Source organism: Vitis riparia, chromosome 13 (assembly GCF_004353265.1).
Source record: "Vitis riparia cultivar Riparia Gloire de Montpellier isolate 1030 chromosome 13, EGFV_Vit.rip_1.0, whole genome shotgun sequence".
In the NCBI taxonomy this organism is placed as follows: Eukaryota; Viridiplantae; Streptophyta; class Magnoliopsida; order Vitales; family Vitaceae; genus Vitis; species Vitis riparia.
The window spans coordinates 11,766,903-11,911,081 of record NC_048443.1 but is presented as its reverse complement, the minus strand read 5'-3'; the positions used below and the strand labels follow the sequence as shown (position 1 = coordinate 11,911,081).

The following is a 144,179-nucleotide window of genomic DNA, read 5'->3' as shown; positions in this document are numbered from 1 at the left end:
ATTCCTATTATTATCAAACATTGGAATGGAAACAAATAATCATTCCAATCTTGCATTCATAAGTTCATCCAAACGCTAGAAATGGAATCATCAAATTCATTTCTATTCACTAAGAAATAGGAATAGAAACAAAATATTCATTTTCATTCTCTATTCTGATGTACCAAACACCCCCTTAAGTTAGGCTTTCGTTCTTTCTTTATTTTTTTATTTTTTTATTTTATGAGTTCTTTAGATGGATTATAACATTCTCCTTCACACAAGTTTAAATTAGATGTCACTTTTCTATTGCAGATCAAAAAACAAAAAATAGAAAAGTGAAAGGGGAATGGTCCATTAGACCGATCCTTCTCCAACAATCAAGTTAGTCATGAAAGAAGTAAAAGATAACAAATAAAAAATAAAATTATTTACATAAACCTCATTTGAAATTAGGGGCATTCTTTGGTAGTCATCTTTTGGTATATCAATTACGAAAAGATAATAAAAGGAGACATCAATTACACATTTGTCCCTAAATGATTTTTATTATATTTATCTTTAATGCTTTGATTGTAAGTAATAACTATGAAATAACATTTAAAGTTTTGGTCGTAACCATTATCCGATTAATGCAAAGGTTGTCTTTTATAATGAATCACATATTGCGAGCAACATGGGCGTATTTTGTAGGTGGTGGTTGTCCCTTCTAGAAAAGGCCCCTTCTATAGTGTGATGATAATGGTAATCTAATCACATATATTGTGTTGTACTATGGTGGATCCCATAATGATATTATGGCATATGTTATATGGAAGTAGAGTATCATTGTTTTGATTTTGTCCCGTGATAAAGGATTTTCATGTCCCTACATCTACATCAAACGTTTTCGGGATAAAATTCATTTTCCTTAAATCATATATATATACTCTTTTGACCGTTTATCTAAGCCGGTAATTTTATCCTACATAAATATTTTTAAGTTAATGGAAAGTTTAATGTCGAACGCAAGGTATAAATTGAAGTAACGAGAAAATCAAGCACGAGAAATAAATGAAAAATGGAAATTTTAGTAAAGGCATCTCAAGCTTTTATGCCTAAGTTTGGCAAAACCTAAGACTTTCATATCCAATGCATAACTTTTAATAAATTTGAAGAAGAAAATGCTTTTGTTTCAAAGAGAGTAAGTTGTGGAAGGTAATGAAAGAAATGGGATCATGACATATATTTGACCCATCATGAATAGCACATAGAAAATTTTGGATGTACTTTGGTTTGGTTGAATCATCATCTCCGGCCAAAACTAAAATTAAGGGGAATAATCAACTTTAAAAGCATAAAATAAGTACATATAATTACTTTGTTGAAAGTAATGTGATAACCACGAAATTTTGGCACCAAAGGAATTTGGTAAACAATCATGCTTTCGAGAGTGTTTGAAAAATCTAGAAGCCTTGAATAAACAACTCATAAAAATAGGAGGCTTAGTAAACCAAAGTATAAAATAAAATATCTTGAAAAAAATTAGGTCGGTGCAGAGAGAGAGAGAGAGAGAGAGAGAGAGAGAGAGAGAGAGAGGCGTGTGGGCGGTCAAATATGTAGAAGGTGCCAATTGACTGGCTTTTGGACTGGTAGAAAGGTTTTGATTGTAGAAGATGCTCTAGAAATATTCTTCTTCAAAATACTTCAAATGTTTCTGCTACTCTCAATCACATCACCTAAAATTTTGTTCCATTTTGTGGGGGATGGCTTTCTAATCCTCATCCTATTTAAACATGACTTCCAACTTGCAATATGCTTCTATTTATAACAATTATTATGCTTTTAGGACCATTTTAAAAGTACTTTATTTTAAAAATAATTCATCCTACATAGCCTTAAATAGTAAATTGTTTTTATTCCATAAATGCCCTTTTTACTTACTTTAAAATTGATTTATATTTTTTTAATTGAAAATGATAATATTTTCACAAAAATAATAAAATATTATTTTAGTAAAGCCATAAATGGTATTTTTCTTAAAAAAAATATTAATATTTTGAAAATGATAATGATTAATAATACTTTATTTAAAATGAATGATAAATAATACAATTCAATTTTTTATAAAAATGTAAATAAATTAATTATTTTTATTATAAGTACGCATTTACTTTTAAATTATTAATAGGATATCATGAACCCATTTGATCTAGAAAATTCTTAGTAATTAGAATAACTTTTTATTTCAAATTATTTTTGAAAATTATTTTACCCATTAAAAAATCAAATACACTAAGGTGATGTTTGTTTTTTCATTAAATAAAAAAATTTAAAATATTTGATTGTTATTAATAGGTTCAGTTTCATTATATTAGTTTATATTAATAAGTTACTTTTAATTCTATAAAATAGGCGATTTTGACTTTTTTTTATACAAACACCACATTTCTTTTTATTTAAAATTTGTTTTTCTATTGAGAAAATAAAGTATACTTGTGTGCAAAATATAGGGATTTGAAATCCATTTGTTTTTTATTTATTCCTTATATTTTAATATTTATTTTTAAATAAATCAAAATTTATTTTAATTTTTAAAATATTTATTTTATTATTAAATTTTATAAAATATAATTATTCATTTTTAACAACAATAAAATAAAATTTTAAAACTCATTTGAAACATTCAAAATTTAATTTTTTTTCTATAAAAGGTCAAAATGAAAAAATAAAATAAAAACAGGTGCATTTAGCAATATGGGTGGGTTTTTAAATTAGGTGAGAATGACACTTTTGGTACAAAACATTAGAAATAAATAAATAAAAGCTTTTAACTTTAAATTTGAAATTTGTAATTTTTCATAATATTTTTAGGAAAGGAAATCTAAAAGTGGAAAAAAAAAATAGTAGAAGAGTAGTAAACTTAAAATATATGTAAACAAATTAAAAAAAAACATAATTAAAATAAAATGGAGGATGATGTAAAAATTCAAAATGTGTGAGAAATTAAAATGCATCTGAGAAAGACTAGAGTCAAATTTTCTAAAATATTAGGGTAAATTACAATATCTCCCTTATAATTTAAGGTTATAAATGCACTTAAAAAACAATTTATGGGCTAAATTAAGAAATAAAGGAAAAACATAAGTGATATTATAATTTACTTAAAATCTTATTTTTGCATATAAAATGTCTTCGTTTAATATATAATTTAAGGTTAATTCATTCACATATCGGGTTTTGACTAAATACATTTAACTTTCGTAAATTTGAAATTTCATTAAATGTTTCATTTATTTGAGTGAGAGAGAATGTGAGTGAAAATTAAAAATGAAAATGATAGAGAATGTATTTGATGAAATTTTAAACCAACAGATGTTAGGCGCATCTAACTAAAACCTCAAGTAAAATGAATGAAATTAGCCTTACAATCTATTATCACCCTTGATAAACTTGAAATTTTTTAATTTGTTTCAGTTTAGAAATTAGAACAATCTTCAGTTATTTGATAATAAAGATGATTGAGATTAGCAATTAATTTTTTATTTTATTTATAATTAATGAAAATTTTCTAAATGTTATTAAGAGACTATTATGTAAATTATTATTTGCTTCCTATTAATTCACCTCACCAAGAAGAAATTTACCTTATAAACTTGAATATATATGCTAACCTACCAAATAAACCATTCTTTGTTTCATAGACAAGATGATTGAGGTTATCTTATAAATTATTTGGAAATTTCTTCAAAACTATTACATATTTTACATAATAACTAGAAATGGGCATTTAAAAGTAGAATGAAATTTTAATATTTATTAAATTCTAGGAATTTATTTCAAAACAAAATATGATTTTTTTTTTCTAAATTTAGATATAAGGATATTTTTAAGGGTTTGGTAGTGCTACTTTGGTATATATATAAATGGGTATAGACCGAATTTGAAAAAAATATTATTTGAATTGAGTTAAGATTAAATATTGTGTTCGTATGTATATAAATAGAATTTTATTTTATTTTTATTTTTCTCCTTTTTAACATAATAAAAAATTAAGTTTATTCCTTATCAAAATATAAAATCTTACAAAAATTAACTCATGTATTCAAAAATTTATTTATTTTAATTTAATAAAAAATCACAAAAATAATTGCAGATTTTTAATTAAGGTTAGAGTTTGGGTTGGAATTGTATTGATATATTTCGAGTGGATTGGGGTCGTCCACAAATATACGAGTAAGATTGTTTTTATCCTATTGTCATCATTTAGGAATGAAAGTGATAAAAAGGAAAAGGAAATTGAATAACACGAGCATGATATGTATATTGAGCAAAAAACGATACGAATTTTTTATTTACAAATACATATGATGATCTTTGTAAGTGACATTTTAGGGGCATGAACAAATTTTCACAAAACATTGGAATGGGAATATGAGAGGGATTTGTTTGTGACACAATCTCAAAGATATATATGGAATAAATTCTCATTCTAATATGACATGGGCACATGAAAAATGTCGCACTAAAATTAAATTTGTCAATAAATCAATAACAACTTTTGTCCCAAAAATCAGTGTAGAAATGTAAAGTGCAAGATCAATAAGATATGGTCCCTAAAAAAGAGAAAGAAAAAAACATCAACTGGGTGGCTAATTAGAAGCAGAATCAAAAGGGCCCAAACAATAATTTGAAGGGTTGTCAGCATCCTCAATTTCTTAAATGAAGGGGCGGTCCATGCTCTCACTTTCTTATACGATACCATGATATGGACATAAACTTGGAAAATAAAATAAAATCCTGTGCCCTAATTCATTACACTTTGACATGAGAACAAATTGGTATAGGTGAGTTTAATGACAACACAAATTTCTTTCTAGAAATTGCACCTTAAGATGCCTTGCCCAATTGGAAGGAATCTCTCCCCCCTTCATTCATTATGAATTATTATTAAATATTTAATTACAAACGAATCACACCCATTTATTTTTATTTTTATTTTTTTGCCATGAAGAATGGTCCATCAACTCTCACCCAATTATCCTTCCTACCCTTTGATCTCTTCCTTACCATAATTTCATGTAATAAAAAATTATTATACATATTAAAAATAAAATAATAATTACAATATCTATTTTAGTTGGTGACGATACTAAATAGAATATAAAAACTTTTTATTTAATATATATTAATCATATTTGAAAAAAAGTGAGTTTTCACACACTTATATAAAAATAATTATAAAATAAAAATCCTCTAAAATTAATTGAAGTTTTATACATTTACCTATTGAAGGTAATATTTAGAATGATTAAAGGTAGCAATTGAATGGTCAAAGAGACAGTATATTTGACACAAAAATATATATATAAATAATAATTATTTTTAGATAATCGTTTGATATTTATATTTTATAAACTTGACTTTTTATTTTATAGTATTTTTTTTCTATATAAGTGTATGGAAATACATTTTTCCTTTCATATTGTCCATCGTTGACAAAATGATAAATTTTTTTGATAAAAATAGTAGTATAATTAGTATTTTTATTGACTTCTAGAATTTGTTTTTTCCAAATAATACTACCCTTGAAATCCTTCAACATTTATTACCAATTAAACACTTGATTTTATTCCTCATTTTGTTGGAACTCACAATAGCAATTTATATTTTATTTTAATTATTTTTTGATAAATATTTAACAAAATTGTTCTTACTTTGAACTAAAGCCTAAAAAAGTAATTAATTTTGTCTAATTAAAGGCAAAATAATTTCACATATTGGGAAATTACATTACTATACATCAAATTTAAGACCCTTACTCATTTTTAGGTATTATTTTGATCTTTCTTTAAATATTCTTTCTCAAGTTCTTACCATGATGATTTTCAATTGCTTTTTAGGAAGATTTATTTAAAGATCTATAATTGCTTCTTAAAAAACCTTATACCAAATTTATTTTATTTATAACTATTTTAAATCTTAAATAAAAAAGGGATTAACAACTTAGTATTGATTCATGCATTGACATTAAAGGAATACAGGTGTTGGTTATGATACTAAAATTTATTTTATTTTTTATTAACTGCCAAAATAATTTTAAATTATTATTAAGGTTGTCAACTGTTTGGTAACAGACTCAATGTGCCCCAACCCTCACAGGTTGGCCCACCTGTGAACGAAAGAAAATTTTGATTATACAATTATGCATTTATTTATGTAGTATGGTCCTCCTCTGCGGTCAGGTCAGGACGTGGATGGACATGACAAGATGGTAAATATATGAAGTCATCAAGGATATTTCGGTAAGTTCATGTCATTAGATTTATTAGGAATTGACGTCCTTCCACGAAGCTAGGTGCTCTTAGCACAGATGCACGTTCGGACGCCGTCTCGATGTTGAAGGAAGTCTAGAGTACGAAACGCTGAGACACCTGGCATTTCAACGAGGACACGTGTCGGTGACACGTTCCAACACGAAGCGAATCATTTTGGGTTTGACTCAGAAATGACATCTTACCTACTGTTGGCATCACCGCCGTTTGACTCTCATGTGATTGTATTTTAGTGGACCTAACCTTTTGGTGTGAGTGGCTAGATGCAAGAGATTCCCGCCCCCCCCCCCCCACCCCACATAAAAGTAAACTCCTCATTGTCTTCAATAACCTAACGCCAGCCCACGGCTTAACCGCGGTTAAATTGACTTAACCATGGTCAAATAACCCCTGAAAAAGTTACTGATCCTTCGCTCTCTTATCTCCTACTCCTCTAATAATAGAAAGAAGAAAAAAGAACTCAGAAGACCCTCTTCTTCTTCTTCTCTCTCTTTTCTATCTTCCTTCTACCTCAGCAGAGCTGCCAGAGGCTGAAGCGCAGCGCTTTCATGGCGGAAACCAAGACCTAAAAGAGCTGGTACCATCATATTCTAGATTTGCTTGTCTTTTCTGTGCACCCATAATTTTTTTTTTCTTTTTGAAACATTTTCATGTCTTTTGTTAAGGTAACGCTTGGATTTTATTGGTATTTAATTTAGTTTGATTAATTGAATGAGAATTTGATTGAGTCAAGTGATCGCTTTGGAGTTTGGAGATGTCTTAATTTTTCTCTATTTATTTATTTGCTTTTTGTTTGGAATTGAGAGTCTGGAATTTTGGTGATTTTATGATAGCTTCAGAAATATAGAACATGCTAGGAAGTTTGTGTCGGATCTGATCACGTCTGGTAGGACGCCGTTTCAGGGAGAGGAATCCGGGCGTTGTGATGGATCTGAGTTTAGGTAGATCTGATTCTGATAGTCTCCACTCTGTTTGGAGGATTTTCCTGGGATGGAATAACTTTGTCCTTGCTTTTGTATTTTGCATGAATTTTCTCCAAGTTTGATGATTTGTTTTTCCTTAATTTACCTGATATTATTTATTTATTTTTAAACAGATAATATATTCATATTTGTTTCTTAGCAACCAAACAAATTCTTGATCCATATGATTATGTTTTTGATATTTTAAAGTACTAATACTAAGTTTGGCGATCAAATGCTCTGATTGGATAGAGGAATAGTGTTTTCTTTTGTGGTATGAGAAGGTTGTTCATTTCCTGTTATTTCTTCATCTTTCTACTTTTTAACTTATTGAATTTTTTTGCCATGTATGTTTGTTGTGGACGATTGTTTGTTTAATTAATTGGTTGTAGGGGATTTTCTACCTTTTTGTAGATCTGTGTTATGTTGTTGAAATTTAGCCCAAGGTATATGAAGAAATTGATAAATTTGGTTTGGATGGCGGTGGAGTTAATTTTTGCAGGACAGAATACAATTTGGTCAAATTCTTCAGGTTCATACATCTTAGCGTGCAATCAGTTTGTTGGTGATCTTCAGGTGGAATTGCTTGTGAAGAGCAGAGATTGATTAGAAACCAGAGCTGATTTGGACTGTGTTCAATTAAGATCGGGTTTGATTTCTTTGGGTGCTGCGTGGAATGGGAATTTTTGAAGAAATGGGTTTCTGTGGTAATCTTGATTTTCTATCGGCTCCACCAGGGGAAGGAGAGGTGGCTCCTGAAAATGAACCAGAGGCAACTGTGGAGGAGGATTATACTGATGAGGAGATGGATGTTGATGAGCTTGAGAGGAGGATGTGGAGGGATCGCATGCTGCTGAGGCGGCTTAAAGAACAAAACAAGGGTAAGGAGGGAGTGGACAATGCTAAGCAGCGCCAGTCCCAGGAGCAAGCTCGAAGGAAGAAGATGTCCCGAGCACAGGATGGGATACTGAAATACATGCTGAAAATGATGGAAGTTTGTAAAGCTCAGGGTTTTGTCTATGGTATCATTCCCGAGAAGGGGAAACCAGTGAGCGGAGCATCTGACAATCTCCGGGCATGGTGGAAGGAGAAGGTGAGGTTTGATCGGAATGGCCCTGCTGCGATTGCGAAATACCAGGCTGATCATTCAATTCCTGGAAAGAATGAGGACTGCAATACAATGGCATCCACCCCCCATACCCTGCAGGAGCTACAAGACACCACACTTGGATCACTTTTGTCAGCTTTGATGCAGCACTGCGACCCACCTCAGAGGCGGTTCCCGTTGGAGAAGGGTATTGCACCACCTTGGTGGCCTACTGGGAATGAAGAATGGTGGCCTCAATTGGGATTGCCCAAAGATCAGGGTCCTCCCCCATACAAGAAGCCTCATGATCTAAAGAAGGCTTGGAAGGTCAGTGTTCTCACTGCAGTGATCAAGCACATGTCCCCTGACATTGCTAAGATCCGCAAGCTTGTTCGTCAGTCTAAATGCTTGCAGGATAAGATGACTGCCAAAGAGAGTGCCACTTGGCTGGCCATTATCAACCAGGAAGAGGCGTTGTCCCGAAAACTGTATCCTGACAGCTGCCCACCTGTGCCTTTGGCTGGTGGGAGTGGATCTTTTGTCATCAGTGACACCAGTGATTATGATGTTGAGGGTGTGGAAGATGAGGCCAACATTGAAGTGGAGGAGTGCAAGCCCCGTGATGTCAATCTCTTCAATTTAGGCGTAGGAGCCAGAGATAGGCTTATGGTGCCACCACTGGCTCCTTCGATCAAGGGAGAGCTTGTAGAGACCAACTCAGATTTCATCCAGAAGAGGAAGCAGCCACCTGATGAGCCGAATATAATGATGGATCAGAAAATGTATACCTGTGAATACACTCAATGCCCCTACAACAATTACCGTCTTGCGTTTCTCGACAGGGCGTCCAGAAACCATCATCAGATGAATTGTCTATACAGGAGTAATTCTTCACAAGGGTTTGGAATGTCGAATTTCCAAATTAATAATGAGAAACCAGCAGCCTTCTCTCTACCCTTTGCTCAACCCAAGGCAGCAGCTCCACCAGTGAACCAGTCTCCTGCTTTCAATGTTTCAGGACTTGGACTTCCAGAAGATGGGCAAAAAATGATTTCTGACCTAATGTCATTCTATGACACAAATCTCCAGCGAAACAAGAGCTTGAATCCTGGGAACCTTAATGTTATGGAAGATCAAAATCAGCCGCAGCAGCAGCAGCAGAAGTTTCAACTTCAGCTAGATGATAACTTCTTCAATCAGGGGGTTATGATGGGTGGCAACATCACTGAAGAAACAAACATGCCCTTAAATCATTCTGTTTTCTCGTCAAGCGAGATCCAGTTTGATCAGTGTAAAGCATTTGATTCTCCATTTGACACCAACCCAAATGACAACATTGCTGACTTTAGATTTGGGTCGCCATTCAACTTGGCAGCAGTAGATTATACGGTGGACCCACTGCCAAAGCAGGATGTATCCATGTGGTACCTTTGAAAACACAAACAGGCATCCCATCTTAGAGCTATCTGCGGAAGTTGGGGAGAGGGGGCCTCTGGTGGAAGGAATGGGATAAAGCTGTATATTCTGGGAGGAAGATCATCTTTGCCTTTAGTGTCTGCTGGGAATGGGGTGAAGTGTTGTTCCTTCTGAATTTTAGTTAATATTTTTGTTGTAGTAGGGGTTGTTAAGGGACTTTATGAACTTGGGTTTCTCTTCTGCCACTCTTCTTTTAATATTCCAAGTCTAGGTTGTGTAGGTTGCTTTCATTGCAGTACTGAAGAAGGGTCAATAAATAACTGGGAAGGACCCCAACCCCATTACTCACTACTGCTGTTGAAATGTTAGGCGTTTTGGTGTTGCAAAAATTGGTATGGGCATGTAGTTATATTATATATACACATACATTTATAATCTATATATGTGGTTGTTTCTAATCCACCTCCACTTTATAATTGTCTCTTCCATTTATTTATCCTGAAATTATCATATGAATCATGAGTAGTGGGAGGTGAAATAGAAAAGGACAATGCCCATCCATGGTCTCATGCTCCATGCGCCTAGCCACTTGTCCATTTACACTATTATTATGAGCATTTGATGGTGAAAGAGATACTTTTTCCAAGTGGTAGACCAGGTCATGGAAAAGTTGATATGGGAGATGACTGGCTTATCTTCAATCAAAAAGCTGGCACATACTGTTCCCACGAGATGCATGTGCCCCATCTACTTCGAATCATCCCCACCCTCTTTTTCCATGATGACTTGTTTGTTTTGAAAGAAATGAAAATTAGTTTGCAGTCAATTTTATACAATCTAACTGTTGGGACTTTGAAAAAGGACGCTGAGTGTCAAATAATTTGCGACCAGAGATGAGACCCTTTTCGGCGATTTCTGAAAATCGAGAGTGGTCCCCTTGTTTGGCATGGAGGAAAATTTCAAAGATGATACCCAGGGAGGAGAAAAATGGAAGGAAAAAGCCTAGGCTTAGTAGAGTCTGGCAAGCTCTCAGAATAGCTGTGACTGTGGCCTGGCCTCTTCTCTTGGCTTTCTTTAATAATTGGCTTGGTGGAACACTTCTTTCATCTCTCTCTCTCTCTAGATCTGAAAAATTAAAGGGGGTGAAATCTTCATCCATCTCTCCAACTTCTATGTGATTTACTTGCTTTACAAATGACCCAATACAGTGAGCCAGCCAGCTCCCACAAGAATGACACCATATATTGTCCTGCCTGTCTGTCTCCTCCCCCACCCACATATGTCGGCAGCATCAGATGAAGCTCCCTCCCTGTAATCAAATTTAATTATAAAAATGACCTGACCATATAATCATGATTATTGTGCATTCAGTGAGGCATGAACCATGGCCATTTTGTCTTTCAAAAAAAAAAGGGGAAAATTCAATTTTGAGCACCATAAGATAGTTTCAACTCCTATGAGATTGAAACTAGGCTGCCTGGAGTTAGTCCAAGGCCAACCGGCCCAAAATTTTGACCACAGCGCTGGTCAGGTCAGGTCTCATTCACGCGTTGAAACCTCTTTTTGATTTTTTGATTTCTTTTCTTTGAAGTAAAGGCAATACATATACAGTGGAAAGATGAAAATTATGAGTTGATCACCTTTTAGTTCACGTCCAAAAGTAAATTTGGGTTGTATATGTGTACTTAATTTCAGGTTTCAAGGGCAAACGTGTGGGGATTTTGAGGTTAGAAAAAAAAAAAAAAAAAAGGTTTTCAACCCTGAGGACATTCCCCTTGTAAGAATCTCTTTTAGTCCAAAAGTATGAAAAACATGGACATGTACACTGACTTTCAACCTAGTCTTTGATGACGAAAATCTGTATACTTTTTACACGGCTATATATATTCCCGAAAATATTAGGGAAACAAAAATAATTTTTTTGGTTTTTTTTATAAAAAAATGCAAAAAAAGTTAAATATAATTAAAATTATTAAAAGATTTATATATTTTAAAATTATTTAATTTTTATATAAAAGAGTTAAATAAATAAATAAATAAATTTCAAATAATTTATTTTTTTCAAATCTATTTTTATTTTATTTTACTTTTTTTTTCCTTTTACTTTTTCTCTTATTTTCTTTTCCTTGTATTTTCCCTCAAAACTTTCCGAAAACAAACATAACCGAAAACACATGATATTTTTACAAATTTCTACTCACTTTAAGATATGATTGGTTTAGTTTTTGAAAAGACATACAAAGAATTTGAAATTTTTAGTTTTAAGATATGTTTGGTAGGCTAAGTTAGGCGGGGATTTTGAAAAATATTTTCAAAAGACAATTTCAGACAACGTCCGATTAGAATTTCTTCAATTTTATCGTATTTCTTTAATAAAAAATTATTATATTGCTATCAAAATTCCAAATTAAATATTCAAAGGTTATATTTGGTTCTTAGAAATGATTACAGAAAGTAAAAAAAATATTAAGAAAAATGGTTTTCTTCTATTTGGTTTCATAACAAAAAAATATCAAATAAAATCAAATATAATTAGAATTAATAAAAAATTTATGTATTTTAAAATCATTTAATCTTTATATAATTAAGAAAAATAAGTAAAATGAATTTTAAAAAACATATAAAAATAATTTATTGACTTAAAATTTATTTTTTTATTTTTTATTTTTTTATTTTCCTCCTTATGTTGTTCTTTCACTTACATTTTTTCTCAAATTTTTTGAAACCAAATATAGTCTAAATATCGTAATATGTCTCTAACATTCATATATGTGGTATGATACCATTAAGGTAAAACCAGAAATAAAATGGAACAATCCCAATCAACCATCAAACCCTAATGAATGGAACCAAGACTAACAAAATAATTAACCAATAAATTGTTTTACCAACATTATTTCAGAAAATAATAGTCAAGGAAGGGATCAATAGTCATAAATCCAAATCATTCATAATTGAAATTGAAATTGAAATTGATCATCGAATATTTGATAAAACGTATGTGTCTACATGGTAACGATTACCCCTCCAATAAAATCTGATCATTAACACCATGAGTATTCATTAAGATCAAGCCATCAAACATTTAATTAAAAGAATTAAGACAAATCCTTGTTGGGTAACTTTCTAAAATAATTGAGGTCATGAAATTACTCATCTAACTAATGACCCCACAAATTTGGAATAATTAAGATTAAATTTATTGAAGCTACCCCCCTTGTGTTAATTTGATTGCAACTAAATAATTTATAAGGTTAAGACACTTAAAACTGTTGAAATAATAGTAAATTTTATTTTATTTATTTATTATAAATTAGCTAAAAGAGTCAACCCATAGACACAGGGTGAATGGATCAAAGTTAAAAGAAAAAAAAATAATCGATGAATCTCCTGAGATATTTGGTGCATTGTTTCTAGGGATGTAATTTGAATGGGTTGATCCAATCTAACTCGAATCCAATTCGATATTTGGATAAACTTGAATATTTTAATACTTGAGTTGGGTTTAGAGGGTTCATGGCAAGATTTTAACAATTTCAGTCTAATTCGAAAATGATTTAATATTTTTATAATAGTTTGATTTATATTATTGTATATAATAGTGTTTATTTATTTTAAAAATTTTAAGAAAAAACATCAAATTATAATTATCTCATATATTTTTCATTTTTCTAGAATGATATATAAATTTAATTTTACTTTTTTTTTTTGTTATTACCTTGAAATTTTGTTATAATTACTATTTAAATTTTTGTATAAATGTATAAAAAAAAGTTTGAAAAAAAAAACATTATGGATAGATTTTAAATCATACAATCCAATAATTGAGGCTCAAACAGTAACCATGGTGAATGTATATTTGATATTTCTTCCATAATTTCTCATTGTCTAAGCATCAACTTCTATTCTCTTGTCACCTCAACATAGTCCTTCTCCTGACACTTGTTGCAGTATGGGAGATTATCAACGAGGGTGTATGTATCCAAGTTCCTTGGACTGGCCATAACTAGAGCTAGATTTGGAAATAGGGGAAGTGAAAAAGACGAATGAAGTGAAGTAGGGGCAACCTGAACCTGGGATAAAGGTTCGCAGTGGAAGATTCAAGGAGTGGTGAAAAGTCCCTAGTTGAAAGAAATGAAGCCAACTAAAGAAACAAAAATAAATTGTACAAGGGTTCAATCCGTTGCTTAAAAGATGACGAAATAGCATAGGGTTCTCCTTTAGCCTAAGGATGGCCATGGAGCGGGTTTTTTTTCGGGTACCTGTCCTGTTCCGTCCCTAATGGAACGAGATTTAATTTTAATAAACGAGTTTGGGACGAGTATGAGATTTTTTTTTTTTAAAACTCAGGGTAGGTTCGGGTATTGCCCCGACTCGTCCCGATTATATATAAAATTAATTTTAAAATTAAATTAAATTTATATTTTAAAATTAGTTTAATTTAAAATGTTATTTTACTATTTTTAATATATAGATAATAATAAAAAAAATTTAATAAAATAAGTTATAAAAAATATAATAATTTTATTATTTACAAAATATATTTATTTTAATGTAATTAAAAATTTTAAAAATAATTTCTTTTAAAAATGTTAAATGAGACGGGAATGAGAATTGTTTTTAATAAACGGAGGGTTGGGATGGTTTCTACTTTAGCCCTAAGACGATGCAGATGTTAGGAAGAGGTGCGAGTAAAAGAAGGCAAAAAGAGAAAAGAAAGAAGTCCCGTTATTACTGAAAGCCATTTGAAATTCAGAAAGACCTTATAGTCCATTGTGAACTGTTGGCACTCAATGAACATCCGAATAGGGCATCAACCCCTCCAGACATGACAGGAGAAAGGAATATGTGCTGCACCTGTCACTTTGCAGCCTGAGTAGAAGGGGAATGTAATGTCAGCGTACAAAGCGAAGATCCTAGATTGACCATCACATGTTGTCAAGAAATTCTTTCCAGCAAAATGCTATATTTTCAGGATATGTTCCCTCTACTGCCATTTCCTATCTGTACAAGACGTGCAAGTTGGACGTGGCTCATGATCCCACGTTCAACCTCCATGTCTCATAAACGACAACAACGAGTGCATCAACAACATACGGAGGTCATGACTCATCTCATCATCCTCTTTTAGGGAGTTTTCCTTCAATTATATTCCTTTTGTAAATCTTTCTTCAATCATTTTCATCTTGTATGATAAAGTCGCTATTTTTAGAAAAAATCAGCTTTGAAGTTTCATGAATATGGCTAACTAATTAACCTCTTAATTATCTCTTTGTTTCAACTTTTAGCGGCACAACATATGAACAGTTATTCCTTGGGATAGAAAAGAAGCGAATATATATGGATTGGGATGCCAACATAGGACCCTTTGTTTCATGCCAGGAAAGTAATTCTTGAATATGATGGAATTCTTAGGCGATATGTCTACCAAAAATCTGCAACCACAGGTGCTATGAACTGGCTCTCCTTGTCCACGGTCACACCTGAATATACTTGCATGGAAAACGAAGCAATTGTAGGTGGTAAGGATTGTGAGTTCAACATCTACTGCAGACTAGGAGGTGATTAGAGACTCAATGGCAAACTAAAGGTATAAAAAACCAGATGACCCTCATCTTAGGCATTCAAACATACCTCATTCTCGAAGACCAACAAAACAACCCGACCTGATGACTTAACTAGAAGGGAATACAAACATAGCAACTAGAAAAACAACAAAACCTACAACTATTGGGGGTGAAGAAAGGCTGCATGACCAAGCACATCCACGTCAGAAATTGTTGGGTTAGATTTGCTTGATACTTTGGCTGGATGCAAGTGGAACATTACACAACATGGGGTGCACGAAGTAGGTCTACTTGATTCTCAAAGATGGGATTGTTGGAAGAGGAAAGTCCTTCTCTTCAATAGGAGCTCTTCATATGAAAACTCCACAGATTTGTTTGTAGTTATACTTATAGGTCTGACAAAGCAACATCAACAAGAGCAATTGGATCTGAAGACTTTGGAAATTCAAAAACCGTGTTGACCATCCTAACAAGGGGCAACAATAGACTCGCTGTTTAGGCCTCAATTGTTTCGCCCATGGCATTGATGTTGTCTTTATCATACATCATGTCTTCGTTTAAACACACCAACCATCACACCCTTCCTCACTATTGGTAGTTGAACCTCATCCATAAAAACAATCACCTAAGACATGTTACATCTAGTTCAATATGCTTTGTAGTTTACCTTACATTCTGCTTGCTCAACATACATATGTAAAAAAATGCCTTACTCTTTCTTTCAAGCAAAACTTGGTCAAAGGCTCTGATAGGGAGTTTAAGATATAAAAGTCATTAGTAGCATTTGGTGGACAAACATACTTTAATCGTGATTATTGTGCATTCAGATGAAGCTCCCTGTAATCAAATTTAATTATAAAAATGACCTGACCATATAATCATGATTATTGTGCATTCAGTGAGGCATGAACCATGGCCATTTTGTCTTTCAAAAAAAAAAGGGGGAAAATTCAATTTTGAGCACCATAAGATAGTTTCAACTCCTATGAGATTGAAACTAGTCTGCCTGGAGTTAGTCCAAGGCCAACTGGCCCAAAATTTTTACCACAGGGCTGGTCAGGTCAGGTCTCATTCACGCGTTGAAACCTCTTTTTGATTTCTTTTTTTTGAAGTAAAGGCAATACATATAAAGTGGAAAGATGAAAATTAGGAGTTGATCACCTTTTATTTCACGTCCAAAAGTAAAATTGGATTGTATATGTGTACTTAATTTCAGGTTTCAAGGGCAAACGTGTGGGGATTTTGAGGTTAGAAAAAAAAAAAAAAAAAAAGGGTTTTCAACCCTGAGGACATTCCCCTTGTAAGAATCTCTTTTAGTCCAAAAGCATGAAAAACATGGACATGTACACTGACTTTCAACCTAGTCTTTGATAACGAAAATCTGTATACTTTTTACATGGCTATATATATTCCCGAAAAATATTAGGGAAAGAAAAATAATATTAAGAAAAATAATTTTTTTGGTTTTCTTATAAAAAAATACAAAAGAAAGTTAAATATAATTAAAATTATTAAAAGATTTATATGTTTTTAAATTATTTAATTTTTATATAGAAGAGTTAAATAAATAAATAAAAAGTTTAAAATAATTTATTTATTTTAAATCTATTTTTATTTTATTTTACTTTTCCTCTTTATTTTCTTTTCCTTGTATTTGCCTTCAAACTTTCCGAAAACACGTGATATTTTTACTAATTTCTACTCACTTTAAGGTATGATTGGTTTAGTTTTTGAAAAGACATACAAAGAATTTGAAATTTTTAGTTTTAAAATTTGTTTGGTAGGCTAAGTTAGGCGGGGGTTTTGAAAGAAATATAATTATTTTTAAAAATATTTTCAAAAGACAACTTCAGACTACGTCCTATTAGAATTCCTTCAACTTTATTGTATTTTTTTAATAAAAAATTATTATATTGTTATCAAAATTCCAAATTAAATATTCAAAGGTTATATTTGGTTCTTAGAAATGATTACAGAAAGTAAAAAAAATATTAAGAAAAATGGTTTTCTTCTATTTGGTTTCATAACAAAAAAATATCAAATAAAATCAAATATAATTAAAATTAATAAAAAGTTTATGTATTTTAAAATCATTTAATCTTTATATAATTAAGAAAAATAAGTAAAATAAATTTAAGAAAACATATAAAAATAATTTATTTACTTAAAATTTATTTTTTATTTTTTTATTTTCCTCCTTATCTTCTTCTTTTCTTCCATTTTTCCTCAAAATTTTTGAAACCAAATATAGTCTAAATATCGTAATATATCTCTAACATTCATATATGTGGTATGATACCATTAAGGTAAAACCAGAAATAAAATGGAACAATCCCAATCAACTATCAAACCCTAATGAATGGAATCAAGACTAACAAAATAATTAACCAATAAATTGTTTTACCAACATTATTTCAGAAAATAATAGTCAAGGAAGAGGGGATCAATAGTCATAAATCCAAATCATTCATAATTGAAACTGAAATTGAAATTGATCATCGAATATTTGATAAAACGTATGTGTCTACATGGTAACGATTACTCCTCTAATAAAATCTAATCATTAACACCATGAATATTCATTAAGATCAAGCCATCAAACGTTGAATTAAAAGAATTAAGACAAATGTTTGTTGGGTAACTTTCTAAAATAATTGAGGTCTTGAAATTACTCATCTAACTAATGAACCCACAAATTTGGAATAATTAAGACTAAATTTAGTGAAGCCACCCCCCTTGTGTTAATTTTATTGCAACTAAATAATTTCTAAGGTTAAGCTACTTAAAATAGTAAATTTAATTTTTATTTATTTATTATAAATTAGCTAAAAAAGTCAACCCATAGACATCAGGTGAATAGATCAAAGTTAAGAGAAAAAAATATTCCATGAATCTCCTGGGATATTTGGTGCATTGTTTCTAGGGGTGTAATTTGAATGGGTTGATCCAATCTAACTTGAATCCAATTCAATATTTGGATAAAGTTGAATATTTTAATATTGAGTTGGGTTTAGAGGGTTCATGGCAAGATTTTAACAATTTCAGTCCAATTCGAAAATGATTTAATATTTTTATAATAGTTTGATTTATATTATTGTATATAATAGTGTTTATTTATTTTAAAAATTTTAAGAAAAAACATCAAATTATAATTATCTCATATATTTTTCATTTTTCTAGAATGATATATAAATTTTACTTTTTTTTTTGTTATTACCTTGAAATTTTGTTATAATTATTATTTAAATTTTTGTATAAATGTATAAAAAAAAGTTTGAAAAAAAAACATTATGGATAGATTTTAAATCATACAATCCAATAATTGAGGCTCATCCTCCTCCCCCTATAATTGAGGCTCAAACAGTAACCATGGTGAATGTATATTTGATATTTCTTCCATAATTTCTCATTGTCTAAGCATCAACTTCTATTCGCCTGTCACCTCAACATAGTCCTTCTCCTGACACTTGTTGCAGTATGTTAGATTATCAACGAGGGTGTATGTATCCAAGTTCCTTGGACTGGCCATAACTAAAGCTAGATTTGGAAATATGGGCAGTGCAAAAGACGAATGAAGTGAAGTAGGGGCAACCTAAACCTGGGATAAAGGTTCCCAGCGGAAGATTCAAGGAGTGGTGAAAAATCCCTAGTTGAAAGAAATGAAGCCAACTAAGGAAACAAAAATAAATTGTACAGGGGTTCAATCCGTTGCTTAAAAGATGACGAAATAGCATAAGGTTCTCCTTTAGCCTATGAATGGCAATGAGACGGGTTTTTTTCGGGTACCCGTTCTGCCCCGTCCCTAATGGAATAAGGTTTAATTTTAATAAACGGGTTTGGGACGAGTATGTGATTTTTTTTTAAAACCCGGGACGGGTTCGAATATTGCCCTATCATGTCCCAGATTATATATAAAATTAATTTTAAAATTAAATTAAATTTATATTTTAAAATTAAATTAAATTTATATTTTAAAATTAATTTAATTTAAAATTTTATTTTACTATTTTTAATATATACATAATAATAAAAAAATTTAATAAAATAAGTTATAAAAAATATAATAATTTTATTATTTATAAAATATATTTATTTTAATTTAATTAAAAATTTTAAAAGTAATTTAATCTTTTTTTTTTTTTTAAAAAGAAGGTTAAACAGGACGGGGATGGGAAATGGAATACCCGACTAATAAAAAGAACGGGGTTGAGATGGGGCGATCCGTCTCGTTGCCATTCCTACTTTAGCCCTAAGACGATGCAGATGTTAGGAAGAGGTGCCAATACAAGAAGGCAAAAAGAGAAAAGAAAGAAGTCCCATTATTACTGAAAGCCATTTGAAATTCAGAAAGACCTTATAGTCCATTGTGAACTGTTGCCACTAAATGAACATCCGAATTGGGCATCAACCCCTCCAGACATGACAGGAGAAAGGAATATGTGCTGCACCTGTCACTTTGCAGCCTGAGTAGAAGGGGAATGTAATGTCAGCGTACAAAGCGAAGATCCTAGATTGACCATTACATGTTGTCAAGAAATTCTTTCCAGCAAAATGCTACGTTTTCAGGATATGTTTGTTCCCTCTACTGCCATTTCCTATCTGTACAAGACGTGCAAGTTGGACGTGGCTCATGATCCCACGTTCAATCTCCATGACTCATAAACGACAACAACGAGTGCATCAACAACATACGGAGGTCATGACTCATCTCATCATCCTCTTTCAGGGAGTTTTCCTTTAATTATATTCCTTTTGTAAGTCTTTCTTCAATCATTTTCATCTTGTATGATAAAGTCACTATTTTTAGAAAAAATCAGCTTTGAAGTTTCGTGAATATGGCTAACTAATTAACCTCTTAATTATCTCTTTGTTTCAACTTTTAGCGGCACAACATATGAGCAGTTATTCCTTGGGATAGAAAAGAAGCGAATATATATGGATTGGGATGCCAACATAGGACCCTTTGTTTCATACCAAGAAAGTAATTCTTGAATATGATGGAATTCTCAGGCGATATGTCTACCTAAAATCTACAACCACAGGTGCTATGATGTAATACCCGGGTTTTTAAGGACACGTCAGATTCTAGGAGCATAAAATTTCTCGTAAAATTGTGGGTCAAATGGTCAAAAAGAGTGGTGAAGATCCATACGTTAGTATCCAATTGGGAGAGATTTTGGAAAAGTTGGTCAAAAGTCAATAGTTTGAAAAATTCGTCATGTCAGATGTAAGAAATGAGAATTTTAGAAATTAAATTTAGATTTAAAGAAAAATTTAGTCATCAAATAATTGAGATTATGTTTTAAAATTTTGAATATTAAGTACTTACGGGTATTAATTTAATTATTATCGGATAATTATAAAAAAAATGGTAGTAAGAAAAACTTGGTAAAAATTTATATTATATCAAATTGTTATAATGGATAATTAAAAAGAAAATGAATTTAATTTTATAATAATTAAAATTAAACTTTATAAAATTACGAAACATTAAATGGAGTTGAATTGAAATTAAATTTAGAGTAAATTATGATACATGAATTTAGAAAAAAATTATATATATACAAAAGGGGTAAATTAATTAAATGTGAATTTTATGAATTTAACTTTTAAAATTTTGATGCGATTAAAAAATTTGACAAATAAAGTAAATTAAATAAAATTTATACCAAAGAGTTGAGAAATTGATTTTTATAAATTGAATTGCTAATTAATTTATGGAATTAAATTTTTAGAAAATTACTTAAATTTTGTTGGTAAATAAATATTAGTAAAATTAATGGGTTAAAGGTTATTATAAATTTCAACTTCTTGGTTGCCGAAAAATTATTTTGTGTATTTAATATTTTTATGAAATTGAATTTTATTAATAGTTAATTATATTATGTTTTAAGTGAATTTCAGAGTAAAAATGCTTTAGGTAATTATTCTCAAATTATAATGTTTGAAGAGTAGACCTGTAGTAAATTAAATTATGAATACGATAGTATGTTTCGTGAGGTGGAAAATCATAAGTTGGGTATAATTCATAATTACAAAAGGTGAATTAGGGGATAATGGTTTTAATTTAATTAAGAGAAAGGACTTGCGTGACATTTTCAAAATTGTTTAATATATATATAAAGTGAGATTGACTTGGGAGTTTAAAAGGTGAAAAAAGAGGAAAAAAATGATTGGAAAATATGTGTTAATTTTGAATTGATGAAATTCAAATTATTTTATTGGTTAATTAGGTGAGTTGAAAATTTTGTGTCACATCAACCTTATGGTAGAAAATTTCTTAGGATATTGAAAATTTCTAAAAACAAAAAACGAAAACGAAAAGTAAATTAATTAGAATTAATTAGAATTAATTAAGTAAAAATTAAATTAAATTGCTTAATAATAAAATTGAGAAAATTAAATTTTTGAGTTGGTGTTTAATAAATTAATTTGCATGTTGTTAAAAAAGAAAAAATGAAATGAATTGGAAATGAAATAAAGCAAATGGAAAAAAAAAGAAAAAAAAAGAATTAATTCAATGGGTTTTTGGATATTGGGCCATGGACTTGTGGTAGCTGGTGAATTAAAAGAAACAAAATGAAATGGGTTTTTAAAAAGAAAAAGAGAAAAAGGGAGAAGTAGCATAAGAGAGAGTTCGCAACGATTGTGAGAGAAGTGTTTCGTCAGAACTTTGTTCCTCCGTTTCACCTGAAAATTTGAGGAGGTGTTCTACTCGATGAGAGAACAATTCTACGGTGGCCGATCTTGATTCTAATGGTTGGATTCGTAGATTTGTGGTAGGGGAACCTAACCCTAAAACTTTAATTAAATGTGTTTTTCCTTGAAAAAAAAAATTGTAAATCTTGTCATTATGAGTTAAGTATGTAATGTTGGTGCCCTAGGATTTTTTTTGGAATTTTTGTGATTTCAGGAATTTCTTTTTGGTTGATAAATGATTGTTTTGGGTTGTTAAAATTATTGGAATTGTTGGGAAATTCCGAAATTGTGGTCTAATTTCAAATTTATTGAAATGTGAATTTTCGATAATTTGTTGGAATATTTTCGGTAATTTTATTATGGAAAATAAATTATATTTGATTATTAGAAATTATTAGAATTGTTGGGAAATTACAAAATTGTGGTATAAGTGATAATTTATTGATATGTGAATTTTTGAGAAATTGTTGGATTATTTTTGGTGATTTTATTGTGGAAAAATAATTATATTGTATTATTGGGATTGTTGGAATTGTTGGAAAATTTTGGAATGGTGGCATGATTGTAATTCCAATGATATTGGTGATACATATGAATGAGAGTAATTAACCTTATGACATGCATTTGCATCATGGTTGTGTGAAGAAAGATAAAAACTATGAAAAGTACATGAAATGGCAAAAGAAAGAAAAAAATGAATAGTGATGAAAAATAAAGGTTAGTGCGAGGCGAATTAAGAAGGGAGAGAGATCCCTAGGGTGAAAGACCCAAAATTTTACCCCAGGAAGACTCTGAATGGGGAGTTTATTTTGGTGCGGACGCGTATCCTTCAATGAAAGCCCAAGAACGACAGTACATTATATGACTGTGTGTCACACGTTCATATGCATTTTATTTAATTGTTGAATATTGTGGAATTGTGTATAATATTAGATATTAAATTATATGGCTTGATCGATACTGTTGAAATGCTTCTTTTGTGTTATTTGGAACTTAGTAATCCCCATTAACCCCTTGGGTGTTAGGCACCTTACTAAGCAATGTGGAATGCTCACCCCTTCCTTTTTACATCTTTTTAGATGCAGATATTACTCTTAAGGATCCAAAAGTAAAGGCAGGGAGGACTTCAGGATGCCCCTGAAGGTTTTGGAGCGGACTAGTGGAGAAGGGTGTATTTGTTGTGTTTGTTGTATTAGAATTTGCTTTAGTAAACTGTGAACTATGGATTTGTAGTGAGATCTTATTTTGATTAAATTGTTTAAGTGTAAACTTTTATTTTTGGACTGTAATGATAATTATTATATCTTGTTTCTTTTGAGTAGTGATTGGGATATTGTTAGTTGGTGGGAACTCTAGTGTGATGTATGTGTAGAAAAAAAAAATCAGAGCGTTTTGGTTGGCTGCCAGCCTAGAATAGGAGAAACCCTTAGGGTCAAACCTTTGACCTGGGGTCATGGGCCAAATTTTAGGTTACCTGGAATTTGGGTCGTGACATATGAACTGACTCTCTTAGTCCACGGTCACACTGAAAATACTTGCATGGAAAATGAAGCAATTGTAGGTGGTAAGGATCGTGAGTTCAACATCTACTATAGACTAGGAAGTGATTAGAGACTCAATGGCAAACTAAAGGTATAAAAAAACAGATGACCCTCATCTTAGGCATTCAAACATACCTCATTCTCAAAGACCAACAAAACAACCCGACTTGATGACTTAACTAGAAGGGAATACAAACATAGCAACTAGAAAAACAACAAAACTATAACTATTAGGGGTGAAGAAAGGCTGCATGACCAAGCACATCCACGTCAGAAAATGTTAGGTTAGATATGCTTGATACTTTGGCTGGATGCAAGTGGAACATTACACAACATGGAGTGCACAAAGTAGGTCTACTTGATTCTCAAAGATGGGATTGTTGGAAAAGTAAAGTCCTTCTCTTCAATAGGAGCTCTTCATATGAAAACCCCATAGATTTGTTTGTAGTTATACTTATAGGCTCTAACAAAGCAACATCAACAAGAGCAATTGGATCTGAAGACTTTGGAAATTCAAAAACCGTGTTGACCATCCTAAGAAGGGGCAACAATAGACACGTTGTTTAGGTCTCAATTGTTTCACCCATGGCATTGATGTTGTCTTTATCATACATCATTTCTTCGTTTAAACACACCAACCATCACAACCTTCCTCACTATTGGTAGTTGAACCTCATCCATAAAAACAATCACCTAAAACATGTTACATCTAGTTCAATATGCTTTGTAGTTTACCTTACATTCTACTTGCTTAACATACATATGTAAAAAAGGCCTTGCTCTTTCTTTCAAGCAAAACTTGGTCAAAGGCTCTGATAGGGAGTTTAAGATATAAAAGTCATTAGTAGCATCTGGTGGACAAACATACTTTAAAGTAGAAGTGTCCAATGGGTTAGGCCACCCATTTTGGCCTATGGCTGGGTATGCCAAAAGGTCAGGCTAAGTTAGCACGACATAGTTGGTCGTGCTAGGCCTAATGAAACGTTCCATTGTGCCATCATACCAACCTGTTGTGCCAACCCCCTTCAAATATCTATTTTTACTCCTTCCTTTTTCCTTTTTATTATATGTCAAATATTTATAATACATTTCTCAATAACTATATATTGTCTAGTTTGAGGGGCAAAAAAGTGAATCAATAGCTATTTTTACTTTTTCATATCAAATGGCCATATTACCCCTTCTAACAACTATATAATGACTAGTTTTAAGGATAAATAAGTAAATGACTGATCAATAACTTTTTATAAACACCTCACATTTTAATTCTTTCTCACACAATTTTCTATTATCACTTTTTACATTGTTTACAATTCTCTCTAATCTTTCTTTCTACAATTCTCTAAGTTTAAATTCTCTACAAATGCTATGATTCAAGGCTTCAAGTTATCTACTCTCCACAAGTGTTCATTAGTTACAAGTTCTTTTGTGCTAAAAATATCTACTAACTCTACAAGTATTCATCCTTCCAAGGTTGAGGTATTTATATTTAATTATTTAATTTATTTTTTTATATCTTTATAGTTTCATTTAATTGTTCTCTTCCTTTTACCTTTTTTTTTTCTTGTAAAATAAAAAGTAGATCATTGTTACCTAGATGTTGAATACTTTGACTTTGGTATTGATGATTGCAATGAATTTAATCCTTTTGAAGATAAGAAGACCCCTGCTTCCTCTAATGTCCATTTTTCTAACCTTCCCCAACCCGATCCTATGAGCAAAAGACCTAGGGTTAGTAGATGCACATCTGTAGTATGAAATCACTTCTCTATAATAAATAGATTGAAAAATGGTATTGCACTTGATACCACTTAAAAAAACTACCGAAAGTCTAATAGGGAACATCCAGAAAGAGGGTGAATGGGTGATTTAAAAATTTAAATAATAATTTTATATCTCAAAAGATATCAGGAATATCTTAAGAGAATTATGGACCCGAAGAAAACCTAACCTTAAGTATTTTAGGGCTTTTGGTAGTGAGTTTTATATACTCAGGGATAGGGAGAACCTTGGAAAGTTTGATGCTAAATTTGATTTAGGTATCTTTCTAAACTATTCTACTTATAGTAAAGCCTATAGGATGTACAATCAAAATTCACTGATTATCTAGAAGTCTTCTAATGTGGTATAAATGATATTAGGTATGATCATAATATAATTGATAATCAAATTTTAATCTAGGTATCAATTTGGGATAACCAAGATGTGGAGACTATTAAAGAAAACCTTAATGATATCTATGAAAGAAACATTGACCATAACAATGATGAATTTGTATCTCTAGATGATACACTTATTTATTTGGGACATTCTTGATATCTCTTGAGATAAAGTTTTGATATAACATAGAATTATTATTTAAATTTTCAATCACCCATTCACACCCCCTATGGATGTTCTCTATTGGGCTTTCAACGGTTTTTCATGTGGTTTCAAGTGCAATACTATTTTTCAGTCTATTTATTATAATGAAGTGATTTCATACTACATATGTGCATTTACTAACCTTGGGTCTTTTGCCTGTAGGATCGGGTTGGGGAAGGTTAGAGGGAGAGACACTAGTGGAGGTGGGGTCTCCTCATATTCAAAAGGATTAAATTCATTACATTCATCAATATCAAAGTCAAGGTTTTCAACATCTAGATAATGAGGATCCATTTTTAATTTTAGAAGAAAAAATAAGGTAAAAAGAAGAGAACAATTAAATGAAGATATATAATTAAATAAATAAATAAAATAACTAAATATAAATACCTCAGCCTTGTAATGATGACACTTGTAGAGTTTGTATATATCTTTAGCACAAAAGAACTTGTAACTAATGAACACTTTGGAGAGTGGATAACTTGAAGCCTTGAATCGAAGCACTTGTAGAGAATTTAAATTTACAGAATTGTAGAAAGAAATATTAGAGAGAATTGTAAACAATATAAAAAGAGAATAAAAAAATTGTGTGAGAAATAATTAAAATATGGGTATTTATAAAAAATTATTGGTAAGTCATTTACTTATTTACCTTTAAAACTAATCATTATATAGTTATTGAGAGATGTATTATAGATAGGGGGAATCATGTAATCATGCATCATTTAAAAAAAAATGATTTTTCAAAACTTTAACTTTTCATTTTCAAAGAATATGTATTTTGGGGAAAATAACCCTCAAAACATCGCTCAAATAATAAAATTAATCAATATTCCAAACTTACTCCCATCTTCTCTTACCTCCCACCACCTACCACTCTTTTTATTTGCTTTTTTCTTTTTATTATTTTGACAAGACAAATGAGCTATCATTGATTCATTACTATTATTATTATTTAAAAAAAAAAACATAACTTTGACACATGGAAATCACCATACCACATTGTAGACCCCTTTTATGTGTGTGTGTGTGTGTGTGGGGGGGGGGGGGGGGGGAGGGGGAGTTTTGGCTCTTCTTTGGCATTTCTTTTTAAAACAAGGGGTGACCCATTTTCTCCAAAAAGGGACCAGCTGCAGAGAGAAAAAAAGGGCAGGGATGGCCATAGTTTGAGGGGCCATGCCTGCTGATGAGGACACAGGAGAGTGGGTGAGAGAGTTTTCGGGGAGGGGGGGAAGAAAAGAGAAAGGAGGAGAAGGGAGAGGTATGATATTTACCATGGCTCTTGGACTCACTTGATGTATATGATCTTTCTTTTTTCTCTTAATAGTTTCGAGTAAATATCATCCGAGCATATGTTTTGTTTCATGGTTCATAGTTATGGTTTAGATGCTGCTATCTCTTTCGTTTTTTTTTTTTTTTTTTTTTTTTTTGGAGAGCAATGAAGCTCTGTTTTAACCTTCTCCTCATGGCCATTACCATGCTCATCATCCATCCCCAATACCCACACTGTCACGCACCAATATACCATCTCCCCTTTATCACCACCCCACATTCCATGCATGGCCGCCACCCTCACCCATCTTCCCCATCACTTCTTCCCTCTCCAGCCACCATGGCGACAACATCTCTTGGATGCCACGAGACTGCCGCCACTGCCCATCTCTCCATGGTGCCGTCGGCGTTGGGAACCTCCCTCTGAAAAGAATATCTAGGCGGAGGGGCAAGTTGAAGGAGATGATGCCTTGGGCTTGCCCATGATGAGAATTGATTTGGGCTTAAGTTAAAGCACCTAGCCCAAGTTGATGTTAAGATGATGCCTTGGGTTTGCCCATGATGAGAATTGATTTGGGCTTAAGTTAAAGCACCCGACCCAAGTTGATGTTAAGATGATGCCTTGGGCTTGCCCATGATGAGAATTGATTTGGGCTTAAGTTAAAGCACCTGGCCCAAGGTGATGTTAAGAATGGGTGCCTTGGGCTTGCCCATGTTGGCCTTGAACTTGGGTTTAAGTTGGAGCCCAGACCCAAGCTCTTGGTGACGGTTTTGGGCTTGAGTTGGAGCCCAACCCAGGCATGTTGATGAAGGGCCCCATGCCCCCTATGCTAGCCACCCTCATTGGCCCATGCCCACATCCATTTAGCCCATTAGGTTGCCAAAATCCAAATAATTCTCTTAAAAACCTCTAATATCCATAATTAATTAATTCAATCATTCCCTCTTATTTGTTATCTTATTATATTTCTACCAATTTATTTAACTCATCTTAAAGACAATTAAAAGACAAATTATTATTGTTAATTATATTTTTTATCTTGAAATTTATACCATTCAATTTCACTAATTTAAACATTATGATTGTTAATTATTATTATTACTTCGTACGCATCTATTTATCATCTTTTAAAATCTCACTCATTAAAGTTAAGTTCTAATCCTTCAAAAACCCCATATCTTAATTTAATTTTTCAATAATTAGTTTAAATCTCATTTTCATCAATTAGGACTATTATCATATACTTATCTAGCTATTTAAAATCTAAATCTTTCAAGGAAATCCTACGTCTTAATTTAATTCTTCAATAATTAGTTCGAATCTCATTTTCATCCTTTAGAATTATTTGTCCCATATTTATATAGCTATCTAAAGTCTAAATCTTTCAAGGAAACCATGTCTTAATTTAATTCTTCAATAATTAGTTCAATCATCTTCATCCATTAGAGTTATTATCCCATATTCATCTAGTTATTTAAAATCTAATTCTTCAAAAACCTCATGTCTTAATTTAATTTTTCAATCCTAAAAATTCTACAATTCGTTTAAATGTTATCCTCATCATTTAGAATCATTATCCCATATCTATTTAAAGTCCAATCTTTCGAAAACCCCATGTCCTAATTTAACTTTCAATCCCAGAAATTCCATTATCCGCCTAAATGTTATTTTCAGTAGTTAGAATTCTTATCCCCTATCTATTTATTTACTTAAGGTCCAACTCTTCAAAAATTCAACGTCTTAATTTAATTTTTAATCCTAAAAATTCCACTACTCACTTTCTATTCGTTTAAAATATTGTTTCCATTAAGTAGCATTATTATTCCATATTATCTATTTAATCTAATCGTTAAAGTTCAATTCATCAGAACCCAACTTCCAAATCTAATTTCCAACCTCAAAAGCTCCGTCGTCCATATATCGTCGTTTAATGATTATTCTCGTTATTAATGCTATCCCATCCACTCGCTTATTCAGTTATTCATATACCAAAGATCTCATCTCTAAATAAATTCTTAAGTTTTCAATCTCTAAATTCACTTCTTCAAATCTCTAAAATTCCATCTTTCGCAATTATTTACCTAAACTTTGTTACTTCACCATCGTTATTATTCCATCCCTTTACTTATTCACTTATCCACTTATCCCCTCATTTAAAATCCTGAACTCTCAAATCATTTTCAAAGTTTCCAACCTCGTTCAAATTTAATTTCTAAAAATTCTCATTCCCGCATTTAATTCCTGAAAGTCCGATCTTCAAATAAACTCTAAAATCCCAATTTTCTTTAAATAACTTTCGAGACTCCAATTTTTCAAATGAATTTCAAAAATCCGATTTTCTCTCAAATAGCTTAATTTCATTCTAGTCTTCAAACAATCTTCTACTCCTCTTGTTTTTAATAAGCATGAACGAATTTTTCGTAATTCCAAACAATGGAATTTATGGGATTAATTCATGTAAAATAAACGGGTTTTGGTGGGGGCCCCACATATGTGACTGATCGATTGATTGACTAATAAATCTATTTGATTATGATACATAATTGATTTATCCTGCTCTCTGACATACATGCTAGAAATTATTCCTAAATTGTGCACTAACCCCTCTATTGATAGCGCATGGCGGATCGTTGCCCAGGTATGTACCCATTTTCCCTCTAATCGCTGTCTATGCATGTCTCGATTCTCACATGTGCATGATCATTCTGAGTATTCATTGATTCCCTCATCAAATGCCATGATTGCTCCATTTTATCAATAGAGACCCGACTTTAGGGACTTAAAAGGGTGCTACGGTCTTTACCGTACCTTCCCGATAAGTAACCTGACCCTCGAACCCGATCCAGTTTTTCACAGACCACCTTTTCCAAAATAAGGAGTCACACTTAGGGTTTTTCTTTCTTATTTTGTTTACTCTTTAAAAATAAAACAAAAATAAGTGGTGACTCCAAGTCTTTTTTCTAAAAATCAAATTTCACCAAATAAAACAAAAAGCAAGTTTCACCATCGAGTGGGAACGCATCCAATGAAATGCGGGGTCCACACACATGATTTTTCATTTTTATTTTTCCCTTCCTCTATAATATCCCCATCTTCTTTTTTACTTTTGTTATTTAAAATATGTTAGCTTGATGAAAATTTTTTAATATTTTATCTTTTTATATTTATTAATTTTAATTATTTATGGACATTTTTAAACAAAAATAATAATATATAATAAATAATTAATGATAAGGAATTTAATATAAAAATAAATACATGATAAACAAATTTAGAGATTTAGGACATAAAATTTTTATATCCATGCTAAATAAAATATTTATTTATTTTATAAATCTTATTATATTGTCATAATATTTTATTATTTATGTTTTTAAAATTTTAAATTTTCATATGAAAATCATAATTAATGATTATAGTTTTAGCTTTTTGCTTATAAATTTAACTAACCCAAAGTACAATTGAGATTTATGATATAATTTTTCTCTTTGCTAAAATGTTTAATATTTTTAATTAAAGAATATGAAAATTTGGTTGTGATGATAACATTTTGCTTTATTAAAATTTTAAATTTTTCATTTATATTTTTCATAAAAAAAATTGTATTAATAAGTTATATTAATTTTTCTTAATTTTATTAAAAATTAAATTTTTGTATAATGACATTATGCATTGATCAACATAATCATAAAAAAAATATCATTCTTTTATGAAAAATATATCACTTTTTTTTATGAAAAAATGTAACACTAAAGTGTGTTAAAAGTAACACACTTTCATGTTACTTTTAATATATTATAGTGTTACTTCTTTTTTATTTTTTTTTTAATAAAAGAGTGATATTTTCTTTTTCGAAAGTTGTGTTTATTAATGTGCAACTTTATTATATAAAAAAAAAATTTAATTTTTAATAAATTTAAAAGGAATTTAACATAAATGATTAAATACAATTTTATAAAAAATATATTTTATTTTTATTTTATATAAATAAAAATTTTAAAATTTTAATAAAGCAAAATGTTAAAACCACAACCAAGTTTTTATCTTCTTTAAATAAAAATATTAAACATTTTAACTATAAAAAAAAGTTAAAACTACATTCAAGTAAGAATCCTAAGCAAAAAGTTTAAAAATCATGATAATTGATTTTGATTTTCATATGAAAATTTAAAATTTATTTAAAAATTTGAAACAATAAAATAATATGATAAAAGTATTTTTATTTAATCTATAATAAGATTTATCAAATAAATAAATATTTTATTTATTGTGATATGTAAAATCTTATATTCTAAATCTCTTTGTACATTAATTTTTTCTCATTAATTATTTATCATATATTATTATTATTATTATTATATGTTTAAAGTGTCTCTAAATAATTAAAATCAACAACTATGAAAAGGTGTAAGAGTGAAAAAAATGAAATTTAAAAAAAGGTTGATTATTTTCTAAATAAAATGAAGGAAAAAGAAAAATAATATGGTATGTTGATTAGCCACATGTCAACCTTAAAAGTAATTGGCATCTTTTGACTTGTCATTTCAAGGTTGAAAAAAAAAAAAAAACGAATGGGTTAATATGTTTAAGAAGGAGAAAAGAATAAAGGCAATCTTAGACTTTTAATGAAACTACTATTTGAACGCATGTTTATTGGATTACTTTTTAAAAGTTAAAAATTCTATATTTTATAAGTAATACACATTTACATAGTTTACCCTTACAGAAATTTGATATAAAACTATTAATAGCAAGTAATTTACTTATTTATATTTTAAATTAATCGTTATATAATTGTTGGGATGGGTAATACACACATTTGACATGAAAAAGTAAAATTAACCATTGATTCACTTTTTTACCCCTTAAACTAGTCCTTATATAGTTGTTGAGAAGAGTATCATAAATATTTGACATTTAATAAAAAGGAAAAAGGAAAAATTAAAAAGTAGTTGAAAAGGCCAACTGGGTCGACATGATGGGCCGTTTCATTAGGCCCAACATGGCCCCTCCCTTGGGTTGTGTTGGCCCAACCTGTTATAGTAATTTGGTCATGCTACCTTGCTTGCTACAATAATTTGGTCATGCTAGCCTGACCTGCTATAATAATTGGGTTATGCCAGCCTGGCCCAGCCTTTTGGCATGTCGGACAATGGGCCAAAATGGGTGACTCAACCCATAAGACACTTTTATGTGTGCATAAGGGCATTCTAGTAAATACACAAAGTTACATAAGAGCTTATAAACGATTCTAAATTAGGTTAATTAATTAATTGAAACCCAATAAAGTTAATTAATTAAATAAGATCTAGTGTACTATATTAAGTGTCTCAAACTCAGATATACTTAAATCATTTAAGTTTATAAGGAAGTTTATATAAATCCATTTAAAGGTTTAGGGTTAAACACTTGATTCCATCATCCAAAAAGATCTTTAGCCTCCATCTCCATAAAGAGAATTTCATCATTTTCAAGTGCCAAGGTCTAAGAGAGAGGCGTCGGCAAAAGATTGCAAGGTTTTTGAGATTTGCACCATCTCCTTCATTGACTAGAACTTATTTAGGAACTTCTAGAGGTAATATTATTGAACACCTAGATCTAGAGTCCTATTGTTTTTAATGCTTTCATTGCCTAAATCTAGTATCTCTAAGAAGATAGTTAATACACCTCAATGATCCAAGGCTTGGATATTCCAACACAACTACCATTGCTTGATGTTATTTCTGAAGGAAAAAAAGAAATAGCCTCTTTTTAAGTCCTCCACCTAGAGGAAATAGAAGGTAGGGGGCTAACAAGGAAATTTAATAGCAACCGAGATCACACACCATATTAAAGGTGCAAGAATCATGACTCCTAAATTGAAAAGCTACAGCCTTGTCCCAATGCCTAAAGGCTATGTTTGGTTCCAGAAAATGCGAGGGAAAGAAAATATAAAGGAAAAGTAGAAGGAAAGAAAAAGTGAAGGAAAATAAAAAAATAGATTAAAAGTTAATAAATTATTTTTTTTGTTACTTCAAACTCATTTTATTTATTTTAACTCATCAATATAAAGATTAAATAATTTTAAAATACATAAATTTTTAATTACTTTTAATTATATTTGATTTTCTTTGATATTTTTCATAGGACAACCAAACATGAGAAAATCATTTTCCTTAGCGTTTTTTTTCTTTCCTTTGTACTTTCCGGGAACCAAACATAGCCAAAAGGTCATTTTATGCCCTAACTTGAAGTTAGTTTTTGAAACTCGTTCAAGTCAAGCATGTTGTTTCAAGAAATTGGTCAAGCCAACTGATTCAAGCTTAGAAAATACCGAGTTTATGCTAAATCATAATTTGAGTATTGGAAGTGCCTTGAATCTGACCATGGTGGATACAACTCGGTCAACTCATATCAGACACGACTAATACTTTGAATATTGTATATTTGCTCAAGAATCAAGGGCATCTTAGGACATGTGCCACCAGAGAAGGTACAAGACACAGAAGAATGCAGGTTCCAGATTAATCAGCACCTTGAGATGACAAGAGTGCCTCAACATCCTACGCTTGACCTCGAACAATTGATCTCTAAGATCTACCTTGCCGCTGCTGAGGTTGATTTAGTTCTAGCGCCACTGGCTGCATAAGCCCACAGAAGGCGCTTGTGCAATCCTCAGTGGTGTAGTAGTTCGTCCCTCTGACTAGCATCAGCTTGGCCAGCAGAATCTCTAATAAAATGGCCCCCTTGACTGCCACAAGAATCAGATTAAAAAATTTCACAGTAGCATTACTCGCGCCCCTACCAATATCAGAGCGTATCTGGAATGTGAGAGCAAGTGACCAACTCCTGCTGGTGCTGGTCTCAGTCTTTAGCCTTCATTTTACTAAGCTATCCCGTGGGAGGATCCTTTCATCAACAGTACAAGTATAATACTCCAATCTTCATCTGCATGTACGTTTTTAGGACCCCACAAGAATTTGTTGGTCATGGCACCATGTGATCATGAATTCATGCCTTACATCTTAAAAATTTATGTAGCTGCTCTCATGTGAAATATTATAGTCATGGGTAACCATGGGTCCGTGTTCATCACTCTTACAAAAGGGTTTGCAATTGTGGATAATTTCAAATCGACTCAACTGTGGCCATTGATGGGCATGTTTACTAACGGGTAATGAATTAGTATTGGTATAAACTAGTGTGGAAAGTCGTTGCATTTGATAAAAGAACCAAGTTGCATGGAAACAAAGGGAGGAAGTCATGTACCTAGATTTGTTTATATTTTTTCTGTTGTCACAGCTCTTCAAAGTCGATAAATTGAGAAGGAGAGATGCGTTTCTTCACGGAAGAAGGAATATCAGAGATAGACATGGATGGTTGACTCAGTCTTTGTCTCTTCTACCTCAGCTGTATCCCTCCGTAGTTTATTCCCTCGTTTGCATCTGAATTTCGTTCATATTTTATGGTATAAACTAATGAGAAATTGTTTACAAAAGCTGATGTCAATCCCTGTAATATAATACCATTCTTCGGTTTCAAGCTTTCTCTCCCTTATCATTGAACAAGTCTGCCTTCTTCCTTCACTCTTTCCCTGCAAATTCTTGATCCTCTGACGATCTCTGCTGGTTTCTTGGAGAATCCATTGTCATGGGACAGGAAACAAGGAGACTTTTAGATGAATATGAAGTATCAGACGTTCTGGGGAGAGGAGGATTCTCAGTTGTGAGAAGGGGTACAAGGAAATCAAGTAGTGGTGAAAACCCTGTAGCCATCAAGACGCTGAAAAGGTGTGGACAAACGAATCTACCAGGACTCCCCCGTAACCGTGGCAGCGAGAAACGTGTGGCGTCGATGGCATTCCCTACATGGAAACAAGTGTCGATTTCAGATGCATTACTGACAAATGAAATCTTGGTTATGAGGAAAATAGTAGAACATGTTTCACCGCACCCCAATGTGATCAACCTCCACGACGTGTATGAGGACCCAAGCGGGGTTCACCTTGTGCTTGAGCTTTGTTCCGGGGGAGAGCTGTTTGATCGGATCGTGGCACAGGCGAGGTACTCAGAGGCTGGCGCTGCAGCTGTGGTTAAGCAGCTTGCAGAAGGGCTAAAGGCGCTACACCAGGCCAATATTATCCATAGAGACTTGAAGCCTGAGAATTGTCTATTCTTAGACAAAAGTGAGGATGCTACTTTGAAGATCATGGACTTTGGGCTGAGTTCTGTGGAGGAATTCACAGATCCAGTTGTGGGGTTGTTCGGTTCCATAGACTATGTGTCGCCAGAAGTTCTTTCTCAGGGCAAAATCTCATCTGCAAGTGATATGTGGTCTTTGGGAGTGATCTTGTATATTCTCCTCTCTGGGTATGTGACCAATATATCTCAATCTTATAACCTTTCTAATTGCATATACTTGATAAAGAAATTACAAGAAAATTTGGAATCTTCAATTGCCAATAGTATGATTGTTCTCATGACACATCTTTTAACATGTCATCTAATTTTAAGCCCAAGTGCTAATCTAAATTACCTAATTTTGATTTCTACCATTTTTATTACAGGTATCCACCTTTCATCGCACAGTCAAATCGGCAGAAACAGCAAATGATAATAGCTGTATGTTAAGCCCCTTTTCCATTGTTAAAATTTTGAGCAAATACCTCACACTTGATTACATCTTTTGCTGAATTCCAAGAGAATGCTTTGAATGCAGGGAGACTTCAGCTTCTATGAGAAGACCTGGAAGAACATTTCTTCATCAGCAAAGCAATTAATTTCCAGTCTCCTCACAGTTGATCCTGAGAGGAGACCTACAGCTCAACAAGTAAGACTATTTCGCTAATATCTTGAAAAATATCTGGAAAAAGAAAGTTTATCTTTTTACTGATATCATCTTATAGAAACATCATACCATTATGACACACAGAACTTCGAAATGATTTTGAATGATAACCCAGCAAATTTAATTTAATTTGTACCTTCAAACAGCTCCTCCAGCATCCATGGGTCATGGGAGATTCTGCCAAGCAGGATCAAATGGATGCAGAGATTGTTTCACGACTGCAGAGTTTTAATGCCCGGCGCAAATTCCGTGCTGCTGCAATAGCAAGTGTGTGGAGTAGCACGGTGTTCTTGAGAACAAAGAAGCTGAAAACTTTAGTAGGGTCCCATGACCTTACCCAGGAGGAACTTGAGAACCTGAGGATCCATTTTAAGGAAATGTGAGTAGTCAAAGCTAATCAATACTTTTCTTCTGCAAAATATGGACATGCCACTAAAATGATGGATTTCTTCAGTAAACCAATGATAATAAGTCTGAAGAAGTCAGGGCGTTTTGATTTAAGACCTTAATTCTGGAACTTGTCTGATTACAAGCCTTTCAGATTCTAATGGAGAAAATTCTTGTGGCAAAGTGCAGATGCTTAAAAGGCGACAATGCCACTCTATCTGAATTTGAGCAGGTGCTAAAAGCAATGAACATGTCATCACTAATTCCTCTGGCAGGCCGCATCTTTGATCTATTTGACAACAACCGAGATGGCACAGTTGACATGAGAGAGATACTCTGTGGGTTCTCCAGCCTCAGAAATTCACAAGGAGATGATGCTCTACGCTTGTGCTTCCAGGTGCAGTCTCTCCCTTATTTTCAGTTATCACAAATTCATAATCACTCTGCATGCACACAGCACTAGCACAGGCACAAGCACAGCAGATGCATACATATGCATATTTGTGAGTAATCAAATAAGAAAATTCTCTTAGACATTAGAAACCTTATTCAGGAATGCCCTCTAAACTGTGCCCAGTAAGAATCAGGTAACCGTAATAAATTAAAAAGCAAGTTTCCATTCTTTTAATGACCATCACAACCAACCTTGACATGGGGATATGGGCCATATAGGTCAGTCTGTCTCCACCTTGACATGAGTGATATAGGTCAGCCCATCTACCCTAAACCACTCCACCAGTTACATATACAACCAGTCTACTGCACTGCCAGTGAGGATTCCTCCTCCTATTGATTGGGTTAAGCGACATGAGTGATATAGGTCAGCCCATCCACCCACCAGTTACATAACAGGAAAACCAGAACTTGGGGTCTTCATTTAATTGCCAAAAGATACTACCACCGAGCTACACCCTGAGAGGCAGGAGATCTCTTATTTGTTATGTCTTAATCATTGCATCAAAAATGGAAACCAAACCTTAGAACCTTGTACATGAAGTACACAAGAAAAAGGCATGAAGAAGCAAATGCAAGAGTGTTTCCCAATGAAGCAATGGCCTAGCATCAAGTAAATAAATAAGATCCAATCAAGTAGTGCTAATTTTCTTTTTTTCTTTTTTTTTTTTTTTCCTTTTTTCTGTGTTTTTGGCTATCAGATGTATGACACCGACAGGTCTGGATGCATTACTAAGGAAGAAGTAGCATCCATGCTTAGAGTATGTCTTTTCCTCTTCATAAAAGTCAAAACTTGGGTGCTTGGTTTTCCAATGGCCAGTACTGTTTTTGCCTAATGAATGAATGATTTAATCATACAGGCTTTGCCAGATGACTGTCTTCCAGCAGATATCACAGAACCAGGAAAATTAGATGAGATATTTGACCTGATGGATGCCAACAGCGATGGAAAAGTAACCTTTGAAGAGTTCAAAACAGCCATGCAGAGAGATAGCTCCCTCCAAGATGTAGTCCTCTCCTCTCTCCGCCCACTATAGTTTTCCCACTTCCCATGTTTGCCTTTTTCAGCTCCAATCTAATCATTTCTTGGCCTTTTACAAAATTTCTTTGCATATTAATGTTATAGAAACAAAAAATTGGTGATAAAACAAGGTGGGACATAACTACGGCAAATGGCATTGGTATTTTCTACAGATAGGCACTTTGTGGTTCAATGGTATATTGAATGACAAAACAATGGAACTGGGACTTCAATCATTCATGTAACCAACATATAAACATACTTTTTCCTTAAAGCTGTACTGCAGGGCTTTTTTTTTTCCTTTCATATCATTGAAATCTATGGCCAACCACCCTGCTCCCCTAAAAAACAACAAAAAGTAACCAAGAAAACAACCATTCCAACATATTTTTAGATGAACATAGAAAATATATCTCAATACCTCCAATTACCACATACACCAAATACCCGAAGACTGATGAACTTTTATTCTCTTTTTACCATAGGAGTTACAGGTTAGCAAGCAAAGGCAGGTTTGGAATCCAGCTCCAACCATCATTACCACAAAGCAAGGTGGCATTTTCCAGGAAAAATGAAACTGAAATATGTAGAAACACAAATATTTGAACATTTTTTAATTTATCAATGTTGCAAAGTATAAGAGGCAACACAAATCATCATGATAGAACATATGAAATACATGAATCTCACAAAGTCAAAGAGAAAACAAGTTCTCTCTCAACACAGGATCACAGGCTCAATATTACATTGTTTGTGTTCCACCAAGGTTAGGCTCATGTCCAAAGAAAGCACTAAGAAAGAGAAGTGTTTCATAAAGATTTGTGTATGTACACTCTGGGCTTCATGATCTTTGGCCGCATTGATCTTAAGGCAACTTAACCATATCAAAATTAGTCCTAACTTAACCACAGAAAAATTAGCCCTAAACGGCAAAAGATTGAAATGAAATATTTTGCTCTCCAGACAGACCCACACACACACATATATAAAGAAAGCAAAGCCAACCAAAAATAAATAAATAAATAAAAATAGCCCTCAAATTTTCTTGAAAGAATGATGAATATCCAAATTTGTTGAAGTTGAACCATCAAATAAGAACATAGGGTACAAGATTCCAAGGTCTACTGGAGCCACTCATCAAAGTCTACTGAAGCCACCCATCGAAGCATCCGCCAGAGATGTGGAGCTTGCTTCTGCAATAATGTGAGAAACAGCTTTGGACAATGAGGGAGACATCTTGGCAACCAGCAAGAACAGTGAACTTAGTACAATGAGTAAGCAGCCACAAATTTTTCAACTGCATCTACCTAACCAGAAATCCTAAAACCTGGAAAGATATCAGCAACTAAATCCTTAATTATATAAACAATTCAGAGTATGATAGCTTTTCTCCTGAGGCTCTGACCACAGTTCAAGACAAACAGGAAAAAGTAAAATAAAAATAGCCAAAAATATTTTGAGAAAGAACTCCATGTTTAAGTCAATTTTTATATTTTTCTTTTCCCTCATTCTTCCCTTGAACTGGATGAATCATAAAATCTTGATAAGATCTTTCATTTCCACATCTCCAACAGAATACAAAACTGGTGTATTGACTTTGGAGAAACTCCTCGGTTAGCATCCAAAAGCATTGTGATAAGATCCTTCCTACCCATGTCTCCAACAGAATACAAAATTGGTATAGTCACTTTAGTGAAACCCATTGGTTACCATCCAAAAGCATGCAACCACTTATAAGACCAGTGTGCCAAGGATGATGAGGACCTAAGTTATTCTCAGAAGGATTACAAGCTTAATGAGCAAGGCTGATGAAAGAGAACAGATGGTCAACAGATTCTAAAGCCTTTAATGCATAGACTTTATTGAATTAAACTTGTGGAAAAACAACGGAAATAAATAGGCCCTTGCTCTAACTGATCAGCAAGGACTTCTCCTAAAAACTAGGGATACAAATAACTCTAAAGACTAATCTAAAACAACAGAATAAAAAATCCCCAATTTCTTCAAGAAGATCTAGCGTGTATTTTCGTTGACATACAACGATTCCCTGTGTGGTTCTCGCCACGTCCATGCCTAAGAAATACCTCAAGAAGCCGAGGTCTTTAACTTCAAACTCACTAACCAAACTCTCTTCAACTTCTCCATTTCGCCTATGTCATCCCCTATAAGTATAATATTATCTACATACATGATTAGTATAGCAAATTTTCCATTAGTCAAATGCTTGTAGAACATAATGTGATCAACATGTCCTTGACTATATCCATGTCTTCTTAGCACTTGGTAGAACCTTCCGAACCAAGCCCTCAGAGACTGCTTTAGACCATAAAGAGATTTGTTTAACTTACACACTTTTTTGTTACCTTGGTCATCAAAGAATCCAGGTGGAAGTTCCATATGCACTTCCTAAACAAGCTCTCCATTCAAGAAGGCGTTCTTGATATCAAGTTGATAAAGTGGCCAATCAGAGTTAGCTGCCAAAGAAAGAAGGATCCTTACTAAATTTAGGTTTGCTACTGGAGCAAATGTTTCAAAATAATCAATTCCGAAAGTTTGGGTGAATCCTTTCGCTACAAGCCTAGCCTTGTATCTTTCAACCTTCCCATCCGGGTTGTACTTCACCATAAATACCCATTTGGAGCCCACTGGACGTTTACCACCTAGTAAATCAACGATTTTTCATGTATCATTCTTTTTCAAGGCTTTCATTTCCTATATAACAGCTTCCCTCCATTTTGGGTTTTTCAAGGCTTCATGTATATTCCTCAGTACTATTTCTTCAAAGGAAAGATGGGTAACAAATGCTTGAAAGGAGGATGACAACCTGCGGTATGAGACAAAGTTTGAGATTGGGTTTTTGGTACACAATCGTACTCCTTTTTGAAGCGCTATTGGCTTGTCTAAGTTGTCACCCTTGTCCTCACAAGTTTCGCCTTGAACATCAACTGGACTGTTGTTTGTCATATTCTGGTTCTATCTCCGGTTCAGACCTTTGGTTAGCTTGTGATGTGTTGAGCTCTATTTGTTGCGAAGGCTACAGCCGAGAATAGACATGGAGCTGTTGTTTTGGTGGTTCTGCAGGTAGTGAATTAGTATCTTCCCCTATAACAGAATTTTCAAGCATTAATGGCACTCTAGATTCGGTTGTGGTGGGTGATTCAAGTAGTAATAGTGGCAGTTGCCCAGCTGGTGGGCTATTTGGCAATTGAGGTGATGATGTTTCCCGGAAGCAATCTTCACTTATATTCTCCCCCTGAAGAGTGGTGATGGGAAAGTACGATTTTTTTTTTTTCAAAAAATGTGACATCCATGGTGATAAAAAGCTTACTCAAAATAGGATCAAAACACTCATACCCACGTTTAATGGATAACCCAGGAAAACACATTTAATGGCATGAAGCTCAAGCTTAGATCTACCAGGAGCGGTGTAGTGAATAAATGAGATACAACCAAAAATTTTTAAAGGTAAGGTTTGATGAAGCCGAGAGTTTGGGTAGGATTGAGGCAGTGTGTCTAAGGGTGTTTTCATGTTGAGTATCCTAGAGGGCATTTGGTTGATTAGGAAGGCTGCAGTTAAGATAGCTTCGCCACAAAAACAGTTTTTGCATGTGGGTTGTAAACATGAGGGACTGGGCTACTTCTAAGAGACGGTTTTTTCTTTTGGCAATGCCGTTCTGTTGGGGGGGTGCCGACACATGAGCTTTGGTGTATGATTCCATGGTCTTTTAGGTAAGGTCTAAGGATGGAATTATAATACTCTGTTCCATTATCTATTCTGAGGATCCGAATGTCAGTTTGAAATTGATTTTGGATCACAGAATGAAACTATTTAAAAGTTTGGGTTGTTTCCGATTTTTCTTTTAACAAGTTGACCCAACACACTTGTGTGTGATCATCTATAAAAGATACAAAGTACTTAGTATTGGTTAAGTTTGGAATTCGTGAGGGACCCCAAATGTTGCTATGTATCAAGGAAAAAGGTTGTGATGCTTTATACGATCATGGTGGGTAGGGTAGGTATTTTTATGGCTTTTTTCAATTTGGCATATTTCGCATTGTAAATCAGAAGCATTTTTATTACCAACTAAGGCTAAAAACAAATATTTTAAGCACAAGAAATTGGGGTGGCCTAACCTAAAGTGCCATGACATTATTTCATCATTACTAGAAAAAGAACCTAACTCACTACTTGCAACGTGAGCTTGTCCATTCTCCACTGCTAAATGCTCAGAGTCATAGAGTCTGTCACATTCCCAAGCTTTCCCAATCATCCTCCCTGAAGATAGATCCTGAAATTCACAACAATAAGGGGTGAACTTCGCAGTGCAATTCAAGTCCTTGGTTAGCTTTCTTACTGACAACAAGTTGCAAGATAAACTTGGTACATAAAGCACAGAATTCAGTTCTAATGAATCTGAAAAAGAACAGTCCCCTTTCCTGCCACTAGGGATAATGAACCATCTACTATTTTAATTTTCCAACCACTGTTACATGGTATACAGGATGAAAACACTTTAGTAGTTTCTGTCATATGATCTAATGCTCCGGAATCAACAATCCACACCATTCCTTTCTGACTTGTAGCATTAAGAGCAGTAAGAAAGTTACGTTTCTAAGCTAACAAACAAGATCCTATATTAGAATCCCCATTCATTCTAGTTAATGAGGAGTGATTGAGAAGTTTGTACAATTGCTCAATTTGTTCCTTGTTAAGACAGATGATAGCATTTTCAGATCCTTCTAATTTGCTAAAATTAATATTCGAATCATTGGTTGAGGTCTAAGCCTGGAGTCCTCTGTCTTCCAATTGTCTCCTTGGTGTCCAGCTTGTTTGATTTTCATGAATTTTCCAGCAAGTGTCATGGGTATGCCCAATATGGCAGCAATGGTCACACCACGGGCATTTTCGTTGTTCTCCATTGCTTTTGTTCATTGGTACGCCGCATGAGACAAGGGCAGAGCCATCAATTGTTGTTTTTATCTCCAAGCATGACTCATTTTCGATCCTCCTCTCTTCTGACCTCAGCAAATCAATTGACGGGAATGGTGATCTGCTTAGCATCCATCCACGAACTTCATCAAGTTCCTTATAGGGCCTGCAAGGAACTCAAAGACACTTTTTCTTGATCATTCACTTCTGTTTCAGGCAGCAATCTTCACATCCCAAATCAGATTCATAAAATAAATCTAACTCTTGCCAAATATTTTGTAATTCAATGTTATAGTGAGTAACACATCATTCCCTGCTTCATCTCTTTTATTCTTGTTTTTAAATCAAAAATCTGTGTTGCATTGTCCATATCTGAGTAAACATGAAAATCTGACCAATCTTCAGCTCCATCAAATTTATCAGCCACGCCATTACAATTGAGTTATCTGCTACCCATGACGAATAAGTTGGATCTGTTTTGTTTGGTGCACTCATTTCTCCGGTGACGAAGCCTAACTTTCCTCTACCGCAAATCACCAATTTGACAAATTGGGACCATTGAAGATAATTTTTCTCATTTAATTTGTGTGTTGTAATTTGCAGGGAGGCACTATCGTTGACCTAAAATATTGATGTTGCCTGCATTTTTGCCTAAAACTGGTTGGACGAAACAACCAATGAGCCATCTCTTCGTGCGTCATTTCTGTCACTACTATAGGTCATGGCCATCTTTGCCATTCCTGGGATTCATAAGATTTTCTGCTCTGATACCCATAAAGTCTTTAATGCATAGACTTTATTGAATTAAACTTGTGGAAAAACAACGGAAATAAATAGGCCCTTGCTCTAACTGATCAGCAAGGACTTCTCCTAAAACCAAGGATACAAATAACTCCAAAGACTAATCCAAAACAACAGAATAAAAAATCCTAACTGCAGATGACCTTATTTATTTTGAACGCCTAACAAATAAAAAACTAACAGATAAGATAAAAAATACTCATAATCATCTAACTCACAGATTAGATAAAAAAAAACTCATAATTATCCACAGATTCCACAGCCCTATCTATAGAACAGTTATATCCAGACAAAAGCACAACTCCACATCTAGAAATTAAACCATCTAAATAGAGAAACAAAAATTATATACCTTAAGAGGAATCTTTTCACCAAAGTTCCCATTTAAATCAAATCCAATTTATATGATCGATTTGGAACCCAATAAATCCGTCATACGGTCATACCCAGTTTCATCCAAGGTCCAACCTGCACCAACCAAAGCCAGACTCCAGGTCCAACCAGGATCACAAAGGCATTCCAAATTTTGTGATCCACCAACAATTTTCAGTGTTCACTTGCCTTCCCAACACTTTTACAAGCATGTATAAGTGCACCCTATATTTTAAGAAATATCTACTTAAGGTCAATGCAAAACATAAAAGCAATGTGATGAATTTCAAATCAATTTTCTTTAGACAAGCAACTAAAACTAGCTGTCTATTAGGAAATGACTTATTGCAACAAAAGAAGCCTGTTCAAACAGATCAGGCTACATTATGTGCCTTTACTGCTCACAATCATCCAAACTGAGAGCTCATCCTTCTCCTACGTTACTCTCATGATTTTGGAGCATGGTGTGAAGATGCTTCCACCAAATATTTTTCAAATATCTTCAAAAGGACAAAGGTAAAGAGTTAAGGTCAAATCATTCAAGAAGAGAAAATTTGACATATCATATGTACAGTAAAACAACAGCAAAATCCTATATCCCAATTATTTAGGGTTGCCTACAGTTTACCAGTGAACTCTATCTAGGGAAACATCCTTTATCAAATCAAAGGTTTCCACATCTTTACTAACCATCATGGTTTGTTCTTTGCCTTCCTCTCATCTTTCTAACTCTTTTCTTAAATCAAATAATCACTTCTTATTGGTGCATTCATTAGCATTTGTTCCACATAAGCAACCCATTTAGCTAACTCCAAAATTCATACATCTCAACAATCTTCTTCCAGTTACACTGATTTTTGTCCGACTGCCTACATTCTAGATCATGGAAAATGGCTAACCAAAAAGTCATAGTACATTTTTTTTTCTCTTGTAAGTTGACATGCATTTGACATCATAAATGCCACTTTGACTAGCCTCATTTAATTATATAGGCCTCATCCTCTAGAATTGTACTTTCTTATGAACCATTACACTGGGGTAACCAGACCAATCACTTACAGGACTCACATAAGCATTGATGTTTATTGTATTCCCTTATCTCTTACCCTAGTTTTATCAAAGGTTACATCTTAGCCCCAATTAATCTAGCACCTTTAGAATCTAAAGTCTATCCATAGTTCTCTTGAGAAGTAACCCCAAGTCCGTTTTATTAAAATGAAACAGTTTCATTAGCAAACGGCAGGCATCATGGGACATCTTCTTAAGTATGCCCAATAAGTCCATGGAAAGTTACAGCCCAGGTTTACCATGTTTTTGTGTATCGCATTTCTTCATTGTTCATTTCTTATAAGACTTTTGGTCAAGAGACTGACAGATTTCTCCTCACTTGTACCTCACTCAATAATGAGAGAAGCCCCTAAATCGATTCTTCTCCATCCCTTATTATTTTCCTTCCTAGAACCTCGATTTTTGGACAAATTTGAGGAACCCAGAAATTGGTTCTTTTCTCCCTTTTCATGTTCCTGCAGAATGTTTCGATTGATGAATCTATTCTAAAGAAGTGATCAGAATTGGAGCCCGATGGTCTTTTCTCCTCCTCTATCTTAAGCTATTTCACTGAGTTTGTTCCCTCAAGTCAAATTCATTTGGAAATCAAAGAACAACAAAAATTCAAAGCTTTTGCTTGGTTAGTGTTTTTTTTCTTTTTCTTTTGATAACCCAGGAACTTTCCATGGTCAAGCCCCTAGGACTCTCCAATGAAATGACATGCCCCAGCTAAAAAGGCCATATAAAACTCTCAATCCAAACTGCTGTTTTATGTGTTTGAGGATTGTTGAGACTATTGATCATCTTCTTCTTTTTTGCCCCTTTACTTTGTAGATTGGATAAGGTTGAGTGGGTTGCCCCAAGTGGTATTGAGATCTTTTCAGTGATCTCCTTTTAGGGGTTTGGAAGGAGCCTTAGAGGGAGATCATTGTGGAATAGAGCTTTCCCATGGATTCAGCATTATGTTGTTGGATTGAAGATTTACCTACTCATCTAATCAAAATTATTGATCCTTTTAAAGACAGGAAGGGGACAGTTCTCAGACCTTCCTAAAGCCTATTGGCTAAATTTTCCCATTGAGGCAGAGATCATAGCTTTACTGAAGGGTCTAAGAAATGCCACTGACTTAGGTTTCTTTAATTTGTTGGTATGAGCTGAATCAACATTAGTTATCTTGTGGCTTGCTCTAGGCAGAAGATGGCTTTGGAGATCCACTTATTGGATCTGAAGGGTAGCAGATCTTTCTATGGCGCCTCATGATCCTGGGGTTCTATAGGGGCAAATCAAGAAGTTGATTGCCTTTCCAAGAAAGGATCATTCTCCCCTTATCTTTTTGGGTTTTATGTATTGGGGTTTCTTTTGGCTCCTTATTGTTATTTTTTTTTTTTTTTCCTTACATTGTCTTTTAGGTGTGATATCTATTGATATAATGGGATCCCCCATCCTTCATAGTACATGTTTTTTTCTCTATCTGTGATACTTCTTTTGTTTCTTATCAGAAAAGGCAAATTAAAGTTCATTCATAACCAATACGAAGAGGTAAAAACTCAATGACAGCCCTGATGCAAGCCCACAATGATTGGGAATCACTCGTCTTTCTCTAGCTATTCTCATACAAATTTCTATTCCATCACATGCTCTTTGTCATGCAAAATCATGTTAAGTTATCAACTAGATGTTCTTCTTTCCATAGTTTTAAAAGGCTCAAGGAGCACCAAGGTGTAAAGTACTCTTGGAGCCTAAGGCGCAAGGCGCACCTAAGGCGCGGGCTTCAATGAAGTGAGGCGCACCCTATTTTACATATATATTTTTATGTAATATGCTCAAATTTAATAATCATTTATTTGTCCAACACATAAATCATCAAATATCATCCAAAACTTTAATCTAATCAACAAAAAACATAAATACAAAGAACTCCAAACATAAAAACAAAGCATCATGATTACTAATACATATCCAAATCCAAAGTTTTCAAACCAAAACATGAAATTTGTCCACAATTCAAAAACATCATTCTAAAACATCATTAAAAAAAACGCTTGAATAACAAATTTGTCCACAATAATCAATCATAACTTGTCCTCTAAATCAACAAAATCATCATCATCACTTTCATCATCACATTTGTAGCCTTCCCCATCTTCCTCCTCTGTTGAATTAACCATTTCTCCATCTTCATCTTCATCTTCATCTATTACTGAACGAGAAGGCAAAGTTCCAAAGCTTGAACCTATCCCCCTCGGTGGTGGTATTATGCTTGAGCTTGCTCTAGCTCTAGTATCAAACCTGGCCTCCTCAGCCCCAATAGCTTTAGCAACATCACCCCATGTCAAATTATCATCATCAAATACAAAATCATCTTGTTCACCTCCATGAGAATCCCCATCTTCCATTCTTCCTATAAATCATTCGATGCTATCATCTATATCTTTCAAGGAAATCGGGTTAATGGCGTCACATTCATTGTATCTTCTCTTTAAGGCTCGGTTATACTTAATCTATACCAAATCATTCAAGTGTTCATGATCTAACCTATTTCTCCTCTTGCTATGAATCTACAAAAATTTATAAGCTCATAAATATATTTTCTAGTTTTAACTTTTAACTTTTAAGTTACATTCAAGACTCTATTAGACTATTACTTGTAATTATTTTGGTCACTTACATTTTCAAAGATGCTCCAATTCCATTCACAGCCCAATGCACAACATGTTAGGTTGAGGACTTTCATCGCAAATCTTTGCAAATTTGGAGCTAAAGCTCTATATGCAACCCACCATTCAGCTATAGTATAGATATCAATAATTTAATGAAATAATTCACCTATTTTAGCAAAAATACAATCTAATAATCTAAATAAACAAAACTAAATAACTAACTTGGTGGTCTAGTCTTCCTTGTCCTAATAGTTAACTCATTCCCGAATAGCCCTTGGGCATTTATGTACAAACTCACTTCTGCTACAACTTTTTCTTGCTTAGCAGTAAAAATCTTTGCAGCAAAAATTAGGGATGTGGGACACAAAATTAAGATTGTCCAAAGGAAAGTGTCAATGTTGATGTTTTGGTGATTAGTTTTCTTAGTTCAATCAGCCAAGGATATTTTGAAAATTTAAGGACAGGATTGTTTGTGATCCGATCAATAGCAGTTTGACTATCTTGCTTGGAATTTGGAAAGTTCTCTTTGCTAAAGATTTTTATTTCTGAGGATTTTCTCTTTCATTGGACCTTCTATGTTCTAAGAATTTCTATTTAATCTAAGTTTCTACATTCAATTATTAGGAGTCTTTATTAGGTGCAATCAATCAAATTGTGTCTTAAAAGTTCTGATTTAGAAAAGATCCTATCTGGTTTACATTGGTAGTCTTGTTTTCATATGTTTTTTTACTTTAAGAAAGCTTTCAAGAATATAAATAGCCACCCTAGGCAAAGAATTATACAATCTTCTTCTTCTTCTTCTTCTTCTTCATTGTCAAGGGTGGTAATCATAATAACCAGCCACAAACAATTTTTCACTTTTCCTTCTCTTCAATTTTCTTCATTGTTGAGGGTGGTAATAATGATAACCAGCCACAAACAAATTTTTTATTTCTTTTTCCAAAATAAAGACCCAACTTTCTAAATCCTAAACCTCTTTTCTTCTTTCACCAAAGACCCCAAAGCCAAAAAGTTGCTTTGAGAAACACCAGCAACCTATTTTAAGTAACTTAATTGTCTTAAGACCACACCCCTATTTTGTCAATATTTATTTCACTAACCCTAAAACCGTTTTTTAAACTTTCATGGTACATTGTTTTCAAGTCAGTCTTTGTATGACCTCATACCAAAAGTTTCAAGGTATAACTCATTATAGTTAATGCAGCTTTGGATATCTTCTCTGTTCCTAGGTGTAGGCACCAAAATGATCTTTCGCTATTCATCTATCATTTTCTTAATCTTTCTACAATCTAAGTTAACAATTTAGTTAACCACACCACACCATCATTACTGAAATCCTTCCAAGATTTAATAGGAATCAATCCTATGACCTTTTTTATTTTCATTTTTTCATATCCTCTCTTTTTATACCCTGGTTTCTCAGAAGTGCCAAAAGTTTGCTACCTCATTCCAATTATAATTTCACCTACACATAAGTCCCTGTATGATTGTTATATGATAGAAGTGTATGAAATGATTCTACATTTATTTTAATACTATCCTCCTCACAATACATTTAACACAAGTCTCTGCTCTCCCTTTCCCTTATCCTTTAAAGTTCATATAAGCCTTTGATTCTATGGGAGAAAGTGGTAAAAAATTCTTATTAAACTAGTTGTTTATATCTTATATTTACAAAGAAATTAAAGGAAATAAATAAACTAATAATCCCTATAAATCAGGACAATTCTTATAAATCAAAGATTATTCTTCCTAATCTAATTTACAGTTATACACACAATTACATAAGTATATACAAGAAACCCCAAATAGGAAAATTTAGATTTCTAACAGTCCCCCTTAAGCTAGCGAATAGATATTTATCCATTCCCAACTTACCTATAATCGCTTGAAATGTTATGCTCGCCAAACCCTTGGTCAAAACATTTGCAAGTTGTCTATCTGATGACACAAACGGAGTGCAAATCAACCCATTTTCCAACTTTTTCTTTATGAAGTGTCTGTCAACCTCAGCATGATTTGTCTAGTCATGTTCTACCGGATTATGAGCAATGTTTATGGCTGATTTGTTATGCCAATACAACCTCATTGGTCCTTCCCATTTAATTCGTAGGCCCTCAAGAATAATTTTAAGCCATAATAAAACACAAATTTCTTGTGTCATAGCTCTAAACTCCGCCTTCGCACTAGACTTTGTAACAACCGATTGTTTTTTACTCCTCTAAGTCACTAAGTTTCCTCGAAGAAAGGTAAAGTAACCTAATGTTGATCTCCTGTTTACCATTGATCCAACTTAGTCAACATCTGTGTAGACTTCAAGGAACAAATCCGTACCCTTTTTGAAGAGAACTTCCATCCTTGAGATACCTTTAAGATACTGTAAACATAGTTGTTAACTCGTAAAATGAATTGTGTATCATTTTTCTATTTTTCTGTATTGTGTATCATATTATATCGTGTATCATAAGTTCTTTTATATAGTGAAAAAGAAATAGAAAAAACATGTATATATGTGTATATGTATTGAAAGTATGAACTATAGAATAATATATAACCAATTTTATAGAAGATAGTATGATTTAAAGAGTTCAACTATATCATATCACAAATAATGAATGTTAAAGTTTTGAAAAGTTCAAGTTATCAAAATATGATTTTAATGTATAGATTCATCACATAATCCACAAAAATAAACTTCTTCAATTTTTAGTTCCAAATTCTAACAAGGCATATGCACTTATTGTGTTTTTAATTAATATATAAATATACGTCTTTATGTGACATCTTCAAAGTTCCAGCTTTTTAGGTTTGTCGTCATTTCTTTTCCACCAAAAAGAAATAAAAAAAGCTAATATATAAAATAAAAAAATTTATTCACTAATCATCATCATTTTCATTGTCAAAATTCAAACCATTCAAATGACTAATATTCATTGTAAAAATAAACTAACCTAACTTCTAGTATAGCATTTGACAAGAACGTAGTTTTTCATATAAGATTAGTTTACCTATTTCTCCTTTTTATGATCAATTTTAAATCTTTTGGTATATGTTAAATAATTAATATAATAAATTCTTTTAACAAAAATAAATTAAATTTGATTTTTTTAAATTATAGAAAATAGTTAAACATGTATTGTTGTATTATAATATCACATATTGTATCGTGTATTGTATATGTAGCGTAAGATATGTTTTAAAATAAGATATGGATTGCAATATGTATCGATTTCCATAAAAAAAAAAAAATACATCACATTGTATCATGCATCGTAAGTTTTTAACAACTATGACTATAAAATCCGAAGAAGAGCTTGTAAGTGGACCTCCTGGCCCACTACACTCAACCAAAGTTTTCAAAGGTGAAAGCGTAAGGCGAGGCGTTTTTGTGTCCATGAGGTGAGGCGTAAGGTGAGAAATATAAAACAATATAAATATTAAAAAAGAGTTCAAGTGTAAGTGGTGTGGTGAGACTAATGGGTGATGTGAGAGAGAGAGAAAGAGAGAAGTGAGACTGAGAGGAGAAGCTCTGCAAGAAAAGAAGACACCTTATGAGATGAAGAAGAAGCTTTACAGCAAAACATCGTCATGAGGTGATGTTGCAAAGTGAGAATGAGTAGGCTCTTCCGTCGTAGTGAGGAGATCATCAAAGAAGATTTGAATCTTCAATCAGTCAACGATGTGGAGTGTTCGGGTTACGTTTCTCTCAATTTCTTTCTCTATTCTATTTTCTCTCTCAGATTTTAGGGATTTTTAGGTTAAACGATAGGTTTTCTTCAAAAGTTTTTGTTTTTTAGGTTGGCCACCTCAACAACCAAAAGGCGCACACAAAACGCGCCTCAAAAGGGCCTCAGGCCAAAACGCGTGCACTTTTCATGTGTTGTGTGTTTTTTTTCAATGCCTCGAGGAGTTTTTTGGACACCTCACCTTAGAGCATGCTTCAAGGCACACCTCAGCAATGCTTTTCAAAACACTGCTCACAGCATAGACATTATCCAGTCTTATGTGTGACAAGTAAATCAATCGTCCCACTAATCTTTGATACACACCTCAATCCACTCCTTTGTCTTCCAATGCTTCCCCAAGCTTATGATTTGCCTCAATCGGAGTCTCTACCAATTTACATCCAAGCTTTCTTGCCTCCTTAAGCAAGTTAAGGATATATTTGTATTGTGATACAAAAAACGCCCTCTTTTGAGTGTGCCACTTCAATTCCCAAAAAGTACTTTAGTTTGCCCAAATCCTTTATCTCAAACTCCTTTGCAAGACATTGCCGAAGTGCCTCTTTTTCTTTTGGATCATTCCCAGTCACTATTATGTCATCAACATACACTAATAAAGCCATAACTCCCAGTGAATCAAAATGTTTAATGAACAAAGTGTGATCTTCTTGGCTTTGTTTAAACCCTAGAGCTAACATAACCTTTGTAAATCTTTCAAACCATGATCTAGGAGATTGTTTCATGCCTTCTTCAACCTACACATCTTTTTCTTGTCTAAACTTCCCCCAAAATCGAGAGGAACTTCTATATGGATTTCTTTATCAATTTCACCATGGAGAAAGACATTTTTTACATCAAATTGTTGTAAAACCCAACCAAAATAATCTATCAAAAACAATAAAATCCACACCATATTCATCTTTGCTATCGATGCAAAAGTTTCTTGATATTCCACTCCATATGTTTATGTGTATCCCTTTGCAACCAGCCTTGCTTTATATTGTTCAAGGGATCCATCGGCATTATATTTATCTGTAAATACCCACTTGCAACCCACTACTTTCTTCCCTTTTGGTGACTCCATAATTTCCCAAGTCTCATTCTTCTCCAATGCTTCAATCTCAACTTTCATAGCTTGTTCTCATTTCTCATTACCAAGTGCCCCAATTAAGGTTTGTCGAATCGATATGAAATCTATTTGGGTAAGAAAAGCTTTATGAGATGGTGAGAATTTTTCAAATGACACAAAATTGTACAATGGTTGTTGTGAGCATTTACGTGTACCTTTCCTAATGGCAATGGGAAAATCAACATTGTCAACATCATCATGTGAGTCAAGAGGAGCAAAATATTTGTGCAGCTCATTTCCAAGAGTTGGTTAGGATGTTTGGACTTGCATGGGTCTAAGTTTAGCCACCCTCCTCCTTGAATAAACTTGTAGTGGCCCAGTGACAATAGGTTCCATCTCCTTTTCTTTTGTTATAACATCTAAAATAGGGTAGGTTTCAACTATTTTTGGGATTGATATAGCTATTTGAGGTGTACTGGAAATCTTTAGATCTTTTTCATGACTTTTGAACCTTTTTCGGTTCCATTTGAAGATCCGGATGACGAAGATTTAGGTGTATAAGGAAACTCAAGCAAGAACATGTCCTTATCTTCCATAGATGATTTCTCCCCCTAAAGATAAGGAACTAAAAAATACCTTGCTATTTCTACAAAAGTGACATCCATGGAGAAAAAAAAAAATTAGTTGGAGGATAGAAACATTTATACCCTTTTTGTGTCGATAAATATCCAACAAAAATACACTTTAATGCTCTTGGATCCAACTTTCCTCGATGATGACCATGAATATGAACAAACAGGGGACACCCAAACACTATAGGAGGAAGCTTACTCAATGTATTGAACTAAGGAAAGAACACTATGAACATTTCCATAGGACTCCTTAAACCCAAAACTTGAGAAGGAACCCTATTTATTAAATGAGCGGCACTAAGAAAGAGCTCTCCCCAATAGGTTTTTGGAACATTTTTTTAAAACAAGAGAGCCCTAGTAATATCTAGTAAGTGACCATTTTTCCTCTCAGCTACTTTATTTTGTTGGGGTGAATCTTTTTTTTTATTATTGGAAACGACACAAAGATATATTGATAGAAAAAAGAAGTACAAGAAAAAAGAAGTACAAGAAGAAGGATGAGAAATTCTCCCACCAAAGACAACTAAATTATAGGAAAATACACATAAAACAAACGAACTCCCACTAAGGACCAATCCTTATGGAGTACACACCGCTATCCAATCCAGTTGAATCACATTAAAGGGAGTCCCCTTAAATGCCTTGGAACAGAAAGCCCAAAGGGAAGCAAGGAAAACAATAGAGTCCCAAAGGAACTCTGAATTCCCTGCTTTATCCTCGAAAATCCTTGCGTTTCTTTCCCACCACACAACCCGAATTAGAGCGATGCTCACAGCTTGCCACAAAACCATCCCTCTCTTAGAATTACCGAAGCCTTTAAATTTGATGGACATCATGTCATATATGCTCCTTGGGGGAACCCAATCCATCTTAGCTAACTGAAATAACCTGTGTCACAACCCAATCGTCAAGGAACAATGAAGAAAAAGATAATCTGCTGATTCCCCATCCTTCATGCACAGAATACAAATATCAGAACTAAGGGCTTTGTAGGGTCTTCTCACTTGTAACATGTCACTAGTATTTTGTTGGGGTGAATCAACACATGAAGATTCATGAATAATTCCATCTTTTTGAAATAAGGTGAGAGTGCTTGATTAAAATAATCCTTTGCATTGTTGGATCTAACCCGTTTAATTGACACCCTAAATTTGACCACATTATGGTAATTTGGAAAAACAATGCCCACATTCAACTTTTGTTTTAAAAGGAAGATCCAAGTAACATAGGTACAATCATTAATAAACGAAACAAACCAACAAACTCCCAAAATATTAGGAACTCGTGATGGCCCTCAAATATCACTATAAATTAAGGCAAAAGGGTGCTCAAAGGAAATGAGACATGATGTTGTTCTAAAAATTCACAAACATCACAATGAAAAGTGTCTGCATCAATTTTCTTAAAAAGAAACGGAAGCATGACCTTAAGTACATTGAATGAAAGATGACCAAGTCAAAAGTGATAAAACCAAATTTGGTCTTTATTTGAAGAATAAGATTGAACAAAACTGAAAAAGGTAGTTGATCCCATTGCTAACATTGCCACTACTTGTATCAAGGTTAGTAGAGTCTGATCTTTTTTAAGCCATGCCCAATCATCTTCCCTGAAACTTCGTCCTAAAAAACACATTAAGTAGGGTAAAAGATAACACTCCAATTAATATCTTTTATGAGTTGATGAATGGACACGACTTGGGAACATGTAAGACATTTTTAAGACTAAAAGAAGGGTTTACATTGACTATTCTCTAACATGTAACAATAGTTAAAGACCCATCAGCAGTAGTTGTTTTCTTGTTGCTAGGACACAGAATATATGTGCTAATTTTTCTAATGAATGCATCATATGGTCAGTAACTCCTGAGTCAAGAGCTTGAAAGGGACACACCAAAGGCACTAAAAGCATGAGAGAAAGGAAACTCACCTGAATGTGCAAAAGAGCAAACACCCATAGTCTTCTCCAATGAACCTAAAAAAAAATTCAGCTTTTCAATGTCCTTCTAATTCAATTATCCAAGTACTGTGTGACTGTACTTTGATTGTTCCTCCCCAAAATTATTGGCATCAGCTACATGCACTTGGCTTTGCTGCTGTCCGCTTTAAAACCACTAGCATGCTAGATACCTTGTGGTTTACCATGAAGTTTCCAGCAAGTCTCATATGGGTATCCCTGTTTTTTACAATATGTGCGCCCACCAATCATTGTCCTTATTCTTAGAAAATTCAGATTTGCCACTATAATTACTGCCAACTTGTCCCGGGCTTAAGCCTTTGAAATTGCTATCTCTTGGTTTTATTGTAGCAAGGGCTGAACCTTCAGCTGGTTGAGAATCAATCAAAACACCTCGACGTCCTTTCTCCACTCGAATAATGAACACCTTATTAATGGATGACAAATCTTCCTTTCCCAAGACTAGAACTTGAACTTGATCAAATTCAATATTAAGGCCAGCAAGAAACTTGAAAATCCACTCCCTTTCGAGAAACTTTCGTAACATTGCAGTGTCTTCACTACATTTAATTTGAATATTTTGGTAATAATTCATTTCTTGCCAAAGACTTTTCATGAGATTATAGTATTCAATCACAGATCTTGCTCCCTATTTAGTGGTCAAAATTTTTTGCTTAATTTCATAAATTTGAGTTGCATCAAGTACCTTAGAATAAACTAAGTGAGAGATGAGAGCAAGGGGTGGAGTTGGTGGATTAAGGGGAGGAAGAAGAAGTTTCGTGGTGGAGGCTAAATCTTTCAAAGTATTGATTGAGGAGTTGGGAGGCAAGCTGAGAGGTTGCATTTGGGAGAGAAGCAAAGGGGCCTCCTCATGGATTAGATTCGGGGAGGTTAGCTTAAGATGTTTACTAGATGGAATGGAAGTTTGCTGTAGAGTGGCAAACAATAGTGATTGGGCTACTGGCTGGGAGGAGGGGAATAGAAGGTATAGGTTGGAGCGCAGATCGAACGGGGCAGGTAGGTTCATCTTCTGCTTAGTTCGCGACATTGATTCAAAAAGCATAGCATTTTTGTCCCAGAGGGAAAGGGTCAGTCTTTTGGTTGGAACTCTTTGGCCGAGAGGCTGAGAGCTCTTGGTGTGATCCCCTTAGGTGGCTTGCAGGGTCATAAAGGGCCAGAGGACTTGCTGAGGTTGAAAGGGGGCTCGAAGGTCCAATGGAGGGAGAAAGGGGTGGAGCTGAAAACATATGCTGATGCTGTTAGGAAAAGCCCGGGAAGGGTAGGCCAGTCAATTTGGATAGAGGTGGGGGAAGGAGAAGTGCGTGGAAGAATAGAACAAATGAGTCAGTGTCTGGTAGGCTGGTGGGGACCTAGATCATCTATTTGCCCTGAGATGGAGTTCGTTAGAAGCTGGGCACCAAAGTATTGGGCCTTGAAGGGGAATCTGAGGGTGGCCATGCTAGGCAGAGGATTAATGCTTTTTGACTTCGAGTTTCCAGATAAGGCTGAGCGTGTTTTAGACAGAGGTCTAAGAATCTTCAAGGAGAATGTTTTAGTATTGGAGAGATGGAACTCTGAGGTGGGGTGTCTTCGCAAGGAACCCACGTCAAAAGATGTTTGGGTAAGGGTGATGGGACTCCCTCTTCATTTAAGAAGCTCGGAGGTGCTTAAAAGAATTGGAAATGAATGTGGAGGATTCATAGCCGAGGATAAATCTTCTTTGCATGAGATGCAATGGGCTAGGCTACTGGTGAGGTGCGTGGACAGGGAGTTGCCCAGCACTGTCCATATTGTTGTGGGGTCGGGTTGTTACTCCCTTCAGCTTTGGTGGGAGTCTTCTCCCTGGTTCACGCAGGTGGTGCCGGCGGGAAGATTCAGCGGGGAAGGTAGCTCAAGGGAAGGAGAAGAGGCTGGTGGGACTGTTTGTGATCTCAGGCATGGAAGTCAAAGGGAGAAGGTGGAGCAGTTGAGGTTACAGAAGGGAAAGAGTGTCGTGTCAGCCTGTGGAGGTGATTATACCCTATGTCCCGCTGTGCTCTATGAGGCAAGGGATGCAGTGGTGGGCAGAGTAGGGTCAGCTGATGGACAGGTTAGAGAGGGAGACGGCTTCTGTTTGAATAAGCTGGAAAGCCCAGCTTGTGGGCCTAGCTTCGGGCCAAAAGGGCCAGCCCATGGAGAGCTGCTAGGTATCCCTCAAATAAGTGGGCTAAGGCAGGGGTCTTTTAAAGAAGCCCAGGAGGAGTTGGGCTGTGACTTAAGGCCCAATGGCTCTTTCGGGGAGAAGGGAGATGGTGTTGGGCCTGTAAGGCCTGTTACAGCGGAAGGAAGTATTTTATATGGGGAAGGTATCGTGAGCCCTCGAGCTAGGGCACAATCGCCAAGCGTGGAGAAAGGCTTTGGTGATGCCGTCTTTCTTCGTGGGGAAGCATCTCCGGCCTCTCGTCCTTCGGCTCAGGTTTGTAGCTCGGAGAGTCAGATTTTTATAGTGGAGGACCCCATCGTCGACATTTTGAGAGCTGCGTCGCAGCCGGAAGCCCTTGCAATGCCGAAAATGGATCAAGTACTGCGTGATGAAGCTTCCAAGTATGTCAGATTACCTTCGTCTTCTATGGGGGGTCGGGAAATTTCTCCTTCTACTCTTTTCTCTGGGTTCGATCGGGCGGGGACGAATGAGGGGGTAGAGTCGGGCTTGATCTCGGAGAGTGAGGGAGAGGAGCAGCTCCCTCTTAGCATTATTCTGGCAGATGGCTGCAATGGGGAGATGGGCCTTGAGGGGGAGAGATCCTCGAGTGACGAAGGAAGAGGATGTCGATGGGATGATAGTTGCCTGGCGAGATTTAGCAAGTTCCTGGGCTTTTCGACGGAAGGATTTGAAGAAGAAATTCTGAACTTGCTTCTAAGGAATAAGAGAAGAAGGGAGCAGAACATTAAGAAAGACATTTCGGGGTCCACTAAGTTTGATCGTGAGTTGAAGAAATTAGAGTGGTCCATCAACTATAAAGGGGCGAGGAAGGAGAAATCTCTGAGCAAAGATGGTGGGGACAGAACCTCGAACCTCAGATGAAGATAAAGATCATATCTTGGAATGTAAGAGGGGCCAACGATAGGGATAAAAGGAAAGTTATTAAGGCTTTGATCAGGTCACAAAGAGCAGATTTGGTGTGTCTTCAGGAGACCAAAATTCAAGGCATGTCCAAAGGAATTGTTCACAGTCTTGGAGTGGGAAGATTCTTGGGTTGGGGTGCTATGAGTGCAAAGGGGGCAGCCGGTGGGGTAGTAGTGTTTTGGGATAACAGGGTTCTGGAGTTAATGGGTATGGAGGTGGGTCTTTTCTCAGTCTCCTGTTGCTTTAAAAATTGTGAAGATGGCTCCTTGTGGACCTTCACAGGAGTATATGGACCCACTATGAAACGGCATAGAGAGTTGTTTTGGGAAGAGCTAGGAGCCATTCGAGGGCTGTGGTCTGACCCTTGGTGTATTGGTGGGGATTTTAACGTGGTCAGATTTCCTAATGAGCGTAGTAAAGAAGGAAGATTGACCGGGTCTATGAGAAGATTTTCGGAGGTGATTGAGGAGTTGGCTTTAAAAGATTTGCCTCTCCATGGGGGGCTATTCACGTGGAGTGGAGGGCTGAATGGTCTTTCAAGGTCCAGACTGGACCGTTTTCTGATTTCGGAGGATTGGGAGAATCATTTCAGTGGGGCGTCTCAGTGTTCTCTCCCAAGACCGGTTTCCGATCACTTCCCAATCCTGTTAGATGGGGGTGGGACGAGGAGAGGTCCAATTCCATTTCGGTTCGAGAATATGTGGTTGAAGGAGGAGGGGTTTAAGGAGTTGTTGAAGGGCTGGTGGCAAGGATTTAATTATAGTGGGTCCTATAGCTTCATCTTGACAGAGAAATTGAAGGCCCTGAAAATTAAGCTGAAGGAATGGAATTTGGAAGTCTTTGGCAAAGTGGGGGTGAACAAAGGGCTGGCTCTGGATAAAGTATCCTACTGGGATAATCAAGAGCATCTCAGAGTTTTAAATGAGCAGGAGCTAGAGGCGAGAAAGGAGGCTAGGGAGGAATTTAAGAAATGGGTTTTAATGGAGGAGACTTCATGGAGACAAAAATCGAGAGAAATTTGGCTGAAGGAAGGCGATAAGAACACGGGATTCTTCCACAAGATGGCAAATTCGAATAGAAGGAGGAACTGTTTGAAGAAGATCAAAATAAATGGCACCTGGATCTCAGAAGAGCACGACATTCAAAGGGGAGTGGTGAGGGCCTTTAAGGAACTTTTATCAGATCCTGGAGGATGGCGTCCTTGCTGCAACAATATTGAGTTTGACAACATTGGGGATGAAGAGGCAGCCAGGCTGGAGGAGAGCTTTTCTGGAGATGAGGTGTTCTTGGCTCTTTCAGACCTGAATGGGGACAAGGCCCCTGGTCCAGACAGTTTTTCTCTAGCATTTTGGCAATTCTGTTGGGATTTTGTCAAAGATGAGGTCTTGGGTTTCTTCAAGGAGTTTTATGAGAGGGGAAAATTCGTAAGAAGCCTGAACACCACTTTCTTAGTTTTAATCCCAAAGAAGAGTGGGGCCGAAGACTTGAGTGATTTCAGACCCATCAGTTTGGTGGGGGGTCTCTACAAGCTGCTTGCTAAGGTCTTAGCCAATAGATTGAAAAAGGTAGTGGGAAAAGTGGTGTCCTCTTACCAAAATGCCTTTGTTGAAGGTAGGCAAATTCTTGATGTTGCATTAGTTGCTAATGAGGTCATAGATTCCGTGCTGAAAAGAAAGGAAAGTGGGATCTTGTGTAAATTGGACTTAGAGAAAGCCTATGATCGGATTAATTGGGATTTTCTGATATCGGTGATGCAAAGAATGGGTTTTGGGGAGAAATGGATTGGGTGGATTAGATGGTGCATATCCACTGCCTCGTTTTCGGTTTTGGTCAATGGTTCTCCTTCCGGTTTTTTCCGGAGTTCCAGGGGGAAGGAGATCCTCTCTCTCCTTACCTTTTCGTCTTAGGAATGGAGGCCTTAAGTAGTCTCATCAACAGAGCAGTGAGAGGGGGCTTTCTCTCAGGCTATAGGGTAGGGGGAAGGGAAGGTGGCGGAATCCAAGTTACGCACCTGCTGTTTGCCGATGATACTTTGGTCTTCTGTGATGACTCTCAAGAGCAATTGGCTTTTCTAAGTTGGTTATTAATGTGGTTTGAAGCCACCTCCGGACTGCGCATTAATTTGAACAAAAGTGAGATTTTGCCGGTGGGTTGTGTGGAGAATGCTGAGTTGCTGGCAGCTGAACTGGGCTGCAAGGTAGGATCTCTCCCTTCCACCTATTTGGGACTCCCTTTGGGAGCTTCACATAAGTCTGTGAAGGTTTGGGACGGAGTGGAAGAGCGGATGAGGAAGAAACTTGCCTTGTGGAAGAGGCAATTCATTTCTAAGGGAGGAAGACTCACCCTCATCCGGAGTACTTTGGCGGGCATGCTAACTTACCTTATGTCAATATTGCGCATGCCAAGAGTGGTTAAGCTAAGACTTGAGAAAATTCAAAGGGATTTTCTTTGGGGAGGGGGAGCGTTGGAGAAGAGGCCCCATCTTGTTAAGTGGGCTGTTGTTTGTACTCACAAAAAGTTGGATGGATTGGGGATTAGAAATCTCTCCAATCTTAATAGAGCCCTCTTGTGCAAATGGAGTTAGCGTTATGCGGTTGAAGGAGATTCATATTGAAAGATTATTATTAGTACGAAGTATGGGGTGGAAAGAGGAGGGTGGAGCACTTGTGGGGCTAGGGAGGGCCATGGGGTTGGGCTTTGGAAGGAAATCAGCAAGGAAGGGTTGCTTTTGCACAATAATGTATCTTTCTCGGTGGGGGATGGTAAAAGGGTGAGGTTTTGAAAAGATATTTGGTGCGGGAATACCCCCCTTTGTGAGGCTTTCCCCTCTTTGTTTGATTTAGCGGGGTCTAAAGATGCGTGGGTTGCGGACTATTGGGATCCAATGGGGGAAGTGGGAGGGTGGTCTCCACTTTTCCTTAGACCATTCAACGATTGGGAGGTGGAGGAGGTGGAGAGACTCCTATCGTCCATTCAAGGGAAGAGGTTGGAGGCTGATGGGGAGGATAGGATGCAGTGGAGAGGGACGAAAAACGAGATTTTCACTGTAAAATCTCTTTACAAGTCCCTTGATCATAGCGGTGCAGTCTCGTTTCCGGGTAATATCATTTGGAGTCCGTATGTTCCTTCAAAGGTGAGTTTTTTTGCTTGGGAAGCTTCTTGGGAGAAGGTCCTTACTCAAGATCAGCTTAAGAGGAGGGGTTGGATCTTAGCCAATAGATGTTGCTTGTGTTGCGTTGAAGAGGAATCGATAAACCATATTCTTGCTCACTGCTCTAAGACGAAGATTTTGTGGGATCTTTTGCTTTCTCTTTTTAGGGTCAATTGGGTGTTGCCGTTTTCGGTGAGAGACATTCTATTAAGTTGGTATGTCTCTTTCAAGGACAAGAATCATAGAAAGGTTTGGCGGGCAGCTCCTCTCTGTTTATTTTGGACAATTTGGAAGGAAAGAAATAGGATAATCTTCGATAACGAGGCTTTGTCGACTCAAAGATTGAAAAACTCATTTGTTTGTAACCTCTTATCCTGGGCTAATTCTTCTATAGGTGTAGGCCCTTTATCTTTGTTTTCCTTTGTGGATTGGTTGGGTTCTTGTTGAGGGCCGGTGAGTGCTTGTGTTTTTGTTGCTTGTTTTAGGTTTCTCTTGTATACTCCCTGTATACTTTGGGTTGCCTTTCAAACTCCCTTTTTTTAATATATATCTGTGCTTTTGCCTATCAAAAAAAAAAAAAGTACCTTAGAATAGGTTTGTCTTACTGTCTCTCAAATCTGTTTAGCAACGGTGAGAAACATCCAAGTACCACTAATTTCAGGCAACATAGAATTCCATAACCATAACATGACCATGGAATCCTCTTTGTCCCACTGGTTGAACTTTAGATCTTCAGGCCAAACCTATACCGATTAAATGACTTAGTTTGCCTTTCCCTTTCAAAAAAATTCACACTAGTTGAGACCACAGGAGATAGCTTCAACCATTCAATCGATACGCTGAATTGCCATTCTATAACTCCGTAGTGGTATGATGAGGCAAAGTTTCACCAAAAACGGATATAGGTGTGGCCGAAGTCTCAGATAAGTCAGACACTGAGAGATCCCAAAAATTGCAAGTGGAGATTGAAGCAGGAGAACATATGAAAGATGAAATATAAAATAAGCAAAACACACAACAATCAAGGCCGAAAGAATCAAGCTTGAAAACTTCAGCAATGAAAGCTGAAAAACTCGAACAAAAATCAGCAATGAAGGCAATGTATTTTATAATGACAATAAATTCATAGAAATTTTCTGGGCATGGGACAAACATGTAGAGTCTATGTAACAAGTAACAACAATAACAATAGCAGCAGCAGTAGTAGCAACAACAGAAATAACAATAATAATAATCACCATCATCATCATCATAATAACGATAATAAAATACATCATTAATTAATACTCAAAACTTGCCCTACACTAATTTTCTGTCTTCTCACTGAAGCCCAAAAAAATTATAAGTATTAAAAAAGTTCACAACAGAATTTTTCGTTAATGAAAATTTCAAGGAACCAATTAGAAGCAAAAAGAAAGAGAAACAAACTAACACAGTACTTACAAATTGTTTGATCTGTTGAATACAAAGACTCAATTCCATTTTGTTCCAATAATCTGCAAAATGTGGCATTCCATCCCCACATCATGTATATCAGCATCTTCTTCCCTACGTCGCTCACGGCATTTCTTCTCTTATAGGCAGCAATTCAAATGTGATCAAATACAATTTCATAGATAATACCATGACCATGTTACCAATGAAAAATAGGATTCTTCCCTTTATCTAGAAATGCATACTAAAATAAACCAAACTTACAAGTTCAATGGAATCCAAGCAAATCAAATATAGCATATTATTGATATGAAAGATACACAAAGCTAGTGAATTGAAACAGGCACAAAGGAACTACAAATCGCTATTTCCATCAATACCTCTAGAGTCATAGCTGCCTCTCTCATCTGTACTATCATTACAATCATCAACATTTCTTACTTTAGCACTCACAAAACTCCTATCACTGGGGACACTTACAACCATCCAGCTTAGGTCCTCACCCTCAATGGCTACTGGGTCCTCCACCCAATCTTCCATGCTGGCATCTATAGCTTCCAAGCATGTAGGGTCAAATGTACCTCTCATGCACCTCCCTTTACTTGATTCTGATCGCCTACTTTCACAGGAAAAAATCCGAGTCATGAGGTGCAAGTGCTTGTAGCCTATTTTATTAAAGAAAGATCAAATAACAAGAAGCAATAATAAATTCACTTGATATTAGGATGGAAAGTGGAGCATCATTGCAAAAGATTTTCACATCTAGGAAACAATATGATGAATCACAAAGGTTAAAAGAAGTTTGAGGCTTTTCAAGGTTTAGAGTAACACAATTAAGAAGTGATGTACAATGGGTTCACATCTCAGATCTCAAAATATGGGAACTCAGCGAAAAATGAACTTGCATGGTACTTGGATATGGCATAATAAAGAGAAAAACTCAATTGAAAGTCAATTAGAACCAAATAATTAACATATCCTTGATAAAAATGATATTCTTTCTTTTCTCTTCTATCCTCATTTTTAGAAAACAAAAAATTAAAATAAGGAATATCCAAAGCAAAATAGGATCCCCATATTCACACCTTTGTTGTATCGTGTTAACACAGATACCTTGAGTGAAGTTGAAGAGCCCGAGTATCATAGGCTCTTTCACTATCATCCTTTTTTTTTTCTTTTTTATGACAAGAAACAACAATTTCATTGCATTGAAATATTAAGTACAAGGAAGGATGAGAAATCCTTCTAGGAAGTACACATGGGAAGGGGGGATATGGCTTATTCATTTTCTAAGAAAGACCAGTTTTCGGTGAATTTTTACTTGCATTTGTTGCTGCCAAGCAGAGGTGTCAAAGTCTGAAGAGCCCATAGGGCCCTTGGCAATATATGAGATTTCTCAAGTGTTGCATGTTAATGAAATAGATGATCGCTTGAAGACCATCATCAAACAGAACTTTCAAGTGTTCATTATGTTCTCAATGAGAAGAAATTTCCTCATCATGGTGGCGACTCTTAGTTTTGCACATTTATTTCTTGGTAGTGCTGTTTGAGAGTCTCTTTGTTGGGTTTATGAATTTGTCTCAAAAAAAAACTCATTGTAACAAGTAACCAAAACTTTCAAAAGTCCTAGTCAATCATTACCATCCTTTAAACCCCCTTTGACCCACTCTAAAAAATTACACATAAAATGGAATTTAAGCTCTTGATCTAATAACTCAACATTGTTAAGAGCTCTCCTATTTCTCTCTTTCCAAATAGTCCAAAACAAACACAAAGGGAAAAAATCCAAGCCATCTTCCTTTTCTTACCGATGAAACCTCCATGCCAATTTAGTAATGTTGTCGCACAACCCAAGCTATTTTTTATCTCTTTTCAAGGTTCCAGCTTCAATAACCTTGAAGATTGAGAAATTACGAAGAGATTTTCTATAGTCGGGTTCAGGGGAGCGTAAGAGAGATCACTTGGTCAATTGAGAGTCTGGTGGATTAGGGTTTAGGAAAATTTCTCTAAAGAACCAAGCTTTATTAGGGAAGTGGTTTTGGAGGTACCTTAAGGAAAGTTCTATCCTTTGACATCAGGTTATCTTGAGTATCTACTGGACATATTCTAATGGATGGGCACCAACAATATAATTAGATGGTCACATCATTGCCCCTAGAAGGCCATTGCACATATTCTTCAAGTTTTTCTACACACACTTGCTTTGTAGTAGGTGATGGGAGCAGAATTCGTTTCAGGGAAGATCTATGGTGGGGCGACCAACCTCTTTGCTTACAATTTCCATGACTTTTCAGAGTCACCACAACTAAAAACAGTCCTATTTCCGCTATCCTGGGTAAAAACACTTCCTTGTCTTAGGATCTCGTCTTCAAAAGCAATCTAATTGATGTGGAGATTATGGATCTTGAAAGACTAATGTCCTTACTTTCCCTTCTTCATTGACTCCTTCAGTTCCAAATACGAAAGCTTAGGTACCATCCTTATCCAATGTCTCAAATTTTGTTACTTTCTACCAAGCTAATTTTTTGTGGAAATCAAAAGTCCCCTCTAAGGTCAGGGCCTTTGCATAGTTAGTAACATATACGAAGGTACCAATGACATGCTACAATTGAGAAGGCCTTTCAAAACCCTTAGCCCTAATTGGTGCATCCTTTGTAGGAGGAGTAAAGAGATGATTAATCATCTCTTCTTGTATTTTCTGATTGTTTTGGGATTGTGGCATAGGATTTTTTCACGGGCTAGGATGGTGTGGGTTCGACCAAACAATGTTTGTAGTATGATGGTGATTTCCTTCAAGTGTTTTAGGAATTCTATTAAAGGCAAAACTCTTTGGAGGATCATGTGCCTCTCTTTACTGAATTGTGTGGAGAGAGAAGAATGCTAGGATTTTCAAGGACACTTAGAAGACGCCAGAGATCATGCAGGATTTGCTTCATTTCTGTATTTCTTTTTGGGCTTACCGTACAGACATTTTTAAACTCTATCCTTTGAGTGAGATTTAGCTTAGTTGGCTTTCGATATGTATACCCTAAGGTTGGGTCTACAGGTTCAAGAATTGTTATACTTGTTTGGGCCTTTTGTATCTTTTGTATAGCCTACCTTGGTTAGTGGAGGTTTACTTAGTTCTTTTTTATTAGGTTTGTACATCATGGGGAGGATTCCTCATCCTTCTTATGTTTCTATTCTCAATTAATATATATGTTTGTTTCTGATTAAAAAAAATACTGTTTTAAATAAGGAATGTAGCACCCATGAAATTCCAAACAAGGAGAAGACTAATTGTCATAAAATTCTAGCCTTGGTATAATGAAGAAGGATATGCTCACCAGATTCCTCCCCGCCTTTACACAAAAAAAAAAAAAAAAAAAAATCTATTAACAGAAGTATCATCTCCTCTTTAACTCATCCACGATTAGAATTCTTTTCCAAACTACTTCCCATACAATAAAGAAAACTTGCCTTTGTTGGAACTCAAGGATTCTAAATAACATCTGCCAGAAAACTCTGGTCTTCCATGCTCCAACCCACAATAGTAGGACTTTACTGAAAAGTTGCCCCTCTTCAAGGTCATCCATGTTGCCCTATCTTCAACATCCCTTCTTACCAATTTTTCTTGCAATCTTTATAAGAAAGCATCAACACCATCCAATTCTCAATCATGCAAATGTCCTATGAAACATTGAGTCTAATGCACTCCTTTAATATCCTACTACCAAACATTTTCTACCCAAGCATCCTTTGAGGTAGCTATAGCAAACAATGAATGGAAAGAAACCCTCAAATAAGTGTCCTCATACCATGTGTCCTGCCAAAATTCTAACCTCTGTCCATAGCCCACAATAAAAAATAAAAATAAAAATAAAATGACTCCTAAAAACTCCCCACCCTCACCTCATAGAGCACCATCCCCCTTCTTCTTCATCAAACTTCCCTAAAATAACCTACTTCCAAAAAGATTCTCTTTCTTACACAAACCTAACACCACTTGCTTAGGAGAGCCTTGTTTAAACAAAAAGATCACAAATGCCTAACCCTCCTTTCTTCTTTGGCATACAACTTTCAACCAATTCATTAAGTGAAGCTCTTTCAAGAGTTTCCCCTCCCCATAGAAAATCTCTTTAAATCTTTTTCAATCTCAAACTCATCCTTCTTGGAATGACAAAAAGGGACATTTTGTAAATGGGAAGGCCAGAGTCTATCGCCCCCATTTTGATAGGTATCGCTACTTCCACACTGCAAGTCTTAAAACTCTCTTCCACCACATCTTAGACCAACACTGATTTAAAGGCAGTTCCTAATGGGAGACCAAGATACTTGGATGGAAGAGTGCCCACTTTGCACCTCAAAGAAGCCACCAACTCCTCCACATTAGAGACACTCCCAATGGCGATCAAATCACTTTTTTTCCTAAATCAATCTTCAGCCTAGAGATTGCTTTAAACCACTTCAAATCTAACTAAGATACATCATCTAATCCTTGCATGCTTCACAAAAAATAGTGCATCAGCAAACAAAAGGTGGGTCACTTCCACCTCCTCGCCGCCACTATCTCCCACCATAAAACCTTAGATGAAACCATCCTCTCTCACTCATAACTCACACTGGAGTCTCTGGGCTCATAACTCACAGCCCACTAGCCTCTTTGCTACCTAAGCCCAAAACCATTTCTCTGTTGCTTGCACTATTGTAGTGTATTAAGCATTGGGCTTCATCAGTGCATAACACCTCTCCCTTGTGGCCAACCTCCATTCCACCACCCCACATTGCCTAAGAATTTGGATCACCATGATTTTTTTTTTTTCTTTTTGATAGGTAAAAACACAAAAAATATAATATCATATATAAAGAACAAAGGGCACCCAAAGGGTAACCTAAAACATACATGGAGCATATATCAAGGGGCTAAGGGCAAAAACAAAAGAGAAAAGGGGATACAAAAAACCTCACTTGCCCTTATCTAGAACCCAACCAATCAAAAAAAGTTGATTAAAGGTAAAGATCTTTCATCTATAAACAACTTAGTCCAAGACCAAAAGCTACAAACAAATGAATTTTTCATCCTTTGAATCGGAAGCTCCTCATTATCGAAGACAATCTTGTTTCTTTCCTTCTAAACCATCCAAAAGAGACATAAGGGGGCTACCTTCCAAACCTTTTTATGCTTCTTGCCCACAAAGGAACCATGCCACCCAAGGAGGGTCTCCCTAACCGATAATGAAAGGACCTAAGTCACATCGAAGAGTGCAAAAATTAACTCCCACAAAACCCTAGCATTAGTACAATGAATTAGAATGCGATCCATAGACTCTTCTTCAACAAGCCAAAGGAAACACTTGTTGGCTAGAGACCACCCCCTCCTCTTTAGTTGATCCAAAGTTAAGGCCTTACCCCACAAAGCTTCCCAAGCAAAAAAACCCACTTTGGGAGGAACACAAGGACTCCAAATGATGCTCCTCAGAAACGGGATTGCATCTCTAGGCTCCAATGCACCATAAAGGGACTTAACAAAAAACTTCTCATTCTTAAGTCTCTTTCCACAGCACCTATCTTCCAAGCTTGTAATCACCCTCTTCCCTTGGATTGTCAAGAGGAACCGCCCCACCAAGTCCAACTCCCAATCATTGAAAGGCCTAGAGAAACGAGCATTCCAAACCTCCCTCCTTAACTGAAGAATCCCAAACCTCCACCACCCACACCTCTTTTGAAACCACCAAAGCATACAAAGAGGGGAAGGAAACACACAAAGCAACATCTCCACACCACTTATCCTTTCAAAACCTCACTCCTCTACCATTACCCACTGAGAACACAATTTTATCACTCAATAAAGTCCCTTCCTTCCTAATCTCCTTCCATAAACCCACACCATACCCCTCCCTCATTGCTCGGGTACTCCACCCCCCTTTTTGTACCCCAAACTTCCTATTAATAACTTGCTTGCAAAGAGCCCCCCCTTTCATCTGCAAAGCGTCAACTCCATTTACACAAAATGGTCAAGTGTAGAAAGGCATCTAATGCCCAAGCCAACTTTACTTTTATCTAAACAAACAACTACCCACTTTACTAGATAAGGCTTTCACTCTAGGGAGGCCCCGCCCCATAGAAAGTTCCTTTGAATCTGCTATAAACTCAATCTAACCACTCTTGGCATTCACAATAAGGACCTAAAGTAAATGAGCATGCTAGACAAAGTGCTCCAAATGAGAATGAGTCTTCCTCCTTTAGAGATAAATTGTCTTTTCCATATGGCTAGTCTCTTATGAAACCTCTTCTCCATCTCTTCCCAAACAGCCACAGATTTATGTGGAGCACCTAAGGGACGCCCCAAGTATGAGGGGGGAAGCACTCCCACCTTGTAACTAAGCTCAAGGGCCAAAACCTCTAAATTCTCCATCCTCTCCATTGGTAAAATCTCACTTTTGTCCAAATTGATTTTCAACCCTAAGATGGCTTCAAACTACATTAGCAACAAATTCAAGTAAGTAATCTAATCCTGAGAAGCCTCACAAAATAGAAGTGTATCATCAACAAACAAAAAATGGGAGATTTGAACCCCATCACCATCCCTCCCCTTCATCCTACAACCTGACAAAAAGCTCCCACTCATAGCTCCCTCTTAATAGGGCTATTTAAAGCCTCCATCTCAATCACAAATAAATAGGGCGAAAGAGGGTCCCATTGCCTCAATCCCCTAGTGTTGTAAAAGAAACCTAATGGTGTGCCATTAACCAAAACAAAGAACCTCACAGTAGAGATGCACCACCTTCTCGAACCTGCCCACTTCTTCCCGAAACCCATTTTTTGCATTACAAAAAGCAAAAAATTCCAATTTATGTGATCATATGCCTTCTCTATGTCAAGCTTGCAAAGCACACCGCACTAGTTTCTTTTCAACAAAGAATCTATAGCCTCATTAGCAATCAAAGTCACATCAAGAATTTGTTTTCCCTCAACAAAAGCATTTTAGGACGATAACACCACCTTACCAACCATCTTCTTTAACCTATTAGCTAACACTTCTGCTAGTAGCTTGTACAAGCCTCTCACCAAGCTAATAGGTCTAAAATCTCTAAGATCATCAGCCCCACCCCCCTCCCTTTTTGGGGGTCTAAAGCCAAAAACGTAGCATTCAAGCTCCTTACAAATCTTTCATACTCATGGAATTCTATGAAAAAACCCATAACCTCATCCTTCACAAACTCCCAACTAAACAACTAGAGAGCTAAAGAGAATCCATCCAAGCCAAGCACTTTGTCCCCGCTTAACTCTAAAAAGGCAAAGAAAACATCTTCCACTAAGAAAGATTCCTTCAGTCTCACACCATCCTCAACTCCTACTCCTTCAAAATCCAAACCATCAATACTTGGATGCCAATTACTAGGTTCCAAGAGCACATTTTGGAAAGCGCTAACCACCCCCCCACCCCTACCCTTAAATCTCATGCTCCTTTAATAAGGAGGTTCCCTTAACTTTGATCTTGGTCAGACAATTCCTCCTTCCATGGGAATTAGCCATCCTATGGAAGAAGCCTATGTTCTTATCTCCTTCATTCAGCCACACTTCTCTTTATTTTTGTCTCTAGGAAATTTCCTCCATAAGGGCCCATTTCTTGAAGCCCTCCCTTGCCTCCTTTTTAGCCTCCACCTCCTCTGTCGATAAAACTCTCAATTTAACCTGTTCATCCCAAAAATTCACTTAATGCAAAGCCAAACTCTTTTTTTATATATAAGTAAACGCACAAAAAAAATACATATATAAAGAGAGAAAAGGGCGTCTGAAGGCCGACTCAAAGCATATAGGTAGACAAGAGGCGCCAAAAGGCAAGAACAAAAAGAAGATGGAATACAAAGAGCCAAGCTCTTTTTTTTTTGATCAGAAACAAAGAGCCAAGCTCTTTTTAACCTCAACCTTCCCAAACACTTCCTTGTTCCAGTTTTCATATTGGTCTTTAGAGCTTTCAACTTTGCTGTCAAAATAAAGCTAAAAGAACCACTGAAATTAAACCCCTGCCACCAACTTTTCAGCAACTTTTTAAACCTCTCCTCCTTCAACCACATGTTTTCAAAGGGGAAAGGAGTTGGACCTCTCCTCACCCCTCCCCTATCTAACAAAATGGGAAAATGATCAAAAACCAGTCTAGGTAAAGTGCTCTACACAACCCCGTTGATATGGCACTCTTAGTCCGCAGATACCAAAAAAGGGTCCAGTCTTGAGATGGATTAACTATTCAACCCACCACTCCAGGTAAACGAATCCCCCTACAAGGGAAGGTCTCTCAAATCCAAATCATCAATTTCTTCCGAGAACCTTCTCATGGTTAAAGACACTCTCCCTTCTCTACTACACTCGCTAAGGAATCTAGTCACATTAAAATCCCTTCTAATGCATCAGGGATCATTCCATAAACCCTGGATGGCCCTAGCTCCTCCTAGAAACTTTCTCTGCTTCTCTTCTAGGTAGGGACTATAAACCCCAGTAAAGATCCACAAAAAGCCATCCTTGGAATTTTTAAAACGACAAGTTATCGAAAACTGGCCCACTTCCATACCAACCAACTCTAGCACCTTCTTGTCTTAGAACACTACCACCCCTCCTGCTTCACCCCTTACATTCACTACTCCCCTATCTAAGAATCTTCCCACTCCTAGACTGCGCACCACCCTTAAGGATATATCCTGAATTTTAGTCTCTTGCAGACAAACCAAGTCCATCCTTTGAGAACTAATTAAAGAATTAATTACTTTCCTCTTATCATTGTTGTTAGCCCCTCTTACATTCCAAGATTAAATTTTTTTTCTTCATTTATGGCAAAGGACTCTAGCCCCTCCTCTTTTGTTCATCCTGCTCTCTGCCCACACCATTATAATTGATTAAGCACTCTTAACTTTTTCAATTCTCTTTCAAACCTAGATGACACTGAATATCTCCTCCTTTTTCTTTGTTCTTTTTTCTTTTTCATCCTTGAAAACAAATACAAGATTTCCCCTTCAAATCCTTCTATTGAGAATCTTAAAAACTTGCTAAAATTCGCTAGACAACTATCGTCCCAACAATCACAGGACCCCCCACTTCTTACGAAGACCCCTCATTCACAGACCTTTCCTCAATGTCCCCAACTCGCACCTCAACCAAAGCCTTCTTCTCGCCTAACGCAATCACCAACGAACTACCATCAACTAAAATAATCCTCAACGGATCTTGATTCACCTCTCCTTCCACAGCTACCAACCCTCCCAAGCCAAAGGACCTACCCGCCATCAAGGCCAAGCCAAAACTAAAGGAAGAAGGAGAAGAAGAGAAATCCCGAGTCCCCATATAGATAGGAAAGTCGTACTTGGAAGCCTCGGCCACCAACATTTCATTGATAATCGTAGATCTACAATTCACTGCGAGTGCCACCACCGTCAAAGCTTCCCTCACAACCCCTACGGAGAAACCTTCATCACCCCTCCTCCCTTCTCCAACCTTACCAAACTAAGATCCCACCGATGCTCGAGCTCCAAAAACACCTACTGAAGGAACTGAAGCCTTTATAAGCCCATTGCCCACTAAGCCCACTTCACCAAGCCCATCTTCTACCCCAAACACCACTTAGCCCACTAATAGGCCCTTCTTGGCTTTGGACTTGAAAACACCTTTGTCCAAGCCCCTTTCCTCCTAACACTCTATTCCTTGCACAAATGGGTCCTCCACTTGGCCCAAACCACACAACCCACTTCTGAAGCCACACGACCCACTTATGAAGCCACCCAATCCACTACAACATAACACATTGGCCCCTAGAACTTTTCCTCTACACTCTAGGCTCCTTCCCCAACACCATCCTCAAAACCATAATCAGATGCCACTGCGAAGGACGCAACAACAAAGACTATAACTTCCATTGATCTTCCACCGGAGGCCAACACGTCATGTACCTTAGTCTGCACCACCCTTCTCTTCGATCATCCATTGAAGGTAGCGCGTGGGCTTCCCCCATCTTCTTCCCTAACCATTGTATCATCATTCCCATACCTCTCTCCCAATGGCACCACTTGCACAAACCATGGTAGAATTTCCCACCACAATCTGCACTGAACTAGACTAATCCCTCCCAACCATCTTCAACAAAATTCTAGCCCATTACAACACGAACAAAAAATTCATATCTCCATCTATAACCATAAAACCTCCACAACCATCACCAAGTTTTTTGAACACCTCACAGTTCCACAAATGAAGTGGGAGACCCACCACCCTCACCCACGCCTCATTAGCATTAGCACCCTTATAGAAACACCCCACCTCCGGGCTCCATCTTTGCAAGTGCAAAAGTTTCTCCTTAATCCTCCTTTTGCCTCTAACAAGGACTCTATTAGCCTCAAAACTAGACCCAAACTCAAACAACAGAAGTCCTCTTCCCAGAACAGCAATTCCCAATCTCCCCTTAAAAACCAATGGTAAGACACTCATTTCTTCAAAATATCCAGATCTGGGAATGGGTCCAAATATTCTTCCCACCAGCCCACCAAACAACGGTTCAGTTGTTCCATCCTTCCTTGCAACTCCCTTTCCCCTAGCACCAACCAGACTAAGTCTCCTACCCTCCCCGGCTTCAACTTTGCAACCTCCACAAACATCCTTCACTTCGACCCCTTCTCCCTCAAAGAAACCTCTGGGGTATGAAAGTCCTTTAACCCTACAAAGGGAACCACTCCAAGGCCTCACAACTTCTCTACCAAAGTATTCCATCCTCCAATTAACCCCTTCCTTTATGGGAAAATAAGATAAAATCTTTGTCTCAAGATCACGAACAGAGCAGAGGAGCCTTCCCACCTCATTTGAGCGACACTCCAACTTGTACTTCCTTCTCCCCTCCTCCCAATCAAGGAACCACCTTCTATTTCCATTCTCCCTGCAACAGGCCTCAACTCCATCCAACAAACAGCGTAAACTCACTTCCCCAAACCTAATCCAGGAGGAGACACCTCTACATCTCTCCCAAATGCACCCTCTCAACTTCCCTCCCTCATCCTCAACTAGAAGCTCGAAAGATTTAGACTCTACAATAAACCAACTTCTTCCACCCCTTGAAGCTTCACTCATTAGAAAGCTCATTGCTTCATTGGACCACCATCACCATGATTTGATATCACCTCCTTGTGAATCCCACCTCACAAGCTCACCCCATTCCCCTTTGCAGAAGTCATACCAATCACAACGTCCTTTGCTCGAGAAGACGACACGTCCTCTACTTCACTTTTAGCCTAAAGGAACCACATCCCTCACCTCCTCACTAGTGCGTGAACCTTCTTCATCCACCCTTTCCCTAACCTCCCTCTTTCTGCTCACATTAGCTCAAACCGCTTGTTGCATCCATGGCGAAACCTCCCACCACAATTAAGTTGAAAAATTCAAGCAACCCACAACCACCTATAGTGATCCCAACACCTTTCTCCCATTAGTTTTTACAAGCACACTTGCCCACAAAAAATTTTGTCGTTTTGTTGCATCTTCATCTACTACAACAAAGTCACCACAAGAATCCCCAAGCCTTTTGAAGAAATCCCTCCCAAAAATGCACTGGAAGGCCTACTACCCTCAACCAATCTTCTTTCACACAACCTCCATTACTATAACAACCAACTTTTGGGACCCATTTTTCTAATAACAAATCCTTCTATCTGTTTAAGGACCATCCAACCATCAGCAGCTAATTCAAATTCAAACAGGAGAAGAGCTACTCCCTACTCAACCACCTGCAAATCCCTTTTCAAATTCCAGATGTACTTAGCCCACCACTTTAGCATCTTTATATTCAGAGCTTGATCTGAGAAGTTCTCCCATCTCCCCACCAAACATCTCTTCATAACCTTGATTTCATATTTTACTTCATCTTCCCCCTAGTTCCAACAATACAGCATCACCCACTTCAGAATGTGATTTCCTCAGAACTTCTGAAAAAGAACTTCCAAATGACAGGGCTACACACCACCTTCTACAGCATTCCCCTCTTTGAGCAGAATCTAGAACCTGAAAGAGTAAGAGCCACCCCAAGGCTTCACAACTTTCTGGCAAAAACCATCCCCCAGCACCAAGCCACCCCACCCACCAAACCCAAACACCGCGACCCCCCATCCCCCCCCCCCCCCCCCCCCCCCCCACCCCCACCACACCCACTGAGCACTAAATAAATCACCCTGCTCCATCTCTGGAATTCTAACCTACCCCCTTTCTTCCAAACATTCTGATAGGGACTCACCCTCTTCCAATGGCAGCACAACTCCACACGCTCCAGCAAAAGAGAAAGATTCTTCTCCCTAAATTTGATCCAGCTAGAGAAACCACAACCTTTTTCCAGGACTATTCCTTCCACCCTCTCATTGACAACCTCTACTAAGATTTCGAATGATTTGGAATCCGCCCCAAACCAGCATTTCCCACTTTGATATTTGTGTATGATTTCCTCATATAACATTGAAAAAATTACAACCTTTTCTTGTTGTTTTCAAGATTTCCTTCCATTGGCAAATTAGGGGCACCTTTGGAAGCTAGAGAGATAATACCATCAATTCCTACTTCCCTTTATTCAATAGTATACACTACGAGCAATAGGCAGTCGTTCCAATTCAGTTCTGAAGTAAGGAGAGACTGCAGCCAGGATCATTTGTTATGGAACTTAAGCAGACAGCCAGGCTAAAGATCAAGGAGGTGGGAAGGCTGCAGAATAGGATCATTTAGTTCCACCATCAATAATGAGCTTCTAAAGAATGCAAGGCCTCATAGGCCATGCATAAAGGCAATTAATATGTTATCTAAAAGTTCAAACACTAGCTTTATCCTGCATGCTTCTGCACAATGTTCTAAGCACTAAAGCTTTCAAACATAAACCTTTTACATAACTTCCACTATGGATCTTCAAGATAAAAAAAAAAACACAAACAAACAAACAAACAATGGATCAAGGAAAATACATTTTCAATAGAAGGGCTAAGTGGCATCTCATCTGCTAATGTGTTCAAGGAGACATCGACTTCGTCAATCATTTCTTTTTATATTTGGAGAAATATAGAGAGGCAAAGAAAAAGGAGCAATGAAAGAAGCCAAAAGAGCCACAGAGCACAAATCAGTCTTACAAGCCTCTCAATCATAAGTAAAGAAGCACAGAAGAGAGATGAGGAAAGTGAGAGAAAAAGGCAAAGATAGAATGAGGAGGCAGAGAATGATAGATAGGATATAAAATGGAAAAACCACAAAGGTATAGAGTACAAATAATGGGGAAAAAATTGTGTAGCAAATTCCAGCTGCACAACTATCACCATTTCCCACAGAACATATAATATGTATACTATTGGAGTCTAATATGCAAGAAATCCATATTATGCAAGATGAATAACTAATTCTAGAAGTTACATTTTCTACTCTTTCCAGAAAGAAAAGAAGAGTTCCAGTAACAGATGAGCTTCAAACAGCACAACTGGAGGCAGCTTTTGATTAAAAGGAAAACGTCCAATCAACCAGCACCATTTTTTTATTCTGTAGCTATTCTACATATTATTTCAATTAATGAAACTGGGATTCATTCAATGACTTGATCTACCGAAAATATTCCAATTCATAAATTTTTCATTACCTAAATGTAAAATGTAGGAAACAGGAACCATCTAACTTGGCTTGGACCAAAAGCATGAGCCCAATCCAAGGAATGGCACCGCAGTATGAAAGAAGCTAAGCATTCTGCTCTTTGGTCAGGTAAATATACTTCTAATTCGTGTGAGATAAACTTACTTCTCTTGAAGGCGCAAGTTATAGTGAACAAAAATGAGGTCGCTCAACCGCTGATGCTCCAACCGGTTCCTCTGCTTTGAATGGACACGTTCAGACATGCTCCAACTTGTCTCACATCGGGTAACACTGCAGGTTTGACTTAATATCCGGACAGCTAGGCGTTGCAGATCTGGATAATCAGCTGCATAAAGTGACCACCACGTAGCTGTAAAACAGAAAAGACAAATTAATACTGACTTACATGCAATTAATGAATTTAAACCTGAAAGTTGAAACATCAAAACAAATGGATGCTAACCTGGGGCTAATGACTCTCGACCACGTAATGCAACAGGCCGACTAAAATCTCCCACAGCTTCCTCATAGTAATTTATGTGGCTCGTAATCATGACCTGGGTAGATAAGTTAGGCTCCAAGGACTCGATGCAATCAAGTAAGCCTTTTTGGATGACTTTGTTAGTGGAGAAACTGGGGTTATAAAAAATGGATGGGTTGAGATAGTAGGCAGCTGCATGAAGTGGACTATGGAATTCCTCTTTCCAAATACAATCAATAATCTTTAAATATGGAGAATAATCAGATTCTTTATCGTCAAATGCCAGAATGATACTTTTCTTTGCTTTTTCCATTGCATCATAAATATATCCTACAGAAGGCCTCTCTTCACAGTCAATAAGGTGTAAGACAGCAAGTAGGGGCTTTGAGACCTTAAGAGCTCGGTCACACATGGACCAGAAAGTTGGATCCACAATTATTTCTGCCACCTCAACCCCAGCCCTTTGCTTAGAGAAAGCTGACTGCATCCAAGTGGCACTTGTAAACATCTGATGGAGTGCCTCCTTAAAAGATACAATGCTTTGCAATGTCAGAAAATTGGATGCAAACCTTGTAATTGCAAGCTGAACAATATCTCTTCCGCCTGTCCTCTTCCTCGTTAAATTGAGGACCCAAGTATTGTTATATATGAACTGAGTAATTCTTTTAGCCTTAGCTAACAATTCTTTCACTTCATCTCTTTTTCCAACTTCCTCAAGCATTAAGTCAATACAATGAGCTCCACAAGCACTCCAGAAGAAGGTTTTATATCGGCCCATTAAGAGCTTTCCTGCAGCTTTATAAGTGGGTGTTGTATCTGTCACAAAATTGACTATATTCTTAGGCCCCACCTCTTCAACAACACTAACAAATAAACTCAAGAGGGCCTCTGTAGAGTTTGCAATGTCTGATGCATAGACAGATCTGAGGAAGACAGTGCCCTTCGGGCAATAAACATAAAAGTTTAAAACAGTATGACCAGTTCTATCAGTACACCTATCAACCATGACCGAACAACCAGTCACCTCCCAAGATCTTCTCAACTCCTCACATAGCCCCTCTACATCCTGAACACTTCTGTTCAACAATTTACCCCTCAAAGAGTGACAAGAAGGCATCTTATAACCAGGGCCAACAGCAGCAATAGCATCAGCCATCTGTTGAAAATAATAAGAATTTGCAGCACTAAATGGTACACCAGCCTCATACATAAATCTTGCAACGGCCATATCGGCTTGATCCATGCTCTCTTGGGAAGCAAAACTATTGTGTATAGAAACTTGAGCAACAGAAGTAGCAGTTGGAAAAAGTTGTTTCTTGTGCCTCTTTTTCTTGTAGGAGGTTCCTTCATCAATCTCTTTTCCCCTTCTTTTCCGGCTAATGCCCCTTGCTGAGGCTGCTTTAGGGCTCCTCTGTACATCATCAGCCCCTCCCTCCCTATCCTGATAGTAGGGCACCAAGGAGTTCTTGCTACTCTTTAACCCTTTCTGCCTCTTTAGCTTTTCTAGAACTTTAAAACCTAAATGTTGTTGAATTTGAACTTTGACATCTTCAGGTACTTCCTCACATGGAGCTACGTTTCCCCTTTCACCAGCTAAATGTTGCTTTAATCTGGAAATTCCACCCCCAAGGATAACCTTATGACAATATTTGCACTTGATCTTTTGCCGACCCCCATTTACCATAATTCCATGGGCCCAACCAGGATCAGTGGCTCGGGGAGGAGCCGTACCCTATTAAAAGAAATACACGTCCAGAGGTGAAATTTTACAAAAAGAACATTAATGCAACATCAGAAAGTATTTTGCTCCAGAAAATAGATACAAACATAAGACAAAATGGCATTACTCGGACTTTGGGTGAACTATGTTTATGAAAATATGCATAAAAGCAGAAGAAAAAATGTCGAGATATGCTCACTTGGTCATCCTTGTGTTGGTTTGCTGGGAAAGCATCAAAGAACTCTCGAGTTTCTACCATGTGCTGTTGGTGAGCTGATTTAGAAGCATAGAACCATAATAATATAATTAATTAATTAATAAAAATGAATAGAGAGTCGAGAAATAACTTAATCAAGACAATAAATCCAGCAAATTTTCAAGCCTATAGCTTAAGTGGAATTATGAAAACTATGAAGTACATTGTAAATAACTTATGCAAGGGATTTTATTGATGTGGAAAAAAATGGTAAAATTGTATACAATAGGGACACATATGAATGAACACATTAATTATGGCCCATTCAAGCATAGTGTGAATATAATTCCAGTAAGCTGCTTTGGTGATACAGGACAGATCATTATTAAAAATGCATGACTAAAATTATCCCTGACTTCCATAATTCTTTAGAATGCATCTAAAATGAGACTCAAAATGCCCCTTTTCTTGATCAAAATGACAGTAGGCCTTTTCTACTAATTAAAAATAATCAAGAAGGAAGAAATATCCTTCTACAATGTACACAAATCTTATCAAGACAACAGAAGAAACTCATGAAAAAGAAGCCATAAAAGTTGGAGTGTTGAAAAAGATTATAAAAATCTTATAGCAAACTATAACAAACACTGAGTACAACTCGAGGAAGCAAGATCCCCAACAAAAGACGCAAATGTTTCACTCCTTTTCATGGCTAAAAGATCCAACATGAACCTTAGTCAATAACGATATTGAATATTTGGCAGAGCTGCTTATCAAACCTCCATGAGCCTTTCCTTCTTACTCACTCATCAAACGAATTTTATGAAAATTAAAATCCAAGACTGGGAAGGGGAGGACCCTTTCACAAAATCATAAATGAATTTTTTAAAAAGCAGCATCAAAATTAGGAAAACAGATTCCAAACCAACACATAAAACGATAATTGAAAAGACCAAAAGGGAAAAGAATTTCTGACATTCTTTTCTTTGGACCATATTTCAAAGTATTCAGATTGTTCCAACCATTCCTAACAATTAAAACAAATAGTATTTTTCATATAAAATACAAATTGGCAACAAATTTAGTTAGTGAATATGTCTAACGACACTGCTAGTTCAATAAACATGATGTTCAAACAAACCATCTTCGTCATTTTTGTCAGTCCATCAATTACATTTTCTTAAACATGATTTTCACTCTTTTTTGTCTTGTAGTTCATCTATTACAATACATTCTCCAAAGTTCTTCATGAAATCTAGATGCTCCAATGCATAATTTTTTTATTTCACTACAGAAATTGCCTTCAAATAAATAAATCTCATGCTCAACATAACCAAAATCACAGCACCTCATAATCAGGCACTTTGGCAGCCTAGACCAAGAGAATTTCGGCCGGTAATGTGACATTCCAGCCGAAACCTCTAAGGACAGCCGCGGAAAGGCACTCAGACCGCCCGAAACAGGCAAATATCGGCCGAGACCTCGCCGGAATCAACAGTTTCGCGAAATATCGGCCAATGAAGAAGGGGGGTAAAAGAAAAGAAAAAGGCTCACATACGTGTAGTCCGATTAGTGGAGCAATGGAGGGATTGGGCAGCTGCTTGGTGGTCGTCGTCTTCTTCTTCTTGTTCTGCAAGACTCGAAACCCTAGCTCATGAATCAACCAATCAAAGAAAAGAGTTGGGCGGCATCCTCTGTTCGCAACCCCACGATGTGCGTGCGTGTGATAGTCGTGCCTTTTAAAAGTAGAAATTAGAATTACCTTTTCGGTTACGGATGACAGTAAAGTCCAATGGTGTGAAACGGCATTTCGGAAATATTGGAAAATTAAGCTATTTGTTTGCCTTTTAGTCAGTCAGTATATGATATGATCGGTATGGATAGAGCTCTTATCCTTATCTTTCTTAATTATTTAATCATTCATTTCCCACGTGCCTTGGCCTTTACATATATACTAAACAATTCTCAAGTACTTTTTAGTCCACCTTCCAAAGGTTTTTAAATACAAATTTGAATGTGAAAAGTAACTTTTCAAAATATTTAGCTTAATTCGTTTTTGTTTTTAGAATTATAAATTTTTATAAGAATAGAATATTTTTTTATAAAAATTATTAAATTACCTTATATCTTACAAAAATTAGTTTCAAAATTTTTAAATTTGACATAACAAAAAAAAAATTATACAGGAAAACCTTAATTAATAAATATTTGAGAAATTAATAATCTTATTTAAATAATAAAATCATTTGATCTTAACTTGAACCAGTGTATTAAATTAATAACCTCACTAAATATATAAGATAATAACTTTTTTTATAAATCCCATGGAAATATAAGTTAATAATTAATGAAGTATATAAAAAATAATAAACAAAAATTTATAATACGAAGTAACTTTTTAGAATGTTTATTTTATCGATTCAACTCTTTCTTAAAATTTGTATATGAAGTTAATTGCCTTTTTTTATACCTGGATTGAACTCAATCTTATTTTTAATTTTTTGCAATCTATACATTATCTTTAATATGTTTTTTTTTTTGTACAAGTATTGCAGTAGAACATAATACTCTCTAAATTATATATTTTCATTTATCGATAAATTAACAACTTCATTAAAATAATAATTTATTATGGTCCTATGAGTATTACTTTATAGGGATTTTACTATATTTCAATTTTTAAAATTCATAATTCATGTATCTTATATAAAAGTTACCACTATTTTTTAAGTTTAAGTTTATTTCATTTTGAAAATACACAATACTTATTAAGTTCATGTATTATTCTTATATAATCAATTAAAGAAAATAGCAAAGTATATAATTTATAAGTCAGTTTTCTCACATAGTTAGCAAACCAATAGCATATTGTGAATCTAACGCAAATAAGGTATTGTTTACTCATTAGAATGTAGTGATGAATTATGTAAAATTCTATATTATATTTTAATTTATTAACTCATAACGTAATTGATTAGTGGACATATTTCTTTATTTCAATAATAACACTAGATTCTTTCTTTGGGCATTTGTTTAGAATTCTAAAATTGAATAGTTTTAACTTTTTATATTGGAATAAACAAATTCTTATTACCTTAGTGTCACAAACTTGGGCATTTCCCAAACTCATGTGCAACACTTAGACAAGTGAAGCCACTTCATGTTGCTAAGTCAGTCCTCTCACATACTTAACTAGTTATGCTAGACAAATACTCACAACTCAAAAGTTAGGAAGACAAAGGAAACAACACTTCCAAAGTTTGGAAAAATGAGACTTGTATTGCACTAAAATGCTTAACAAGACTTAGATTGCTCTCAAGTGTTTGGTGCATTGGAAGATCCCCCTTCTCTTGAAATTAAAATTTTATTAATTTATTTCTCCAAATGAGTACGCACACCCCCAAGACTCCTACCTCCAACATTGTTAATCGAATGATTCTTATGGAGATGACCTAACCACTATATGGCTGTTAGTTTTTTTTTTTTTTTTTGTATTTTTAATTCAAGAGTTAAGAGTTTCAACCGCTACTCTAGTTTAAAATTTTATTCTTATAAAACCTTATTGAAACATTATTTCTAGATCTTGTTTTAAACAAGGAAAATACCGTTGGACCAAAAATCTTGTGTTGTTGTTGGGGAGCTTTTGCATTAACAATGCTAGAGGTATCTTTTTTGGTATGCATCTATTGTTTTTGTAGCTCTACAAGTGTATCTCACCAATTCTCCATCCTATTTGTTTCTTTAGCTGCTCATATTTTACTCTTATTATTTAATTTCTTTTTCTTTTTCCGTTTGTTTAATCCACCATTATAAGCATGTTTCACTATAGTGGGATGATGTTTTTGGATAGTATGATAGTTAAGGAACTTGATTCAAATTGGTATCTCATGCCATCTGTTGTCCAAATGCCTCAACCCACAAGCCACCTCAAACTCATTTTTCAAACATTACTTTTGTGTCAATAGTGGAAATGTGATGAATAAGAGATTTTGTTTCCTTTTTTTCTCTCTCTCTTAATATATATACATATACACATACACACACACACACACATATATATATATATATAGTATTTTTCACTTTCCCTACTTTTTTTTTTGTCTATTACTAATATTTTGCCTGTAAAAATCTTCTATTTTCCAAAAATTGTTTATCTCCACACTCTTTGCAAAAGCCAAGTGCACGTTTCTTTTTGGCTATGTTTGCGTTATGTCATCTTTCAAAACAAAGAGAGATTGATCCTCTTATGAGGATGGGATTCCACACCTACAATGCATAGTGGCAAATGCACACATTGGAAGTGTGGTTTAACTCATACACTTAGGGCAAATAATTTGAATGATGCATTTGGAGGAGTGCAATCTAATGCATACCTTTGATGGGCTATCTAAATTGCGCACTCAAGGGCGCAAGGAAAACTAGGCGATGCAAGTGCACAATTGGAATTCACTACTTTGGTGCACAATCTCCCTCATAAGGAGACTAATCACCTCCCTTGGTCAAAGTTTCCTTGGTCGAATTGCCTTATTCTTGCACTAACCTCAAGAAGAGAGAAATTTTTTCCCAATACTATGCCATAATTATGTAGAATACTTTTTAGCACCCCCTTACATCATTGCACTGCTTGGGATGTCGGACAGGAGCTGAAAGGTCTTTTGACTTTTTTTATAAAAAGGGAAAAAGACATCTAAGTTTTGTAGTTGCTTACCCATGCTCACATCCTATAGAATTGATGAGGCCTAAAAAGTTGAGGGTGAGGAAGAAACAAAAATGGCTTGTTTATGTTTCTAATCTAAATTGTCAAGCCAGAAACAACTCCACTAGCCCTCATAGTACATGTACAATCTAAAAAGGTATTAGGAGTAAAGAGCTAACGTGCCTTGAAATCTTCCATTTTGTTTAGTAGTAAAGACCAAACCCCCCACAATCAGGCCCACATTTATAGGGTCGGTTCCGATCTAATCTTTCCATTTTCCACTACTGGGAAAAAAGTGGTAAGTGAAAGTTAACGAGGTGTATCCACAGGGGTTGGTGATTACTACTCAAAAAGTGCTATTTGATAGCTTGTAATTAATCATTTTAAACACTTTTGAGTAGTAGTTATTGCCTTTTAACCCAATTAACATGTTAAAGACCCTTGCAATCAATTCTAATCAAATTGTGTTAAGTTTTGGTGTTTTGATAGCTTTTTGATCACCAAAGCAATATGAGATTGAGGAGAGTTATTTGGAATCCTTGGCAAAGCAATGAAAAGAGCAAAAGTATGAAGAACCAAAGCTTTGAAGTCCTTTGCCATAAGCAAATCCGGAATGCAATGAGGGGAAGCAAAGAGAAATCTGCCATGAAGCATTCTTGATGACAGTCATGTCAGCCACTTTTGGAGCACTTCCTGAAGTCCAATTTATGCATGCTATATGTCATTTTAAAGCTTAGGAAGTCAACAATCCAATGCTTCAAACGGTGCACAATTCAGAGTTGAAATGAAGGAGTTATAGCCATTGGAAGTCGATCACTCCAAGCTGAAGGAAGAATTTTGCACAGCGTTGCGAAATCACCCTTTTGTTGCGAAATGATTTCGTAGCCTTTTTGCATAGTGCTGTGGAATTCCCCCTGAAGTTTCACGACAAGTTGGAAGCCGATCACCGCAAGCTGAAAGACCACTTCGCAGCGTTGTGAAATCAGCCATTTGCTGTGAAGTAATTTCGCAGCCCTTTTTATGCGTCTGCGAAATTCCGCAGACCACGTTTTCACCTGCGAAATGGTCCTTAGTGCTTCCCGATATTTGTAACCGACACTTTGAGATATTTTTCTTTAGATTTTTGTTGTTTAAATCCCCAAACTCTCCTTGTAAGCCACTAATTATAGGATTCCTTAGCTTTTAAGTTAGGAAAAAGGCTAAATATCCATGTAATAACTATTAATGTAATATTCATATAAATAGAGCCCGGAGAGCCTGTTCTCAGGGTGACGAACCTTTTGTAAAAGTTTGAAAGAAAGTAAAATCGAGAGCTTGAGCTCTACCTTACCTTCTCACTTTGATTGTATTTTTCATTTACTTAGTTATGCACTCTCTGAGGAAGTTTCCCCAGAGAATGAGTAACTAAACCTTTTAGTTCCTTGGAGTTAAGGTTGTTGGGAAAGGTTCCAAGTGCAAGAATTAGTAGCTTTGTGGTTTCAGCTATGAATGAAGAGAAAGTGTGTCCCGTAAATGGTTTCTATATTTTTAGTTAACTTAAAACGCATTGGAGTCACCTAGGCCAACACTTGGTAAGGCAAGTGATCTCTATCCATGGAGATGCACTAGTTTACCCCTTGCGAGCCTCTGGGAGGTGACTTAAAGGTAGGATTTTCTAGAATTGTCAACACTTGGTAAGCTTTTGGACTCTAAGGAGACATCCATTAGTTATCTCTTGCGAGCTTGAGAAAGGAAGTCCAAGGTTAAAGATCACCTTAAATGGTAAAGGCTAAGTGAGAGGCTCGAACCATTGCAAGTTGCATCAGTGAGAGAGAATTAGAGCTGAAATCCAATTGAGGGATGCATTTGTACAGCACCGGTTAGAGAATTGACTTTATGTTAATTCTCTAATGCGAGGAAATGAACCAACTGATCGGAGCTATGTTTTGGTATGAAGAACCTCCCCTGTGAACCTAAATCTCCAAGGAATGTTTTTCTTCATAAGTAATTTCCATTACTTGTTGTGCCGTTAGTCTAAATCTAAACCTTTTTCAACCAAAGTTTGTGTTTTATTTCTTAAACTAACCTTGCAATGAAACAACAGCAATTCACTTTGAATTGGTATCATTTTCAGTTTGAAAACCCTTCCCAGTGAACGATCCTAGAGCCGCTATGCTATAGTAGCTTTTTCTTTGCTACCCTAGTTCATGGTGTAATAGGTTATAAATTTTGTTAATTACTCCCTCCATCAAGGAGCACCAGCTAGACATGAATCAGCTGATACACCAATTGGGCATGAATCAGTTGGCAGTTCTAGCGGATAACTCCTTCAATAATTTTTGTTTTTATTATTTTTCATTCGTCTTCTTTTGTTTATTTTCTTATCCTTTGGTTATGTCTTAGCCAAAGACGCTTTTGTTTATTTTGAGTCTGCTTGAGTTTTGAATGACATCAAATAGTGTCAAAGACTAGTTTCTAATTGATGTTTATAATCTAATGAATTGTTTGTGAATTGAATGAGAATGCTTTATTGTTAATGTTTCACTCTTCTCCAAACTTCACACACAACACCAACCTTCTTTGATATAAGAAAAATGGGCCCTAAAGGAAACATATGGTGGTAGTTTCTTGACGAGAACAAGTTTGCGACAAAAAAAGAAACTAATTTACCTTCTTTTCATAAGTATCACATTGGATTCCATTCCTACTACCCATTTAAAAAAGCTAAAAAAAAAAAAATGTTCTCATTATACCTAAAACAACCACCTCACTTGCTTCTCCATCATCTTTTTGTCCTTTTTGTTTTTTCCTTTTTTATTTTTTTTCTTTTTTCTAATTTTTTTTCTCTCTTCCTTATTTCCACCAAAACCCTTATGCTGACACATCCACTCAACACATTGTCGTGATTGCACCTTTTTTTCTCATCAACCGCCACATCGTCGTACACTACAAGAAAATGGTCATTATTGACATATATTATCTTGAATTAAGACACTATACGTTAATATTTTTTATTTAAATGACAACTATGACATATAAGACTTAGTTAAAAACAATAATGACATATATGAAATTTGCTAAAATTTTCTTTAATTTATAATAATACAACCTTGATAGAAAAATTATAAGTCTATATATATAGTTAAAATATTCTTATGTCAAGGCTAGTAAAAGTTATCTAAACCAAATAATTTATAAGTTAATGTGATCTCATTTATAAATTAATTAAGTTTATATTAGTAAATGTTGAAAATCTTACTTCTCATTTCCCCCCTTTAATTCTATATGGACTCAATCCCATTTACAAACAACTTAAAAGAAAATTATAAGACAATAGGCCACCATGGAAAATTTTGTGAAAAGTAGAAATATTTTTTATAAAAATTTATTGAATCATATATTTATTCCATGCAAATATATATAGTTTATAAGGTTTAAAATTTTATTTCTTCATTTTTTATGACATTTATTAAATAATGTAACATGACTTACTTTTATTCTATTTATTATTGTAACCATAATAATTATGAAAATTTTCATTATAGTATTTTAAGAAACATTGGAACTTAAAAAAATGTCATCCTTAATTATTTTAGGAAACTTTGGCACTTTTTACAAGCACCATTGTAATTCATTTGGACAATAAGAGAAGAAATAAAAATGGTATATCAAATTTTATTAATTGTGTTCTTAAGATAATGAACTTGTTTTATATTTATGCATAAACAGTATGGATATAAAGTAGCTAATTTTAATTCTCTCTTATCTAAGTCCTCGGTGTCGTAAGGAAGCTTTGATCTCATAATATACTAGAAACCACTAACATCAGGTTGTTTATAGTTTGACTTAAATGTCGATAACAATTTATTTGATCTTGAGCTCGGGTTATGCAAAGAATACTTGCTCAAGGTTCAAGAACATGAATCAAATTAAAGCCAAGTGGAAAACCCATGGAAACTTCTTGAAGAAATAATTAGAAAAATAAAATAGAAATTGAAGTAATAGTGTTTGTTCTCTGATAGTGTTTCCGTCACATATCTTCAGGTTTAGAAGTGAGCTTGAGATAATTGTTGTAACAATTCAACAGAAAAAAAAAAAAAAAAACAAAAACAAAAACAAAAAAACAAAAGATTATATATATGAGATGAGATTTCATAAAACTGAAAATATGGTTCATAAGGTGGAGTTTTCAAGGTTCTTTAATTCCTCACTTCTATATTGACCAAAATCTAATATCATATGATGTAGAAGTCTACTAATGAGAAAAAACCCAAAATGTAAATTTGTTGAAATTAACTATTCTATGTTTAAATATGTATCCAAGATGTTGTTATGTTAGAATAAAATATGTAAGATTTAATCAAACCACAAAGCTCTTTGTCATTTTTCCTTGTATTGATGACCATTTGTTATAATTTGTAGAGTATCAAGAAGATTAGATTTTTAAGATGAATCTAATATTATTGTAGAAACATCTAAAGAGTCTTTGTATGTGCTAAAAATCACATATATAGTCAAGAAGAACAGTGTCTGAAATGGTTGAAAATATACTTTTCTTATACAACAAACACTTTTTCTATGAAATACACAATAAAAACCAATAGAAATTCACCTAATATCAAGCATCATATTGTTTTTTAACAATAATTTGACCACTAGAAAATAGATTCAAAACCTATGTACTTATTATTTGTTGATCTATCTCAATTAACTCTATTTGCCACTTTAATTAAACTTGGTTCTCAACTACTTTCATGACTTCAATATGATTTATAGTTCATGAACTCAACATTAACTGCAACAACCAAAGAATGGAAGTGAGAGATAATAATTAAAAACTAAACCATTCCAATAAGGCAAAAAGATTACTCCATGGTTCATCCAATCATATTAATAATTTCAAACAAAGACTTGAAAATATAACAATATTAAATAAATCTATGAATGAAAATAAATCGATCACATCACAAATCTAAAAAGGTCAAATAAACATATACACATAAATTACATTATCTTTGTACTTCATATTTTGTATTTTTTTTGTTTTTTTTTTCCATGAACTTTGTTATAATAAATTCGTTCACTTTAAAGAAAATGTGAATACATATAAAAAAATCACATCAAGTCTCTACAATATGAAGAATCCATCATCAAATTAATATAAAGCTATCAAGCACAAGCATCACAAGTCAAAATAAAGACAACCCTATCATCAAATTGTAAAAGAAAATCTAAAGTAATACATTTTATTGCACCTAGAGAGAAAGTAGTGCAGAATGCAAAAATCACATAAACGATCTTCAACCAACCTTTCAAAGTGTTGTCCATATGAATAAAAATTACAACACTAAAATCAATTGAATTCTACAACCACAAAAAGGCTATGATTAGAAAATGATGAAACTGGTTTTGTTGTAGAAAACAGGGTTACAAATAGAATAGATGCGTGAAGCAATTCGATTTCCTTTCTTTATTTGACAATTGATTTGGGATTTTCTTTAATCCAAGCTTCTAGAAAAGCTAGCAAACTTTATACCTCAAAATAATTCGTAAGATGACAATGCTACTGTGATGAAAAATGAGGGTGCGTATGTTATTGAGTAAATGGATAGTTTTTCATTAGGATTTAATGTCCCAATGCAGCAAAGGGAGTCCAACTAAATCATACAAGAGTACATTTAAACCTAGTATATATTTATGGTCTTTTTAGAATGGATTTGAAACATTTATGAGATTATCTAGATTATTTGTTGGGTTATCTGTTGAAATGATGTCTTTGTTTTTTAAATAGGACCCATATGAAATCCCACTAATACAAATTAGGATCAGTCTTAATGTAAAAATATTTATGAGAAAGTAGAATTCTCTATCAATTTCAACATAACATTAGAGAACACAGACTAGCCTAACCTTAATGCACTCAATTTATCCATTACTTTTACATGAAATCATAGTGCAAACCATTACAATGAAACCTTAGGTAAATGATATGGTTGTGAGTGAATTCCTACGAAAATATGTGTGTGAGAGAGAAAGAGGAAAAAAAAACCATTTATGAAAAGAAAAAAACCATCAATAAAAAAAAGAAGGAAAATAAAAGTTCTCTTGTCTACCATCAAAGTGCATTGTAATTTGATGCACCTTTTTATATGAATGAAGTAAATTTTGTACATTTCATAATGATGAATGGGCAAACATAAAATTTCATAAGATTGTTACAGATCTTGTACATTTCAGTTAAAATTTAGAAGTACACAAAATGTATATCATGCAATTTCAATCAAAGAAAAAGTTTTAGATTTTGGTACCTCCATTTATATAATTATTTTAAAAATATATCTTCCTCAAAATTGTATTGCTACGTAATAATGATCCAAATTTTCCAGCCTATTGTAAAAATAAAACAAATATTCCTCAAAACTACATTTGTATGTAATAATGGTTCTAATTTTCCAGTCCATTGTAAAAAGAACACAAGTGAAATGTAACTTGGGATGAGAAGAAAACAAACAAACAAGAGGAAAAAAAGAACCAAGGGTTTAAATAGAGGTGTCAACATTGTGGCATCGACCATGCATATTGTAAGTGCCAAAGATAAGAATCATATGCTTGGTGACGTGTTTTTATGAGGTTGTCACAGAGATATGGGACCTTGATTATAACATGTTTAATATTTGTGTTTTTAAGTATGATTGGAATGATAGCGAGAATGGTGTCAAAGTTCATGAGCTTGTGTTTATATTAGTTGCTCTGGGCAAGATAAGACATAAATCAAATCCTTTCATTTTGGCAATGCAAGCCCAACAAGTATTTTACGTACAATACCAAGTTGATCCAAGATGGTCTATTGTATTATCAAGGCCAAAAATGGAGTAATTCAACAAAGAGGGTGATGACAAGATGGTTGACAATTGTATGAAGCATCACCTATTTGCGAACAGGATACCTAATATTAAGTCTTTTGATGAAATTGAAGATTATGATAAAATTTGTATGCATATTGATTATGAGAGGATTTGGATTGAACATCAGGCATGCTTAAATTTTTTTTTTTTTTTTTTTTTTTTATGCTTTGTTGATTGCTAAGTGTTTAGTGTGATTTTTGAGTTATTGTTAATATATAATGTGATGCTCAACAATGTTATGTTTTTATTTTATTCATGTTAAATATATTTTTCCTATTATATACTTGCTAAGTCATTCTAAATAAATGTAACTTCTATCATATTTCATATATATTTATTAGTTTGAACTTTTATTTGAGCTTAATTGATAAGTAGTTAAATAAATGTTGCTTATCTGTTGGCATTGTAAGTTCAATTTCATATTTAACAAGATAAAACCATCACTCACCTATTTCATATTGATTCAAATTTGAAATGATTTAAGGGGTAATCCTATTGAAGGTTTCATGGACTTTAATTAAAAACTTTAAATCAAAGTGTTGAGCTACAAACTATGTAAAACAAAGTAAAAGGTTTTATTGGAAGATGGATTGAATCCACCAAGCCATAATGAACCAGTTTGAAACATTAATAAATTACATATAATGAACTAAATGTAAACATAATAACAAACTAGCCTACATGAAGTTGATTCTCATAAGGAATCATCCAACAATGCAAGAATGACTTTTAATTAATTGTTGAATATTCTTATTTCCAACCAAAACGGTTTATGAATACCTTAAATTTTATTTTCTTGGTGCTTCTTTTTCTTTAGGTCACTTGCTTATGATAGATAACAAAAGTTTTTAAGAAATAATTGGTCAAAGTTACAAAATTTTGTGTAATTGAATAACATTAGATCTAGAAAATTAGAATAAATTTTCATTAATGTTAATTTAGTAATGGATTTATGACTTTATGTCAAATTAGAGAACACTTTCTTCAATTTATTTAGCTTCAATGAACTTCGTCTTTGGTTTGTGATTGTTAACTATTACTGACATTACCTCATCCTTAATGTTGCATAAGTGAAGCCATGTATTCCAGAATCATTAAAGGCAAGGCAACCACATGTCATTACATTTGCTCAATGCTTATATGATAAATAGTAGGAAAATCAAACACCTTGCAATGCATCCTCAACCCGCACTCTTAAACTTCATTTTCTAAGTATTACATCCCAACTATAAGCTTGCATTCCAACTACAACCTTATAATAATAATGACTCAAATAGATGTAATTTAGCCAAGTCATAATGACAGAATGTGGTTTTTTTTTTATGAGATAAATAGTGGTAATTTTCTTAAAATTCAATGATATGTTGTTATTGAGGTTTAGCAACAAATTCTCCTTTTAACACTTGATGATATGTTGTTGAGGTTTAGCAATAGATTTTCCTATTAATTTGATGTGCATTTTACCGTCAAGATTTAAGATTTTTCATGTACTGCAAAGTTTGTACAACATCGATTAATTCCTACTTCTAAAAAAAATTTGTAACTGATTTCTTTATATTTAGTTGAGATACATTTTCAAGTATTGTTTATTATTACATAATTCTTTATCATTTGGGAACTTGGAAGAAAAGTGATACTTCTTTACAGATGTCTCTACTAAGAGACAAAGGATAGGTAAACTACTAAAATATGATGTTTTACTTTTGAATGTAAGGTATGTATTATGAGATTGATCATATTCCTTTAATTGTCCTGTAGATGTATGAAAGGGAAGAAAAAAGAAGATTACTTCACCAAAAAGGTTAAGAGGTCCAACTTTAAAACCTAAAATTGTTAAAAAGAGAAGTGAATGAGTGAAGATTGATATTCAATATAATGATGATGGTTAGGTAGTAGGTAAGGGATATGTACAACTTGTAACATACTTGGGTGTGCTAGCATGAACAATGGTGAAAGTATATCATACCGATTGGAGGGTAGTACCTGTTGAATTAAAGGAGAAATTATGGGATTGTGTTAAGGTATATAGTAATCTAATGAAATTATTTCCTATATTTTGTGTAAACCTTACATGCTTATTGAATAATCAAGGTCTTCTTATATTCTAGGGTTCATTCTTGGTTGATAAGAATAACAAATACAACATCATATCATCCATTGGGACTACCTTTAGATCATTCAAACACACATTAACGAAAAAGTATATCATTCCTTATAAGGATTAGCCTAAGCACCTTTTATAATCACCAATCGAATATAATTACATTCCAATTGAAGATTGAAGAAAATTAGTGGCTAATAGGCTATTAGTAGAGTTTCGATTTAAATTAAAAAAGAAAAAAGAAAAGAGGGTAGAACATATCTATATTCATTGAGTAGGAAAGGATATGCAGCACTTCAGAAGAATTGGTAAGTTGAATTAGTTTATTTTATTTTGTTGGGAATTTACTTTTGTAAAGTTTATTTACTTTATTTTTTTTTGTTTTTTAATAGATACGAAAGATAGGTTCAAGGAAACCTATTGATAGATGGATCTTATGGAAACTAAAAAGATTGAAAAAAGGTGAATATGATGATGTCACGAGGCCTGTAGCAGAAAATATTGTAAGTTGTCAAACCTATACTCAATTTTAGTCAATTTCATTTGTTCTTTGTTTAATATAACTCTTGAAGCATTTTATATTTTTTGGAAAATGAGTTTGTCAAGGTTATTGAGGAAATGTGGATTACATGTGTTGGTTAAAAGGATATCCTCACTTTAGCATTAGGTACACTAGAGCATCTTAGACCGATTAAAGGAAAATGTGGGAGAAAAAAAGACCAAACAATTCTTCAACACACCAAAACCCCCACAAAAACTCCTGAAAAAGAGGAATGTCAAAAGATGTTAAGGGAGAAAGTAAGGAACTTGGAAAAGGAGATTATTAGTTTGAAATCTAAAAAAAAAAAAAAAAAAAAACTCTTCACACCCTACTCTGAAGTAAACAACACAAAGATAAGGAAACAATTGTTGCAACATGAAAAAATACAAGGGAAGACTCACCATAGTGCTCATGTGGAGAATCCATCAACACAAGGGACTCAGAAAGCTTCTCCACTAACTCAAGTATATACGGCTTTTCCTTAAATTTATAAAAACAATACATAAAATAACTAAAATGAAAGACTAAGAATTACAATTTATGTTTTTACAGGTATATAAATGCAAATTAGGTCTTGAAACTCTAGGGAACATAGTTGCATATGAAACTTATTTAAGATATTCAAAGATTTCCGTTGAAGGTTATGATATATTAGTGGTCATCCTTTACCCTCTTCAACCTAATGCACTTATTTTATTCTCACTTGCTGAAAACATTAGTACAATAAAGGAGGGTGTTTGATATGAGGTTTTATGACTTGCTACATTTGTGATAAATGATGAAAATGATGAGGTGAATAACGTTATAACCAAACTTTTGAAGTTAAGCTATATTTTCCTACACTCTTGGTTTGTTTTCTTAATGTCAAGCATATATTTAGATGTGTTTGGGATGGTGAAAAGAAGAAGAATAAAATGAAGAAGATTGTGGACCCTCACCCAATCCACCGGACCGACGCGACTCACTTTTAAAAGAAAAGAAAGAATGAAAAAGTTAAGTTTTCTAGTTTTGAAAAACCCGCCCCCGGTGAGGAACGGTATTGTATGGAGTCGCCACTTACTTTTTATTTTTATTTTTAAAATGGGGAAAATTAAGTAAGAACAAAGACCCCTAATGACCCTAGTATGGAAAAAGCGGTCTGCGAAAACTAGATTCTAGGTCTGGGGATCAGGTTACCCATTGGGAAGGTACCTTATGCGAGGTAACACCCCTCTAGGCCCGGAACTCGGTCTTTACTAATGAACTGGGTATGTGGGAGCATATAGGTCAAAGATGAAACCCTAGGCTAAATAGATGTCATGAATCACACAATCCTAATTGGTATTTGGCATGCATATGAATTCAACCAACCAAAACAATGGGTGCGTACCTGTGGTCCCCAACCATGCGGTGCATAAAATGTCAGCCAAACACAGATAAACACATAACAAACAGTCAGGATTAAGCACCATGCATGCATATGATTCAACAATCAAAACCAACGATGTATACCTATGGTCCCTAGCCATGTGCTACAGCAGAGGGTGAGTTAGCCACGCAACATGTATTCAAAATCAAGCATCAAAGCTTGTGCCAAAAAGGAGGATAGCTGGTTGAAATGAGGTAAGGGACTCCCCAAATGTCATACAAATCGAACTAGACTCATCTAGACCACACCACCCATAACTTCAAAATTGCCCATACTAACTAAAATCAAACACTGACTTAAACTTTCAAGATGGCTCACAAGTGCCCTATAGCAAATGGGTTTGAGCCCCAATGGATAAGGGCTCGAAAAATGCCAAAATTGAGGGCTACCTAAAGTCCTCCAGCAGAACAAGTTGAACTAGTTCTCAACTGGTACAACCTATTGAGAAGAATTCCCAAATTTTTATATAAAACTCCTAAATGAGTGAGGATTCAAACAAAAGAAACGGTTCTCAATTCCGAGCCCGGATGAGTGAGAACCAGACAAAGAAAGGTCAAGGGTTCTTCATGGCTGACAGAGGCAGCCAGCTATGGTGCTGAAATGGTTGAACCGGTTCCCAACCGGTTGATAAAAAATCTCAAATTTGGCCAGAAAGTTTCTAACTGAATAAGGAAGCAAACAAAAGAAACGATTCTCAATTCCAAACCCGGATGAGTGAGAACCAGACAAAGAAAGGTCAGGGGTTCCTCATGGCTGACAGAGGCAACCAGCTATGGTGCTGAACCGGTTCCCAACCGGTTCAGACGGTTGATAAAAAAATCCCAAATTTGGCCAGGAAGTTTCTAACTGAATAAGGAAATAAAAAAAATAAAAAAAACGGTTCTCAATTTCGAGCCCGGATGAGTGAGAACCGAACAAAGAAATGTCAGGGGTTCCTCATGGCTGACAGAAGCAGCCAGCTATGGCGCTGAACCGGTTCCCAACCGATTCAGACGGTTGATAAAAAATCCCAAATTTGACGAGAAAGTTTCTAACTGAATAAGGAAATAAACGATTCTCAATTCCGAGCCCAGATGAGTGAGAACCGGACAAAGAAAGGTCAAGGGTTCCTCATGGCTGACAGAGGCAGCCAGCTATGGCGCTAAACCGGTTCAGAGGGTTGATAAAAAAAATCCCAAATTTGGTCAGGAAGTTTCTAACTGAATAAGGAAATAAACAAAAGAAACGGTTCTCAATTCTGAGCCCGGATGAGTGAGAACAAGACAAAGAAAGGTCAGGGGTTCCTCATAGCTGACAGAGGCAGCCAGCTATGACGCTGAACCGGTTGAACCGGTCCCTAACCGGTTGAACCGGTCCCCAACCGGTTTAGCCGGTTGATGAAAAATCCTAAATTTGGTCAGAAAGTTTCTAAACCATTCATAATCGGTTTAGAGGGTTGATAAAAAAAATCCCAAATTTGGTCAGGAAGTTTCTGACTGAATAAGGAAATAAACAAAAGAAACGGTTCTCAATTCTGAGTCTGGATGAGTGAGAACCGGACAAAGAAAGGTCAGGGGTTCCTCATGGTTGACAGAGGCAGCCAGCTATGGCGCTGAACCGGTTGAACCGGTTGAACCGGTTCCCAACTAGTTTAGCCGGTTGATGAAAAATCCTAAATTTGGTCAGAAAGTTTCTAAACCATTCATAACCAATAAACAAAAATCATGTGTAGCATTTATTACTCACACCCAAGCAATACAATCTTCATATCAAAGGAAATAAAAGATGATGGGAAGGAGAAAACGCATATGAAGAAGATGAAGATAAACTGCAGGTAAAAAAAATTCAGCCTACTTACCTCAGAATCTCCACCAGATATGATCCGTGTATGCCGATGATGACCTCCAAAAAATGAGATGTTGTAGCTCTCCTCTTCAAGATAACCACAATGTTGAAGCTTTCCCCCACGCTCTTAACTCAGAAGGTGCCCTGACCTTCTGTTTTTCTCACCAGCAAAATCTTCCCTCTCCAAAGTGCCCTCATTTTCCTTTTTTTTTTTTTTTTTTTTCTGCCCTCCTATCTTCTCACCTTTTATGCTCATACCCCTCTCAACATTTGAGCCTTCTGGGTTCCTTCCCCTTCAGCACCGAAATCCCCTCCATCAGCATGGAAAACACACCCCTCATTATTTCTCTTGCACTTACGAGGCCAGCTCACTCCCTTCAGTTTTCAGCTTGCTTCACCACCAAGAATCTATATGGATTCGTGGTGGGCTGCAAGGAACCCAAACCAAGGCCCAAAATGGGCCCACAACATTGCCCAAAACCGATCTGGATCTTATGGGCTTGAGCCATGTAGGATTTGGGTCCCAAAATTACCAAAATCAGTGTTTTACACCGGCTGACTCGATGAACCGGCTGAACCAGCTGAACCAGATGCCAACCGGTCGAACAGATTGCAAAAAATTTTGAAAATTTGAAAGCATGTTCATGGAAGAGTGAGGAATCCATGAAAAAAAATGGTGCGCAATTCCGAGTTCGGAAAAGGGAGATATGATCAAAACAAGCCTGAGTGCTCCGAACCTCAACATGCCCCTATAAACTCCAACTAAGCTAAAGCATCAGGATGATCCCTCTTCCTTCCTATAGGGTGATGTGAACGACTAGGAAAATGGCCACGATGACCCTCCAAAATGAACCACATACGCACCACAATGGACCACAGACAAGCCCACACGAGGCTCGGACACCGACTAAGCCCAAAAGAGGCCCTAATGGTGCCATATGAGAACGATGGGTGCAGGTGACACCCAAAGGATAAATGTCAGTGTCGAGGGACAAAATTGAGGGTCTACAAAGATACAAGCATCCCTAAAGAAAATCGAATATGAAAATCCTAGAAATATATAATTGTTTTTAAAAATAGTTTCAACAGTGTTAGAGGGTAAACCAATACTTGAAGCTAACTTTCCAAGGTCGGATCAATAGCCCCACAAATTGAAAAAAAAAAAGGTTCACTATTGATCACCTAATTGATTCTAAATTAGTAAACCTTATTTTTGTTCCATATAACCCAAAGTAAGTTATTAATCATAATTTTTTTTTTTAAATTTCTTAGCCTTTTGAAAATACATATAAGTAAATTAAATTTAAAAGCATATCAAACAAAATTGACATATATCACACTCAAGTGTTTTAGAGTGACAAGTTAGTACCCATGGAATGTATAGATTCAAACTTTTAGTCTTATAATGATTCTTGTTGGTCTACCTCTTGCTTTGTTTTTACTTTTAGAGGTATAGTTTTTAGTTAGAGAAGTGTGAAGTAATCTTGCATTGCTAACTCTACTACCGAAGTTGAATACGTTGCAACTTCAAATGCAGCAAATGAGGTCGTTTGGCTTAGGAAGTTCCTTATGTCAAAAGGGTTTGTGCCATTGGTTGTACAACCCATGATACCTTTATATGCCATTGGTCTTGCCATCATGATAGGTTTCCAATAGTGAATGCACTAGTGTGTATAGTTACACATTGGATAATACCTACAATGAGTCATGACTTAAGGCTATCAAGTAGTCATGACTTCACCAAGCTACTTCATTGTATTGTCTCTCCACCTTGAGAGAATGTCAAATTTATGCCTAAGTTAGTAATGATTTTGACTTAGGGGTGAGATCCTAAAGTGATCATATATTCCATATGGATTGGGTCACTATTAAAAGAAGCCGCTAACAATAGGTATTCTCAATAAAGATATCATGATATCTCATAAGATTGAAACAAAATATCCTCCTAGGTGATCTTGAGGAGTGTTCATGTAAACTATGGTCATAGTAGTTCATTAAGTAGAACTTGATGTAAGCTCTTGGAAAGCTAAGATATGTTAGTTCAACACACAATAGGAGGGTCCATAACTTAAGGATAGTAGAGGTAGTCTTGAGAGGTTGATAGTTTTCATCCCATTTAACTACGAACACCAATTCATGGGGAGATTGTACGTAATGAATGGTAGGTTGTGGACGAATACAATTGATTCTTTGTAATTGGATATTTAATCAACTTTAAAATGGATTTTAAGGGAGATAATACTGTTATATGGGTCACAATGGTCCTTACTTGAGCTCATATACCTTGTTAGCATGGTTTATGTGGGTTGGATCCACTCTTGGTTCACTTATGTGCATAAGGGTGTTTTAGTAAGTATGCAAACTTACATAGGAGTTAGTGAATATCATCTTTGGATTAGGCTAATTAATTAATTAGATAGCCCTATTGAGTTAATTAATCAATTATGACTCATTTTAGGCTAGTTAATTAAAAAAAACAGTTTCTACTAGATTGCTCAAATACATGAACCGATTGTAAACAACTTATCTACTTACAAGGAACCCATGACTTGTATCTTTTGTGCAACTCCTAATGCACCCAAGTCATGTACAATATAAGAGACATGAGTTGAATGCTCAAATCAATGTCAATACACCACCATGAGAAACTCATTACATAGGGTGTTTTTTTATTCTTATTATTTATTTATTTGTTATTTCATTTTCTAAATTGAATAAGATGATAAATGAATAATGGTCTTTTTTATTTTCAAAATACTTCAATAAACCATTTTTTAGTAATAATAAGAGTGAAACTTTTTTTAACAAAGATTTAATTACTTTTTAGGGTTGTTTGGGTAGATAGGCCAAAAATAATCATCAAATTGTAAGAATGACTTGTCTCCTTAATTTTGCTGAAATATGACCCATTTTGAACTCTTTTACCCTTTCAATTTCTTTCCCTCCAAAAACACGTCTTCCCATTTATTTTGTTCATTTCATTTTTTTCCTACTCATTTATCTTCCAAACTTTTATTTTTACTTTCCCACTCTAACATTGGTCCCAACACATTCCCTCTCACTACGTGACTTCATCTCTAAGTATGACTTTAAGCTTTCCTTCTTTCTCATTTCATCAGCATCCATTATATTTTTAATTTACTTTATTTTTTATTATTAATTTCTTATGAAGGATGTTCACTTTAACTGCACAAAGTTAAGTTTGGTCTACAAAAAAACCTAAATAAAGTTAAATTTTTCATCATAAAAATAATATGAACTATACTATACTTAAGTTTTATTTAGAAAAAACTTAACTGGTGTTAAGTTTCCTTTTCATCTGTAGAGAATTTTATTATAATTACATAAGATATTTTGTGGTTAAGTTTTCATTTTATCTATTAATCTTAATTAAAATGTTCATCTATTTGATCTCATTTTCAAAACTCAATCCTAATAAAAAACAACTACAAAAAACTCCAACCAAAATTCCAACAAAATATAAAAAAAAAATCTAAAAAAAAACTGTAAAAAACTCCAACCAAAAAACAACAATAAAAAACTCTAACAAAAAATATCATAAAAGTTAAAAAAAAAAATGAAAAAAGAAAAACCAAAATAAATAAATAACCATAATTGAAAACCCAAACAATGCAAAAAAAAAAAAAATCTTCAACAAAAACATCTACAAACCCTAAATGCAAAAAATCTCAATTAAAAATAAGTGCAAATATCCCCAACAAAAACAATAGCAAAAACTGTTGATAAAAAGCTACCACAAAAATGGAGAATGATGATCTTGAAGAAGAAAGAAAGATGAAAGAATTTTTGCAACTGATTTTATCCTTTGATGGAAGATTTCTTAAGGGAGCAGAGAAAAAAATGGTGGGTCTCTGTTAGGTCAGAATAGGAGGGAAATGGATTGGGAATGAGGGATGATGTCATTTTTGCTGAAATAAAGAAGGGTGAAATTGCTAAAAATAGGTTAGTTTTTTTAAAAAAAAAAAAAAAAAATTAGATGAAGGGAGATTATTTTTCCAATTTTAAAACTATTTCAAGTCTTTTAACCAAATATCTCTATTTTTCAATATATATTTTTTTATAAATAAAAATTTATAACTTTAATAAGTCAAAAATTTTTGTCAACAAATCTATAACCAGTCATTTTAAAGAAATATATATACTATTTAAATAAATTTTAAGTCATTTTCTAAATAAAATGAAACATTTTTTTATAATAATATAGTAAAATTATTTTTAAAATAAAACCAAAAATCAATTTTTTTTTTAATTAAACCATTTTTTAATAAAAGGAAAAACCATTTTTTAAAATAAAATTGAAAACCTTTTTTTAAAATAAAATTAGAAAAAAACTACTTTTGTATAAAATCGTCTTTTTAACAAAGAAAAAAAAAATGAAAAAGCTTTTTGAAAAAATAATTTTTTTTCCTAATAAAATCAAATAGAAACCTTTTTTGAAGAAGTGGATTGCAATTTTTGTTAATAACATTATAAGTTTTTTTTAATAAAAAATGGCAAAAATCATTTTTTAAAAATAAAAATGATCTCTTGTAAATAAGAAATTGGGTTGAAATATTTTTGTAAAAATCAATTTTTTAATGATAAAAATCAAGCAAAGATCCTTTTTTAAATAAAAATTGAATTAAAATATTTTTTTAAATAAGTTTGTAAAAATCATTTTTAAAAACAATATATAAAAATCCTTTTTTAAAAGGTAATTTTTTTTAAGTAAATTGTAATATATATATATATATATATATATATATATATATATATTAATGAAAGCTAAGAAAAATGATTTTTTTTAAGATAAAATTTTGATTTTTTTTAAAAGCCAAATTCTTTCTAAGAAAATTGTTAAATTCTTTGTTTATAAAAGTCAAATTAGAATACTTTTTGTAAATAAAATTATGATTATTTTTTTTTTAACAAAGTTGGATAAAAACCTTTTCTAATGTTGTTTAAATAAATTTGAAACATTTTTTTAATATTAAATTTGATATATATATATATATATATATTTATAGAATCAAGATAGTTTGCAAAGTTCTTTTAATAAAATTGAAAAACTTTTCCTTAGGCCAAATAAAAAAAAAAATCATTTTTGATAAATATTTTTTATAAAATCCAAAGAAAATCATTTTTGGTAAAAGGGATAGAATTTATTTATTTTTTAATCAGAAACAAAAGATGTATTAATTAATGTGAAAAAAATATGAGAAGAATGAGAAATCCTTCCCATGAAATATAAACCTAATCAAAAGACCAAAAAAAATAAAATGGTTTTATAAGGAGATTTGTATAAAAAGAATAAAAAATATTATGTAAGTATTACAACTCCAAAAGCTCATCTAGGCTCCTCACAATATAGGCCCAACCTAAGGAGCACATACCAAAAGCCAATTGAGCTGAAAGATACTCAAGTGAATGAGTTTAAAAACATCAGTATAGTAGACCCAAAAAGAAATAAATAAATGAAGCAAGTCCCACATCTCAAGTGTCTTCCATGTATCTTAAAAAGCCCAAACATTCCTCTCTCTCCACTCAATCCACATCAAGTAGTAAGACAAGTAATCTTTCAAAGAGTTTTGCCTTTAGTAAAGTTCCCAAAACACATAAAGGAAATAACCATTATATTGCAAACACTCCTGAGTTGAACCCACACCATCCTAGTTTGTGAGAATAACTTATAATATAAACCTAAGTAATCCCATAATGTTGGAAGAGATGATCAATCATATTTTCACTCCTATATAGGATGCACCAATCAGGACTAAGGATTTTAAATTATCTTTTTAATTGTAACATATCATTGGTATTTACCTTTTTATGTGTCATTAACCAAACAAAGGTCATAACCTTATAGGGACTCTTGATTTTCACAAAAATTTAGTTGGATGGAAAGGAACTAATTTTGATAAATTGAACAAGGTTAAGAAACTTTTTTTACTAAGAATACTCATAAAGAAGAAAGTACCCAAGCTTTCACATTTGGAATAGATGGAGACAAATGTACATTAAGTAATAGTCTTTTGAGATTCTCAATCTCCAAATTAGTTAAGTTATGATGGAAAATAAGATCCAAAGAAAAAATGTGTCATTAGCCAAAATAATTGAAATGGAGAGATTTCTAGCTAAAACGACTCTGTAAAGTCTTGAAAAATTGTGAACATAAATGTTGATCCCCACACTACAAATCTTCCTAAAAATGAATTATGGTCTCATCACCCACCACAAAGCGAGTGTGTGTAGAAAACCCTGTAAAATAAGTGCAATGGCCTTTTAGGGACGATGATGTGACCATTTGACTATGTTATTGGCATCTAATCCATTAAGATGTATCTCATAGATACTCAAAATAACTTGCTACTAAAGCATGAAACTTTCCTTAGGATACCTCCAAAACCACTTCCTTAATAAAGCTTTATTTCCTTAAAGCAATTTTCCCAAACACTAAGCCATTGAACTCCTTAGGCCTACACATTAAATCCTAATTGACCAAATGATCCCTTTTACCCTCCTTAAAAACTCGACAATAAAAAATCTCTTTATAGTTTTTAAATCCTTGAAGCTATTGATGGTGAAATCTTGAAAGGGATAAGAAGCAGCTTAGGATGTGTGACAAACAAAATTGAATTAGAGTAATTCTACTTCTTAAGGACAAAAAAGCTTTTTTTCCAACCATCCAACATCTTAGAGGCTCTATTAATCAATGGATCCCAAAAAGAGTTTGATTTCAAATTCCCCCTAAAGGATGACCCAAATATGTTAAAGACCGATCATAGATTGAATAATCAAACATCAACGTCATCCTGGAGATTTGATTTTGATTAATGTTGATACCAAAAAGAGTGTTTTTATTTATATTGATCTTAAGCCTTAACAAATGCCCAAAAACCAATAAGATTAGTGTAGACCCCCATTTGGGGCTCGCTTTCTACAGGTAATTTTAACAGGTGTCACAATCTCAAGGAACCATGTGTCAGCTTGTAATTGGTCTTCAGTGAATCAAATAGTGTTTTGAATAAGCCAATGAAAGGTTGACACCTGGGAGGAAGAATCTTCGGGGAGGAGAACGTTTCTGTTATAGGGGGAGTGTCCTCTGTAGAGTTAAGGGGGGGGGCTTTTCAGAGGGGGCGTTTCATGTTGGTCGAGGGAATATTTTTTAGGGTGAGGGGATCCTTTTTGAGAGGAAGCTAAGTGTGAAGAAGGGAGGAAAAGATAGCTTTAGAGAGTATTCATTGGGCTTGGGTAGCAAGCCAACGGCCGGAGGGGAGGAGGCGGTTTTGAGTTGAAGAGGTTACTGAGAACCAGAGAAAAAGGGCCTCCAGGATTTTCCCGGGGGTAAGTTTTCCACTGTGTTCTTGTTTCTTTCTTTTTCTCTTCATATATTGTTATTGAGATGCATTGTTGTTGATCATTGGATGGGTTATGCTCTGTTCTTCATGATTGACTGCTCCTCTTTTGCTTCTGTTTATGACTGAAAATTGATTTAACTCTGTTTTACCTCCTCTGTGACATTTTAAAGAAAAAAGACCTTTTAATTCACCCATTTGCAAGCCCACTAACTAAGAGGTGAAGCATTGTTCTTAATGATTCATTTTATTCTCCCCCTTCATTGCTCTGTTTTTGCTACTTTTTCTCTCTGCTATGCGTGTTTGAACTTTCTTGAATATGAAGCCGTAATGGGGAGTAGGACTATGGGATGACGAGACTGTGAGGGATTGGGACTCCTTCAATCCGTTTATCGTGAAGAGGTTACTAAGAGCTTGGTAGATCAGTGTTTTGAGTATATGAACAGGGAGTGGTTCGCACTATGGATACCATTATTGTTAGTGACCTGTATGGCAGAGGTGACCATTCCCTATACTTTTGTGCTCACATATGTTTAATTGTGAAAATACCTTTGGACTGTGTATCACCCTTTTGAGAAAGCTTTGGCTGCTCCTAATCTGGAAGATGATTGTCACTCAAACTTATTTGGACTGAAAATAAGGGTTTGGTTGGCATGGTCATTGGTTTTTATATGAGCCCGGCTTCTGGATTTGAGTAGATAATGTTGTTTTGCTCATGGAGTTGCTTGGACGCTCTGCTCAGAAATAATGACTGCCATAGCAGGGCACTAATGGCATCTTTCAGCTGTTGATGATTCTGGATACATATTCGAGCCTCAACAAGGGTAAAGTTGTTGCCTACCCATCCGATATGAGATACTATCACTTCGAGAACAGGGTTTGGATGTTCAGAGAGAAGAAGAGGCCTCCTGAGAGTGAGGGGCTTGAGGGAAAGGATAACGACTCTCACTCTTCACTAGGTGATTCAGTGCTGGACACTGCAGGTACAGAGATTGAAAAGACAGAGAAGGAAGCTCCAAAGGAGAAAGCTGGAGATTCGGAGGACCCTGAGTCCAAGGAAGTGGAGATGGATGATTGGCTCTTTGGGTTTACGCAACTGTTCAGAACCCATGTTGGTATTGACCCAGATGCTCACATTGACCTACATGAGTTTGGGATGGAGCTCTGTTCTGAAGCTCTTGAGGAGACAGTGACAAGTGAAGAGGCTCAAAGCCTGTTTGGCAAGGCTGCTCCAAAATTCCAGGAGGTAGCTGCATTGACTCTCTTCAATTGGGGGAATGTTCATATGTGTGCAGCAAGGAAACGCATTCCTTTGGATGAATCTGCTACAAAAGACGTAATGGCAACCCAACTGCAAGTGGCTTATGACTGGGTCAGAGAAACATATTCGTTAGCCAGAAAGAAGTATGAGGAAGCCCTTTTAATCAAGCCTGACTTTTATGAGGGGTTGCTGGCCTTAAGGCAACAACAATTTGAAATGGCAAAACTTCATTAGTCATTTGCTTTGGCTAAGAAATTAGACCTCTCAAGCTGGGATGCTACAGAAACAATTAAGCTTTTTGATAGTGCTGAGGAGAAGATGAAAGCTAGGACTGAGGTACAAAGTCCATCTTTCCAAGGAATACATTGCAACAAGGAAGGCAATGGACTTTGTTGGAATAAGTTCTGATGAGCAGGAAGGAATTTTCCGAGTTGTTGCTGCAATTGTATTTCATCCATTTCTCTCTTGGGTTAGAAACAGTTGGAGAAATCTTAGCTATTTTAATTCAAGAAGCATCACCATCTCATCACCTTCTATCTCTCATCCCACCTAGACTAACCCGTTCTTCACACCTATTCCTATTCTCATACCTGCACATGGCACCAATTCTCTCTATACCCATAATACCCTCTTGTCTTACTATTTTTCATCATTCACCTCCCCTATTTATTTCCCGTTCACCTATCCCATTATCTCCCACTGTTCTTTTCACTGATGGCATCCCCACCAGGTACCCATCCTATCCACCATTCATCATCCATTCCCTACATCACTTCCCATCAAACCTGCCACCACCTAATCCATCAACTTATCCCCATTATCTCCACATGCATGAATGCCTATGCCTAGCCGTACTTCACTCTTCTTATACCCCCCTCCTCACTTATATCCATTCATCACCCTTCATACCCGTATCCCCATGCATATTACCATACCCATTTCTCACTCACCTACACCACCTATCCCACCGACCCCATGCTTGACTCTTTTATACCATTCACCCTCATCCTTCGTCCAATCAACCCATAGTTCATTACCATCATCCCCTACGTGCATGAAGACCACCGTGCACGGCAACCTTCATTCTTACTATCCTTCACACCCGTTGTCAACCACTCATACCTGTCCGACATCACCATGCCCCTTCATTAATCCCTATGCCCATGTGACATGGACCACTTTAGGATATAGAAATCTCTCATCGGAAAATCCATCCTGCCTTATATTGGTGATGTCTCCAAATAAAAAAGGTCATGGTGCAAGTGGTAGCAGCAACCAGCCCTAAGTAATGATTGTGCCAGAGAATTAGGCAAAAGTAGCAAAACGGCTTAACAACTAGTAGTTTAGTTTGTTGAGTTTGTTGTAAGCCTCTCTGTTTTCCTAATCCCTGCTATATATATAGCAGAGGTATTGTATTGCATTTTATTCAACTTCTTCTATAAAAACCCTCTCTCTCTTTCTCTCTATTTTCTTCTTTCTATCTTGGTATCAGAGCTTAGGGCTCACGCATCAATGGCCCCTGTAAACCAGACTAATGGAGAGGCGCTACGATCGGATCCTTCAGCTGAAGCTAGAAGAGGCAATCCGACGACCACAGACGAATCTTTGAGGATGATAATAAGCCCTTTGAGTCAGCTTATTACGATGCGTCTGGAGGATGATAATTTCTTGATGTGGAGGTATCAAATTGAAAATGTTGTACGGGGTTATGGTCTTGAAGGTTTCTTGTTTGGAACAGAGCACCTTCCACCAAAGATGGTGACTGATGAAACAGGGATTTTGGTTCCAAATCCCAAATTCAGAGATTACCAACGCCAAGATCATCTGTTGATTTCTTGGCTACTATCTTCAATCGGAAGTACATTATTGCCTCAGGTTGTTGGGTGTTCTTCAGCTTTTGAGGTATGGAATACAATTTCCCAGAATTTCAATTCTCAGTCTTCTGCAAAGGTTATGTTCTACAAGAGTCAAATGCAGATGTTAAAAAAGGATGGTCTGACTATGAGAGATTATCTTACAAAAATGAAGAATTATTATGATCTTCTTGCTACTGCTGGTCACAAGATTTCAGACACAAATCATATACTTGCTATAATGCAAGGTCTTGGAGAAGAATACGAGTCTGTCATTGCTGTTATCTCCTCAAAGAAGTCTTCTCCTTCTCTTCAATATGTCACCTCGACTTTGATTGCCCATGAAGGAAGAATTGCACACAAAATCTCATCTACTGATCTTTCTGTGAATTACACCTCTCAGTATTCTAATAGAGGTTCTTCTTCCTCTTGGAATTCTAATGGCTACCCTTCTAGTGGTTTTCAGAATAGGAATCAGTTTGGAGGAAATCAGATGACTAGAGGGTCTTTTGTTCCTAACAGAGGAAGAGGTCATGGCAGAACTCAAGGAGGAATTAAGCCTCAGTGTCAACTATGCAATAAATTTGGTCACACCGTTCATCGTTGCTTCTACAGGTATGATCCAAATTTCCATGGGAATATGCCTGCTAATGGACCTACTCCTGGTGTTTTAGGAAGTGGTGCAAGAAATGGAGCATCTGGTCCAAATTCTAGTGCTGGAAATGTCAATCTCACTGAGTATGATGCTCAAGAAGATCAAGATTACTCAGAAATGGAAGCAATGGTTGCCACTCCTGAAGATCTTCAAAATTGTTGTTGGTTCCCAGACTCAGGAGCCACAAACCATGTTACTCATGATCTTGGCAACCTCAATTTTGGTACTGAGTATAATGGTAACTCAAAAATCCACATGGGGAATGGGACTGGACTTGAAATTTCACATATTGGTTTATCTGTTTTTCCTTCTTCTTCTAGTGCAAATAAAGTTCTTCTTCTTAAAAATATTCTTAGAGTTCCTGCAATTAAGAAAAATCTATTAAGTGTTTCTCAATTTGCTAGAGATAATAATGTCTATTTTGAGTTTCATCCAAAGGTTTGTTTTGTTAAAGACAGATCTAATCACTCTTTACTCTTGCAGGGCACTCTACATAAAAGACTCTATCAGTTCCACCTGTCAAAGAATCTCTTTGGAAAAGCATCTGGTCAATCTTTATCAAATGGTCAGAATGAACTTACATGTTGTACTGCTTCTCTTATGCATAATGTCAATTCTAATCTTTCTGTAACAACCGGTTCTAGTTTTTTTGTTTTTGATCTGTGGCATAAAAGGCTTGGTCATCCGGCCTCAAAAATTGTGACACAAATTCTCAATGATAATAAAATTCCATTTTCTACCAAATCTGGTTCTTCAATTTGTTCAGCTTGTCAGCTCGGGAAAAGTCATAATTTGCCTTTTCCAATTTCTCAAACAGTGTATACTAAGCCTCTTCAGTTAGTTGTATCAGATTTATGGGGACCAGCTCCAATTAACTCTTCTTATGGGTTCAACTATTATGTTTCTTTTGTTGATGCATACTCTAGATACACCTGGGTTTATTTTTTGAAATCTAAGTCACAAACTAGAGAAGCCTTTTTACTGTTTAAAGCTCAAGCTGAACTCCAATTTTGTTGTAAACTCAAAACCTTTCAAACAGATTCGGGTGGTGAATTTAGAAGTTTGAAAACCTATTTTGAACAACATGGTATAGTACATAGGCTTTCATGTCCTTATACTTCAAAACAGAATGGCATTATTGAAAGAAAGCATAGACATATAGTGGAGTTAGGTTTGACTCTTCTTGCTCAAGCTTCTCTTCCACTTAAATATTGGCCTAATGCTTTTTCCACAGCCGTTTTTCTTATCAACAGGTTGCCTACTGAGGTCTTAAAGCAAAAGTGTCCCTATGAGTTTTTGTTTCATTCTAAACCCAATTATTCTCAGCTTAAGGTGTTTGGCTGCCTTTGTTTTCCTCACCTAAGACCTTACAATAAACATAAACTAGATTTTCGGTCCTCACCTTGTACTTTCCTTGGTTACAGTCCTAAACACAAAGGGTACAAATGCTTAAATCAGTAAGGAAGAATGTTTATTTCTAGAAGTGTTATCTTTGATGAAACTAAGTTTCCTTTTGCTGATAAACCTCAAAAACCTGTTCAAACTGTTTCACATTCCACAGCTGGTCTTCCTTGCATTCCTTTAGTTAAAAACCTAGAGCCAATAAGTGTCAGTCATTCATTGTCACTTCCCACATCATCAGCTCAATCAAGTCATCAACTTGATGAGAATCCTGGTTCAGACATTAGGTCTGTTCAACAGGATTTATCAAACACTGATTCTTCTTCAACTATGCCAATTCTCAATGAGTCAGCTTCCATATCTTCTTCTAGTCTATATGCTCTTCCTGGTACAATTCCTTTATCCACAAATTCAGGTGAACCAAATGGATCTATCAATACAAGACCAGTCACTTTACCACAACAGCCACATCATATGATTACAAGGTCCAAGAATGGTATTTTTAAACCAAAGGTCTATACTGTTGATCTTAATGATGAAGAACCTAATACTTTACAAGAAGCAATCTCTCATCCCAAATGGAAAGAAGCAATGAATGAAGAATTTAGAGCTTTGATGAAGAACAAAACCTGGTCTTTGGTTCCTCTTCTAAGTGATAGAAATTCTGTTGGGTGCAGATGGGTTTTTAAACTCAAAAGGAATCCTGATGGATCTGTCTCTAGGTACAAAGCTCGTCTAGTAGCAAAGGGCTACTCTCAAGTTCCTGGTTTTGATTTTTTTGAAACCTTCAGCCCAGTTGTGAAGCCTACTACAATTAGAGTTGTTCTTGCTATTGCTGTTTCTCAAAGTTGGTCTATAAGGCAGTTGGATGTCAATAATGCTTTTTTAAATGGTGAATTGCAATAGGAAGTTTACATGGACCAACCTCCAGGTTTTGATGGTAGAACCAATCAAGACCAAAAGCTAGTGTGCAAACTACATAAGGCCTTGTATGGCTTGAAGCAGGCACCTCGGGCCTGGTTTGACAAACTCAAGATTTCTCTTCAACAGTTTGGTTTTTCTTCCACTAAATCCGATCAGTCCTTGTTTGTAAGGTTTACCAACTGTTCTTCTCTCTTTGTTCTTGTTTATGTCGATGACATTGTGGTGACAGGAAGTAGTAGTCAAGAGATTCAAGAGCTGATCTCAAAGTTAAGTGGTTTGTTTTCTCTTAAAGATCTTGGTGAGCTTAGCTATTTTTTGGGAATTGAGGTAAAGAAAACTACAGATGTTGGACTTCATCTCTCTCAAAGAAAATACATTCAAGATTTGCTAAAGAAGACTAAAATGGATGGAGCTAAGTCGCTTCCCACTCCTATGCTTTCTAGTCTAAAACTTTCAACTGAAACGGGTGATCCAATTGATAATGTTTTTTAGTATAGAAGTGTTGTTGGAGCTTTGCAGTACATAACCATCACTAGACCCGAGATTGCTTTTAGTGTTAACAAAGTTTGCCAATTTATGCAAAAGCCTTTAGACACTCATTGGAAGGCTGTCAAACGAATTTTAAGGTATCTCAATGGCACTACAGATCTTGGTATTGTGTTGAAACCATCAGAAACTATGAATTTAATGGCTTTTTGTGATGCTGATTAGGGGAGTGGTGTTGATGATCGAAGGTCTACATCTGGGCATTGTGTTTTTCTTGGGAAAAGCTTGGTTTCGTGGAGCTCAAAAAAGCAGCACACTATTTCCAGATCTAGTACTGAAGCAGAATATAGAAGCTTGGCTAGCTTGACCTCAGAACTGTTATGGTTGCAGTCCCTCTTGTCTGAACTCAAATCTAAAATGACTATGGTTCCTGTAATTTGGTGTGACAATATAAGCATTGTTTCCCTTTCAGCTAATCCAGTTTTGCATTCAAGAACTAAGCACATGGAGTTAGACCTTTATTTTGTCAGGGAAAAAGTAATGGAAAGAAAGCTGGTGGTCAATCATGTACCAGCTGATGATCAAATTGCAGATGTGTTAACAAAACCTTTATCTTTCAAGTTCTTTAACAAGCTGCGTGGGAAGCTTACTGTTACTTCTCTTGATCTAAAGAATGGAGATTAAGCTTGCTGTGAGTTCAGTGGTTCCCAGAGGGTGGAAGGTTCAGTGGTTCCCGGAGGATTCATTTGAGAGAGCAAATCGGTGGTTCCTAGAGGGTGGAAGGTTCAGTGGTTCCCGGAGGATTCATTTGAGGGAGCAAATTAGGCAAAAGTAGCAAAACGGCTTAACAACTAGTAGTTTAGTTTGTTGAGTTTGTTGTAATCCTCTCTGTTTTCCTAATCCCTGCTATATATATAGCAGAGGTATTGTATTGCATTTTATTCAACTTCTTCTATAAAAACCCTCTCTCTCTTTCTCTCTATTTTCTTCTTTCTATCTCAGAGGTTGACAAGAAGCTGCTTGGGGAACTTGAAGCGATGAGATTTCCAACGGCACATGCGTCCCGTGCACTTCATTATTCTGCATCATGTTGTCGCTACTCAATGGAGGATGCAACTATGGCAGAAGTGAGCTTGATGATCTGGGTGAGTTCTATGGGTGAAGATAGGGCTCTAATGGAACGCAGATTGCATCGCAAGGGCGGAAAATGATGCTAGCTATGAAGAATATGCTAATGTCCAATGAGTTCGCGCTGCCATCAGGTCACAATATTGAAGTACCTCATTATCAATAAGACGCTCTTGGCCCATCCCGTAATCCTTTTCTACATCTGCCTGTTGCTGGAACATTCCCTATGGGCCCATAAAATTATGCTCACCATGCGTCCTCTTCCGATTATGATAGGCAGATGTTCCATGGGATGGACAATGGTTTTGTTGATCTTATAATGGGTAATGGAAGAGGGTCATACAGACGAAAAAGCCCTGGAATCTCTTCAGTCTTTGAGAGGTAACACAAGCGGATTTTACAATGCTGGAATTTCCTCGGATCTCCATACATCTGCTGACTTGTAGCAGGAAAAGCCAAGTGCAGATTCTAAAAAAAATACGTCATGGGATCCCATCAACATGAGCCCTGGTTATAGAGGCCGTGGCTTCTCAATTGGGGTGAGGGTTCTCTCAGGAATGCAAAAAGCCAGTCTACACTTGACCTGGAGTCCAACCTAGCTAGGACACATTTATCAAGCAACCCTTCCTGTCATCTTCAAGGCTCTCATTCATTGAAATTTTTGTAAAATCACCTCCCATTAGCCGTGAATCAAAAGCGACCCCCAATTGTTGTACTAGTAATTTGCCCAACTCGAGAGTTTGAAAGTCAAGCTGCTGTAGAGGCTAACACCCTGTTGAAGTATCGTCCCTCTCTCTTGGTGTTCAAGTTGTGATAGGGGGTACAAAGCTTGCTCTAGAACAGAAATGCATGCAAGCAAATCCATGTCAGATTTTTGTAGTTATCCCTGGACGGCTACTAAATGACCATATTGAGAACACAACAGGATTTGCAACTCCTTCCAGTTGTTTGTGAAAGCTCTAATAATTTCAAGGTAACCAGGGAAGGCACAAACGCTTTTGATGAAGAGGATGTTGGAGATTCAGAATCAGTGTATTAGGATGTTGATTAGGAAACAGGCTACCTTCTGTTTGAGGAAAGGATCATTAGAATTTCAGAAAGGAGAAAATGGTAGCTGCAGATCACCAACTTCATAGTAGAGCACCAGTTGCACCTCAGGTCCACGTGCATGGCCACCACTAGCATGGCCACCTTTGGGCCACGTGCCACCTCCTATTTCTTCCTAGTTTTGAAAATAACTTTCCAAATCCCTTTCTTTAAATAATTTTCCAGATTCTAACTTTTTTTTGAATAATCTTAATTCCAGAATTTTCATCCCTAGAGTTTTAGGTACCAAAAATCCCATTTTTAATAAAGCTTGGCTGACATTTTCTTTTCTGGCAAGCGATATTCATACCTCCTCTGTTTTTAAAATGTTTTCAAATAAGCATGAATTAAATTCCATAATTCCGAATAATGGAATTTATGGAATTAATTCATACAAAGATAAACAGGCTTTGGTGGGGGCCCCACATATGTGACTGATCGATTGATTGATTAACTTGATTATCATACATGATTGATTTATCCTGCTCTCTGACATGTATGTTATTATTCCTTAATTGTGCACTAACCCTCTCTTTTGATAGTGCGTGGTGGCTCGTTGCTTAGATACATACCCACTTTCCATTTGGTCGTTGTTTATGCATGTTCTGATTCTTATATATGCATGATCGATTTGAGTGTTCATTGATTTTCTCATTGATTGCCATGTCAGCTTCATTTTATTAGTAGAGACCCGACTTTAGGGATTTAGAGGGGTGCTACGGTCTTTATCGTATCTTCCCGATAAATAATCTGACTCCCGAACCCAATCCGGTTTTTCACAGACCACCTTTTCCAAAATAAAGAGTCACACTTAGAGTTTTTCTTTCTTATTTTGTTTACCCTTTTAAAATAAAACAAAAATAAGTGGCGACTCCAAGTCATTTTCTAATAAATAAAATCATTTTTCAAATAAAAATTGAGCTCGCCATCGAGTGGAAAACGCATGAGCCGAAAATACGGGGTCCACAATTAGCTTAAGAGTTTGTAACTCTTCTAAAGAAGCTCTAGAAAAAAAGATAGTGTCATATACAAATTGTAAATGAGACACTCTAATCTTATTTATACCCATTAGAAACCCCTCAATAGGGAAAATAAGATCTCATTTTCTTAAGCTTCTAGATGCCTTAACTCAACACTTGACATCTTCATTCACTAAGAGTTTGTTTGACAATAATTCTAGATAGTGTTTTTAGGCTAAAAAGTGTTTTTGAAAAAAAGTTAAGTATTTGGCAAATTTTAGGAAACATTTTTAAAAATTTGAAAAATCACTTGCAGTGTTGAAAAATTATTGATAGTGTTTTCTAGAGAAATGTTTGATATGTGATGCTCTTAAAAACACTTTTAAAGAAAACACTTCTATTAAAAAAATGTCAAGTAAAAACACTGTCAAGCACTTTAAGATTGCAAAAATTTTCAAATACAAACATTCCCTCTTCAAAGATCTTTATTTTGAGCTAAATTATTTACTTTCTAGTACATGGTCCAAAAAACCTTAATCAACATGGTCACAGACATTTTCAAAATCAATTTTAAAGACTAAATCTTCTTTTCTTGATTTCCTTTTGTCATTCATCAACTCATTAGCAATCAAGACAACATCCAAAATTTATCTTCTCAACAAAAGCTCCTTGAGATAAGAAAATGGTATTTGGGGGTACTTTACACCATCACCTTGATAGTACCTTCCCTATGATATTGTACAAACTAGTAATCAAGTTGATAAGTCTAAAATATGATATTATGTTTGACTTTTTTTTTACCTAATCTTTTGTAAAAAGTCATTTTTCTTATTAAAAATCATTTTTACTAATAAAAATGAGTTGAAGCATTCTTCTTGTAAATAAAATTATAAAAATCATTCATTTTTCTAACAAAAACAAATAAAATTATATATTTTTTTTGAATGTGGATAAACATAAATAAAATCATGTGTTGTGAATGAGTTCAAATATTTTTTTTAAATAAATAAATTGAAATCATTAATTTAAATATGTTTTTAATGTAAATAAATTCTTTCGAAATTTCTTGAAAATGTGTTATAATATTAAGAAATAATCAAATCATTTTTAATTGTTTTTTCATAAATATGTTTTTTTTTTCCTAAAAGGAACTTATAAATGAATTTTGTATGCAAATAAATTCTTTTTAATTTTTTTGAAAATGTGTTGTAATATTTGGAAATAATCAAATCATTTTTAATTGGTTTTTCATAAATATGTTTTTTTTTTCTCCTAAAAAGAGTTACAATTGAATTTTATATGCAAATAAATTCTTTTGAAATTTTTCGAAAACATGTTATAATATTTGAAAATAATTAAATCATTTTTAATTGATTTTAATTTTTCTTAAAAGGAGTTATAATTTGAATTTTATTTCTTATTTTGTTTTTCTTTTTAAAAAATAAATTAAAATAATTGAGGATTATAACTTTTCAAAAATCATTTTTTTTATAGTAAAAATAAGTCCCACTCCATTGAGTTGGGTAGGAACTTACACAAAAAAATAGAATAATCACATATCTTAATTCGATTTAAACTAATCATATATCTATCTATTTATTTATTTTTAATATTATCATGAACAAGATTTTAGAAGTAGAATAAATATTATCATATATTCAAACTTAAGGATTGAAAGTTTTTTAATATTAAAAAAAGGCACGAAAATAAAAATGAGTGGTAAAAATAAAAATAAAAAAAGAAAAGGAAGGAAAAAAGGGCAAGGAGAAATGAATGGAATGATCTGGCTTTTGTGATAGAGAGGCAGAGAACAAAGCCGAGGCGAAGGCCGAGCTGTTGTACTCATTTTCTGCATTTGGTTGCTTAGGGTTTCCTCAATTCATCCTTCTCTTCCGATTGAGGCCCACACAATCCCCAATTTCCTCCAAATACTTCAGGGCAGATCTCACATTTTTCCCAATGGCGCAGGTCATGAACATGCCCCTCGACTCCCTCGAAAAGCCCGACAAATCCCCCTCCGCCACCGCCGACGCCGTCGCTGACGATGACTCTGCGCCACCACCGCCACCACCTCCGCCTCCGTCGCAGCCCCAACAGACTTTGCCCGTTAGGCGGAGGGACAGAGATTCCAGGGAGAGGATGGACGATAGGGACGGCGATCGCCCTCGTAATCGCCGCGGCAGCGGCGCCGATAACTACGACCGGAACCTGTCTCCTCCGCCACGGGACCGAGAGAGGGACTTCAAGCGCCGCCGTAGCCCCAGCCCTCCTTACCGCGACCGCCGCCACTCACCGCCGCGCCGCTCCTCTCCGCCATTGCATTTCAAGCGCTCTCGGAGAGATGATGGCGGCTATGATAGGCGGGGAAGTCCCCGTGGTGGGTTTGGCCCAGATGACAGAAGGTTAGTAATGCTTTCATGTTTAGTTCCATGTGTTTCTTGACTGTTATTCTGATGACATTTTTGGTTTACTGGATCCTCTAAACACTTAGAAAGAAGTTTATCATGCTGCAAATATCTATAGCTTGTGGGTGATAGCTAGCAAGTTCGTGTTTTGATAAAATTTGCTCTGCAACTGGAATTTTAGGGGCCTTTTTTTTTTTTTTTTTTTTCCTATCTTGAATGAGAATGAACAATATGACTTTTTTTTTTCCTTCCCGTGTGTGATGTTAAAGTGCTTATCGGAAAAACCTACGTGAGGAAGTAGGCAGGGAATACCTATGGAATAAAAGAGGAAGTACTACCAAAAAGGGAAAAAACGACTGAAGGTCTTGAGGATTAAGATAAGCAACCACCCTCAAAGAGGTCCTGGATCATGAAAACCAAGACTTTTATGTTATGTTTGGTTCCTGAAAGTATTAAGAAAAGAAAAAAATGTTGTGTTTAGTTGTACTATAAAAATAACAAAGAAAATCAATTTGATATGCATATTTTGTTGTGGTGCCAGGTCTGTTAGGAGTTCTACTTTTTTTTTTCCCTAATAGGAATAGGAATTCCATTTTAGAAAGTAAAAGAAATAAAAATAAATTACCAAAATAATTCCTTATCAAATAAAAAGACTCTAAATAGAAAATGAGCTGCTAGTCTAGTCCATTCCATCAATACATAAATGATTGAATTATCCTTGTTGAAATAAACATATAATAAGACCTTAATTAATAAGACCTAATTAATTTGGGTCTCAAGAGGAACTTAGATATTTGTATCTCAAATTAAAACTTGGGCATTGCGACCAACATTTGTTTTCACTTTCTATAAGTCTTAAAAGGTGCTTTAAATGATGTTCCCCATTAAAAATCCATTATTCCACTTGTTGAGAATGTTAATTAACAAGGTGGATTGTGAAAGCTAAAATTGGATCATTCTTTGAGTTCTCAATCTACCAAAAGCTGAAGGCATGTGATAAGGTATTGATTGTGAGTCTTTTTATTTTTATTTTTTTTATAGATATTTTTTTTTGATAGATAAACATAGAAAAATTTTCATTAAGAGAGGGTAGCAAGAAGGCAACCCGAAGCATACAGGGAGTATACACGAGAAGCCCCAAAAACAAAAAGTACAAAGAAGCTTACACTCACCAACCCTCAATTAGAGCCCAACCAATCTACAAAGCTAAATAAGGAAGGGGGCTCTCCATCTAACCAAGACTTCGTCCAAGAGAAGAGATTACAAACGAAGGAGACTTTCAATCTTTGGATCGACAAAGCCTCATTATCAAACACTATCCTATTTCTTTCTTTCCACATCGTCCAAAATAAACAAAGGGGGGCTGCCCGCCAGATTTTCCCACGCTTCTTGTCTACAAAGGAAGCGGACCAGCCAAGGAGAGTGTCTTTAACCGTGAGCTGAAGGACCCAATTAACTCTAAACAATGTAAACACAAGATTCCACAGCACCCTCGCCTTGGGGCAATGGATAAGGATGTGGTTAATTGTCTCCTCATCATCACAACATAAGAAGCATCTGTTTGCTAGAGACCAGCCCCGCCTTTTGAGATGATCTTGGGTTAGAACCTTCCCCTAAGAAGCTTCCCAAGTAAAAAAACCCACCTTAATAGGCACGCAAGGGCTCCAAATGATTCGCCACGGAAACAGGACTGCACCACCAGAATCAAGAGTATTGTACAGGGATTTTACAGAGAATATCCCATTCTTAGAAGCATTCCACTTATTTTTTATTTTTTTTATTTTTTTTATAGATATTATGTCTGCTTTAAAATCATTTTCTAAATTTAAGAGTTTCGTGTTAAGTAGATGAATGTGTTATGTTGTGTTGATTTGAGCATTAAGCTCATCAATTGCGATTATGATGGTTCTTGGTGAATTAGAATAACCTAGTGTTATAATAGTGGATTAATTAGCAAAGTTCGTATGTTATCCTTTGTAGAAAGGATGTAGGTTTAAGGTTAAACCACCATAAATCCTTGTGTCATTTTTGCATGTTTGTGTTAAGCAAGTTTGAAGAGTTTGACTAAGTTATTGGCTGCTGAGCTTGGCTGCAAAGTGGGATCTCTTCCTTCCACTTATTTGGGGCTCCCTTTGGGTGCTTCGCATAAGTCGGTGATGGTTTGGGACGGAGTGGAAGAGCGGATGCGGAAGAAACTTGCCTTGTGGAAGAGGCAGTTCATTTCTAAGGGAGGAAGAATCACTCTCATCCGGAGCACTTTGGCGAGCATGCCAACCTATCTTATGTCATTATTGCGCATGCCAAGAGTGGTTAAATTAAGACTTGAGAAAATTCAAAGGGATTTTCTTTGCGGAGGGGGAGCATTGGAGAAGAGGCCCCATTTTGTAAAGTGGGCTGTTGTATGTACTCACAAAAAGATGGGTGGATTGGGGATTAGAAATCTCTCCATTCTCAATAGAGCCCTCTTGTGCAAATGGAGTTGGCGTTTTGCGGTTGAAAGAGACTCATATTGGAAGCTAATATATTAGTACGAAGTATGGGGTTGAAAGAGGAGGATGGAGCACTCGCGGGGCTAGGGAGGGCCATGGGGTAGGGCTTTGGAAGGAAATCAACAAGGAAGGTTTGTTACTGCTCAATAATGTTTCATTCTCGATGGGGGATGGTAAAAGGGTGAGGTTTTGGAAAGACATTTAGTGCGGAACACGCCCCTTTGTGAGGCCTTTCCCTCTTTGTTTGATTTAGCGGGTTTCTAAAGATGCGTCGGTAGTGGACTATTGGGACCCAATGGGGGAAGAGGGAGGGTGGACTCTCCATTTCCTTAGACCTTTCAATGATTGGGAGGTGGAGAGATTCCTTTCGTCCATTCAAGGAAAGAGGCTGGATGCTGATGTGGAGGATAGGATGGTGTGGAAAGAGACGAAAAATGAGATTTTCACTGTAAAATCTCTTTATAAGTCTCTTGATCATAGTTGTGCAGTCTCGTTTCCGTGCAATATTATTTGGAGTCTGTATGTTCCTACAAAGGTGAGTTTTTTTTGCTTGGGAAGCTTCTTGGGAGAAGGTCCTTACTCAAGATCAACTCAAGAGGAGGGGCTGGATTTTAGGCAACATATGTTGCTTGTGTTGTGTTGAAGAGGAAACAATAAATCACATCCTTGCTCATTGTTCTAAGGCGAAGATTTTGTGGGATCTTGTGTTTTCTCTATTTGGGGTTAATTGGGTTCTTCCGTTTATGGTTAGAGACACTCTATTAAGTTGGTATGTTTCTTTTAAGGACAAGAAGCATAGAAAGGTTTGGCGGGCAGTTCCTCTTTGTTTATTTTGGACGGTCTGGAAGGAAAGAAATAGGATAGTCTTTGATAATGAGATTTTGTCGATTCAAAGATTGAAAAATTCCTTTGTTTGTAATCTCTTATCCTGGGCTAAATCTTCTATAGTTGTAGGCCCCTTAACTTTGTTTTACTTTGTGGAATGGTTAGGTTCTTGTTGAGGGCCGGTGAGTGCTTGTGTTTTTGTTGTTTTTTTTAGGTGACGCTTGTATACTCCCTGAATGCTCAGGGTCGCCCTTCAAGCACCCTTTTTCTAATATATCTTTGTGCTTTTACCTATCAAAAAAAAAAAAAAAAGTTTGAAGAGTTTGAGTGATTGCCATGAAACTAATTGATCATATCTTGCTTGGTTGATCATCTCTTCATTGTTACTATTCCTTTCTCCATAAATCGCTCAAGGTCAAACTTAGAAAAGGAATTTTTGAAAAGTCCTATTCACCTCCTTCTATGGCATTCTCTAGTACTAAAGAGGATTTCAACACCTAAAACAGGCAAGAGAAATATAGAAAAGGTCCAAATGCTTTGTTACCACTTTTTTGACTTTTAGGTATTTGGCTCTTCTATAGAGACATTGATTGAGTTTACCTAGAAGTATGGTAGGTATATTGATCCTCCTTTAGGGGTACTTCGTAGAGTTAAGGTCTTATGACATATGGCTTGTATCACTTAGGTTTGGATTATTGGTGGATTGGAGTGCCAAGAATTTTAAGGATAGGTAGAGGGTGTCAAAGGCAATGTAGGATTTTGTCTCTTTGGGTTTCTTTTGCTTAAGCCTTTGTAGGTGGTCTCTCTTGAGGTTGATATTGCTAATTGAAATTGCGGTCTAAGACATTTGGTTGAGGAGATGCATATCGTATGGAAACCTACTTTTGTAGGTTCTACGAACTTAAATTTTATGGGGTGTTCTTTGGTCATTTTTGGGTTTGGAGGGGTGCTTTCAAATCATGTGCTACAATGTCAAGAGCTTTTTCTAAACCTATTGAGGAAGCTTTGGCCTATTATGTTGAAATACAAGCTCTTTTGGTAGGGTAGGTGCATGCTATATCCTTAAGGCTGTTCATTTTTCTGGTGGAGACCCGATTGTGCTATTGTTATTTTGTTAGTATCTACAAAGGTGAAAGTTTCATGGAAATTTGATGGTGGTTTTGCCGAATTATTGATTAAACTAGCGATTTAAGTTACTCTTCTTGAACATCACACTCTTGCTAATAGCGTGACTCATTATTTAGCTATGTGAGGAAAGCAGTTAGTCTCAAAGATTAATGTTTTGGTGATTTTGCTGAAATTTTGTGTTTTAGTGTGCATAGGTATGATTCTAGGGACAAAAATTTAGCCTAAGGAATTTTGTTGAATTTTTGACAATTTATTGCTTTTTTTTTTGGGCAAAATTTTTTATTAATAGCCGATTTTTCCAATTAATTGTTGATATTTTGGCAATGTTTTCCTTGAGCTTTGCTGCATCAACGCTAAATTTAAAGGAGAAAAATTGGGTTGCTTGAACTTCAGCCTTATAATGGGAAAAGTTGGCTCCTTAGCCACTAGGGCAACTTTGCCCTTGATGTTATATATGCACATATTATCTAACCCAACTTTGTGATGTATCTATGCACAAAATTAAATATTAAAATAAAACTTTAGTAAATAAATTAATTTTAATTATCTTATTTTCAAATTTTATTTACTTAGTTCTTAAAAATATAAAAGTTATTATAATAATCTTCTTAAGAAGTTTTTTTGTTTATTTTTATTTTTTATTTTTATCTTTTGTACAATAATTAAATACAAGAGATAGATAAACTTATAAACATTTTTAAATAAAAATAATTATATATGTATATATCATAATTTCTTTTATATCCTTAAATACATCCAAATAAGATAGATCATCTATACAATATTAAATATATTTTCAAGTTATATATGTATTATTGTTGAACATGAGAAATTTTATCATACATACATTGATTTTTCAATAAAACTTCTTCAATATATGTATTATTGCTTATTTTATTATTTCTTAAAGTTTGTTTCTGATATTTTTACGAGTTTTGATCAATTTTTGTCACAATATATATATATATATATATATATATATATATATATATATATATATATATATATATATTTATTTATTTATTTATTTATGGATTTTTGTATGATATTACCGATATTTCCATAAAATCCAAAGATTGAAAATTTCACATTTTCTAATGTTTTGATCCTTGGTTGGTCTCACTTATGGCAAAGATTGGGAAGTGTGGTCCTAGTAAGTGGCACATGGTCTTAGGTTCGAATCCGATGATACCCTGAATTTATCTGGTGCTAGTTATTGCGAGGCGATCGGTACCCTGAGGTTTAGGTCCCCATGAAGAGTCCTAAGGGTTTGGCCATGGAAGGTTCTTCGGTTGTTAATTAAAAAAAAAAAAATTTTTTTTGATAGGCAATACGAAAAAACCTATATAAATAAATATGGAAAGCATTTGAACCAAAGGTATGATAAAGTACACACAAAGTATACTAATGTTGCTCAAAAATAGGCAAATAGAAGGAAGAGGAAAGGAACAAAAACCAAAACACCCCTCACCCTTTTTCTGAAGAGGAGTGTTGAGTGGTTGGATTGCCCTTTTTTGGAAGAGGAGATTCACAATGCTGTGTTGCATTTAAATAAGGAAAAGACCATTGGACCAGTTGGTTTCACAATTAGTTTTTATCAAGAGTGTTGGGAGACGATTAAGGATAATCTTTTAAGAGTGTTCTAAGAGTTTCACAATAATAGGATAATTAATCAAAGCACAAATGCTACCTTGATTGCTTTAGTGCCAAAAAAGAGTCAAATAAGTAGGATCTCAAATTATAGATCTATTAGTTTGGTTACTAGTTTGTACAAAATCATAGCCAAGGTACTCTTAGCGCGATTGCATAAGGTCCTCCAAGACACCATTTTTTTTAACTCAAGGTGCTTTCATTGAGGGGAGACAAATTTTGGATGCTGTCTTGATTGCTAATGAGTTGGTGGATGAGAAAAAGAGATCAAGAGAAGAATGGGTAGCCTTCAAAATTGATTTCGAAAAGGCCTATGATGATGTCGATTGGGATTTTTTGGACCATGTACTTGAAAGAAAATGGTTTAGTTCAAGATGGAGGTCCTGGATGAGTGGATGTTTATCTTCAGCAACTTTTGCAATTTTAGTGAATGGAAACACTAAGGGGTGGGTTAAGGCATACAGAGGCTTAAGACAAGGAGATCCCCTTTCCCCTTTTCTCTTCACCATTGAGGTTGATGTTTTAAGTAGATTGGTTGTGAGAGCGGAGGAGAGATGTTTATTTGAGGGGTTTCTAGTGGGCAAAAATAGGACTAGAGTGTCTCATTTACAATTTGCAGGCGATACCATCTTTTTTTTAGAGCATCCTTGGAAGAGTTGCAATCTCTCAAGCTAATTTTGTTGGTGTTTGGGCGTTTATTAGGGTTAAAGATTAATCTAAATAAGAGCACTCTATTTGGAATCAACATTAGTCAAGACCGCCGCACCGTCAAGTTGGCTTCTCTGCTTGATTGTGTAGTCTCTGATTGACCTTTAACATATTTAGGTCTTCCTTTAGGGGGGAACCTAAAATGGATTTCCTTTTGGGATCTAGTGCTGGATCGAGTCTCTAGGAGGTTGGATGGATGAAAAAAAGCTTTCTTGTCCTTAGGAGGTAAAATCACCCTAATTTAGTCTTGTTTGTCGCACATATCGAGCTATTTTCTATCTCTTTTCAAGATCCCAGTTTCAATAACTTTGAGGATTGAGAAAATTCAAAGAGATTTTCTATGATCGGGTTCTAGAGAGAATAAGAGAGATCATTTGGTCAGGTGGGACATAGTCTGTAAGCTTAAGGAGTCTGGTGGGTTAGGATTTAGGATAATTTCTCTGAGTAACCAAGCTTTATTAGGGAAGTGGCTTTGGAGGTATCTTAAGGAAAGTTCTACCCTTTGGCATCAGGTCATCTTGAGTATCTATGTGACACATCCTAATGGGTGTGATGCCAACAATATAATCAGATGGTCACATCGTTGCCCCTAGAAGGCCATTGCATATATTCTCCAAGTTTTTCTACACACGCTTTGTGGTGGGTGTTGGAACCAAAATTTGTTTTTGGGAAGACCTATGGTGGGGGGACCAACCTTTTTGCTTACAATTTCCAAAACTTTTTAGAGTCACCACAACTAAAAACCTTTCTATTTAAGCTATCTTGGGTGATAACACTTCTTTGTCTTGGGATCTCGTCTTCAAACGCAATCTAACTAATGTAGAGATTGTGGATCTTGAAAGAGCAATGTTCTTATTTTCCCTTGTTCATTTGACTCCTTCAGTTCTAGATGCAAAAGGTTGGGTATTGTCCTCTTTGGGAATTTTCTCAGTAAAATCGTTTTTTTTCAGCCTTATCCAATGTCTCAAATTCTATTCCTTTCTACCCAACTATTTTTTTGTGGAAATTAAAAGTCCTTTCTAAGGTCAAGGCCTTTGCATGGTTAGTGACACATAAGAAGGTAAATATCAGTGACATGTTTAAGTTGAGAAGGTCTTTTAAAGCCGTTAGCCTTGATTGGTGCATTCTATGTAGAAGGAGTAGAGAGATGATTGATCATCTCTTCTTTCATTGTCCAATTACTTTGGGATTGTGGCATAGGATATTTTCACAAGCTAGGATGACGCGGGTTTCATCAGATGGTATTTGTGATATGATGAGGATTTCTTCCAAGTGTTTTGGGAATTCTATTAGAGTTAAAGACTCTTTGGAGGATTGTGTGTCTCTCTTTGTTGTGGATTTTGTGGAGAGAGAGAAACGCTAGGATTTTTGAGGACACTTGGAAGACGCCGAAGATGATGTGAGATTTGCTTCATTTCTATGTTTCTTTTTGGGCTTACTATATAGACGTTTTAAAACCCTATCCTTTGAGTGTAATTTAGCTTAGTTGGCTTTCAATATGTACACCTTAGGGTTAGGTCTACAGGGTCAGGAGTTGTTATACTTGTATAGGCCTTTTGTACTTTTTGTATAGCCATCCGTAGTTGAGGTTTACTTAGTTCTTTTGATTAGGTTTGTACATCATGGGGAGGATTTCTCATCCTTCTCATGTTTTTATTCTTAATTAATATATATGTTTGTTTTTGATTTTTTTTTTTTTAAAAAGCACCCCTCACCCCCTCCCCTTACTTTGAACGAATTCAATCTACAAAGCTTATCTTAATCATGGGAAATTCAACTACATACAACCTAACCCATTCCAAAAAAGTATTCATAAAAGAGAGTTTGATTGCTTGTTCTGTTAGCTCTGAATCTTCAAACACCCTTCTATTTCTTTCCTTCCACAACTTCTAGAGCACACAGATAGGAGCAGCCCTCCAAGCTTTTTTCTGCTTCTTATCCATGAAGGAACCATGTTAGCTTAACAATTTTTTCTTTTAAATAAAACACAAGATTTATATATTAATATTAAAGAAAACATGAGAAGGATGAGGAGTCCTTATAATTAAAAAATACTTAGACTAAATTATGATTAAACTTCTCCACCATACAAGGAGTTTATACAATAGGTTTAGACTACAACACAATATACAAAGATGTCATTTCCTCTGGTTTTGACGAAGCTCCTCTCAATGATGTCAAAACCCTTTTGATATACACATTGAATGCCAATTAAGTTGAATAAAATTGAGAGGAATGCCTTTAAAAGCCTTGGTGCATGAGGCTCAAAAAGAGGAATATAAGTGAAGTAAATCCCACAACCCCTTTGCCATTCTCCACTTATCCTAAATTTTTTTGCCTTTTTCTTTTGCCACACAATCCAAAGCAATGTGAGACAAACAATTTGGCAAAGGGTCTTGCCTCTAATGGAGCTCCCTAAACCCTTATATGAAATGATCATCATATCACATATATTCCTAGGTGGAACCCAATCAGTCTTGACTCGTCTGAATAGATAGTGCCTAAGTTACAAAGTTATTAGACAATGAAGAAAGAGATGGTCAATAGACTCTTCACTCCCCTTAATAAAATGACCAATTAAGTTTAAGGGATTTGAAAGGTCTTTTTAACTGTAGTATATCATTGACATTTACCTTCTTGTGTGCCATTAACCAAGCAAAGGCCTTGACTTTAGATGAGACTTTGCTAGCTTAACACAATTCCTCTAATTGTTGAATGCATCACCCAAACAACACTAAACAAAGAGAAAATCAATTGCCATAGGATACTTACTATAAGGCAATGGAGGAGCAAACAATTAGCCATTGCTTTCGTTTTACACATATAACACCTATTTGGCGTACTCCATCCTCTCATTTTTAAGTTGATTGATCATTAAAATTCTGCCCCATGATTCTTCCCAAGCCAAAAAACCCACCTTCACAAGAACCCAAGGATTCCAAACACAATTTACGAGGAAAGGCTCACGACTTCCTTGGATTAGTGAAGGGTGGAAGGATTTGATAGAGATTATGCCACCCTTGGATTCCTTCCACTCCAACCTATCAACTTCCTCACTCCTAATGAGCAAGCTTGCAGTTTATGGAAAAAGTCCATCACTCCATCAAGCTCCCAATCATGAAACTATCTAGAAAAGCAAGGGCTCCACCATCCACTTCCCTCACTTGCTCCCACACAACTGCAACCCAAGCAATTTTGTTTGAGCTAAAGAGAACAAAGACATAAAAGATTGTTTCAAAGACGAGTGTTTGCTCCATTGTCTTTCAAAATTTGAACCTTTTTCCATTGCCAATAGAGAGGTGAACTCTGCCCTTGATGAAGTCCCACTTTTTTCTGATTGCCTTCTACACACCCACCCTATAACCATCTCTTACTCCCCTTGAGTACCATCCCCCTTCTTCTTTCGCAAATTTAAGGGTGATAACTCTTTTCCAAAGAGATTCCCTTTTAGTTGCAAATCTCCAAGAACACTTGCCAAGAAGAGCTTTGTTTAGAATAGAGAGATTTCTAATATCAAGACCTCCACTCTTTTTGTCCAAGCAAACTCAAGGCCATCTAGCAGGATCGGATTTTTATGCAAGCTCTACTCCGCCCTGCCCTGTAGGAATTCTCTTTGGATCTGCTCCAACCTTAGGCTTACCACTTAAGGGGGATTTTTTATCCTTCCTTACTAGTTTTATGCAATTCTTCAATTGCATAGGTTGCAAATCCATTCTAATGTGAATCTTGTTTTGCTTCATATGGGGCTTACTTTTTTTCCTTTTTATTAAATTATGTAAAATTTGAGAGGTTTTTCTTCCTTTTTTAAATTACATTTTCAATGCAATGATTTGTTGTTTTTTATTAAAGAACAAAATAAGGAATAAAAGAAAGTCACTAGTTTTTATCTTGTTACATTTTTCTTCTTTGAGAGTAGAAAGGTATTGAAGAGAGAGGGAGACAAATGTTTAGATTATGTTTGGTTCTTAGAAAATTTGAGGGAAAATGGAAGGAAAGAAAATGGAGAGGAAAAGTAAAAGGAAAGAAAAGTGAAGGAAAATTTGTGCTCTCAATTTGTTGGTTTTTATAGAGTTATTTCTGTGAAAAACCTCACTGTCTTAAATGTCCTTGACAATTCCTTTCCACTGTCTTGGAATTTTAATTTTCGTCGCAATCTTACTGATATAGAAATTAATCTCCTTCAGAGATTAATGTCCTTCCTTAGTTCAATGCTTTTCTCTCATTCTTTGGCAAATTCAAGAGCTTGGTCTTTGTCATCATCAGACTTGTTTCTAGTGAAATCTTTTTTCTTGGCCTTGTCAAAAGTCTCAAATCCTATCTTGTTCCTTCCGGCCAAGTTTTTGTGGAGTTCAAAAGCCTCCTCAAAGGTTAAGGCCTTCTCTTGGTTAGTAGTACATGGGAAGGTAAACACCAATAACAAGTTGCAATTGAGAAGACCCTACAAATCCCTCTGTCCTCAATGGTGCATTCTTTGCAAAGGAAATGGAGAATCGATCGACCACCTTTTTCTCCATTGTCCTGTTACTATTGGACTCTGGCACAAGTCGTTCAATCTAGCAGGTTTGGCTTGGGTCCCTCCAAGGAGTATTGTGGATATGATGGTTATTGCTTTTAAAGGTTTGGGGAATTCATTAAGGGGCAAGACACTTTCGCAAATCGCTTGCCTTACTTTGTTATCGATGGTGTTGCAAGAGAGAAACAATAGGATTTTTGAGGATAAGGGGAGAACAGAAGAGATGTTATGGGACTTGATTCTTTTCTATTTCTCTCTTTGGGCCTCTTGTACTGCAGCTTTTAGCGGAGTTCCTCTTAGTATTTTACAACTCAACTGGACTGCGGTTTGCGCTTCAAAAGTTTGAGAGTGTTCTTTGTTTTTAGTTTTCTAAAGTTGGGTGTTTTCTCTTTTGATCAGTTTTGTTTTTGTGGGAAGGACCTCTCATCCTTCTCTTGTTTTCTCATCTTTCTCTTGTATCTCTTCTTTCTCTTGTATATTTTCTTCTTTTAATATAATTTTCCTCGTTTCTGATAAAAAAAGAAAAAAGAAAAAAGAAAAGTGAAGGAAAATGAAAACTAAATTTAAAGTCAACAAATTATTTTTATATACTATTTTAAACTCATTTAACTTATTTTAACTTTTTGATATAAAGATTAAATAATTTGAAAATACGTAAGTTTCTAATTAATTTTAATTATATTTGATTTTCTTAGGTATTTTCCTTAAAAGAACCAAACATAAAAAATAATTTTCTTTAGCATTTTTTTTTCCTTAGTATGTTTTGGGAACCAAACATAACCTTAGAGTTTTCTTTTCCCTAGAGACATAAAGAAGGGGGAGAAACAAGAGATGGAAAAGAGTTTTGTCCCATTTTGTGGGGATTTTCTAAAATGAAAGCTGTGGTTATGCATCATTTTTTTGTGGGTGGCATATTCGATGGTTAAACATGAAACTGAAGCAAAGGTTATTATTATTTTTTAATTTTTAAGAAGGAAAAAACGTGTAAAGGTGCCCCTGTTGTACACCTTGGGCCTCAACAGAAGTTATGCTTCCCTCATACATGGTACCTGATTCAAGTCTTTGCTCAGAACTGTTGGTAACACTTTGTTTATATCCAATCTCAGTTTTAAGCCCAACCCTGCTTTATTTAGATTACCTAAAAGCATGGGCCTTAGTCTCCCTGTTCTGGCTTGCCACCTTTGCTACATGAGGCCCCATTGTGCCTATGACATAGCCAATTTTCTTATCCATTTAGAAGCCCATCTATGGACTTTGGTGCTTTTCTGGATATTGCTCGAGGCTACTGTTGAATTTATTGAGTCTTTGATAGTGCCTTTGTAAACTCTTATTCTGTTTAATAGAATATGCTGGCAATATGAGATATATGTGTCTTGTTAGCCTCTTTTTCTCTAACTATTTTGAGGGCGTGTTAGGCTATAGTACAATGGATTTGTTTATTTTATTAATCTTTATTTGAGTGCCTTCATGTTCATGTTTGAATTCTGATATTGGTAAACAAATCGCACTGCTACCTCATTTTTGCTGATGATTAATTCATTGGAAATGATTTTGGAGGTCCTCCTACTTTTATTTTCCTTCTAATGAGTGGTTTATACCAATTGGTTCTCATGAATGGATACTTGTTTGACAAATTTTGATCTGTTATCTGAGATGAATGTTGAGGTGCTGCAGGTTTGGCTATGATTATATTGGTGGTTATGAACGGATGGGAGGCCGGCCTGGATATCCTGATGAAAAATCTCATGGTCGGTTTATGAATCGTTCAGGTGGCTATCAAAACATGCCTTTTGGTAATTGCTTCATTACTTTTCCATGATGCCCATTGATTGCTAACTTGGCATTTCTTTTGGGTTAATTAATCCTGTTGACAAAGAGCTTATTTTGAAAGTTTAGCTATCCATGTTCTGAGATTCTAGATTTATCATTAAAGTTGTCCAACCTGTTCTGATGGAGATGCTGTTGTGGCATGAAGGGGAATCAGAATGGTGTGGGTTTTCTTCTAGCAGCTGAAAATCCAATAGATTCTGGTTATTATGGAAAATCTCAGTTGGTTATCAGGCGTGACCACTTTGGCTGATCTAGTTGAAAAAAGCTGGGCATTTGGCAATTGTAATGTCTCCATGCCCACTGGCCATGCTTGGATGCTGCATCTTCCAGCAACCAGTTATTGCTGAGTAGAAGAAATGGCATCATTCCTTATCCTTACTCCTATGTTTGACAATCAAGTAGCATCACTAGGTTGCTGCATTTGTTGGCAACAAACCATGGTATACATGAAAAGATGGCTTCAATCTTTATTTTGGGCAAGTTAACTAAACCAACTACAGTGCTGCAATTTCCTTCATAAGGAAACCATATTAAGACATCCACTCGTTATGAGATTTGTATGTGTCTATCAAATTAACACCTTCATTAATATCTCGTTACAACATATGTAATCAACAGGTTCAAATGTATGGCCTACAAGTATCCAATTAAGGAATTAATGTGAATATGGAGTGTTGGAGTACAATTCTTGAGATTGTAGTGGTTCAGTGTTAATATATGAACTTTATTATGTTATTTTAACATTATATTTGGCTTGAAAACTGCTCAACGGACCAAGGTATTGGGGAATAACATCAGTTTCTTATGGTTCTTGTTTTTTTTTGTGCTTACAATTCTAAATGTGAAATACAGAAATCTTATTAGAATGTTTTCTTTTGTGTAATTTTATTTTTCTCTTTTCCCTTTATCATTTTGCTTGCAGATTGGGAATCTAATCGTGGTGGTTATGCTGACTTGTTAGACACAGGAAGTAAACAAAGGTTAGCTTTGTAGTCTGCCTACTTGATGTATATGATTAATTCCTTGGGATTTTCTTTCTCTTCTTCTTCTCCTCCTCATTGCTTTCAGATTTCTATAAGTGATGTGTCTGTGTGTTGGAGTTCTGGGGTCTTCTTCTTTTTCTGGCTGATTCCACTGCTTCAAGATTCTCATTATGTTTCATAGCTGTGATGTGTGTGTGTGTGTGTTTTGGAGTTCTAGGGGCTTTTTCTTCCTCTTTTGGTGGCTGATCTGATTTCTGGATTTCTCTTATGTTCCATATATATGATATGTGTGGGTGGGTGGAGGGAAAGAAGTTATGTTGTGCAAGACATGTTATTCTTGCAACACTTGATATCTTTATATGGGATCAAAGTTTTCTTTCTTGAATCTCAAATATCACATTGATTGGACATTGCTACCCTATTTTCTTTGAAATATTAGAAAATTTTTACTGGCCATCAAAATTTTATGAAATAATAATTTTTTTTTATTTTTTTATTTTTAGAATTATGGATCAGATGGTTCTCAATGTTTGATTAACTCCATGTTTGATGTTTGTGATACCAGTGTTATCAACACTCGAAAGGAACTAGTGTTTTGAAACTCAGATTGGAGTGGTGGTCATGTTGCCTGGTTAGTTGACCACCTTAAAGATCACATTATTTAATTGTAAGGTATATTTAAATGTTGTGTGAGATGGTCCTCAGTGTCTTATTGAGGACATAATTGAAGTGTTATTAGAGCCAAAACAAAACTAGAGTTATGGAACCCAGGTTGGACTGGTGATGTGCTGACCTGATTCAGTCGACTGCCTTAAATAGTGGTGGAGTCAAACTTTTGTTAGGGAGGGAAAAGGGAAAAATAATATATTATATACTGTATTCACTATCTATAAATTATAAAGTAACTAATGGTATTCATTAGGTATTTTTAAATATTAGTTATGATGATATATCAAATTAAATAACTAAAATATTAGGAACATTAAAAAAAAAAGTTTTAAAAAGATTATCAAAAACATTTAAGGAAATTTTTAAAAGATTTAGAAAAATAGTGACAAAACTCATTAAAATTTTTCAATAATTTTTGTAATTTTTGTAGCAAAAAGCCTTCAAAAAATTTATAAGAATTCCATAAATTATATAATAATAAAATTTGAGATTTTTTAAGTAATTAAATATAAGATAGTTGAAACTAAAGTCGTTTCTTTAAAACTTATTTATCATATATGATAATATAAAAAATACATCATACTTAAAACATAAGTGACTTAATAATTAGACTTTGGTGAGGCCATATATTATTGTTACATCAAGTAAAATATAAATGATTAATGAAACCTTGATAGATGTTTATAATTCAAAATATCTTACCAAGCCATATTAGCTTTGTGACTAAAACAAAACATAAACTTCTCAATGTGAATAATCAAATAAGAATAAATTATTAAAAAATTAAATGAGTATGTAATCAAGTTGTAAATTGGTTACTCAAAAATAAAAAATTTTTAAAATCAAAATAAAGAAAATTGACCATTAAAAATGATTTAATAAACCATCAAATACAACATAAAAAAAATTTCAATTTCATTAAAAAAGTTATAATAAAAAAAATATTCATATAATTTGAAAGAATGCAAAATAAATTAGGATAATGGTTCATGAGGAAAAAAAAAGGATAAAACTAGAATAGAAAGGAAAAAAAATATGAATATTAAAAAAGATTTTATGAATCACAAATCGCAATCTAGTTGAGTTGTAAAACACTAAGAGGAACTCCTCTAAAAGCAACAGTACAAGTGGCCTATAAAGAGGAATAGAAATGAAGTAAATCCCATAACATCCCTTCCGATCTCACCTTATCCTTAAAAATCCTAGGGTTTCTCTCTTGCCACACAATCCACAACAAAGTGAGGCAAACAATTTGTCAAAGTGTCTTGCCTCTAATTGAATTCCCCAAGCCTCTAAATGCAATAATCATCATGTCCTCAATACTCCTTGGTGGAACCCAATCCAATCCTACTAGATTGAAGAGCTTGTGCCAAAGCCCAATAGTTAAGGGACAATGTAGAAAAAGGTGGTCAATCAATTCTCCGTTTCCTTTGCAGAGAATGCACCACTTAGGACAAAGGGATTTGTAGGGTCTTATCAACTGCAGCTTATCATTGTTGTTTACCTTCCCATTTACTACTAACTAAACAAGGGCCTTCCTTTGATGGGGCTTTTCATCAAACGCCTAATCCTCCTATTTTTCCTTTGCCTTACAAATAGTTGACCACTTCGCTAAGTGGGGTTTGTTCACTAAGGCTCTTCCCCCCCAAAGAAAATCCCTTTGAATCTTCTCTAACCTCAATCTCACGGTTCACAGTTCATATATATATATATTGGTAGATAAATTAGATATATTATTATAAGGCAAATTTTTAAAAAAATTTTGGTGTATATAAAGTGGAGGTATTTTGATCTTAGTTAGTTGGATAACCAACACTCAATATTTACATTTTGGAAGCTTATTTATGAAATGGAGGTAATTTGATTGTGATCTTTTGGATCACCGGTATTAGTAGAACTTGAGTTTTTCAAATTTGTATTTCCTAGAATTATACCCTTGTTTTTTTGTATCATCTTCTTTTCCCTATTTATAATATTTTCTATGTGCTTTTCTAAATGATTGTATATGGTCACTAAAAATAATATTCACCATGACATGTGCATCATATGTTGGTCCTATGAGGGTAAATGATTGAAACTAAAATTTAATTTTAAAAATTAGGCATGGCCTAGGTGTATCAAACAATGCATACCTGTATCTTTTCTAGTTATTTACATTAAGCATCTCCCACATGGTAATATTTGTTATTGATGGGAGGAGATTGTTCGATTTATGAAGGTTTTATTTGAAATTTTTGAGTGCCTATTTTGGTGCCATCTTGTACAGTTTGACCTCTTAGCCTCCTTGCATTTAGCTTGAAGAATTACTCTTCCATGTGTCTGATTTTCTACCAATACAAAATCTTTCATTTCTATTAGAGGAAATGTTTTTTTACCTCTAGAATTGTAACTACAGAATAATGACTCACTTTGAGTTGTGTATGGCTTCATCACGACCTTAAAATCTTTTCTTTTAGGTATATAAAAATGTAGTTTACTTTCTTCATATATATCATTATTCCAATATATTTTTATCGTCATGAACTGGTCAATATGAAATAATAAATAAAGTTATTTCACATAAGGGGAAATTTTTTTCAGAGAAGGTTTGATGTCCTATAAGCAATTCATTCAGGAGCTTGAAGATGATATATTGCCAGCTGAAGCTGAGCGCAGGTAATACAAGTAACTTGAATAGGATGTCATGTTTGAAACTGCCTACATTGCTTTATTATACATTTGTTCAAGTAATAACTCATGCATCTGATTGCTCAGGTATCAAGAATATAGATCAGAATACATTTCTACTCAGAAGCGTGCCTTCTTTGATGCTCATAAGGATGAGGAGTGGTACTGTTAGTCTTTTTGATCTTGCTGATTCCTTTCGCATGTTTTTGGTTGTCTTCTTTTTCCTAATTGGGCTTTTGTATGGATAAAGGTTGAAAGACAAGTACCATCCAACAAATTTACTTGCAGTCATTGAAAGGTGAGCCCTGCTCTATCACATGTTCTTTGATGGGATACGAACATTAGATGTCCTGATGTTTGTGTACTGGTGTTGTCTTGGTTACCATTGTTTTTCTGTTTGGCTCCATATTTTATTTTCATTTCTGGTGTATCTCTTCTATCTTCATGAAGCTTCCTCTCTCTCTCTCTATTTATATATTAGTCTTTCTGATTATTCCTGTTGTTATGCATTTTATATATAACTTATTAGGAGGAATGAAAATGCTCGACGGATGGCAAAGGATTTTTTACTTGATTTGCAGAGTGGAACCTTGGACATGTATGATCTTAATCTCTCTCTCCACCCTCCTCTCTTTCTCTCTCTCTGTGCACCTTCCACACCTTACAATGTATGCAGATGCTTCCTAGTTTGCTTTTTTGAGATCTGTTCCTACATTTTCACATTTTTTGTTCTTGAACCCTGGTGACAGCGGCTTCTTAGTTTGTAATCCAGACTTTGATGCTAATTTTTACAATTTTGTGCTGCAGAGGCCCTGGTGTAAATGCCTCATCATCAAACAAATCAGGGCAAACCAGTGATCCAAACTCTGATGATGAAACTGAGACTGGTGGCAAACGAAGACGACATGGTAGGGGACCGATCAAAGAAAGTGATCTTTCGACTGCTGCAGTGGCTCATCCAAACAGTTCTGAGCCTAGACGAATACAAGCTGATATAGAACAAGCACTGGCTCTTGTGCGCAAGCTTGATTCTGAAAAAGGGGTTGAAGATAATATTTTATGCAGTGCTGAACAAAAAAAGACGGACAGTGATAAATCTCACAGTGGATCCATGGGCCCTATTATAATCATACGAGGTTTAGCATCTGTCAAGGGCCTTGAAGGAATTGAGCTATTGGACACAATTCTTACTTATCTTTGGCGTATCCATGGTTTGGATTACTATGGCATGGTTGAAACAAGTGAAGCCAAGGGTCTTCGGCATGTGAGAGCAGAGGGAAAGGGTCATGAAGAAAATAGTAAAGCTGGGGCTGACTGGGAAAAGAAATTAGACTCTCGTTGGCAAGACAGGTTGAGGGGTCAGGATCCCTTGGAAACGATGGCTGCTAAAGAGAAGATAGATGCAGCAGCTGTTGAAGGTTTAGATCCATATGTACGAAAAATAAGAGATGAGAGGTATGGATGGAAGTATGGTTGTGGAGCCAAGGGTTGCACAAAGCTCTTCCATGCAGCTGAATTTGTGCATAAGCATCTGAAGTTGAAACACCCTGAACTCGTCATGGATCTGACTACGAAAGTGCGTGAGGATCTGTATTTCCAAAACTATATGAAGTAAGCATAAGCTTTGCTATTTGTCTATTTGTTGTATCTGTTGTGCACAAGATTGTAACCTAGAATCTTATTATTGCAGTGATCCAGATGCTCCTGGTGGGACACCTGTCATGCAGCAGCAGCTGCTGGTATGCTTCATTTACTTCTGCAGTCATTGACATACATACACTTACGATGGCAGGAGATGATTATCAATTTTTATTTTTATTTTTTATTATTACTCATCTTTTTATATGTTTGTAGAATCTACAGCAACACGTGAGATGAACTTGAACGTTTGATATTCAATGATTGCTATCTAATTATATCCCACTGAGCAGGAGCTCACTCCTGTTGCTTCCAGATTACATGCATCCACATGCTGCTTTTTATATTAGGATCACAATTAGTTTGTGCTACATTTGACATTCTTCTATCTATCTCTTTTTTTTTTATCCATGTAGTGCATGTTCAGCTATAATCTCATTGAACATCTATTCTCGAGTTTTGCAGTAAATGACAAGAGGTTTATGCCTCCTATGTGGTTTCTTGTTCTTGTGTGATTTTCTAAATGCATTATTTGTTTACAGAAAGACAGGCTACAGAGGCGTAGGCCTGGTATGGATAATCGATTGAAAGATGATCGTGGTAACAGGAGGGAACATGACAGGATTGAAAGAATTAACGACGGTGAACGGTTTGATAGGACTGATAACTCTCCACCCCATGATCGACAGTCCAAAGGTGGTGGCTTGGAAGGAGGAAATCTTGATGAATCCATGTATGATACTTATGGTGGGAAAGACTTGGGTGTCATTCCGTCTTTTCCCTCAGATATGGGTCCTCCTCCAGTCTTGATGCCTGTACCTGGTGCTGGGTGGGTTTCCATTTTCTTTTATTTTCTGCCCTTCATTGGAAGAAAAATACATTTAGTTTGTCTGCTGTTATAATTCAAACTTTTGGATGACTGAATTCTTGCAGGCCTTTGGGACCTTTTGTTCCTGCACCACCTGAGGTTGCAATGCGTATGTTAAGGGAGCAGGGAGGCTCATCCTCATATGAAGGTGGTAGACAAATGCGTACTGGTCCCCATATTGGGGGACCGGCACCGATCCTTGGTGTATCATCTGCTTTTAGACAAGATCCTCGGCGATTGCGAAGGTAAGTGCACTGCAGGACCATTTCTGTGATATAAAATTTTTATACCTAGAACGTAATTTTTGGTGCTTTCCTCTTGAAAGAAGTTGTCATATATGACCTTTTCAATGCCTATCTAGTCATTCATAGACCGTGGAAGGTGAATCTCAATAATGGACTACACCTAGAGGGAGGGGGTGAACCTGTTCTTGAATTATAAAAAAATTTTCCTAACAAAGATTACCTAACCTTAGAACTTCTCAATGTAAATAAACTTCTCTTCCAACAACAAACTTCTCTTCCAACAACTTTTCAACAAAGCACAAAATCCACAAGCAAGTATGTATGCACCAACACTCTCCCAACAATTTATAAATGTAATTTACATGCAAATGCTTTAACACTCCTCAAAATTAATTCAAAAGAACAATTATCTCCTTAACTCATTTCAATTTACTATAAGATATCATTAACCAAAATGAACAAAAAAATTATTGAAGATATTCCCAGAATAATCACACTTATTTCAACTCATATATCTTCCATTCAACATGTGCATCCAAGAAACCAATGATATCAACAACTGAAAATAAATCAAAGAGTATAGAGAGAAAGAGACAATTGACACCGGATTTTAACGTAGAAAACCTCTGAAGAGATAAAAAAACCACGGGCCTAGAACCAATCGAAAACATCCACCATGAAGAATAAAAACTGAATACAAGGTTTTACTTAGTTCAAGCCAACCAATCCTTTCCGGACCACCTGACTAGTACCTTTCACTTTCAGCTTCTTACCTTTTTTCTTTTGGAGCACACCTGGAGTCCACACCAAGCTTGATGTCGACCTCTTCTTGAATTCACACAAGAAGAAAATGGGTTTTTGCACTACACCAAGAGAATGATAGATGAATGTTTCAAAAATCAACCCATATTCATTTTCATAAAATCCTTTTAAAAAAATTTATTGAAAAACTTGGATGGATTTTCTTAGTAGGCAAATATCTTCAAAATGGCGAGGAAAGAAAAACTCTCTCTCACGACTACTGCAATCACCACTTCTAGAAATGGGAGAAATTTGATTTTAAATGAGAAAGAAACCCTTAATCCAAGGGCTAAAAATTGATCTTAAAAATAGGTTAGTTGGACCGATTTGCCCCTACACCTGGATTGATCCAGAAACAGGGGAACAAAAGTCTTTCAGCAAAAATATTTCTCCCTACTTTCTTAACTCTTTTAAAGATGAAAAACAGGGTTGATTCACATTCAATCACCATACACTTGACTACATACCTCGGCCTCTTAGCAAAGTCTTAATCTTCATAGGTCAAGTGGTATGAAGAGGAATTGGAAAACTGAGTTAGGGGACACTTGGGAATTTTGTTCGGAATTGACAACCTAGCTAAACCCTCACAGACTGTTTTCACCTGTAACTGTCTTCTGGTTTCTCATTCTTCTTGTATGCAAATGTGCTTAATTTTCAATTTTCCCTTTAGTGAGGAAGAGTATCTGAGGAAAATTTTATTTATGTTCATATTGATCCAAACCTCTGAGGATGATTAGGTTAACTTAATTCTGAGCAAGTGTGTTTGTTAGTACATGCCTCAGATTGTAGCCTAGATTTTATGGTTCAGCTGTGTATTTCGCCATTTTCAGAGGTTGGGTTTATGCGTATGCACATACACTCTTCTAGTGGTTGGGTCCAGTAAGGGCTCAATTTTGTTGAGATGTGCATCAAGGAAATATTATCATGGCCTGCTAGATGTGGGAACATTAACCCACAAGTTTCTTGCAATAGAACCAAATAATGACAAGGAGGCGCACATGCAACCAAAATTGTAGCTGGTCACAAATTTGCCAATGAACATTTTAAGATTTAAACTACAACATTTTTTTTAAGGAACATATCCATTATATTAACATCACATAACAAAAAAGTGGACTAAAGCATACACGGTGTATACAAAGGTACCAAAAGGCGAAACCAAGTGGAAGGAAACACAAAAAACAACTCCCACTCATCACATATAGGTCAACTAATTAATATAGTTATCCTATGTGTATTCTAACCCACTCCAAAAAAATTATATATAAATGATTGTTTGATTGCTTGATATGTTTTTCTTGTATTCTCAAATGGTCGTCTCTTTCTCTGCTTCCATATGGTCCAAAATAGTCATAAGGGAGTAGCTCTCCAAACTTTCTTCCTCTCTCTTTCAACAAAGGATCTATGTTAGCTCAAAAGGGTCGTCTTTACAGAAGAGTGCATTATCCACTCTATTCAAAACAGAGCAAAATCAGCTGCCACAAGACTACTATTTTTGAGCAGTGAAAGAGGATGTGATGAAAATTTCTTCTTTTTCTTTACACATAGCATCTATTTGACATGATCCATCCCATATTTTTGAGCTAGTCCAACATCAATATCTTTACCCACACAGCTTCCCTATCAAAAAAAAAAAAAACTGATTCTCAATGGAACCAAGGGTTTCAAACAATTCTAGAATGGAAGACCTTCGTACTTCCATTGGACAAACAGGAGTAGAGAGATAGAACTAAAAAATTCCAGACTTCGAGTTCAGTCAAACCATTTTATCCTCAATATCCTTGTCAATTGACCATGATTGCAATTTCCTAAAAAGGCCTCCACCTCCTATAGCTCCAAGTCATGAAGCTATCTTGGGAAACAAGGGTTCCAACATTCCCCTTCCCCTCTTGCTTCCATACCTCAACTGCCCATGCATATTTGGTATTGGCTATAGATAGTAGGAAAAGCCTCCCCATGGGACAATTCACCATGCCACTTATCCATCTAAAATTTCTCCTTCCTCCCATTGCTCATCCTAAACTTGATCCTACTATTGAAAGTCTCCTACCGACTTCTGATTGCCTTCCACACTGCCACTCCATACATTTCCCTTGGAGCACCATCCTCCCTATTCCTCACTATGTTTCCCCATGTAGTCACTTTCTTCTAAAAGGATTCCCTTTTTTGTGGCAAATCTCCAACACCATTTACCTAAAAGTGTTTTATTGAGATTGGATAGAGTTCTAATGCCCCAACCCCCTTTACCCTTATTCATGCAAATTGTTGACCAATTTACTAGATGAGACCTTTTCTCTATGGCACCTTCACCCCCCTCCACAAAAGGAAATACCTAGTCCAATCTTAACCTTTCTTGGGATTACAAACAATGACATGAAATGAATAGGTAAAGTAGAGAGTGCTTTTTGTTAATGTTGGCCTCCCCCCCTTTTCTTAATTACTGTCTCCTTCACACAACTAGTTGTTTTTGAAATCATTCCTCCACCACATCCCAAACCCAAGAGTATCAAAAAGGTGTTTCCAATAGTTGACCTAGATAATTGGTGGGGAGGGTGCCCGCATTACATCCTACAACCTAGCAAGGTCCTCTATAGCAACAATTGACCTCACCGGGATCAATTCACTCTTCTCCCAAATTTATTTTTAATATGGAGATTGCCTTCAAGCACATAAGTGCCCAACTCAAATGCTGCATATGCTCCTTATTGGCATCACAAAGGATGAGTGTATCATTAGTAAATAGCATGTGGGACACCTCCACATCTTCTCCTCTTCTACCTATCAAAAAACTTGCTAAGAAACCTCCTTCCTTAGCCCTTCTCGGGATATGGGAGTGCTTCCATGTCCATAATGAAAAGATATAGGGATAGTTTGTCTCTCTGTATTAAACCTTTGGAACTTTGAAAAAATCTTGATGGGGTCATGTTAACCAATCCAAAGAAGTGAGACGTAAAAATGCACCATTTAATTCACCTTATCCACTTGAAGCCAAATACAATTTTTTCTAAGGTTGGCGGCACAAAAAATCTCAATTAGCGCGATTGTGTACCTTCTCAATAGCCAGTTTACATATGACCCCACTTTTTGAGTTCTTCAGCCTTGAGTCAATTACTTCATTTGCTATGAGGTCTACATTCAGGATTTTTGTCTACCTTCCATAAATGCATGCTGAGTAGCTGAAACCACCTTGCATACCACTTTTCTTGGTTTGTTAGCTAGGACTTTTGCTAGAAGCTTGTATGACCCATTCCATGTGGAGTAGATCATTCCCCATCCATTTTATTATACTGGGTTGTGTGAGACTCTCTTTCTCTATCTCTCTCTCCTCTCTCTCCTCTCTCTCCTCTCCCTCCTCTCCCTCCTCTCCTCATTTTATTATTCTGGATTGTGTGAGAAATACTGGATCTCTCACTGTTTCCTCACCTCATTTATCATACTGGGTTGTGTAAGAGAGAATTATCCCATTCATTCCTTACCTCATTTTATTATTCTAGATTATCAGAGAGAAATGCTGGTTGCGAGAGAGATAATCCTCTCTCGCATTCCTTACTTCATTTTATATTACTGGGCTGTGTGAGAGAGATACTGGGTTGTGTAAGAGAGAATCCTCTGTCCCTCTGTCATCTACCTCTGTCTCTCTGTCTCTCTCCCTTATTTTATTTTTTAATTTTTATTTTGGGGGTGTATTTTGGGGGAAGCAAAAGTCTAAACCTGGTACTCTTTTCGAACATCCCAGCTCATCAGGTTATGGTGTAAAATTCTATTCTCAATTGAATAAATTCTCAAAGAATGTGTTGGATAGGCAAACCCTCTCTGTGGTATCATCAAGACTTGCAGACCTGTGCAGGAGTGTAAATGTCCAAACACCACTCATATTCAGCAAGAAGCTAATCCCTTTGAAAAACTACGTTTGGTTAAACCTTCCTAATCCAAGAGGAAAATTCTGAATTGAACTGGAATGGATCCTACATTGTTGATTGGCTTGCCAATGCTGCAGTTCATGGTCTAGCAGTGTACAAGGGGTGCCAGTGGCAGGTTTTTGTCCCATATTATGACAAAACAATATAAGGTTGTAAGCCACCGTGATCCTGTCTTTAGAATGCAGGGTCAAACATGTGTCATTGGACACTTCACCATCTCAGCTATTCCAGAGAATTTCCCACATCCGGATGGCAAATACAATCACTTTCATGGATAAGGATCTGCTGAAGAAGGTTCAGAGTCATTATATCTCAATTTTGAGCTCTGCCTTCTGATATCCAAAAGGGAAAAACTCTCCTTCAACTCCAACTTTCAGTAGGAGGTTTCCACCTGATATATTTAATTTCCTTAAGTGATTGCTGACACCAGAAGTTGGTCATATTTGACATTTGTTTTCTGTTGATTTGGTTAATTATTGCTTTGTTTTGGACTTAATTGGAACTTTTCATTTGGCTTTTATTTATTTAATAAACCATTTTGAGGTCACACCTGCCCCTCATAGAGGATTAGTGATTTTGATATGGAAAAATGCACTTTATTATTATTTTTGTTTTATCTTTATATTTATTTCTTTGTGATGGACCATTCTGATTCTCGGTTTTATCTTCTTTGTTGTGATCCTGCTTTAAATTTCATACAGTTATCAAGATCTGGATGCCCCAGAGGATGAAGTGACCGTGATAGACTACAGGAGCTTGTAGGTATTAGAGGGTTTTTTTTTTTCTCCAAATGCATTGATCATCAGATGGGTTTTTGTATGTGATAAACAGTTGTTCCTTTCTCCTGGTGTAGTATGCCATTGTGGGCTGTGAGGTCTCTTTACACTCTTTTTGAGGGCAAAGGCTTAAGTGACTTTTGTCAGAACGATTTTGGCTTTTAGGATTTTATTACAGGGCGGAAGGGCATTGGAGTTGCTAAAAGACTTTAATTTACTAATTGGCTTCCAGTCAATGTGGACTCTATTATTTGTACTGCTTCATTGCCGGCTATGTACTGAAGAAGAGAATTTACTTTTAGAATGGGAAAAGAAAGAGCAAAAATCTTTGGGCAATAGTTGATACTGTGAACTAATGTTTATCGGATGCCGTGTTACAGTTAGGCTAGTTTTGATTGTGGCGAACTACATTTATCATGGTAATCGCCCAGTCATGACAAATTTTTGATGCATCATTTTGTTTTCATTAGACTGGGATTTCCTGGTGTATGAATGGTCCTTTTGGAATCCATCAGTGTCCATGAAAATAAGCAAATGAAACATTCACCTGAAAATGTTTCTCTCGCTTTTGTTGGTTGGCATTCATCGTTTTCCTTGCTTATACCCCATTTGTAGTGACTGGTGATCACTTTTCTGCCCGTTTGATTACTACCCACTTCCACAACAAATTCATCAAAGATCAATCATTCTAGTTGTAATCTCAAGTCAACTAGAGTTGGTTAAAAATAATCACATCGTGTTTCATAAATGTACCGACTTTGTACACATTGTAAGTGGCCGTATGCAAGCTGTAGATAAGACTCTGGAGTCGGATGTTGAGAATTATCTTCTGGTGGCCCAGGATCTCTCACTCTCTTTGCTTCACCATCCTGAGTCAAGCTTATTTTGTGCATATACATCTTTCTAACTGTCCTTTTTGAGCGGTCCTTCCTACACCTTAACAAGAAGCACAATGTAGAATTAAGAAATAGGAACAAGGAACAGGCATCGACTCTGGAAACGGCTTCCAAAGTACAAACAAATTCATGGTTGCTGATGATTTGGAACAAAAAGCATTTTCAATTTCTTAATGGACATCACAACTTCTGTTCATGTCATGAGTTTATTAGACCGTATTGTCTACTACTTCACCATATCACGTTACTTCTAACCTAGAGATTTAAAATACTATGAAAGAAGAAATGGCTGATCTAATTTTCTTGGCTAGTGGATCGCCAGTCTCCAAAGAAACTTGGTTATGTTGCTACTCCGATCCCCTCAAGTGACAGGATAATTGTTTCCAATCCGCCTGCTCACACAACTCCGGCCAATGGAACCACTCCTTCCAAAACAACCATCCAAAGGCCAAGTTTGTGAATCAAGTTCTAGCTGCCCTTTTTTTGAAAGTAAAAGATAAAGCTGAATAGAAGGTCGACCCATAAATGTAAACAGTCCTCTATTTTTCTAATAGACGCAAAAATGATGTAACAACACCTTCCCAAATAGTTCAAAATAGGCGAGCAAACAATATCAATACTGTCCTAACCAAAACATCAAAAGTAGCAACATTTATCAACACCCATACCTACTATGTTACAACATTTCATAAACTACTATTCATATAAATCATGGACAACACAAAGGGGGTCCTCCTCTCTTTTGAAAAATTCTCTCTGAATGCAGGAACCTATTTTCTGTATTGAGAAGCCCTCCTTCGTATCCAAAAACGGGTGGAATAAAATCTTCAATATTTTCCTTGAAGAATTTTAGCTTCTTCATTAGTGCTGTCTGTGGGAAATTCTAAGCTTTCTCTACTTAGAATGAAAAACCATGATGGGGGACCGAGAATGAAGCTTAATCAATCCAAAGGGATTTGGATATCAAGTGTACCATTGTTCAACATCCAACATCTTTCACTATAAGCAACAACAATAGCAAGAGCGTCAACGACAAAATTTTCCAAGGGAGTTTTCCTTTAGTTTTTTCTTTTCCTTTTATAAATCTTCAATCACTTTTGTCTTGTGTAATATTCAAGAGAATATCAACTTTGTAGCTTTAGGAAAATGGGCAACCAACCTCTCAATTATCTCTCTATTTTAGGTTTTTCTAGTACTTGTGATTGGTTGTTCCTTAGAATTGAAAACAAACAAATATGGGTTGAAATAGCAACTCACGAGCATTCGTTCCATGCTGAGCAATTCTTGAATATCATGAGTTCTAGGGAAACATGTCTACTTGAAATTTGCAGCCTTAGGTTCTATGACCTGGGCCTCAGGCGCCATGGTTTAGCCATCCCGGTCACTCGTTGAAGGGGTCAAAATCTGACCAATTTCAAAGGGTACAACTTCACAAATCCTCGATCTTAGTATTGCCTCGAGTAAATAGATAAATCTGGAAACCTGACCTGACAAAGGTAGCTATTCTATGGCCACATAGTCAAAAGTTGCAAACCTTTGAAGAATGCAATATCCAAAAGTTGAACAAATTTGAAAAAGTGTGTCATTGAACAAGAAGTGACTCATGAAGTTTGAGGAGTATAAAAGAAGGCCTCATTTCACAACTAAGAGGGTCAATTATGTTTTTTTTTTTTCCAATTGTGAAGCAAGCACTGAAGTTGGAGCTTACGAATTCAACAATTGTTGCGCATTGGAAAATGATCAATAACCTAGTTGCAAGCCTATGGTACCAAAAACTAGACGATCTCCACCTCGGCTATCCAAACGATCTTCATCTCAGGCAACCAAAGGTACCTCATTCT

The 144,179-nt window shown here is 35.4% G+C and overlaps 4 protein-coding genes and 1 long non-coding RNA gene across 17 annotated transcripts; 3 read left to right on the top strand and 2 right to left on the bottom strand.

Annotated features, from left to right (window-relative positions):
- The first annotated feature begins 6,727 nt into the window (after positions 1–6,727).
- Positions 6,728–10,220, top strand: LOC117927921 (ETHYLENE INSENSITIVE 3-like 1 protein). Of its 2 annotated transcripts, none has more exons than XM_034847648.1 (2): positions 6,728–6,870; positions 7,758–10,220. In XM_034847648.1, exon 2 carries the CDS (start codon positions 7,932–7,934, stop codon positions 9,774–9,776), a length of 1,845 nt encoding a protein of 614 aa, XP_034703539.1. In that variant the 5' UTR covers positions 6,728–6,870; positions 7,758–7,931; the 3' UTR covers positions 9,777–10,220. The 2 variants fall into 2 exon arrangements, with proteins under 2 accessions (XP_034703539.1, XP_034703540.1); XM_034847649.1 differs by having other exon boundaries at positions 7,745–10,220.
- Positions 10,221–33,609: 23,389 nt separating this feature from the next.
- LOC117928912 lies at positions 33,610–35,221 on the bottom strand. Its single transcript, XR_004653673.1, has 2 exons — positions 35,135–35,221; positions 33,610–35,045 (listed from the first exon to the last, which is right to left on the bottom strand). It is a non-coding gene; the product is annotated as an uncharacterized LOC117928912 (long non-coding RNA).
- LOC117928911 (calcium and calcium/calmodulin-dependent serine/threonine-protein kinase-like) lies at positions 34,810–38,163 on the top strand. Its single transcript, XM_034849027.1, has 7 exons — positions 34,810–35,550; positions 35,748–35,802; positions 35,900–36,010; positions 36,175–36,407; positions 36,605–36,812; positions 37,570–37,629; positions 37,729–38,163. The coding sequence occupies exons 1-7, from the start codon at positions 34,832–34,834 to the stop codon at positions 37,903–37,905; spliced, it is 1,563 nt and encodes a 520-aa protein (XP_034704918.1). The 5' UTR covers positions 34,810–34,831; the 3' UTR covers positions 37,906–38,163.
- A 317-nt stretch (positions 38,164–38,480) lies between these two features.
- Positions 38,481–80,486, bottom strand: LOC117928910. 11 transcript variants are annotated; one of them, XR_004653672.1, is made up of 8 exons: positions 80,324–80,486; positions 78,769–78,842; positions 76,832–78,581; positions 76,534–76,738; positions 63,147–63,382; positions 62,776–62,880; positions 42,076–42,178; positions 38,481–39,082 (listed from the first exon to the last, which is right to left on the bottom strand). XR_004653672.1 is itself a non-coding variant. In XM_034849020.1 (7 exons), exons 2-6 carry the CDS (start codon positions 78,826–78,828, stop codon positions 62,805–62,807), a joined length of 2,352 nt encoding a protein of 783 aa, XP_034704911.1. In that variant the 5' UTR covers positions 78,829–78,842; positions 80,324–80,486; the 3' UTR covers positions 38,481–42,178; positions 62,776–62,804. The 11 variants fall into 11 exon arrangements, 10 of the variants coding, with proteins under 10 accessions (XP_034704911.1, XP_034704912.1, XP_034704909.1 ...); XM_034849020.1 differs by having other exon boundaries at positions 38,481–42,178; positions 62,776–62,905; XM_034849021.1 differs by lacking the exon at positions 42,076–42,178 and having other exon boundaries at positions 62,776–62,905.
- A 34,625-nt stretch (positions 80,487–115,111) lies between these two features.
- On the top strand, positions 115,112–141,780 carry LOC117928131 (serrate RNA effector molecule-like). Of its 2 annotated transcripts, none has more exons than XM_034847996.1 (12): positions 115,112–115,729; positions 128,720–128,814; positions 129,798–129,855; positions 133,108–133,182; positions 133,282–133,356; positions 133,445–133,492; positions 133,724–133,792; positions 134,002–134,805; positions 134,885–134,933; positions 135,375–135,661; positions 135,766–135,945; positions 141,368–141,780. In XM_034847996.1, the coding sequence occupies exons 1-12, from the start codon at positions 115,287–115,289 to the stop codon at positions 141,426–141,428; spliced, it is 2,244 nt and encodes a 747-aa protein (XP_034703887.1). In that variant the 5' UTR covers positions 115,112–115,286; the 3' UTR covers positions 141,429–141,780. The 2 variants fall into 2 exon arrangements, with proteins under 2 accessions (XP_034703887.1, XP_034703886.1); XM_034847995.1 differs by having other exon boundaries at positions 128,720–128,838.
- The last annotated feature ends 2,399 nt before the right edge of the window (positions 141,781–144,179 follow it).

Bases quoted from the DNA above. Each gene is read 5' to 3' on its own strand.
- LOC117928911 (XM_034849027.1), top strand. From the start codon at position 34,832: ATGGGACAGGAAACAAGGAGACTTTTAGATGAATATGAAGTATCAGAC. The intron at 36,408-36,604 runs GTGAGTAGTCAA...GGCAAAGTGCAG, and splicing joins AGGATCCATTTTAAGGAAAT to ATGCTTAAAAGGCGACAATG. The intron at 37,630-37,728 runs GTATGTCTTTTC...TTAATCATACAG, and splicing joins AAGTAGCATCCATGCTTAGA to GCTTTGCCAGATGACTGTCT.
- LOC117928131 (XM_034847995.1), top strand. From the start codon at position 115,287: ATGGCGCAGGTCATGAACATGCCCCTCGACTCCCTCGAAAAGCCCGAC. The intron at 133,493-133,723 runs GTGAGCCCTGCT...ATAACTTATTAG, and splicing joins TTACTTGCAGTCATTGAAAG to GAGGAATGAAAATGCTCGAC. The intron at 133,793-134,001 runs GTATGATCTTAA...TTTGTGCTGCAG, and splicing joins CAGAGTGGAACCTTGGACAT to AGGCCCTGGTGTAAATGCCT.
- LOC117927921 (XM_034847648.1), top strand. From the start codon at position 7,932: ATGGGAATTTTTGAAGAAATGGGTTTCTGTGGTAATCTTGATTTTCTA.
- LOC117928910 (XM_034849016.1), bottom strand. From the start codon at position 78,828: ATGGTAGAAACTCGAGAGTTCTTTGATGCTTTCCCAGCAAACCAACAC. The intron at 78,582-78,768 runs GTGAGCATATCT...TTCTTTTAATAG, and splicing joins ACCAACACAAGGATGACCAA to GGTACGGCTCCTCCCCGAGC. The intron at 63,383-76,533 runs GTAAGTTTATCT...CTGTGAAAGTAG, and splicing joins AACTTGCGCCTTCAAGAGAA to GCGATCAGAATCAAGTAAAG.